Source organism: Manihot esculenta, chromosome 9 (genome assembly GCF_001659605.2).
Source record: "Manihot esculenta cultivar AM560-2 chromosome 9, M.esculenta_v8, whole genome shotgun sequence".
Taxonomy (NCBI): Eukaryota; Viridiplantae; Streptophyta; class Magnoliopsida; order Malpighiales; family Euphorbiaceae; genus Manihot; species Manihot esculenta.
The window spans coordinates 20650160-20794338 of record NC_035169.2 but is presented as its reverse complement, the minus strand read 5'-3'; the positions used below and the strand labels follow the sequence as shown (position 1 = coordinate 20794338).

The following is a 144179-nucleotide window of genomic DNA, read 5'->3' as shown; positions in this document are numbered from 1 at the left end:
GTCTTACATCAAATGCTTTAGGAAAGAGAGTGGAACATTCATTGGCATGGAGCATCCAACAGTTCTGTAATTTTTAGGTGCTCCATCTTTCATTAATTAAAGATGGAAGAGACAGGAATAAAATTCTGCAAATGATCCCATCTCCCCTAGATGATAAACATAGAAAAGTAATACACTATATGCTAACAACCAATCCCAAATCCAGTACAAAAGCCTAGAAATGGATCAGCCCACACAAGTTAGCCAGAAAATCATTAATGATAAATTCAACTGTTAGGGTTGATATCATGGCTTCAAAATACATCTTAAATAAAGTTGTATCAGTGAGATGTTGAAAGGCTGCATCCTTAAACAGGTCAGCATATCCTAGTAGATGCCTACATAAGAGACTTTTGAATTCATGTAGGTTCTCTAAATAGAATACACAGGCAGACACATAAGAGGGTAGAGATGGCAATGGGTGGGTTTTATGTCCATTACCTCATTTAATTTCAGGCAAGGCCTGATCAGATATTGCTCTTTCATTTTCAGAAGTACAAGAACATAAATATTATATTTAAAATCTACTTTAATATAATATATCTACCCATTAATCGTATTTATAAGTAATACCTATTTTTCTGTGTAAAGAAAAGGTAAAAGTAATATTTAAAGTTTAAATAAATATAGTAAATATGTTATAAATGGTTGTCAACAATAATATAATACTCTCTCTATCCTTTAATTTGTCCACTTTACTTTTTCACACATATTAAGAAATATAATTTTTTATTAACTTTTCAATTATATTCATCTTAAATACATTAAGCTTTATTAAATACTAAAAAATATTTTAGAAGGTTTCTTGCAAATAAGATACAATCAAATAGGATTATAATAGTCAATTTATATATTAATATAGTCTAAAAAAGGAAAGTGGACAATAATTTTGGAACAATCAAAAAAGGAAAGATGAATAAAAATTATGAGACGGGGAACATTTATATTACATATAAACATATAAACAATTATACAAGTAAGGTTCAGGTCAGATAGGGTATCATCTGCCGGCCAATGTTGGAGTGAATACCTGAGCAGGTGGAACAATATTGTGATCCTGAACCCTTAATTTGGATGCTTAATTGTGTGGTGAAAAAGAGAAACTAAAGAGGAGAAAAGAAAAGAATATAAATTTGATTTTACTTCATATTGTTTTAATAGATCATTAGGAAATGAGAGATGCAATTTCTCTCTTGAAGAAAAGATGAGAAAATACTATTGTACCCTCACAAGCTAATCAAGAGAGGCTTTAGAGAAATGTGGTAATTTAAAATTTAATACACAAGATACTCATTTCTCTCAATTATTCACCATTTCCCACCAATTTGGAAATAGATGTTTGGGTTAAATTTAAGGAGTTGAGAAATGTAATTTCTCCTCAAATTTCTTGTATTTTCTCTTCTCTCCATTCTCCTTAACCAGAACAAAGGTTAAAGGATGAAGGCCATTTGTATTCTATCACAACTAAGCCTGTGTGGTAGGCCTAGGCAGACTCCAAATTATTAGTAATGCATATAAACCATTATCATGCAAATCATATCAATCAATGATCGTTTTTGTATATGGGCCTTGGAACATCATTCCAATTGTGTGTCTATCATTCTAGTCAGGGCCAAGTCAAAGCTCAAAACCTTTACCCATAATGCAATGCCAATTCTAGACGTACCAATTTCAAATGATAAATCACTTGGCCTTGAACAACAATTAATTTCGACAAGTGGCTGCCTTTACACTAATTTCACAACCTAAGCCCCATGTGGACAAACCTAAGTGGGACTGAACCAGACCATCTAGCCCAAAAGTCATCCCCTAATTGTTAGTAATATTTTACATAATAAGTAATTATATGTCCACTGTGGCAAACAATAATTCCTCCCTGCAATGAAGCACAGGTGTCACTTATTCGTAATAAATCAGTGTAAAAATGATTACATGTTCCATTGTATATGAAACTAAATCGCTTAATATGTGCTTAATTTTTGAAAAGCAGGCAAATAACATATTGTACTATACGAACAAAACGAGAACTTCAGGTAAATACTCACATTTTCCATATAAACAGTTTCTAAAGACTGAAGCAAATCCTTTGGATTTTGCCCTGGCATTGGCTTGATTTGACCTCCACCATTCAAGCAACCTGTTCCATTGAAATGTTATCAATTAATGCTTATAATGTTTTATTTAAAAGGCAAACCAAATATATTAACTTAATTCAACATGCATGGACCAGAATTTTTGTCCCAAATAGTTGAACCTACAGCTCCTACAAAGAGGAAGGAAGGGAGGAGAAATAAACCTGATGGACATGCCATAACCTCCACAAAATGATAATCACATTTTTGCATTTTGACTTTTCTTACAATATTTTGCAGATTCTGGAAGCCATAACAAAGTGCAAATTTCAACACAACTTGCCCAGCTACCTGCAGTGTGTCATGTCACAAAAATATATATAACATTAGATGCGATAACAAGACATTAAAACTGTGCTACTAGAATTATCAAAAATATAAGGCGAGATCACTCAATTATGGCATGTTACCATATAGCCTACATAAAACATGTCAAAAACATGTTCATCTTAAACTACTAAGAAAGGGGAAATGTGAGGAAGTGGGGAGGTTCTGCCCTTATTGTCCACATGCTCTTGTTGCATTCATCATTTTTTTTTTTTGAGGGGGGGGGGGGGGGGGGGGTTTCACATGCCCTATGACTCGATTCCCAGGACAAAAATTAGAGTTAAGAACTTACTTCCAGAGTCACTTCACGGAAATCTGCATTTCTTATAGTTTTGAATGCTAAAGGACCTCTGATTTCTATTCCAAAAAGTGTTTTAGCAGCATTTCGAAACACTGTCTCTGCATAACCACCAGAGCTTCCAGTTACTCCATAAAGATGCCCCTCTTCATTAATATTTGTTAACCTGTGTGAAAGTCAACAGATATTTGCTCTTGTGATTAGCACCCCTATAATGTAAATAAAGCATCAAAAGGCAAATTGGATTCTTACATTTTATCTAGTGGATGGTCTTCTAAGGCTGTAAAATCCACTGCTTTCAACTGCAAAGGTGATGAAATAAAACATAAATATACAAGGTCTCTTTTTGACAACATAAAAGGACTGATCTATTTTAACAAGTTCTAAATATTACTATAATCGAACAGATAAGTCTCACCTTTATTAAATCTAAAACTTCTCCAGATGTCAAAACAGAATCTACCTCTGTAATTCTGATACCACTCTCGTTAGATTCTTCTTTAGATTCCACTTCAGAAACAAAGTCATCCCTTGCAGCCTCAAGCTTCTTATCATAACATGGCATCACAGTCACATGATAAATCTCATCTGGCCTATGAAGCAAGTTTTCACCAATTAATCGTTCAAATATATAGAAGACCAAAACAAGCATCTTAACTTTCTTTTTCACTGCTTCCATAGAAATAAAGATACCACACTATGACACATCATAAGCTATGAAGGCAAATTCTATCAATAAAATCAACAATAACCACAAGAATTAAAAATTCTAAACAATAAATTGAAGTAAAAAAAGGAAATGAACCATAATTCCTTCAATACCCCTGTGCTTTGAGTAGAATTTACACTTTTAAACAAAATGAAGCACCAACAGAATTTGAAATTGCTACGTATTCCATCATGACACTAGTAGTAACAGTAATAAGAGGAAAGCAAGGAGATTAAGTTTGATAACAGGGCAAGACTGCAAGAGCTTAAGAAACTCTGTCAAGTAGCATGCATTACAGGATTTTTCAAGTCTCTTACCTTGTCTTCTCCTTTAATGATGTTTTTAGTGGCACAGGAAGGAGCAAAAAAACTGGTTGAAAAGGAAGGCAAGAGGATAATCCTCCAATATATTCAGGTAAACTACTCAATGTACATTATTTCTCTAATTGAAAACCTGGAGGTGCCCCCACCACATGTCCCGCACAAAGGTAACCGAGAATATGTAATGCCTAGTACGATTACAATTACTATTCATAAAATACTATTTTGGTACAAAGTATAAAGAATACAAATTACTTCAAAATACATTATACATGGTTCCTCATAAAATAGAACTCATTATGCTAATATAAGCACTTGGACACATAATTCTTTTACAAGCAAGAGACTGTTAAAGGTCGTATGCATTTACCAAAATTGGAAAAGAAAGAACCATAAATAGAGCTCGAGTTAAATAACTGGAATCTCTTAGTACCTAAGACCCATCTTTTGACATATGTGGTGCTTAATGGTAGCTCCAATTGTTTGCTGAGGGCTCTTCACAGAAGATATATAAGGCAGAACATAGGATCCTAATTGTTTTTCAGCATAGCATATCCATCCTGCAATTACAGAAACATTAATATTTATTAACAGATTGTGAGCCATTCTCATCTCATCTTGTTTGTTAGCAGAGATAGGTGAAAAGAACAAAAGAACTGAAAGAGGGAGGATTCAATACTATTGCTTAACTAACATAGGCTAAAAAATAAACCTGGACAAGCTGATGAAAGCATTGGTAGGGCTGATTTTGATTTTTCATCATCTTTTGATTGGTTTTGTTTGTAGCGCATAACAAACTCGTTACAAGTTTCAATAAGAGTTAAATCTCTACTGCAACTCGTATCAAATACAGCCTTTACTCCCAAGGACTTAAAAAATGAAGTGAGTTTCCTAAAAACCTGAAAACAGCAAGAACTTGCATGTTAGAAATGTTCCCTTTTTCACAGGAAAAAAAAATCTCTTCACATATGCTGACAAGTGAACTAAAGTTTAGCATGGATATGGAAGGCCACCTGAAGGGGAGAGATGCCAAAATGAACTGCGAGAGAGCCTCTAGATTGTGGAGACAGAGACACAATAACCACTTTTCCTCTGTCAATATTAGAAAGGAATTCACCTAAACTTTGCTTCTCTAGCATAACGGTCTCTGCAGATGTTATGCATCCACTGCATTGTTATAAGAAATTGTAAATTCTCTACCATCATTATGGAAAGCTTGCACATAATATTACCGCTGTATATTTAAATTGAAAAGCATTAATTTGATGCCTGCATTTTCTATCAAAAGTAAGAAAATAGACTGCTTTACATCTCTGTATCAATTTCCCAAAGGTCATGATAAAGTTGTCGACAAGCTACTCGATCATCAAGAAAAGTGAATTAATTTTCATTTTCTAGCTCCAAGTTGTTTCTAAACATGCTAAATTTGGAAAAAAAAAAAGAGTAGGCTAATTCCGAGAATTAATTAATTTTATGAAATTATCCCTAATTACTTGCCCGTAATATAAACTACATAGAATTGAGCCAGCAAAATAATCAGTACTATACCCGTGAATCATTTTGCCTACTGAACTATACAGATAATCGAATTTACCTGCATGCCAAACAGTCCTTAAGCGAGATTTTAACAGGTTCAGTTTGCTGCTTCTTAGCAATCGAAACCTTCAATAAAAAATCAAACAACCCAGAAACAATTAAACTATTTGCAGCAAACAGTTTAGGGGAAAATTTTAAGCAGCAGAAACTAAGCCTTAATCCCAAACTAATCAGAATCGGCTACTGAGGAGAAAATATTAAAAGAAGAAATTTAAAAGAATAAGCCTCTACAGCCTTAAGTTCAGAATTAATTAAAAAATGACGAATCTTACTTCGGATTTATCAGGTTTCTTAGTGTTTGATTTCAATCCCTTAAGAGAAACCACACAAGCCTGAGACGGCGCAATGAAATCGCTGAGATCTCCAATCCTCAACGTCGGCGAGAACTTCTCTGACATCTCTTCTGCTCCTCTTGGATTGCTAAATTTCTTATCCTAGGGTTTTATATATTTATCTATTTAGTTTAAGAAAGGGACAGAAAAGAACTTGCAGAGTTGGCGAATTGTTGGATTTCAGAGTTGAGAGCTTCCTTTGGAGCAAGGAAAATAGAGAATAGAGAATATATGAAATGAAAGTCCAAGCTTTCGACATAAGAAATTAAATAAGAGATGCGAGAAACTAGAAACGATGCGGAAAAAAAAATAATAAATTGAAAAATTGAAAAAAAAAAACAATTATATTACTGTCACCGCTGGAACGTGGTGGACACATGCCTCATAGACCGAAATTACAAAAACATCCTCTTTAGGTTTAGAAACATCAGCCAACCCAAGAATCGTGGAATGTGGACCCATTTGAAGAAGCAAACATAATTTTTTAACAAATTTTTTTATTAGAAAAGGGAAAATATTATTTTTATGCATTATTTAGTCTTTTATTTTTAAAAATAAAATTATGGAATTTCTTTTTATTATAGACAAGAATATAGAGTACAAGAAAATATAAACAACCGAACTAAAAACAGAAAAAAAAATCTAGCTCCTTAAGTGAAAGGGAGATTAAATTGATGCAAAGTTATTCTCACTAAATAATGAGTTATTTTGTTCTCTTCTCTTTTAGAGAATGCGAATAAAATACTATCTAAAAACTTAGTGATCTCTTTGATATTATTGAATACATTAGTGAGGTCGCTTAAATCACATTTTTTATGAGTTGACAATCTATAAAAGAGAAAACATGAGATGACTGGTATCTTGTAAAAACCACTCGGATACTCAAATCAATATCTTGTAAATATAGGTGAGTATAATATTGAATAAGAAATAGTTTAAATGCTTAAAGTTGTATGCCTTGGACTCTGTATTCTAAATGCCTTTATATTGTTAGAAGATTATGTTAGTTATTGTTTGTCCTTAGAATCTAGAACTACTGGCTAGTAGATAAGGGATTCTATATTTATAAGAATTATGGAGATTATGGTATAACAACTATCAATAATTATATGAAGATGGTCAGATTCTACCTAATAAAGTTGAGCTTTAGAGTCTGGGTACTAGACATTCGAGGAAGGATGACCTGGGCAACCAAGTGCCCTTTGACAGAGTCAAAATGGGCAATGGATGAGCCACGGGCATGTCATCATCGAAAATTAATAAGGAATAGTCAACAATCAAAGCATATGGATGAGTACCAAGTCATATCAGTAGTCTCCTATAAGTCTTCGATTCTTTAGATTCGAATGTCCTGTTAATCTAAAGCCACGTGGCAAAAATTGATCGGTTACGCAGACACCATTCCACATTAGTGTCTTTTCAATTACCTATGACCCCTTGAGTTCTGAAAATACATTTATCGTTATCTTCAACCATTTTAAAAACCCTTTTCTTCCTCATTTGCCACTTTCGCTTCTTCTTCTCCGGACCCTTGTCATGTATTCCTACTACTACTTCACCATTGTGTTTGCTATTGCTTTCTCACCAAAAAATTTTAGGTAAACCCTTAACTTTTTCAATTGAAATATTTTCTTTTTCTTTAAAAAATGAGCCAAAATAGCCAATCTTCTACTTTTAGCCCCTCGATAGTAGTGTCTGTTCACAGCTCCTCTAAGGGTGTGTCCAACTCTACGAACTCCTAGCCTTTTTTTAGTTAGTACCATAAGCCTGACTCAGATACTGGAGCAACTTCAGAAACTTATCTGTGTATTCATCTACACTCATTTCCTCCATCTACCTTAATTGCTCAAACTCTATCATCTTCAAACCCATTGAACTATTTGAAAAAGGCCATCCTACAAACTCATTTGCAAACTGTTCCAAGGATAAGCTGTCCAGTTTTGATTCCAGATAATTCTTGAACCACTCCTTTACCTTTTTACACTTTAGAGTGAACTCCGCCATATGAATGGCTCTGCTGTCTTTGGCTCCTAACTCATCAACTATCATCTTCACTGGTTTGATGTACTCAAATGGTCATCACCCTCATTATACTTAGGAGTATCCAAATTTAGGTAATCCATCATCTTTATCTTGCTCCCTGCTGATGGGTTAGGTTTGAGTGGTTGGATTTCATGAATTACTGATTCTACCAGAGGAGGAGGTGGTGGTGTAGCACTCCCTGGGTTAGGGTTTTCCATATTATGATAATAGGGAGGAGGTGAAAATATAGGGTAGGATGGATATAGTGGATAGTAGAGAGGATAGGGCATGTATAAGGGGAACGGGTGATAGCTAGAGTAATCCGATAAATCTCCCATCGGATGCCCGGGTCCCTATGGGTAAGGCTGGTATTAAGGTGGATAAACAGATCCTGAGTCCTGGACGCCTCCTGTTCCTCCTTCAGACTCTCCCACACCATCTCTTTCGAAGCTCATACCCAAACTTCTATCTCTCCTCTAATCATCACCCACTAATTCCCTGACATCTGCAAACATCCTACCCATATTTTTTATTCTTCTATTTACATTAAAAGACCTTCTAGAGTCCCTTGACGCTTCTCCTGTGTTATTTCTACTTGTCTGTGCTCTTGATGGAGCAGCAGGGGGAAGGGCATCAATACCCTCATTTTCAAGTGTCACCCACTAATTCCCTGACATCTGCAAACATCCTACCCGGATTTGTTATTCTTCTATTTATATTAAAAGACCTTCTAGAGTCCCTTGACGCTTCTCCTATGTTATTTCTACTTGTCTGTGCTCTTGATGGAGCAGCAGGGGGAAGGGCATCCATACCCTCATTTTTCAGGTGGGACTCTAGTCAATCGTGTAGATCGACGTGAGCCATGTATCCTGTCTTCTGAAAAATAGCATTAAACATATAAACATTAGCATCATATGATTCATGTTGATACACATGAACCACAACATACATATTATAACATCAATGCACATGCACATAGTCATGACATTACACATAAGCATACATACAACAAGACAAGACTCTACATCCTATCCCTAATGAATATGAATTTTCCAAATTGTGCTTGCCCTCTATAACATCTATGAGCCTAACACTCTAGGTCCGACCATATAAACCTGGAGCTATGATAGCATTCTGTAACGACTCGAAAATCAGACCGCTATCGGCGTTAGGGTTCAGATCGACTTAAAGTCATCGGAACCCGTAGCAAGCCTACTATGCATCTTGTTACATCTGATATAATCCTAACCATGATTTTAAAATAACATATAAAAATATTTTCATCTCATAAACCAAACACGACATATGCATACAAGCATGACTGAAAATATAAACCCACACTAGAGCCCTCATCAAATGCTCCAATATGGTCATCATTACATGCCTCAGTTGGTTCAAACATAGCTTAAGCTTTAAAGTTTTACACAATAAGATCATAAACAAGGGATTATAAAAGAAAACTCGACAAAACAAAATTCTACACCATAATATATTATATGTCCACAACTATACTATTACATTAGAACTATACCATAAAATAATGTGGACCTCCCGATCTAACTCTAGTCTTGCAAACCTGAGGTTAGGGGAAATGGATAAATTACTAGAGCCTAGTGAGTAGAAATATAATCATAAAATATTTTAATAAAACATATGATTATATGAATGCATCATAACACAAACAATTTACATCAAGATGGACTTATCACCAGTAACCCTCTATAATTCGAATATTGCCGGCCTACAACTGGATGCTCCTTAGGACTTCCTCTTAAATATAACATATCATATCCATAGTGCCAGGGGCATAGAATGGGCACCCTAGTCTTTCTTTTACATAGTGTCAGGAGCATAAAATGGACCTCGACCTGAACTTTCATATCCATCATAACATATCATAAAATGCCCGAGGGCTAGTGGGTCATCCAACATCCATCCATAACAATAATTAATTGTGCAATGCATCATATTCATGAATTCTAATGCAAAATAATCTAATCATATACATATGACATTCGTAATGTATGAGCATGCTTAAAATGTTTGATTTCTTTAAAATAATAGTTTAGTTTATTTCTACTCACCTATTGTTGACGCAAGCCTAACTTTGAAGTAGTTATCTCACTATTGGCCTCTATGGTCTCCCAAGTTCGGTCCTACACAGATGAACTTAAATGAAGGACCAAACATGATTTTTACAACTCTATAATTACCCCCAAAAAACTTCTAAAATCATATAAGAAAACATGTAGAAAACGAGCTGAAAACCGCTAGACAGGGGACTTTCAGCGATAGGTTCGGCGGCCTAAAGTCCCCTCACAAATTCGAAAGTCAAACTTTCAGAGGCTGACTCGCGGTTGTCGAGGCCGGTCAAAAATAACCTTTCTGGTTATCAACAATTTACAACTGCAGATAGTGGTGAAAGGATCGAATCCACAGGGAATTGAAGACTTACCTATTTTCCTTATCAAGACCAATAAAATAAACTGAAATAAAAATAAACTGCAAAAGAAGAAAACTGAAAACGAGATAAAACTGAAAACGAGATAAACTCAAATGAGATATAAACGGAAAGCAAAATAAACTGAAACGAGATAAAACTGAAAGCGGAATAAAAATAAATTGCAGTAAAAGTAAAATGGGGGGGTTTGAGATTGATTGTAGTAACTAATAATGAGAGTAATAATAGAAAGCAAATAATTAAAATAAAAAGAGTAAATCAATATGAGAAAAGCCTAGTTGAAGATATGGATCCACTTTGGTTGTTTGGGTTGATCATTGAAACTTAAATTATCTTGATTGGTTCAATAGATTAGTTATAGGGGTGGAAGACGCTTCTCACCACCATGTCTCTCCTTATGATTAAATTAATTAGGGAACGTCCTCTAATTAATTACTAATTAACAAATTGCCAAGGAACGTCCTTAGGCCATAGGCATCAAAACAATTGTCAATTGCATAAAGAAATAGAGAGATCCAATCCTAACTACCCAAACGTATGGAGATAACGCTAGATCATGCAATTTTCTTGGGTTTTATCCCAAGTGTTCTAAGGTCAGAATATTTCCAGCAATTACGGACTAAAAATAATCCCAACTAACAATCAATTAACTTTGCAATTAAAATCAAGTGGCCAATTTGATCAAAACAACAAAGTAATCATGTAATTAAAGCATCAATTGCATAAATATTGAACAAAACCAAAGACAATAATTTATGTTCAGATCTCACAACCCATTAAACAACCTTAGTTTCAACCAATCCTCAACTAGAATAAAAGATTTCAGCCTCTCATGGCTGAAACAAAACTAAAAATAAAATAAAAGGAGAAAGGTAGAAGAAGAGATGTGAATTTCGTAGGTGTCTCCCAAGGGGAGCTTGAAAACCATGTAGAGGCTTCCTATGTGGCTTTTTATAGTTGAAAAGTGTTGCCCTTGGTCATACTTACTGCCCAAGAGGTATTTTCTGCCCAAGATGTGTCTGAAAAGGAAAGAATCGCGCTTTTCGGCTTCAGAAGGAAGGCTGCGCGAAAATGCACTGCGGAAGGAAGTTGGTGCGCGCGGTTTGGTCTCAGAAAGGGAAGGAGGCGCAGATTATGCTTCCTAAATAAGTTTAGATGCTGATCTTACTTCCTAATTAGTGTAGAGGCTGCCCAAGGTGCTGCCCATGTGCAACTTGCTGCCCAAGTTGTTGCAGAAAAGGAAGGTGGCGCGCAGATGGCTCTCAGAAGAGGAAATTGCGCAGATTGTTTTTGAATAGGAAGGATGCACGAATTTTGATCTTCAAAGGGGAAGATATGCTTGTCCATACATTCCTTTTTAGGTGGAGCCTCTTTTGAAATTTGAATGTTGAATGCAGAAGAGGAAGAGCATCTCTTTGAGATCTTGCTGCCTAAATAGGAAGATATGACTGCTGCAGTGTGTGCACATCTTTGAACAAGGAAAGAAAGATCTGCGATTTGAATTTCAAATGATCTTCTGACTGAGCTTTCCTTGTTTGCTTTTGCTTCTGCACTTTCCTCATTTGAAAACTTTCCTTTTCTGAAAACTTTCCTTATTTGGAAACTTTCCTTTTTTGGCACTTTCCATATTTGACACTTTTTAGCAGTTTTAAGAGCATTTTCTCCAGATTGTCTCTTTACACCTAATATCTGCAAAACATAATTAAAACCACAAAATTAAGTAGAAAAGATGTAAATAAACATCAAGAACATAATGATAAAATGGACTAAAATATGCTCTATCAAATACCCCCACACTTAGCTTTTTGCTTGTCCTCAAGCAAATAAACATAGTCAAACAAGCTTTTTTTGCTACTTGATCCTTATTTCCACTTAAGCTCTTACTCTAGACACCTATTTTGAATCATTGCAGTGAAGAATACATGCATGAAGATTACTCACCTTCTTTCCTTGTTTCCCTTTACTTACCATGGCTAGGATCTGTTTTCCTTAAGAGAGACCATACATGCACATTTATTTGTTCAGATATGTAACGACCCGAAAATCGGACCGCTACCGGCGCTAGGATCCAGATCGGCTTAAGGCCGCCGGGACCCGTAGCAAGCCAGACATATAACCTGTAAACCTGTATAATCCCATACATGATCAACAACATGCATAAAAAAATTAAAACTTTTCTTTCCATGAACATCAACCAAACTCAACCTGAGCATAAACATTAACATAACATTGATCCCTCTGTGGGATCTCATCAGTGCCCCCAATGGGTGGCATAGCATATGCTGAGTTTGTTTACATAAACATCATAAAAATCTCTAAGATCATGTATTAAAAGGGATACAACAATCTATGGTCAAGCACACCACTAACATCCATATACATCATCTCAATACATAACTATACTGATTAAGACTTTACATTACAATATGATCATGTCCATTGCTAGCTATTACATAAGCATGACTTCTTTACTCTATCCGGACTCCCGCACTAAACTGTACCTGCAAGCCTGGGGGTAAAGGGAGAGGGGTGAGCTAAAAGCCCAGTGAGCTGAACTATAAAACATATTAACACTATGCTTTAATGAAATGCATCATAACACAGACAATTCACATAAGGGTTGGGTGAACTTGTCACCAATTAGTCCAAGCTAACATGGTGCCAGGCCGTAGCATGGGGTCCTGGTCTTCCTGTCATACATACATTACTTACCATTATTCCAGGGCCTCCTCTGGGCTCCTGGTCTTCGAGTCCACAATCGTGCCAGGCCGTAGAATGGGGTCCTGGTCTTTTATTTCCGTGCCAGGCCGTAGAATGGGGTCCTGGTCTTCCTGTCATGGACTAATTGGGTCATCCAACATTCACCCACATCAACAACACATGATGCAATGCGGCATATTCGTGAAACTAATGCAATCACCCTATTGCATAATCATGATGCATGAAACATGATAAAACATTTAATTTAAAAGATTTAGTTTAGTTCCACTCACCTCTGGCAGACTCTGACAACACCGAAGCAGCTGGACTCACTGCTGGGGTCCTCGATTCCTCGGGTCCGAACCTACACAGGTGGACTCAAATGAGGGACCAAACATGCTAGAACATAACTCTAAACTACTCCCCAAAAACCCCCTAGAACATCATGAAATAATCATAGAAATACATGCATGAAGTGGCTGAACAGGGCACTTTCGGCGGCAGGTTCGGCGGCCGAAAGTCCCTCCAGAGCCGAAAGTCAGGCAGGTTCGGCGGCACCTTCGGCGGCCGAATCTCCCAGACAGATCCGAAAGTCTTCTTTCGGGGGCAAGCTTCGGCAGCCGAATGCTGCCTCCACAAGGGGGGTTCGGCGGCCGAAAGTTCCTTCGGCTGCCGAACCTGGTTTCTCCCAAAAGGGCAGAAACTTGGCTCACATGAGCCTCTTGCCTCCCAAAACCTCAAATCATGCATATAGCTCAACTAAAACATGCATACAAGCTCCTAGGGGTCTCAAACAATCAAATACCCCAACTACAACACTTCAAACACACACAATCAACACACATTGTCCAAAACATCAATATTAACCCATAACTCAACATATATCCTAACATGCATTTCTACCCAAAGAACTCATAAAATCTTACTTAAAACACGTAAGGAGCTTAAGATCGGCTCTTACCTCTTGAAGATCGAGAGGGAGACGACCTAAACTTGGAGATCCACGAAAAATGAGCTCCTGAGTTCCCAAAGCTCCAAAACTTGTTTCAAAAGATCAAAACCTTCAATGCAAGCTTAAAACTCAAGAAAAATGGTGGGGATTTGAAGGAAGAACACTAGATTTGGAAGAGGGAGGTCGGAAGCTAGCTGTGGCCGAAAATGGGAGAAAGCTCGCCCATTTCGGCCAAGTGACCCTTTTATAGGTGACTGGCCAGGCCACGTTCGGGGGCCGAAAGTGCTTCCGCAAGCATGCCATGTTCGGCGGCCGAACTTGAGTTTCGGCGGCTGAACCTGGACTTCCCTCACTCATGCTTTCGGGGGCCTAACGTGCCTCCAAAACGCATGCATGTTCGGCGGCCGAACTTGACTTTCGGCGGCCGAACCTGGGTTTTCCTCCAAGGACTTTTCATGCAAACACTCATTTAATTTCATACTTAAAACCATTAAAAACATGAAAACATTTTACAAAAACATGCTTTCACCCTCCTAGAGGTCTCCTACATCCGAGATCCCACCGGACGGTAGGAATTCCGGTATCGGAGTCTAGCCGGGTATTACATTCTCCCCCCCTTAAGAACATTCGTCCCCGAATGTTCCTCAACTAGCACATGCATAGCAAACAACATAACATACTTACAAAAACACATAACCTCACAATAAACTAACCTTAGAAAAGATAAGGGCACTGCTGGAGCATGGACTCCCGTGTCTCCCAGGTGCATTCTTCCATATTGTGGTGGTTCCACAGGACTTTCACCATCGGGATTTCCTTGTTTCTCAGCTTCCTGATCTGGGTGTCTAAGATCCGTACTGGCTGCTCAACATAGGTGAGATCCTCTTGGATCTCCACATCAGGCTCACTAAGAACCTTGCCCGGATCTGACACGAATTTTCTCAACATAGAAACATGGAAAACCGGATGGATTCTCTCCATTGAAGCAGGCAAATCCAGCTTGTACGATACATTCCCAATCTTTTGCAAGACTTCAAAGGGTCCGATGTACCGCGGAGCCAGCTTACCTTTCTTCCCGAATCGAACCATTCCTTTCATTGGAGACACCTTAAGCAATACCAGATCCCCCTCCTGAAACTCTACTTGCCTTCTGCGGATGTCTGCATAACTCTTCTGTCTGCTTGCAGCAGTCTTGATTCTTTCTCTGATTAAGGGTACCACCCTGCTGGTGATCTCTACTAGCTCAGGCCCTGCCAAGGCCTTTTCTCCAACTTCCTCCCAGCAAACAGGTGACCTGCACTTCCTCCCATATAAAGCTTCATATGGAGCCATCCCGATGCTAGCATGATGGCTGTTATTGTAGGCAAACTCCACCAAAGGTAGATGTTGCCTCCAAGAACCGCCAAAGTCCAGCACACACATCCTTAGCATATCTTCTATGGTCTGGATGGTCCTCTCTGACTGTCCGTCTGTCTGTGGGTGGAAGGCAGTGCTGAAATCCAACCTGCTACCCATAGCATTCTGCAGACTCCGCCAAAACCTGGAGGTGAACTGGGGCCCTCTATCTGACACTATAGAAACGGGAACCCCATGCAGTCTGACTATCTCATCAACGTAAACCTGCGCCAACTTGTCCACAGAATAGCCACTCCTGACAGGGATGAAGTGAGCAGATTTGGTGAGTCTGTCCACAATCACCCATATGGAGTCCGATCTGTTGGACGTTGCCGGTAACCCCACTACGAAGTCCATAGCTATATTCTTTCATTTCCACTCTGGAATAGGTAGCGGGTTAAGCATTCCAGCCGGCTTCTGATATTCCAGCTTCACCCTCTGACATATTTCGCAGGCTGACACAAACTGTGCCACTTCTCTCTTCATAGCTGGCCACCAATAAACCTTCTTCAGATCTTGATACATCTTGGTGGCTCCGGGGTGAATGCTGTATCTTGCATTATGAGCCTCTCTCATAATGTCTTCTTTTAGCCCTATGTCATCTGGTACACACAATCGACTCCCATAGCGGAGGATCCCCCTATTGTCAAATCTGAACTCACTATCCTTGCCTGACTGAACAGTCCTGGCAATCTTCACTAACTCTGGGTCCTCATGCTGTTTCTGAGCCACCTGCTCCAGAAACACGGGTGTCACTTTCATCTGAGCAACCAAGGCACCTGTACCAGACAACTCCAACTGTAGACCTTCATCAATGAGCTTGTAAAACTCCTTCACCACTGGTCTCCTCTCTGCCGTGATGTGGGATAGACTGCCTAGTGACTTCCGGCTTAGGGCGTCTGCCACAACATTTGCCTTACCCGGATGATATTGAATCTTGCAATCATAGTCACTCAGCAGCTCTACCCATCTCCTCTGTCTCAAGTTCAAATCTCTTTGACTCAGGATGTATTGCAGGCTCTTATGATCTGTAAAGATCTCACATTTAACCCCATAGAGGTAGTGCCTCCACATCTTGAGTGCAAAGATTACTGCTGCCATCTCAAGGTCATGTGTGGGGTAATTCAACTCATGCTTCTTCAGCTGTCTAGAAGCATAAGCAATCACCCTCTCATTCTGCATAAGTACACAACCCAGTCCCACACGGGACGCATCACAAAAGACTGCAAAGTCTGCATCACTAGATGGCAGAGCTAACACTGGTGCTGAAGTCAACCTCTTCTTAAGCTCTTCAAAACTCTCTTCGCACTGGTCGGTCCACAGAAACTTCTGATTCTTCCTGGTTAGTCTGGTTAGAGGAGCTGCTATCTTTGAGAAGTCCTGAACGAACCTCCTGTAGTAACCTGCCAAACCCAAGAAACTCCTGATCTCTGTCACTGAAGTGGGTCTAGGCCAGTTAGCCACAGTTTCTGTCTTTTTGGGGTCCACCTCAATCCCATTCTCTGATACTACATGCCCCAAGAACGAAATGCTCCTTAGCCAGAACTCACACTTGGAGAACTTGGCATACAAGCCATGTTCCCTCAAGGTCTGTAGAACCAACCTCAAATGATGGGCATGCTCCTCTGCATTCCTGGAATACACCAAGATATCATCTATGAAGACAATAACGAAGTGATCCAGGTACTGGCTAAACACTCTGTTCATGAGATCCATGAATGCTGCAGGGGCGTTAGTTAACCCAAACGGCATCACAAGGAACTCAAAATGCCCATATCTGGTCCTGAAAGCTGTCTTTGGTACGTCCTCTTCCCTGATCCTCAATTGATGATACCCGGACCTCAGATCTATTTTGGAGAAACAACCCGCTCCTGCTAGCTGGTCGAATAGATCGTCGATCCTTGGCAATGGGTACTTGTTCTTGGTAGTGACTTTGTTCAACTGCCTGTAGTCGATACAAAGTCTAAGGGATCCATCCTTCTTTCTCACAAACAAAACTGGAGCACCCCAGGGTGAGGTACTCGGTCGGATGAAGCCCTTGTCTACCAGCTCCTGCAACTGCTCCTTCAACTCTTTCAATTCTGCTGGCACCATCCTGTAGGGAGGGATAGAGATCGGTCGGGTTCCAGGCATCAGTTCTATCTCGAACTCTATCTCCCTAGCAGGTGGTAAACCTGGCAGCTCGTCTGGGAACACATCTAAGAACTCTCTAACCATTGGCACCGAGGCGGGCTCTCTGACCTGACTGCTAAGCTCTCTCACATGAGCTAAATACCCCTGACATCCTCTCCTGAGCAACCTACGAGCCTGAAGAGCTGATATCAGACCTCTAGGTGTACCCCTCCTGTCTCCTCTGAAGACAACCTCAGACCCATCCTGACCTCTGAACCTGACTACCTTGTCCCTGCAGTCCAAGGTAGCACCATGGGTAGATAACCAGTCCATCCCTAGAATGACGTCAAAATCTGTCAAATCTAGAACCACTAGGTCGGCGGACAAGCATCTTCCCTCAACAAACACAGGACTACACTGGCAGACTGACTCTGCCACAGATGGATCACACTTGGGTCCACTGACCCAGAGAGGACACTCTAACCCGGAAGTCATCAGACCTAACCTCCCCACGGCTCTCGGAGCAATAAAAGAATGAGATGCACCAGGGTCCATCAAGGCATACACATCCGAACAACCAATAATTAAGTTACCTGCCACCACGATGTTAGATGCATCTGCCTCCTGCTGTGTCATTGTGAAGATCCGTGCCGGAGCTGATGGACCTTCACCTCTGAAACCCGCTGAAGAAGAGGCTGCCCCTCTCCCTCTGCCTCTGCCACTGGCCTGAGTCATGGCTGGAGCTGCTGGCTGCGCCACACTGCCTGAAGCTGTCTGTTGGGACTGAGCCATCGGGACTGCTCTTGGACAATCTCGAGCCATATGTCCCTCCTGACCACATCTGAAACAGGCATTCGTCCCAAACCGACATACTCCCCTGTGTGGCTTACCACACCTCGCACAAACTGCATTATCCGCACCAGAGCTTGAGCCACTCCCAAATCCCAGACTAGACTTGACTTTATTCCAGAACTTGTTCTTCTTACCCTTGGGCTTACCCCATCTCTTACTGCCTGAAGCTGCTGCACTCAGGGTAGAGGGATCTAATCTTCCCCCACCTGGAGTTTTAGAACCTGAAGACTGTGCCACTAACTGCTTAACTGTCCCCTGAACGATGGCACTGGCCTCCATTTTCCTGGCCATATCCACTATGGCATGGAAGCTCTCCCTGTCCACTGACTGGATCAAGGAGGAATACCTGGAATGGAGTTTCATGACATACCTCCTTGACCTCTTCGAATCTGTATCCAGACTCTGCCCAGCAAAAGGTAACAGCTCCAAAAATCTGTCGGTGTACTCCTCTACACTCATTTCATCCGTCTGCCTCAACTGTTCAAACTCTATCATCTTCAGCTCCCTTGAACTATCGGGAAAAGCCCATCCTGCAAACTCGTTTGCAAACTCTTCCCAAGTCATGCTGTCCACTCTCGGGTTCACATAATTCTTGAACCACTCCCGTGCCTTCTTGCACTTAAGCGTGAACCCGGCCATCTGAATGGCTCTACTGTCATCAACCCCAATCTCATTTGTGATTACTTTAACCCTTTCAAGATACACAAATGGGTCATCCCCTTTTTCATACTGAGGAGCACCCAATTTCATGTAGTCGGTCATCTTAACCTTGCTCCCACTGGCTGAGCTAGGTCTAGGTGGCTGAACAACTGGGGCTGCTGGTTCTGCAGGTGGTGGAGGTGGTGCAATATTTTCGGAGGTAGGGTTTGCTGGATTTGGATAGTAGGGTGGAGGTGGATACATTGGGTACTGAGAGTATGGTGGGTAGTATGGTGGGTATGGCATCTGTGTGGGATAAGGGGTGAAACTAGGGTAATCCGATGTACCTCCCATCGAATACCCGGGATGTTGTGAGAAATGTGGGTAGTGAGGTGGCTGTACAAATCCCGAGGCCTGAGTGCCTCCTTGGGACTCTCCCATACCTTCCTCTGACATGCTAACTCCCAGACTGCCATCCCTCCTCTGCTCTACATCCATCTCATCCCCCATGCTCTCAGACATTCCTCCCTGAACTGTTCCTCTGACTGATCTGCTTCTACCCAGATCCAACGACCTTCTAGGGTCTCTTGCTGCTCTTTCTCGGTTAGACCTACTAGACATTGCCCTAGGCAATGCTGGAGGACGGGCGCTCATGCCCTCATCCTCAGGTGGTACTCCAGTCAATCTTGCTGATCGACGAGTTCCTCTCATCCTGTTTTCTGAAAAACAGTGCACATCACAAGCAACATTAGCATCATATAGTTCATGTGGGCACACATGAACCCGCATCACATGCATCACATATCATAGCATATCATTAATGCACATGCATATTATCATGGCATTTCACATCATCATGCAAGACAGGACTCCACATCCTATCCTAGTGGACATGATCTTTCCTATTGTGCTTGACCTTCTATAACATCTATGAGCCCGACACTCTAGGTCCGACCATATGAACCTAGGGCTCTGATACCATTCTGTAATGACCCGAAAATCGGACCGCTACCGGCGCTAGGATCCAGATCGGCTTAAGGCCGCCGGGACCCGTAGCAAGCCAGACATATAACCTGTAAACCTGTATAATCCCATACATGATCAACAACATGCATAAAAAAATTAAAACTTTTCTTTCCATGAACATCAACCAAACTCAACCTGAGCATAAACATTAACATAACATTGATCCCTCTGTGGGATCTCATCAGTGCCCCCAATGGGTGGCATAGCATATGCTGAGTTTGTTTACATAAACATCATAAAAATCTCTAAGATCATGTATTAAAAGGGATACAACAATCTATGGTCAAGCACACCACTAACATCCATATACATCATCTCATTACATAACTATACTGATTAAGACTTTACATTACAATATGATCATGTCCATTGCTAGCTATTACATAAGCATGACTTCTTTACTCTATCCGGACTCCCGCACTAAACTGTACCTGCAAGCCTGGGGGTAAAGGGAGAGGGGTGAGCTAAAAGCCCAGTGAGCTGAACTATAAAACATATTAACACTATGCTTTAATGAAATGCATCATAACACAGACAATTCACATAAGGGTTGGGTGAACTTGTCACCAATTAGTCCAAGCTAACATGGTGTCAGGCCGTAGCATGGGGTCCTGGTCTTCCTGTCATACATACATTACTTACCATTATTCCAGGGCCTCCTCTGGGCTCCTGGTCTTCGAGTCCACAATCGTGCCAGGCCGTAGAATGGGGTCCTGGTCTTTCATTTTCGTGCCAGGCCGTAGAATGGGGTCCTGGTCTTCCTGTCATGGACTAATTGGGTCATCCAACATTCACCCACATCAACAACACATGATGCAATGCGGCATATTCGTGAAACTAATGCAATCACCCTATTGCATAATCATGATGCATGAAACATGATAAAACATTTAATTTAAAAGATTTAGTTTAGTTCCACTCACCTCTGGCAGACTCTGACAACACCGAAGCAGCTGGACTCACTGCTGGGGTCCTCGATTCCTCGGGTCCGAACCTACACAGGTGGACTCAAATGAGGGACCAAACATGCTAGAACATAACTCTAAACTACTCCCCAAAAACCCCCTAGAACATCATGAAATAATCATAGAAATACATGCATGAAGTGGCTGAACAGGGCACTTTCGGCGGCAGGTTCGGCGGCCGAAAGTCCCTCCAGAGCCGAAAGTCAGGCAGGTTCAGCGGCACCTTTGGCGGCCGAATCTCCCAGACAGATCCGAAAGTCTTCTTTCGGGGGCAAGCTTCGGCAGCCGAATGCTGCCTCCACAAGGGGGGTTCGGCGGCCGAAAGTTCCTTCGGCTGCCGAACCTGGTTTCTCCCAAAAGGGCAGAAACTTGGCTCACATGAGCCTCTTGCCTCCCAAAACCTCAAATCATGCATATAGCTCAACTAAAACATGCATACAAGCTCCTAGGGGTCTCAAACAATCAAATACCCCAACTACAACACTTCAAACACACACAATCAACACACATTGTCCAAAACATCAATATTAACCCATAACTCAACATATATCCTAACATGCATTTCTACCCAAAGAACTCATAAAATCTTACTTAAAACACGTAAGGAGCTTAAGATCGGCTCTTACCTCTTGAAGATCGAGAGGGAGACGACCTAAACTTGGAGATCCACGAAAAATGAGCTCCTGAGTTCCCAAAGCTCCAAAACTTGTTTCAAAAGTTCAAAACCTTCAATGCAAGCTTAAAACTCAAGAAAAATGGTGGGGATTTGAAGGAAGAACACTAGATTTGGAAGAGGGAGGTCGGAAGCTAGCTGTGGCCGAAAATGGGAGAAAGCTCGCCCATTTCGGCCAAGTGACCCTTTTATAGGTGGCTGGCCAGGCCACGTTCGGGGGCCGAAAGTGCTTCCGCAAGCATGCCATGTTCGGCGGCCGAACTTGAGTTTCGGCGGCCGAACCTGGACTTCCCTCACTCATGCTTTCGGGGGCCTAACGTGCCTCCAAAACGCATGCATGTTCGGCGGCCGAACTTGACTTTCGGCGGCCGAACCTGGGTTTTCCTCCAAGGACTTTTCATGCAAACACTCATTTAATTTCATACTTAAAACCATTAAAAACATGAAAACATTTTACAAAAACATGCTTTCACCCTCCTAGAGGTCTCCGACATCCGAGATCCCACCGGACGGTAGGAATTCCGGTATCGGAGTCTAGCTAGGTATTACAAGATAAGACTTTTTCTAGCTTTCAGAGTGACTTGCCCTTACCTTGAAGTACTTTATTCAAACTTTTGCACTTTAGATCTTGCTTGAAAAAGTCACCAACCTTTTTACGTGAAGGTACATATTTGTGATACCCACCCCCAGTTACTCAGTTGGTCACCTTTCCAAGTGGCTACTAGCTCTGTTCATAGTCTTTTGACCATTGGAACAATCTTATATTTGTGCTTTTGAGGTCTTTGCCTTTGCTGAATTTTCTTTCTCTCAATAATTTGGGCAAATCAACACCAATTGCTAAATCAAGTCACATTAAGTTCATTCACACAATTTTTTAATTTATTCTCATCAATTGAGGGTCATCAATATATTTTTCACCATGGCAAGCTCAAAGATTCAATTCAAAAGGTAATTCTCAAACATGAATATAACTCACTGCAATTGATTCAACATAAGTTTAAAGAGTCATCACATCAATGGGGTCATGGAAAGAAAAGCTCATCCAACATAGTTTATGAGATTGAGTAAAGCATCTCAAAAACGGAAAAAAATAAATAAATAAATAAATAAAAACTGTGGCTATCTGTGTGTGTTATTGAAAGCAAAACGAAAAATTGAAAAAAATCACACTGAAAATGAAAATAAAAATTCAAACTGAAAATTAAAGCAAAAATTAAAAAATTCAGAATTATGCACCCCCACACCTAAATCATGCATTGTCCTCAATGTGTAAGAAACATAAAAGAACAAAGGAAACTGAGTACTCCCCTTGGTGTGGTGTGCATGGTGCGATCCACTTGATCAAGGCTCAAGTAATTGGGGAAGAGAAAAGAGTCCCAACTGCATTGAGCAAAAAGTGTAATACCCGGCTAGACTCCGGTACCGGAATTCCTACCGTCCGGTGGAATCTCGGGTGTCGGAAGCCTCTAGTAGGGTAAAATCATGTTTCTATGAAAGGTTTTAATGTGTTTTATGTTTTAAGCATGGAAGAAAATGAGTTTTTGCATGAAAAGTCATAGGAGGAAAACCCAGGTTCGGCCGCCGAAAGGAGTTTCGGCCGCCGAACATGCATGCGTTTTGGAGGCACGTTAGGCCCCCGAAAGCATGAGTTAGGGAAGTCCAGGTTCGGCCGCCAAAAGTCAAGTTCGGCCGCCGAACATTGCATGGATGCGGAAGCGCATTCGGCCCCCGAACGTGGCCTGGCCAGCCACCTATAAAAGGGGCACTTAGCCGAAATGGGCGAGTTTTCTCCCATTTTCGGCCACAGCAAGCTTCCGACCTTCCCTTTTGCAACTCTCGTGTTCTTCCTCCAAATCTCTTCCATTTTCTTGAGTTTTAAACTCACGTTTGCAAGTTTTGAGCATTTAAACCAAGTTTTGGAGCTTTGGGAACTCAGGAGCTCATTTTCGTGGATCTCCAAGTTTAGGTCGTCTCCCTCTCGATCTTCAAGAGGTAAGGGCCGATCTTAAGCTCCTTATGTGTTTTAAATAAGTTTTATGCAAGATCTATGGGTAGAAATGCATGTTAGGTTATATGTTGAGTTATGGGTTAATATTGATGTTTTGAACAATGTGTGTGGATTTTTGTGTGTTTGAAGTGTTGTAGTTGGGGTATATGACTGCTTGAGACCCCTAGGAACTTGTATGCATGTTTTAGTTGAGATTTATGCATGATTTGAGGTTTTGGGAGGCAAGAGGTTCATGTGAACCAAGTTTCTGCCCTTCTGGCAGAAACCAGGTTCGGCCGCCGAAAGGAGTTTCGGCCGCCGAACCCCCTTGTGGAGGCAGCATTCGGCTGCCGAAGCTTGCCCCCGAAAGAAGACTTTCGTCTCTGTCTGGGAGTTTCGGCCGCCGAAGGTGCCGCCGAACCTGCCTGACTTTCGGCTCTGGAGGGACTTTCGGCCGCCGAACCTGCCGCCGAAAGTGCCCTGTTCAGCCATTTCTTGCATGTTTTTATGTGATGTTTTCATGATTGTAATACCCGGCTAGAATCCGGCATCGGGATTCCTGCCTTCCGGCGGAATCTAGGGTGTTGGATCTCTCTAGAAGGGGTAAAATGTGTTTTCTAAAATGTCTTTACTGATTTCATGGTTTTAAATGGAAATGAATTTAGTTTTGAAAGGAAAAAGACCAAGGAGGCAATTGCCAGGTTCGGCCGCCGAAAGTGAAGTTCGGCCGCCGAACATGGGAAGGCTTCGGGAGCGCCTTTGGCCTCCGAAAGTCTTGTTTAAACGAGCCAAGGTTCGGCCGCCGAAAGTCAAGTTCGGCCGCCGAACATGCATGAGTTTAGGGGGCACGTTAGGCTGCCGAAGGTCTTTGACCAGGCCACCTATAAAGGGCCCTCAGATCGGAAATGGGTGAGTTTTCTCCCCATTCTCGAGCTCAGGTGAGTTTATGCCTTCCTTTGGTCATTTTCGTGTTTTCTCTACCCATCTCTCAAGTTTTTCATGATTTCTACCCTTGTGTTTGAAGATTTAAAGCTTAAAAAGGAGTTTTGGGAGCTTGGAGCTTTTGGAGCTTGGATTCTCCACACCTCCGAGTTAGGGGTCACACCACCCTCGATCTTCAAGAGGTAAGTGTAGATCCTTGCTTCCCTAGTGTTTTCATGAAGTTTTATGAAGTTTTTGATGGTTGAGTATGGGTAGATATGCATGTTTAGGTTTATGTGGGTTTTATACCCAATGTATGTTATGTGATGTTTGTGTTGAGGAGTTTATGTTAGTTTATGCTCCTTTATGATTGTGGGAGTGAGTATGCATGATTGGGAGAGAGTATGTGAGGATTTGGGTATATTTGAGTTTGGTTTTTGGCTTGGCAGAATCGGACCTGTCGTCCAGAGGGGACCAGGTTCGGCCGCCGAAAGGAGTTTCGGCCGCCGAACCTGCATGGGAGGCAGTCTTTAGGCTGTCGAATGTGCCCCCGAAGGAGGGACTTTCGTTTCTGTCCTAGGGTTTCGGCCGCCGAACCTGCCGCCGAACCTACCCGAGTTTCGTCTCTGGAAGGGACTTTCGGCCGCCGAAGGTGCCGCCGAAAGTGCCCTGTCCAGCCGTTTCTTGGGCGTTTTCCATGCATGTTTAAGTGATGTTTAGAGGGGTTTTTGGGGAGTTGTTTATGAGTTGTTAGAATGTGTTTGGCACCTCATTCGAGTCCACCTGTGTAGGATCGGACCCGAGAGACCGAGGAGGCCATCAGTGTTAGCAGTTGCAGAGTCAGTCAGCGTCTGCTAGGAGGTGAGTAGAACTAAACTTAATCTTTTATGCACAAAATCTAATGCCTAAAGCATGTTCATGCATCATGATTATATGTAGTAGGTTGATTGCACTAGTTTCACGAATATGACGCATTGCATTATTCGATGTTGATGGAGGAAGGGTGGACCGAGGCGACTTCAATAGCCCATATCTGTCACGAGTCTTGTCTTAGTCCTTTGAGAGCCGGACAAGTACATGTAGGAAAGTCCATGTGAGCTCTCTGTGGACCAGACACCATGTCATGTATGTTACAGACCTTTGTGAGCTCCTATGGGGGAGCCGGGCACCGACAGAGGGATTTTTGATGTCATGTCCATCCTCTGAGAGGAAAGATGCATGCAAAAAGACAGACTCTCAGAAACCAGGGTCCGTGGGGAATAAATATTGCATAAGCCCCGAGGCGGACAAGATTATGTGATTTCTCTGTGTTATGATGCATTTCATGAAAGCATGTAATTAATGAACTGTTTTCTATGTTTCTACTCACTGGGCTTTTTAGCTCACCCCTTCCCCCTAACCCCAGTGTTGCAGGTTTAAGTCAGAGCTCAGAAGTCAGCAGGGTAAAGATAAAGTGACGTGTGTTTGTAATAGTATTAGATTAGTACTTTTAGTGTGGACATGTATTGAAATTGATATATGGATTTGTAAGAGAAATGTAATGTAAAGTATAGTAGAGTTATGTTCATTGGATTAGTACTGTGCTTGGCCCTGAGACTTGGTTAGTCCCTGTTTAATACATGATGTATGTTATGCTAGATGTTGAGTTATGTTTGAACTAATCTTGTGGCATGTGTTGTTTACCACGTTATGTAATGGATGAGGACCCTAGAGGAGGTCTGATGTTTGTGGTTTGAGGCATGCACAGGTTAGGTTCTAGTTCTTGGATGTAATACCAGTTTGATGTATGTTATGTTGACCCAGCTAGAGTTGTGATGAGGGCTCTAGTAGGGGGTTCCTCTATGTTTTCAGTTATGTCGCATACAGGTCAGGCTCGGTATTTACATCATATGTTTCAGTTTTTATGTTAAAGTTTTGTTCATGTATGGGATTTGACCAGGTGATGGGAGGTATGTTTGGCTTGCTACGGGTCCCGGCGGCCTTAAGCCGATCTGGATCCTAGCGCCGGTGGCGGTTCAGGCCGTTACAGAGGGGTATCGGTTTCCGGGTCGTTACAGAATGGTATCAGAGCTTTGGGCCTCGAGAGTACGGTGTGTTGCACATCGGAAAGAGGTTGGCTTAGAGGTCATAGAAGGGCAAGCACAATAGGAAGAATCATGTCCACTAGGATAGGATGTTGAGTCCTGTCTTGATGATGATGTGTAATGCCATGATTTTATGCATGTGCATTAATGTTATGTATGATATGCTATGTATGTATGTATGACATGTATGTAGGTTCATGTGTTTTCGTATGAACCATATGATGCTAATGATTGATTGTATGCTTGTGTGTTGTTCTTCAGAGGAGCCAGAATGCGAGGTGCTCGTCGATCTGTGGAATCGACTGGAGTTCCATCTGAGAGGGAAGGTTTGGACACCTTTCCCCCTGCTCTGCCAAGAGCGCAGTCGTGGGGAGTCAGCAGATGGGGAACATCAAGGGACCCTGGAAGGTCTTTTGATGTAAGCAGAGAAGCAATGGCTCCAAGAAGGATGTCAGCTAGTATGAGAGAAGTAGAGTCGGATGTTCAGAGAAGGGATGTCAGTATGGGAGTCAGAGTACCTGAAGAAGGTATGGGAGATTCTCAGGAGGATGCTCAGACTCAGGATTCCAGGATCTCAGGTTCAGGAGGGATTGATCCCTCCACTCTGAGTACAGCCTCCACGAAAAGTAAGAAGTGGGGCAGAGGCCTCAGAAGGTCGAAGAAGAAGTTTTGGCAGAATCTGAAGGCTAGTTTGGGTTTTGGTGGTTCGAGCTCTGGCTCAGGCAGTTCAAGATGCTTGAGGTGCGGAAGGCCGCACAAGGGAGTCTGTCTCGCGGGGACGACAGCATGTTTCAGGTGCAGACAGGAGGGGCACATAGCACGTGAGTGTCCTACTGCGCCCTGGTTGGCTCAGCCCCAGCGGACCGATGCAGGTAGAGCAGCTCAGCCAGTAGCTCCAGCCGTGTGTCAGGTTAGTGGTCGAGGCAGAGGAAGAGGGTCAACCTTTTCTTCGGAAGGTTCCCATGGAGAAGGTCCGTCAGCTTCAGCTCGGATCTTCACCCAAGCTCAGCAAGAGGCAGACACATCGAACATGGTGGTGCCAGGTATGCTCACTTTTGAATGTTCTGATGTGTATGTTTTGTGAACCCTAGTGTTTTTCTCTTTCTTTAGTTGCTCTAGGAGCCGTCGAGAGGTTGAGTTGATAGCTTCTGGGCTAGAGTGTTCTCTTTGGTCAGTAGACTCTCGTGTGATTCATCTGTGGCAGAGTCAGTCTGCCGGTCCAGTTCTATGACAGTTGAGGGTAGATGCCTTCCACCCAACATTGAGGTCCTGGACTTGACTGTCGGGACGTCAGTTTAGGGTTGGACTGGTTTTTCTACTCGTGGTGCTATCTTGGCCTGCAAAGACAAGGTAGTCTAGTTCAGAGGACAGGATGGGTCAAAGATTTTTCTTCGGAGGGGACGCAGTAGGGATGCCTAGAGGTTTGATGTCAGCCTGTAAGGTTCGTAGGGTGCGTAGGAGGGGTTGTCAGAGGGTTCTAGCTCTTGTTTGAGAGTTCAGCAGTTAGGTCGGGGAACCAGCCTCAGTGCCAGTTGTTCGAGAGAATTCTTAGATGTCTTCCCAGGCGAGTTGTCAGGTTTACCATCTGTCAGGGAGTTAGAGTTTGGTATAGGAGTGGTGTCTGGACGCAGAACCATTTCTACCCTTCCCTATAGGATGGCGCCTGCATAGAGAGAGGTAGCAGTAGAGTAGAGGCGAGACTTGGTAGACAAGGGGTTTTGTCCGACCTAGTACCTCACTCTGGATTGCTCCAGTATGGTTGTGGGAAACGAAGGATGAATCCTTGAGACTTTGTAACGGCTGTAAGCGGTTAAACAAGGTCACTACCAAGGGCAGGTATTCCCATGTAGGATGGATGATCTATTGGGACAGCTAGTAGGAGCTGTTTGTTTTCCCAGATAGATCGGAAATTCGGGTACTACCTGTGAGAGTTAGAGTTAGTTTTGGGTTAGTAGTGAGAAGAAGCCAGTTAGTAAAGATGAGAAGAGAAGAGTAAGAGCAGAGAAGGAGGAAGATAGAGAAGGATCAGTGTAGCGCAGCAGAAGCTTGTGGAGTTTAGGAACCTGGGAGTTCTTACTCCAGCGTTTGGTGTCTCTCTTTGGAGAGAAGCTTTAGGATTCGCTTGCTTGCTTGCATGCTTGTGTTTGTTGTTTTAACATTCGGGGACGAATGTTTTTGTAAGGGGGGTAGAATGTAATACCCGGCTAGAATCCGGCATCGGGATTCCTGCCTTCCGGCGGAATCTAGGGTGTTGGATCTCTCTAGAAGGGGTAAAATGTGTTTTCTAAAATGTCTTTACTGATTTCATGGTTTTAAATGGAAATGAATTTAGTTTTGAAAGGAAAAAGACCAAGGAGGCAATTGCCAGGTTCGGCCGCCGAAAGTGAAGTTCGGCCGCCGAACATGGGAAGGCTTCGGGAGCGCCTTTGGCCTCCGAAAGTCTTGTTTAAACGAGCCAAGGTTCGGCCGCCGAAAGTCAAGTTCGGCCGCCGAACATGCATGAGTTTAGGGGGCACGTTAGGCTGCCGAAGGTCTTTGACCAGGCCACCTATAAAGGGCCCTCAGATCGGAAATGGGTGAGTTTTCTCCCCATTCTCGAGCTCAGGTGAGTTTATGCCTTCCTTTGGTCATTTTCGTGTTTTCTCTACCCATCTCTCAAGTTTTTCATGATTTCTACCCTTGTGTTTGAAGATTTAAAGCTTAAAAAGGAGTTTTGGGAGCTTGGAGCTTTTGGAGCTTGGATTCTCCACACCTCCGAGTTAGGAGTCACACCACCCTCGATCTTCAAGAGGTAAGTGTAGATCCTTGCTTCCCTAGTGTTTTCATGAAGTTTTATGAAGTTTTTGATGGTTGAGTATGGGTAGATATGCATGTTTAGGTTTATGTGGGTTTTATACCCAATGTATGTTATGTGATGTTTGTGTTGAGGAGTTTATGTTAGTTTATGCTCCTTTATGATTGTGGGAGTGAGTATGCATGATTGGGAGAGAGTATGTGAGGATTTGGGTATATTTGAGTTTGGTTTTTGGCTTGGCAGAATCGGACCTGTCGTCCAGAGGGGACCAGGTTTGGCCGCCGAAAGGAGTTTCGGCCGCCGAACCTGCATGGGAGGCAGTCTTTAGGCTGCCGAATGTGCCCCCGAAGGAGGGACTTTCGTTTCTGTCCTAGGGTTTCGGCCGCCGAATCTGCCGCCGAACCTACCCGAGTTTCGTCTCTAGAAGGGACTTTCGGCCGCCGAAGGTGCCGCCGAAAGTGCCCTGTCCAGCCGTTTCTTGGGCGTTTTCCATGCATGTTTAAGTGATGTTTAGAGGGGTTTTTGGGGAGTTGTTTATGAGTTGTTAGAATGTGTTTGGCACCTCATTCGAGTCCACCTGTGTAGGATCGGACCCGAGAGACCGAGGAGGCCATCAGTGTTAGCAGTTGCAGAGTCAGTCAGCGTCTGCTAGGAGGTGAGTAGAACTAAACTTAATCTTTTATGCACAAAATCTAATGCCTAAAGCATGTTCATGCATCATGATTATATGTAGTAGGTTGATTGCACTAGTTTCACGAATATGACGCATTGCATTATTCGATGTTGATGGAGGAAGGGTGGACCGAGGCGACTTCAATAGCCCATATCTGTCACGAGTCTTGTCTTAGTCCTTTGAGAGCCGGACAAGTACATGTAGGAAAGTCCATGTGAGCTCTCTGTGGACCAGACACCATGTCATGTATGTTACAGGCCTTTGTGAGCTCCTATGGGGGAGCCGGGCACCGACAGAGGGATTTTTGATGTCATGTCCATCCTCTGAGAGGAAAGATGCATGCAAAAAGACAGACTCTCAGAAACCAGGGTCCGTGGGGAATAAATATTGCATAAGCCCCGAGGCGGACAAGATTATGTGATTTCTCTGTGTTATGATGCATTTCATGAAAGCATGTAATTAATGAACTGTTTTCTATGTTTCTACTCACTGGGCTTTTTAGCTCACCCCTTCCCCCTAACCCCAGTGTTGCAGGTTTAAGTCAGAGCTCAGAAGTCAGCAGGGTAAAGATAAAGTGACGTGTGTTTGTAATAGTATTAGATTAGTACTTTTAGTGTGGACATGTATTGAAATTGATATATGGATTTGTAAGAGAAATGTAATGTAAAGTATAGTAGAGTTATGTTCATTGGATTAGTACTGTGCTTGGCCCTGAGACTTGGTTAGTCCCTGTTTAATACATGATGTATGTTATGCTAGATGTTGAGTTATGTTTGAACTAATCTTGTGGCATGTGTTGTTTACCACGTTATGTAATGGATGAGGACCCTAGAGGAGGTCTGATGTTTGTGGTTTGAGGCATGCACAGGTTAGGTTCTAGTTCTTGGATGTAATACCAGTTTGATGTATGTTATGTTGACCCAGCTAGAGTTGTGATGAGGGCTCTAGTAGGGGGTTCCTCTATGTTTTCAGTTATGTCGCATACAGGTCAGGCTCGGTATTTACATCATATGTTTCAGTTTTTATGTTAAAGTTTTGTTCATGTATGGGATTTGACCAGGTGATGGGAGGTATGTTTGGCTTGCTACGGGTCCCGGCGGCCTTAAGCCGATCTGGATCCTAGCGCCGGTGGCGGTTCGGGCCGTTACAGAGGGGTATCGGTTTCCGGGTCGTTACAATGATGTTTTAGGGGGTTTTTGGAGAGTAGTTTATAGTTATATTCAAGTATGTTTGGTCCCTCATTTGAGTCCACCCGTGTAGGTTCGGACCCGACGAACCGAGGACCCCAGCAGTGAGTTCAGCTGCTTCGGTGTTGTCAGAGTCAGCCAGAGGTGAGTGGAACTAAACTTAATCTTTTAAATTAAATGTTTTATCATGTTTCATGCATCATGATTATGCAATAGGGTGATTGCATTAGTTTCACGAATATGCCGCATTGCATCATGTGTTGTTGATGTGGGTGAATGTTGGATGACCCAATTAGTCCATGACAGGAAGACCAGGACCCCATTCTACGGCCTGGCACGAAAATGAAAGACCAGGACCCCATTCTACGGCCTGGCACGATTGTGGACTCGAAGACCAGGAGCCCAGAGGAGGCCCTGGAATAATGGTAAGTAATGTATGTATGACAGGAAGACCAGGACCCCATGCTACGGCCTGGCACTATGTTAGCTTGGACTAATTGGTGACAAGTTCACCCAACCCTTATGTGAATTGTTTGTGTTATGATGCATTTCATAGAGCATAGTATTTATGTGTTTTAATAGTTCAGCTCACTGGGCTTTTAGCTCACCCCTCTCCCTTTACCCCCAGGCTTGTAGGTACAGTATAGTGCGGGAGTCCGGATAGAGTAAAGAAGTCATGCTTATGTAATAGCTAGCAATGGACATGATCAAATTGTAATGTAAAAAGTACAGTATAGGTGTGTAATGAGATGATGTATATGGATGTTAGTGTGTGCTTGACCATAGAATGTTGTATCCCTTTTTATACATGATCTTGGTTATTTTATGTCACTTATGTAAACCAACTCAGCATATGTTTTGTCACCCATTGGGGACACTGATGAGATCCCACAGAGGGATCAATGTTATATTAATGTTTATGCACAGGTTGAGTTTGGTTGATGTTCATGGAAAGAAAAGTTTTAATTTTTATGTATGTGGTTGATCATGTATGGGATTAAGCAGGTTTTCAGGATGTATGTCAGGCTTGCTACGGGTCCCGGCGGCCTTAAGTCGACCCGGATCCTAGCGCCGGTAGCGGTCCGATTTTCGGGTCTTTACAAAAAGTGTAGCACTCCTTTTGATTGGGTCATTGCCCATCCTAATTTTTCCATGTACTCATGAAGTAACATGATTAGCTTCTCCTCTTTCAGATGAGGTGTGCCTCTAGCCTTTATGTTTGCATTTTTGAGCACTTCCAACTTCAATTGATATTTCTCCATGGGTGGCTGCAATTTGGCATTAAGTTCAGGCAAAACAAATTCTACCTTATCTGGAGGTTTGGGCAGGCATTGATCTGCATGCTCCTTTGGTTTGAGCCATTGGACTACCATTTGTTCCTCCTGGGCATGGACTGTTTGCATTGGAAGGATGAAAGGAGTTTCAGTTTCCTCCTTCTGCATAGGACCTAACTGAGGTGGAAGACTGATTTGTGTTGGAAGCTGAAAGGACGCGCCTGAGATGATTGCAGGTACTCCTTCTTGCGCAAGATTGATCTGCGGTCCAAGCTGAGGTGGTTCAGTTGGAGTTCCTTCTGACTGCGCAAGATTGATCTGAAGAGGTGTGATTGGCTCTCCTTTGTTCTGTGCGTGTTCGCAGTCCACATGTTGGATGTAACAGTTAGTTTCTTTCAGTTATGGCTCTTTTTGGCTCTCTTCCCTGCAAGGATCATCATTTAGTATATCATCTTTTATATCAAAAACATCTTTGTTTAAACAATCAATGATATCTAAACTATCAACAGGTTCTGTTTGATCAGTTGGTTTGGACAAACAGTATTCTGGTTGTGCCTCTTCAGTAGCTTGTTCTTGTACTTGCCAACTTTCATCATTTATCTCATCAGCTTGAAGCTCTTCCGCTTTTCTTACCATGTCTACATCTTCCCATCGTTCCATCCACTGTTGGATGTTTTGCATCCTTTGTTGGACGCTTTGCAAAGAAATTGTAAATGTCTCCATCATCTCCTTAAGTTGTTGGTCGTAACTTGGAGGTTCTGGTTGGGCTTGATATTCTTGATAATCCTGGTAGTAGTTAGCCTCAACATAGCCATAGTTTGGCTGGTCTCCCCAATATGGATTGTATGTGTCAGGGTAGGGATCATGCCTTGGCTGTTCATAGTATCTTCCAAACGCATGTGCTTGTTGGTCATCCTCATAAAGTGTAGGGCATTCAGAAGCTAGATGTCCCACATATGCACATATCCTACATGGCTGAGATAGCTCAAGTAGTCGAGCCCGTAGTTCTAAGACGTAGGTTTTCACACTTGAGGCTAGGTTAGGAATTTGAGAAGAAAGATTAGATGTACTTACCTCATCCATGATTCAGATCTGCGATGGAAGCTTTTTGTGCTCAAAATTTTTTTTTTTTTTTTTTTTTGGAATCTTAAGGAAGAATGTCCTTGAGTGCAGATTTGGCCCTAAAAGAAAAATAAACAAGTTAGATCAACTCCCCGGCAACGGCGCCAATTTTTGACTCGCGGTTGTCGAGGCCGATCAAAAATAACCTTTCTGGTTATCAACAATTTACAACTGCAGATAGTGGTGAAAGGATCGAATCCACAGGGAATTGAAGACTTACCTATTTTCCTTATCAAGACCAATAAAATAAACTGAAATAAAAATAAACTACAAAAGAAGAAAACTGAAAACGAGATAAACTGAAACGAGATAAAACTGAAAACGAGATAAACTCAAATGAGATATAAACGGAAAGCAAAATAAACTGAAACGAGATAAAACTGAAAGCGGAATAAAAATAAATTGCAGTAAAAGTAAAATGGGGGGGTTTGAGATTGATTGTAGTAACTAATAATGAGAGTAATAATAGAAAGCAAATAATTAAAATAAAAAGAGTAAATCAATATGAGAAAAGCCTAGTTGAAGATATGGATCCACTTTGGTTGTTTGGGTTGATCATTGAAACTTAAATTATCTTGATTGGTTCAATAGATTAGTTATAGGGGTGGAAGACGCTTCTCACCACCATGTCTCTCCTTATGATTAAATTAATTAGGGAACGTCCTCTAATTAATTACTAATTAACAAATTGCCAACGAACGTCCTTAGGCCATAGGCATCAAAACAATTGTCAATTGCATAAAGAAATAGAGAGATCCAATCCTAGCTACCCAAACGTATGGAGATAACGCTAGATCATGCAATTTTCTTGGGTTTTATCCCAAGTGTTCTAAGGTCAGAATATTTCCAGCAATTACGGACTAAAAATAATCCCAACTAACAATCAATTAACTTTGCAATTAAAATCAAGTGGCCAATTTGATCAAAACAACAAAGTAATCATGTAATTAAAGCATCAATTGCATAAATATTGAACAAAACCAAAGACAATAATTTATGTTCAGATCTCACAACCCATTAAACAACCTTAGTTTCAACCAATCCTCAACTAGAATAAAAGATTTCAGCCTCTCATGGCTGAAACAAAACTAAAAATAAAATAAAAGGAGAAAGGTAGAAGAAGAGATGTGAATTTCGTAGGTGTCTCCCAAGGGGAGCTTGAAAACCATGTAGAGGCTCCTATGTGGCTTTTTATAGTTGAAAAGTGTTGCCCTTGGTCATACTTACTGCCCAAGAGGTATTTTCTGCCCAAGATGTGTCTGAAAAGGAAAGAATCGCGCTTTTCGGCTTCAGAAGGAAGGCTGCGCGAAAATGCACTGCGGAAGGAAGTTGGTGCGCGCGGTTTGATCTCAGAAAGGGAAGGAGGCGCAGATTATGCTTCCTAAATAAGTTTAGATGCTGATCTTACTTCCTAATTAGTGTAGAGGCTGCCCAAGGTGCTGCCCATGTGCAACTTGCTGCCCAAGTTGTTGCAGAAAAGGAAGGTGGCGCGCAGATGGCTCTCAGAAGAGGAAATTGCGCAGATTGTTTCTGAATAGGAAGGATGCACGAATTTTGATCTTCAAAGGGGAAGATATGCTTGTCCATACATTCCTTTTTAGGTGAAGCCTCTTTTGAAATTTGAATATTGAATGCAGAAGAGGAAGAGCATCTCTTTGAGATCTTGCTGCCTAAATAGGAAGATATGACTGCTGCAGTGTGTGCACATCTTTGAACAAGGAAAGAAAGATCTGCGATTTGAATTTCAAATGATCTTCTGACTGAGCTTTCCTTGTTTGCTTTTGCTTCTGCACTTTCCTCATTTGAAAACTTTCCTTTTCTGAAAACTTTCCTTATTTGGAAACTTTCCTTATTTGGAAACTTTCCTTTTTTGGCACTTTCCATATTTGGCACTTTTTAGCAGTTTTAAGAGCATTTTCTCCAGATTGTCTCTTTACACCTAATATTTGCAAAACATAATTAAAACCACAAAATTAAGTAGAAAAGATGTAAATAAACATTAAGAACATAATGATAAAATGGACTAAAATATGCTCTATCAGAGGCAAATTAGGTGCCCAAAGATAGTTGCCTCAAGCGCAAGTTTGGCAGCTGAAGGGACTTTCGGCGACCGAATTTGGGTTTTGGCTTCATGCCAAACTCAGGTTGCACTCAGACAGCAGTTTCAAAACACAATCAAAGCACAATAGATCTTCAAAAATAAACTATGATAGAACCACAAGGTCCTAAACAACTCAAAAGACCTATTAACAATATTCATTATCAAAATAGAAAACCATCCACTATCTCAAATTTGAAAACTTAAACTCCAAAACTTTGCATGCATTACCAAACCATTGAAACAAAATCAACTTGCATTTTCTTTACAAAAACTACAGGATAGATGAGAGGCAAGGATTTACTTACCTCATTGAGACAAAACAATGACCATAATAAGAATTTTGGAGAGAAGAAAGACATTTGAACACTTTTGACTTTAGCTCTTAACCAAAAATCTTGGTCTTCAAAACTGAGATGAAGAATTGTAAATTATTTGAAAAGAAAATGAAGAAATAACTTAAAAGCATTGAGAAAGGTGTTTTGACTCATCTCTACTCGAAAATGGAAAAAAATTTCTCTCTTTTTTAGGCGGGAGCCCTTTTATAGGTGGGCTGGAGAAGTCACCTCCGGCGGTGGAACCTTAAAACTTTTTTAAAATATTTTTTTTAAACACATTTTAAAATACTTAAAATTTATTTTACAAAAATCCATTTTACCCTTCTAAAGTTTTGAGTTTTAAGATTCTGAATTCCAATGAAAATTCTATTGAAAAGTTGAAATTCTGACACTGAAGTTTTGCTGGGTATTACAGGTGTTTTTTTTTATTTATTATTACTTGAAGGATAATTGACATCAAAAAGCAAACATTTATATGTTAGAGTGATTTTATTCGGATCTTTTAATTTTGATAATTAAATCTAAAATTGAGAGATTTGCATAAATTTTATTCAAATTTGAAATCATATTTAGGGAGAGTGTAGTTATGCATATGTAACATAACATGTGAACTTTTAATTATTAAATGTGAGACCTATTTTACATCTAAATAAATCTTACCATATCTAACCATTAATTAAGATTGATTTAATTAATTAAAATACATTTTTAGTCCATTTCCCTCGAGAGACCTCCTGATTTTCTTCCACTGTAAATTTTCAAATGTAAAGACTATTATTTCAATGAAGTGAAGAAAAGGATAATCCGGTTTTGGTTACTTTTTCATTACCTATATCGTCAATCATATTAAAAAGGAAGGAAAGGGAAAATCACGGTACAAATGGAAGAAATTAAAAAAAGGAGAGGGTGGGTGAGAAATGAGAGAGATTAAAATTATTTTTAATTTAAAATAAGTTTAATTTATTGATTATGTATTGCAAGGTTTATATGGGTATTAAATAGATCACCAAATATAATACCACATAATAAAAACACTCTTTAATTGTGATTTCAAATTATAATAAAATTTGTGTAAAATTTTAAATTTTAAATTAAATTGTCAAAATTAAAAAATTCGAATAAAACTATTAAAATGAAAAAATATTTAATTTTTTAATATCAATTACTTTTTATTTACCTGTCAAATGATATCTATGTTTAATAATAAAAAATTTGACATATCTATGTTTAATAATAAAAAAAACCAGCTATAATGCCATGCCATCAAGAGCATTCTCTTAATCTTAATTTTAAATTAAAATAAAATTTATATAAAATCTTTTAATTTTAAAATAAATTGTTAAAATTGAAATGTTTGGATAAAATTATCAATGTAAATATTTTGTTTTGTAAGGTCAATTTCCCTTTTATTAAATAAAAGTATCTTGATTTGCCATCCGGGAGAAATCGTTTAGTAGCTTTGTCTTCAAATTAATTAATTAATCAAAAAAATTCATTGACATGGACATGAGCTTGAACAAAAATATCTCCAAGAAAATAGTACTGTAGAAGATTCGCTAAGAAAATTATTATGAAAGTTTGATCATAAAGTATTCTACTCTAAGTTGAGGAAATATGACAGATTGGGTGAAAACTTTATCCCGACGATCCCATAAATTTGTAATCAGTACCCAACGGTATTAGATTCAAATCGAATTTTTTATTTATTTTAATTTAATTTTTAATTTTAAAATTTTTAATTATTTTAATTTTAATTTAAAAAAAATTAAACCGAACCGATTAATAATAATAATATATTATTTTTAATAATTTAAAAAAATTAAATCATTAAAATATTTTAATTAAATTTTAAAATATAAAAATAAAAAATTTATTAAAATTTCAAATCAAACTGAATCGAATCAAATCAAATCAATTCAATACAATTTAATTTTTAATTAAAATCAATTTAATTCGATTTTTATAAATATTAAAATTTTAATTTTTAATTTATTCAATTTGATTTAATTTTAAACTAAACCGATTGAGTATTCACTCTATACATCTTGATCTTGATTTTGAGAGATGATTTTGAGAGATTGAATTATTCACTTGATAAAGGGTTTACATTTTGGTGGGAGAGTTGGGAGGTGAACCCATGACCTGAGTATACTCCACTATGTCTATCACCTCTTTTATTAATAAAAGAATGGCTTAGCAACACCACGTGGCTTAATATTAGCTAATATAAACATTAATATATAGGTCTAACTAAACTAAAGGTTGTAACATAAATAAACTAGAAAAACTAAATTGACAAAGCCTTGATTTATTACAAAGATGGCAGTCATAAAGAGCACTGTTTTTCTTCTACATTTCATACATAGAGGCAGCATCCTCCTGAAGCACCAAAACCTTAGTAGATGATACAAAGAGCAAAGATGGTTGAATTAACAGAGATTGTAGATACATAAACCTACCACCATGTGCTGCCCTTGCCCTTATTGGCTCCATACAAGCGGAAGAGGCTGAAAGCAGATAGACAAGACAGTGCCACCATGCTAACACTCACCAACAGTGAACTTGCTATTCCCTCCCCAACTTGGTTGCAGAATTTTCCATACATATTGCATACTTTCATCCATTGTAGTTCTGGTTGTCCCAACTTTGCAAATACTGAAGACTGTGCAGCAGCTGCAACTGCTGCTACTGTTACGTACGCCATCACCTGCACAAATGGCTTAATGTGTAAGAATTAGGTGGTCTTATCAAGATGTTTCAAAAATTGGTCCATGCAAAATATTTTTTCAAAAAAAAACAACTTTTTTTACTGTCTAAAAAATGACTCCATTTGTTTAAGAAAAAAACAAGTAAATCGGTTCCCTCACAAGGGAAGAAAATATTTTTTATTAACTAATTTTTTTTGAATGCTTCACACGAATGCGAAACAAAATGTATCCTAAATGATTACATCATGTAGTCCTTCAACATCATGGAGCCTCACCAAGACTCTAGTACATAAACTTTTTAAAGGCAGAGAATGCTGAAATTGAATCTTTGAACTTATGCATTATAAATAATAGATTCCACTACTAAACTCTCTATCAACTGAATCCTTGAACTTTTTCGCTACAAGCAATTGATTCCACTACTATACTAAATTCTCTATTTCAGAGTTAACAACAAGCACTGCAGACTCATGTTTGCCCTTTTTTTTTTCCTTTATCTACTGCAAGAAGCATACAATTTTATAATCACTCCATAATTGTTGATCATTGTGTTTAAACTGAAAGCGACCAGTTATGATCTGGAGGGCATTCATCACTAATAAGAAAATATGAAAAAGGAAAGACACTGGAAACTGTTCACCATGACTCCTATTACAAGACTGAATTACTTCAAGTTCTTAAGTTGAAATCTAAGAGAAGAATGAGCATTGACAGAAGAGAACAAAATAGATGACGCTAAAGAGCAAGTCAACCGGGCTTTTAGCCAATTTTACAGTGTTTGATCATCTCTTCTGTGGTTGACAAAATCTATATGGGTATGACAGAGATTCATATAATTTATCATCAACATATACAAGATGTAGGGAAGAGGAAACCCGTGCAATTAATACAAATCAATAAGCTACATTAAAGATTGAGAAGCAGCTAATAATTCCATCAGAAAGTAGTTCCAGCAAGCTAGTACAAGGGAGACTGAGTGAGTGATGTTTTGGATAGTTGTTCAATTTATTATTCAAGGCAGGATCAGACTTCAAGTTGAGGATGCAAGCAAATTATGTCCAACGAAAATATAGGATAAAAGAAAACCACGAGTATGGACCAAATGGCTCGAGAACTGAGCTGCAAGGTGTCTAGATTATACATCTAATATTTGTGTTTGTGGAAATATTTTTGAAGTATAAAAGAGTAAATTACTATGAAAATAACATAGAATAATACTTCTTGACAAGATATGCATGGTACATATAAACCAATGCATAAAGCACATAGATACTGCATGAATTTCAAATGATCATTTCTAAACCTAACTCATTATTTACTTTGTTCCAAGATTAAATCAATATGACCAGTCTATAATCAAGAAACTTAAAAAGATTGTGGGACTTCATAGCTCCAACACTAGCATAATTTTGTATGTGTTCCAAGAACTTCATAAGCAAAAATTCCTCCTCAAACTATAGCTCCATTCGTAGTTCATTTCTAACCTTCAACCAAGTAGACATTTTTTCAATATTTCCCAGCATCACAATGATGTTGATGTGATGTCTATTTTGTTTGAATATGCAAGTCTTCCTAAGATGTACATTGATGCCATCTCCTTTGAATGGGCTCAACCTCAACTAGAACCCAGATGCCACTTTTTAGCATGAGAAAACATCAATGGCCTAGTAGTTTATTTATACTTCTAGGATGACTTTTGAGATGGATCTTACATCACTCTCAAGGAATCTTGAGAAAGATAAGTAACCAAACCATACCCACAACTCCTCCATTCACGTTTCAAAATAAAATCAGCTGATTCTTGGAAAATTTTCATTTCTTCCACTAAATTCATATAGGCCATGCAATCCCATCTGCATCTATCCGAGTCATATGCAGATCCTGTGCATTGAAAGGACATAGGAAGATGCATGTCTAAATAACTGTACTGATGGATGTTATGCGTGCTATTGGGCTACCTTTTCTACAATGACAACTAGTGTCTACACTGCACATTAAGTGGATCCTCGATAGCTCATATTTGAGTAACAGTTATCCATGAGTAAGACAAACGTCATCCTATGAATTTGTCTACCCACGTGCAAATACAGGTAATCTTCATGCAGAAAAGGAACACCCTAATCTTCATGCAGAAAAGGAACACACTCTACCCATCCAGTAGAGAATGGAGAAGAGTATACCTATAAAGAAAAGGAGAGGAGTTTTAATGAAATCTACTAACCACATGTTGCTTTTTAATTGTGGCCCCTCACCAGGAAGGTTTAGAAGCTTATTTGACTTGCTCTAGTGACAAGTTGGCTAAACCATGCTGGTGAACTGGAAATATTGGAACATTAATTATGCAACACCAAACAAGCATGCAACAGTATATGTCCAATCTGATTTTGAGCCAAACATCCCAATGTTCTTAAGACTGGACCAGATCAACTGGCTCTACCGTGCTAGATCAGAAACCAATCAAGATAACAATCCAGTGTATTTTCATTTGTTTATCAGCCCTAGACACAGTTTAAAACTGCAAGAAATTGTGAACTGGAAAAACCAGTAAAATTTCAATGAAAATTACATTTATTTGAAACTAAATTTTATAAACAATAATAAATAAAAATTAGTCCTAGCTGGTTTTTTTATTTTATATTTGTTGGGTGAAGAATGCATTTGAAAATAATTTTAAATTTAGTTTTACAACTTAACAATGTTAACCTTAATTATCTATGTGAATTTTTTGATGTCATTGTTAAACCAGCTACTTAAATTAGAAACAGGCCATGGATGATGGAGCTTGTTAGAAGCATTGTGAGATATCTTTCTACCAAGGAAAGGTGTGCTTCCCATAGAGGGTGGTGTTGCATTGCATTGACTGATTTTAGTTCTAATCCATTAAAGCTAAAAATCATTTTTTGCATGTAACTGCTTAGGGAAATAATTAATTACTTCCATCTATTAATAAAACTTTACCATATTTCAATATTGCCAAAAACTTGAAGTTGATGAATACCTTAAATAGAAAGATGAATGTAACTGATTAGATATACATATATATATATTAGCAAATGCACAAACAGAACATCACATTGTATTGCAGCATTAACTTGAGAAATTATTTTCAAGAGACTGCTATTTAGCTATATATATAGCATGATTTACACGATTTGCTAAAATTAATGTTGACATTTATAACTAAAACTAGTTAGTAGTTGGAAAGTTACTGACAGAACTTGACCCTGACAAAGAGCAGTTAAAGAGAACGACACAAGTTTGAGGCATTAATGGTACTGGTCAGCTTGGACCTACCACCTCTTTTACCAATTCCTCCCAAGTAGGGAAAGTTTAGGATTTACTTCATTCTAAACATCAGTATTACAACAAGTTTGACTACCTGTCGGTGGAGGAATTACATGCATACAATTATCTGATTCTCAACTATCAGGTCCTATGTTTTGTCAAATTAGCTACTTAGTCCCTATTCCTTAATCACTCAATTAATGTTCATGTATTAGCAAAATCAAACTTTTTAGAGCACCTATTAATCAACTTATACATGAAAAAGTTGACTCAGAAACAAGAGTTAAGTAGTTAAGAATAAGAGTTAAGCAGTTAATTTTGATGAAATAAAGGAACCTGACAATAATTAACCACATACAGAAAATCAAGCAGTCAATACCTGATCCCCAGAAAAGATTAGCCACGCTAATGGTTTGCTGAAGAGAACACTTCCTCTAACAATACCTACAACACATCGCACTCCTTGAAGCAAGGAATAGGCAGCTGCTATCCCATTTGCAATCACCAAAAATCTGGGAAAAAATGAGAAAATGAGCAAGAATAGTTTGGTTTTTCACGACTATGGAAACCAGTGAATTACTGTTGATGAAGATCTTACACCAGAGCTTTCATGTCTGTAAATCTAGCTTTCTTTTGAATTGTAAAGATCTCTTTAACTTGAGTATCTGTCCCAATAAGAATAGCAGCAGCAACTCCCAAGCCACATATCAAACACCTCAAAACCAGCTCCGCAAGCCTCACCCTCCGATCAATAACCTTCAAATTGGTACCATGATACACAGGCACATTCCCAGGACTAACACCAACTCCCAAGTAACTCATTTTCTAGCTTGAACCCACAAAGCCAAAATTAACCAAAGATTAAAAAAAAGAAGAGATAATACCCAAGAGACAAGATTTCTAGCTTGAACCCACAAAGCCAGAAAGCTCCACACCACTTAAATAGGCAGACCACGAAAGGTGTTGCTCTGTCACTTTCTTGGGCTTTTTGGGGTTTTCATTTTCTGTGAATTTTCTACTTGTGAAATGATGAGTGTTGGACTGCAGGTGGGAACGCTGCTAGGCTGCCAAATGGGCAAACGCATGAACCGTACAAAAAAGTGAGAAGGTATATTGAATGCATTTTTAACACTGCATTTATCATCCATTGGGGAAGAGTTAAAAATGGGGACTCTGGTTCAGTGTTTCTTCAGAGCTCTTTCTTTTTTGTATAGGAAGAGGCAACAGTTGCTTGCCCCAAGGAATGGCTCAGACAAGGTGAGGCCATTTTTATGTCTTGTCCTTGGAAGAATTGAATGAAGGAGAATGATGCTTAGCGCGGTAATTCTGAAGATTTTCAGGGGAAAAAAATATAAATTAGCTGTTGGTAATTCTAAAGATTTTCCGGCCAAAAAAAAAAAATTTTCTCATATGGATTGTAATATTAATTAATTGCATTTTGTATCGGTTCATTATAGAGTTTTTTTTTTTCAGCTGATATTTCATTTGATTTTATTTTTTATTTAAATTATAAACAATATTTAAATTAATTATAATGTTAATTTTTTTAAGAAAAGGATAATTATAATGTTAATTATTATTAAGTAAAAAAATATGTATAGATATAAAAAAAATCTAATTTTTTAAAATTATGTTTTCAAATTATTATATATATTTCATAATAAACTAATATTTTATATTTATTTTATTAATATAATAAATTAATATATACTTTATTAATCATTTTACGCACCAATAATAATAATAATTATATAATTTATTAAATATTTAAAATATATAAATTAAAGTCAGTTTTTCCCTAACAATTAAACTAAACAAAATCTAATCTTCTTATTTAGCAAATAAAGTTGCATTTAAAGGAATAAATAAATAAATAAGTGTCTTCTATTAAAAAAACTAAAATAACTTAATTTAATTTCATAATTTATTTCATGAAAATTTTAAAATAACACCAGTTTTTTATGAATTAATTAGTGAGGGCAAAATTATTAATTTTAAAAAAATTATTCCATCAATTCTATAATTTTTATTTACTTTACTTTTTTTACGCATATTAAAAAATATATATTTTATTAATTTTTTAATTATATAGATTTTAAATACATTAAATTTTATGAAATATTAAAAAATATTTTAAAAATCAGATACAAGAAAAGTAAACAATAATTATAAAATAATTATAAAATATATAAAAATTTATAAAACGAAAAAAATATATAATATTTTATTAATACGATAAAATATTAACCATAAATAACATTAAATAAATTATAGCCACTTTATATTTCATATTTTAAATTTGTGATTTTAATTTTATTTTAAAATTTTGCTGAAGCTATGAAAAGTATGATTATTCTTACAATATTTTCTAAAAAAAATATTCTTTTATAGGAAGTAATTAATTGATAAAAACATTAGAATTTTAATTTTATTTTAAATAAAACTTTACAGAAAAATTTAAGATATTAATAGTATTTTACTATTTACTATTTACAGAAAAACTTTACAGAAAACTATTATTTGTTTTTTTAAAATAAAAATATTTACTTTTTTCATTACATTAATAAATTTTTATAATTATTGAGTTTATGAAAATGTATCATTTTCAAATTAAAATCTCAAGAGACAAATTATAATTTTAAAAATTTCAATTATTTCGATTCGATTTGGTTTTGATAAAAAAAGTAAAAAAATCAAATCGAATCAATTAGTGATAATAGTATATTATTTTCAATAATATAGAGATTAGGTCATATTAAAATTAAAATATTTCAATTAAATTTTAAAATACTAAAAATAAAGTGAAAAAATTAAAAAAATTATTAAAAATTTGAACAGATCAAACCGAACTGAATCAAACTGAATCAGACCGATTCAGTTTAATTTCTGATCAAAATGATTCAGTTAGACTTTCATAAATACTAAAATTTTTATTTTTATTTATTTGATTTAATTCGATTTAAAATCAAACCGACTGAATGGTCACTCTAACATCTAATATAAACTCAATCGTAAATAAAAATAAATTTAGTAATTATGAGTTCAATATTTTATTGGTGTTTATGGAAAATCAATTAAAATATCTATATATATATATATATATATATGAGATTGAACTTTTGATGTACACATCCAATTAAATAACTAAGTTGTCTCATATTGTTAATATAAACTAGATCTTATATAAAAATAAAATTTTAAACAATATTTTAATTTTATAACAATTTTTAAGGTGCATTTAATATAAATGAGATTTTATATAACTGTTTGAGATTTATGAGTAATTAAAATGTATATAATAAATATATGAATTTAAATACAAATATCTTATATAATTAATGTGAAACTCATTTTTTATATGAGATTTGGTTTATAATAGCATTTGATTGGTTCAATTCAAAATCAAATCGAATCAAATAAATTAAAAATTAAAATTTTAGTATTTGTGAAAATCAAACCAAATCGATTTTAGACGGAAACTTAACTGAATCGAATCAATCTAATTCAATTCGATTCGGTTTAGTTTAGTTTGATCGATTGATTTTTTAATAGACTTTTTATTTTTTACATCTTATTTTTAATATTTTAAAATTTAATTAAAATAATTTAACCTTAATTATGGTCTAATCTCTCTATAGTATAAAAAATAACATACTATTATCACTAATCGATTCGATTCGATTTTTTCATTTTTTCTGATTAAAATCGAACCAAGCCAAAATAACTGAAATTTTTAAAATTAAAAATCGAATCGAAATGAATAAAAAATCAAACTGATTTTTTTAAATTAATTTAGTTTGATCGATTTTTTTGATTTGAACCGAGTATTTATCACCGCTAAATAGTCATACTTGATATTTTACTATTTAAAATTTATAAATTTTGAAGATAAACTATAAAAAATATGTATAGTATTTAAATATCTCGCTTTCGCTCATACCACGTGACTGATCTAATTATAGTCCTATATAATTTTTTTTTATAAGAGATTTATTTTAACCCTTAATTATTAGCTAATAATCATAGAAATTCTTTTTTTTTTAGTCCAAACAGGCTCCTCATTCTTAAAATAGTTTAAACAAGTTTTTTAATTTTCAAAATAGATCAAGATATGCCCTTAGATATATATGACTTTTAAATTTTAAAGTTGGACAAATTTATCTTGTAACTTTTAAAGCTACATATAAAAGATATTAAACTATAATTTATATACGATTCAAGTCCACCCAAAATTATGAGTGATAACTTTTAGTGTATGAGGTTCTCGTAAGTTATCTTTCATATTCAATTTGCAATAATATTATTAATATTTAGTGTATAATAGAATAAATTGATAATCGTTTTTCATTAAATGGTTCGAAAAGTTTCTCTATGAGTTTATTATCTTTGTCATAGTCACATTATGATCTAGTGTGATATGATACTGTAATGCAAACATGGGAAATAAGTATACGAGCAATGAAATGGACACAGATATCATATTACCTCTTAGATCAATAACAAGGACACATGCAAAGAAAATCTAAGTATCACTTCAACACTTAACTCACAAGTTATTCGCAAAGGAATGAATGCATGCGAGAAAAAGTCTAAGTTTGTGACACATGAAAATCTACAAGATTATTTTTTTGTGAACATAATTGAAGCAAAAGAGTAATGGAGCTGGAAAAAGAAGCCACATGGGCTGGTTGTAGCACACTTGTGGCCATATAGCATGTTGCACCTAAATTGCACTTACGCTCCATTTTGTCATTTTGGTATTTTAGTAGATTTATTTTAAATTCATTAGGCCCAATTTAGGATGCCAAATTCGTGTAGCCCATAAGGAGAAAAAGTTCTCCTAGTCCATCTAATAAAAGGATGTTTTTTATACTTCTCGTTGAGGAATGTTTGACTGTTTGACTAAGAACTCTTCCTATATTGGCACTAATCCTTTTACCACTAGAATTAGATTTTAGAAGGATATAAAAATCTCTTTAAGTAGCAGTCACGAATTTAGACTTGTTTTGTGAATAATATTATTTTTCTTGGTTAATAAAATTCTAGTAAGAATTTTATTTAACTTTGTGTTGTATCAAGAATTAGCATATTATCAAGATTAGTAATTTCATAGCGATTCCATTCTTTTTTTTTTGTTCGATTATCTATTTTATTGTTTATTCATTATTCAAAGGTGTAGTAGAATTCTTGAGAATTAATATTAGTGTGTGACTTAATATTATTGTGTGTTGGGGTTTTAGAGTGCATTGTTAATCTAGGATTCCACATCAATTGGTATCAGAGCATAGGTCGTAGATAAATTCTAATTTATTTATCTTTATTATTATCTTGTTTGATTTCAATTTCACAATTATAGTTATTGTTATATTCGTTTGTTAAGTTAATTCATTTCTTGTTTTAGTAGCTTGTTTATTATTTCATTTGCTTCTCAATTTCGTGTTATCATAAGTTTTAGTTAAAAAAAAAAGAAAGAAAGATTCAGATATGAAAAATTAGTGAAAAAAATTTACTTCTTAAAAATTCATGTTTAAGGTCAAAAGCAAGAAAAAGATCTACTTTATAATCTATTTAAGACATATCTTTGATGATATTGCTAGTATGAGTTGTTGATAGTATCTCACACTTAAATTTATTGCTTTTGAGTGGGTTATGTTGGTTTAAAGCTTTCGAACATTGGATAATAGTCTAGGTTTAGTTTTGACTTTCATTAGGGAATGCAAAATTCATTTTATTTTTTGATTGACATGTTCTTTTAATCTGTCATATTTGTTTTTACTTTGTTGGCATTCCATACACATAAGATGACATAATTGTTGTATGTTACTCATTAAACTTATTTATTTAGCTTACTTATTGCCAACTTGTGCTAATATTTTATTATGCATGTGTTTGCCTCTAGATTTGCTTTTACTTTTCTTTATTATTTAGGATATCATTGTTTAATTTATATTGTTGTAATCTTGTTAATCTTATATTGTGTGTTGGTTTCGAAGTGCAACACTTTTAAGTTAAACATCGGGAGGTAAAAGGTTTGAGTGGTGAGTTCTTAAGAAGGTAAAAACCAACTTGTGAGCGAAACATGAGAGTTAAACATCTTTTCAAGAGAAACACGTGAGGAAGCGCATGAGAAAGACAAAGAAGTTGGGCAAGCTGAAAATTTCTATGCATTTAAAGCAATAGCATATCAATTGGAACACTTTTATATGGTGCTAAATGACTTCTGCAACAACATAGAAAGACAATCTAGCCAAATTACAGAGTTGCAACAAGTTAGCGTCAACAACACCAGAAACACTAATAATAGAGGAAATAAACAAAATAAAACTCATCGTGAAGAAGTAGGTGATTCAGCTTCTGAACACGAAGAGGACACATAATCCATGAGAAGGAGGCAAAGGAGGGAGAAGAGAAATGAAAGTAAGGATAGCAACATCAATTCCATCAAAATGAAGATTCCTTAATTCAAGGAAAGAAATGATGTTGAAGCTTATCTTGAACAAGAGAGAAAGGTGGAGCTAACTTTTTAGTGTCACAACTATTCCGAAGAGAAAAAGGTAAAATTAGATGTTGTTAAATTTACTAACTATGTATTAGTTTGATGGGATTAATTGCTTTTAGCTAGACGTAGAAATAAAAAAGACCAATAGCAACTTGGAAAGAGATGAAGCATATCATGCGAAATCGATTTATTCCATCTTATTACTACCGCCGAGCTACACCAAAAGTTGTAAACGTTGACACAAGGTTCCATGTCCACTAAAGATTATAATAAGGAGATGGAAATTGCAATGATGAGGGCTAATGTGGGAGATCGGTTCGAGAAACAACCATGGCTAGATTTTTTAGCGAACTTAACAAAAAGATTTTCAAAATCATCAAATTACACTATTATGTAGAACTTAAAGATATGGTGATCATGGTGATGAAGGTAGAGAAGCAAATGAAAAGAAAAGGTGGCACTAAAACATTCCAAAATAATACTTGGACTTCAAAATGGTCTAAGAAAGATGAGAAGAGTAAGGAGAAATTTTCTGAAAGTAAAGAAAAGAATTTTAATAGTAAATCGCAAAGCACTACTTCCAAAACTACAACTGAAACACCATCTTCTTCCAGCAACCATCACAACATCAAGTGTTTCAACTACTTAGGATTGGGACACATTGCATCTCAATGTCCCTGACTATACTTTTGAGAGACAATAGTAAAATTATCTCTGAGTCAGAATCTAACATGTCTCTTTAGGAGATTGTTTTGATGAATAAAACATTGAGTATGCTATGCAAGGTGGTCACTTGTTGACAGGCATCCATTGAACATGCAAGTAAAAGAAGAAGGCTTGGAGAAATAAGAAAATATCTTTCGCACGCGATGCCTCATAGGTGGGAAGGTATGTGTAATAATTATTGATAGTCGAAGTTATACTAAAGTTGCTAGTACAACCTTAGTAGAAAAGCTGGGGTTGAAGTGTGAAAAGCATCTCAAGCCGTATCGACTATAATAGCTAAATGATAGTGGGAAAGTCAAAGTCACAAAGCAATTTATTGTGTCTTTCTATATAGGTCGATATGTTGATGAGATAAAGTGCAATGTAGTTCTAATGAAAGATAGTCATCTTTTGTTGGAGAGACTATTGCAATTTGATTGAAAAGTGTTGCATGATAGGTACCGTAATCGGTATTCATTCCTCTTAAATTGGAAAAACTACACTCTTGCACCCTTATCTCCTACTAAAGCCTATGAAGACTAACTCAATGTGATAAAATCTCAATCTGAGGCTTCAAGAAGTGAGATGAAAAGAAAAGAGAGTATAGAGGTCATGAGTGAAAAGAATAAATCAAAAGGCTCAAAAGTGAGTAGTTGTGCAGAAAAAGAATTGAGCGCAAAAGAGAGAACATTAGGGAGTGAAAAGACTGCAAGTTTCTTTGTAAAAGAAAGAGAGCTAAAAAGAGCCTATATTAGCCAAAAATCACTAGTGTTAATTAGTTTTAGGGAAAACTTATTTTCTACTACTGACCTTGACCCAAATTTATCTAGTGTGTTTGTTTTACTTTTGCAGGAATTCAATGATGTATTCTCTAAATAGATGCCCGCAGGATTACCGTTATTGCGAAGCATTAAGTATCAAATAGATTTTGTGCTAAGAGCTCCAACCCTACCTGACCAGCCTATAGGAGCAATTTTAAGGAAACAAAGGAGCCACAAAGGCAAGTCAAGGAATTACTGACAAAAGTGCATGTTCACGAAAGCATGAGTCTATGTGTTGTACCTATGCTACTCGTGCCAAAGAAAGATGTGTCTTGAAGGATGTGCACTGATTGTCATACAGTCAACAAAATCACTGTAAACTATCATTATCCCATTCCTAGATTAGATGACATATTGGATGAGTTACATGACGCATGTATTTTCACTAAAATTGACTTGAAAAGTAGATTTGACCATATAAGGATGAAACCTAATGATGAGTGGAAAACAACATTTAGAACAAAATATAGTTTAAATGGATGGTTGGTCATGCCTTTTAGCTAAAAGAATGCACCTAGCACTTTTATATATTTAATGAACCATGTTTTGCGAGAATTCATAGGGAAAATTTTTATTGTGTATTTTGATGATATTTGATTTACAATAAGTCTTCCAGTGAACACATAATGCATGTTATGTCAGTTTTAGTTGTGCTTCGCAAGGAGCAATTGTATGATAATTTGAAAAAGTGTACGTTTTGCATAGAAAAAGTTATCTTTTTAGGTTTTGTAGTTAATGCGAAAAGTGCCGAAGTGGATAAAAGAAAAGGTTAAGTAGTATTATCAAAATGGGCTATTTAGCCCAGTTCGTCCTGATCTGCGTGGATTCGATTCCAAAATGGGCCGAACTTAAAAAGTCCGTTAAAAAATAAACTTTTAATATTTAGGCTCGGCTCGGCTCGCCGCAAGCCTGCGGATGGGTCCGGATAGCCCTTTTTTTTAAATTGAATTGAAATTAAAAAAAATAAATTCACACTATTAATTAAACTTACATATTATACCAACCACGATCAATAAATAATGAACTACATTATAATCAATAAATAAGTTTTAACTCCATATTTTTTTATAAAATTTAAATAGAACCTATTAAAATTGTCTAAATAATAAAATAAACTTACTAAAAACTATACAAAATTTTAAAAAAAATATCAATCAATATCATTTTTCTCTAAATAAACAACATTTAAATTTTATTTGAAATTGATACATCTTCTCTATCTACCCTTTCGTCGTCATCCACATCTTTATTTATAAAATAATAAAATTAATGATTAAAATGATGTTATTTCAATATTTCTAAAACGGATGGTCACAGACCCATCCAGTCCAGTCTGTGCGGGCTCGATCCTAAAACGGGCTGAGTAAAAAAGTTTGTTTTAAAAATGAGCCTCAAATATCTTGTTCATATCCAAAAAAAAAAAATACGGGCCATCCCGAGCTGTCCACGGGCTCAAGCTCGTTTTGACAATACTAAGGTTAAAGCTATCCATGAATGGTCACCTAGGAGCATTTTTAAGGTAAGGAGTTTCTATAGACTTACGAGCTTCTACAGGAGGTTCATTAAGGAATTTTCATCCATTACAACACTCCTAATAAGAATCATCAAGAAAGATATAGGGTTTAAATGATGAGAGGGACAAGAGAAAGTGATCCAAACCCTAAATGAAAAACTTTATACTATTCATATTTTATATTTACATGACTTTTCAAAATCTTTTGAGATTAAATGTGATGCTTCAATTATTAGCATAGGTGCGATTTTGATGTAAGAGAAATGCCCCATAGCATACTTTATGAGAAGCTACATGGAGTGCAATTGAACTACTCCACATATGGTAAGGAATTGTATGCATTGATTTGGATGTGTGGCAACACTACTTGCTTCCTAAAGAGTTTGTTATTCATAGTGATCATGAGTCATTGAAGCACTTAATGGGATAAGGAAAGCTAAACAAATGCCACACGAAATGTGTGGAGTTTACAGAATCATTTCCATATGTGATTCAATGCAAGAATGACAAAGATAACATGGTAGCCGATCCAGTATCTCGCATATATGCTCTTATTGCTACTCTTGGATCTAAATTGTTAAGATTTGAGCAATTGAAAAAGTTGTATGGTATTGATGTGGACTTTAGTGCCATGTATGATGCATGTGAACATGTTGTTTTTCAAAAGTTTTATAGGTATAATGGTTTTCTTTTTTGAGGAAATCAATTGTATATTTCTGATTGTTCAGTGCGTGAATTACTTGTACGAGAATCTCATAGACGTAGTCTAATGGAACACTTTGGAATGCATAAGACTTTAGATGTGTTAGTTGGAAATTTTTATTAGTCTCGTATGAAAAAGGATGTTGAAAAAATATATGCACAATGCATTGCATGTATGTAAGCTAAGCCTAAGTCTATGTTGCATGGTCTATACACATTATACTTTCTAAATCTTAGATTGATATTTATATAGATTTTGTGTTAGGATTACCTAGATTTAAGAAGGAAAGGGATAGTATATTTGTTGTTGTTGATAGGTTTAGCAAAATGATACACTTTTTTGCATGTCATAAAATTGATGATAGCACACACATTACTTATCTATTCTTTCGTGAGGTTGTTAGATTGTATGGATTTCCTAGGACTATTATTTCTGATAGAGATATGAAGTTTGTGAGTCATTTTTAGAGTATTTTATGCGGAAAGTTGGAACTAAACTTTTGTATTCTACTATATGTCACCCATAAACTGACAACCAAACTGAAGTTAGGAATAGAACTCTAGGAACTCTGTTGCATGCTGGGTAAAAAATTAAAAACTTAGAAAGATTGTTTGCCTTTCATTGAATTTGCATATAATAGATCATTCATTCTTTCACAGGTTATTCCCTTTTTGAAATTATTTATGGTTTTAACCCACCAATTATATTTGATTATCACCTCTTCCTATGAGTGAAATGTCTAGCTTAGATGGAAAGACAAAGGCAAAATTAATGTGTTCTATACATGAGAAAGCCAAACAATATATTGAAGCAAAGAATAAGGTTTATGCCGAGAAAGCTAACCATAGAAAGTGTTAAGTGATATTTAAACCTAGCGATTGGGTATGGGTAAATCTTCCCAAAGAAAGGTTTCCTAAGCAATGAAAATCTAAGTTGGATCCATAAGAAGATGTTCCATTCCAAGTATTGGAACACATAGGCGATAATGCTTATTGCATCGATTTACTTAGTGAGTATTATGTTTCTATTACATTCAGTGTTTCTGATTTATCTCCTTTTGATGTTTCAAATTCGAGGAAGAATACATTTGAGGAGGGAGAAGATGATGCGAAGATAGGAGGTAAGCATATGAGCAATGGAATGAATGTGAATATCACATTACCTTCTGGACCAATAACGAGAGCATATGCAAAGAAAATCAAAGTATTGCTTCAACACTTAGTGCAATAAGTTGTTTGTGAAGGAATAAAAGCATCCGAGGAAAATTTTGAGTTCATGACACATGAAAATCTACGAGATAAAGTATTCGTGAACATAATTAAAGCAAAGGAGTAATGGAGCTTGAAAAAGAAGCCATATGGGCTGGCTACAACACACTTGTGGCCATATAGCATGTTGGGCTAGAATTGTATTTAGACTCATTTTGTTATTTTGTTATTTTAATATTATTAGTAGACTTATTTTAAGTTAATCAGGTCCAATTTAGGAGGCCAAATTCATGCAACTTATAAGGAGAAAGAGTTCTCCTAGTCCATCTAGGAAAAGTACTATTTTTGTAATCCTTGTTGAGGAATGTTTAACTGTTTAATCAAGAAATGAAAAAGAGCCAATAGCAACTTGAAAAGAGATGAAGCACATCACACAAAACCGATTTGTTCCATCCTATTACTACCGCGAGCTACACCAAGTTGCAAAGGTTGACACAAGGTCCATATCCGCTGAAGATTACCACAAGGAGATGGAAATTGCAATGATGAAGGCTAATGTGGGAGAGGTTCGAGAAACAACCATGGCTAGATTTTTTAGCGGAATTAACAAAAAGATTGCCAACATCATTATGTATAACTTGAAGATATGGTGACGATGAAGGTAGAGAAGCAGTTGAAAAGAAAGGTGGCACCAAAACCTTCCAAAGCAATACTTGGACTTCAAAATAGTCTAACAAAGATGAGAAGAGCAAGGATAAATTTTCTGAAAGTAAAGACAAGATTTTGAACAGTAAGTCACTAGCATACTTCCAAAGCTATAACTAAAATACCATCTTCTTCTAGCAAGCATTGCAACATCAAGTATTTCAAGTGCTTAGAAATGGGACACATTGCATTTCAATGTCTCAATAGCAAGACTATGGTGAAATTATCTCTGAGTCAAAATCTGACATGCCTTCCTTATGAGATTATTCTGATAAAAAAAACATTGAGTATGTTGTGCAAGGTGGTCACTTGTTGCCAAGCGTGCATTGAACATGCAAGTAAAAGAAAAAGACTTGGAGAAATGAGAAAATATCTTCCACACATGATATCTCATAGGTGGGAAGGTATATGTAATGATTTGGTAGTAGGAGTTATACTAATATTCCTAGTACGACCTTAGTGGAAAAGCTAAGTTTGAATTATGAAAAGCATCCAAGTCGTATCGACTACAATGGCTAAATGATAGTGGGGAAGTCAAAGTCACAAAGCAAGTTATTTTGTCTTTCTCCATAGGTTGATATGTTGATGAGATAAAGTGCAATGTAGCTCTAATGCAAGCTAGTCATCTTTTGTTGAGGAGACCATGACAATTTGATCGAAAAGCGTTGCACGATGGATACTGTAATCGGTATTTATTCTTCTTAAATTGGTAAAACTACACTCTTGCACCCTTATCTCCTACTGAAGCCTATAAAGACTAACTCAACATCATAAAATCTCAATCTGAGGCTTCCGAAAGTGAGGTGAAAAGAAAAGAGAGTATAGAGGCCATGAGTGAAAAGAATAAACCAAAAGGCTCAAAAGTGAGTAGTTATGCAAAAAAAGAATTGAGTGCAAAAGAGAGTACTTTAGGGAGTGAAAAGAATGCAAGTTTCTTTGCAAAAGAAAGAGAGCTAAAAAGAGCCTATATTAGCCAAAAATCACTAGTGTTAATTAGGTTTAGGGAAAAGCTTGTTTTCTACTATTGACCTTGACCCAAATTTACCTAGTGTGTTTATTTCACTTTTGTAGGAATCCAAGGATGTATTCTCTGAAGAGATACCCGTAGGATTATTGTCAGGCTAGATTTTTTAGCGGAATTAACAAAAAGATTGCCAACATCATTATGTATAACTTGAAGATATGGTGACGATAAAGGTAGAGAAGCAGTTGAAAAGAAAGGTGGCACCAAAACCTTCCAAAGCAATACTTGGACTTCAAAATAGTCTAACAAAGATGAGAAGAGCAAGGATAAATTTTTTGAAAGTAAAGACAAGATTTTGAACAGTAAGTCACTAGCATTACTTCCAAAGCTATAACTAAAATACCATCTTCTTCTAGCAAGCATTGCAACATCAAGTATTTCAAGTGCTTAGAAATAGGACACATTGCATTTCAATGTCTCAATAGCAAGACTATGGTGAAATTATCTCTGAGTCAAAATCTGACATGCCTTCCTTATGAGATTATTCTGATAAAAAAAACATTGAGTATGTTGTGCAAGGTGGTCACTTGTTGCCAAGCGTGCATTGAACATGCAAGTAAAAGAAAAAGACTTGGAGAAATGAGAAAATATCTTCCACACATGATATCTCATAGGTGGGAAGGTATATGTAATGATTTGGTAGTAGGAGTTATACTAATATTCCTAGTACGACCTTAGCGGAAAAGCTAAGTTTGAATTGTGAAAAGCATCCAAGTCGTATCGACTACAATGGCTAAATGATAGTGGGGAAGTCAAAGTCACAAAGCAAGTTATTTTGTCTTTCTCCATAGGTTGATATGTTGATGAGATAATGTAACGACCCGGAAATCCGGACCGCTACCGGCGCTAGGATTCAGGTCGGCTTAAGGCCGCCGGAACCCGTAGCAAGCCTACATACATCCTGTTTACCTGTTTAATCCCATACATGATCAACAAACATACATAAGAATTAAAAACCTTTCTTTTTCTTCATATACCAAACTCAACCTGTGCATGCACTGTATTCATCATATACATAAACATTAATCCCTCTGTGGGATTTCATCAAAGCCTCTATGGCAATATACATTCAGTGTTGAGTTGGTTCACATATTCATCATAAAATAAGATCATGTACATACCAAGGGATTAACAAATACTATGGTCAAGCACAACTCTATCCTCAATGAGCTTAGTTACATAAACATAACTGTTTCAAACTTTACATTACATTCTTATCATTTGTCATGTCCACATACTCTAGTTATTACATACATATGACTTTTCTCTTCTTTTCTTCTCTATCACTCCCGTACCTGCAAACCTGGGGGTTAGGGGAGAGGGGTGAGCTAAAAGCCCAGTGAGCAGAAACTAAAAACATTATATTAAAATTCATGCTTTCATGAAATGCATCATATCACAGACAATTCACATCAAGGGTGAACCTGTCACCAATTAGTCCCAACATAGTCTCGTGCCAGGCCGTAGCATGGGGTCCTGGTCTTCCTGTCATAACATACATAAAGTCTCGTGCCAGGCCGTAGCATGGGGTCCTGGTCTTCCTGTCATATCATATATAAAGCCTCGTGCCAGGCCGTAGCATGGGGTCCTGGTCTTCCTGTTATATCATATATTAAGTCTCGTGGACTAATTGGATCATACAGCATTCACCCACAACCACAAAATAAAATGCAATGCGACATATTCGTGTACTAATGCAATCAGCCTATTACATGTCATCATGATGCATGAAACATGCTCAAAACATTTAATTGCTTGATTTAAAACATTAAGCTTGTTTCCACTCACCTCTGGTTAGCTCTGACCAGACACTGAAGCAGCTCACTCACTGCTGGGGTCCTCGGTTCCTCGGGTCCGAACCTACACAGGTGGACTCCAATGAGGGACCAAACATATATAAACATAACTCTAATATATCCCCCAAAAACCCCCTAAAACATCATGAAAACATCATAGAAAATATGCATGAAATGGCTGAACAGGGCACCTTCGGCGGCACCTTCGGCGGCCGAAAGTGCCAGACAGAGACGAAAGTCTCTTTTCGGGGGCACCTTCGGCAGCCGAAAGCTGCCTTCACAAGAGGGGTTCGGCGGCCGAAACTCCCTTCGGCTGCCGAACCTGGTTTCTGCCAAACGGCAGAAACTTGGTTCAAATGAACCTCCTGCCTCCCAAAACCATAGATCATGCATATTTCTCAACCAAAACACACATACAAGTTCCTAGGGGTCTCAAACATGCATATACCCCATCTACAACACTTCATACACACACAATCAAGCTACATTGCTCAAACATCATCAAAACCCATAAACTCAACATATACCCTAACATGCATTTCTACCCATAGATCTTACTTAAAACTTGTTTAAAACATAAAAAGGGTTCAAGATCGACCCTTACCTCTTGAAGAAACGAGAGGAAAGCGATCCTAGCTTGGAGATGGAGAGATTAAGCTCTTTGAACCTCCAAGCACTCAAAACTTGCTCAAAGCTCACAAATCTTCAAAACAAAGTTATAAACTTGTTAAAACCATGAAAAATCTAGAGGAAACACTCAAGATCGAGGGAGGAACGGTGGAGACTCACCTTGGCCGACAATGGGAGAGAAAAAGCTCGCCCGTGCGGACCAAGGGGACCCTTTTATAGTGGCTGGCCAGGCCACGTTCGGGGGCCGAATGTGCCTCCGCATCCATGAAATGTTCGGCGGCCGAACATAAGGTTCGGCGGCCGAACCTGCACTTCCCTCACTTAGACTTTCGGGGGCCTAACGTGCCTCCCAAAGTCCATGCATGTTCGGCGGCCGAAAGTGAGTTTCGGCGGCCGAACCTGGGTTTTTCCTTAAAGAATTTTCATGCAAAAACTTATTTAAAATCATACTTAAAACATTAAAATACATGAAAACATTTTATAAAAACATGCTTTTACCCTTCTAGAGGTTTCCGACACCCAAATTCCACCGGACGGTAGGAATTCCGATACCGGAGTCTAGCCGGGTATTACATTCTCCCCCCCTTAAGAACATTCGTCCCCGAATGTTCCTCAACTAGTACATGCATAGCGAAACAAACATAACATACACATATATAGCACATGGAACACATCTCAACTAACCTTAGAAGAGGTGGGGGTACTGCTGGAGCATGGACTCCCGGGTCTCCCAAGTGCATTCTTCCAAATTGTGGTGGTTCCAAAGGACTTTCACCATCGGGATTTCCTTGTTCCTCAACTTTCTGATCTGAGTGTCAAGAATCCGCACTGGCTGTTCAACATAAGTGAGATCCTTTTGGATCTCCACATCAGGCTCGCTAAGAACCTTACCCGGATCTGACACGAACTTCCTCAACATGGAAACATGGAAAACCGGATGGATTCTCTCCATAGAAGCAGGCAAGTCCAGCTTGTACGATACATTCCCAATCCTTTGCAGGACTTCAAAGGGTCCAATGTACCGCGGAGCTAGCTTACCCTTCTTACCAAATCGAACCACCCCTTTCATTGGAGACACCTTGAGCAACACTAGATCCCCCTCCTGAAACTCTACTTGTTTCCTGCGGATGTCTGCATAACTTTTCTGCCTGCTGGTGGCAGTCTTTATCCTTTCTCTGATAATGGGCACCACCCTGCTGGTGATCTCAACAAGCTCAGGCCCTGCTAAGGACCTCTCTCCAACCTCTTCCCAGCAAACGGGTGACCTGCACTTCCTCCCATACAAAGCTTCATATGGAGCCATCCCTATGCTAGCATGATAGCTGTTATTGTAGGCAAACTCCACCAAAGGTAGATGTTGCTTCCAAGAACCGCCAAAATCTAGCACACACATTCTGAGCATATCTTCTATGGTCTGGATGGTCCTCTCTGACTGTCCGTCTGTCTGTGGATGGAAGGCAGTGCTAAAATCCAACCTAGTACCCATAGCACTCTGCAGACTCCGCCAAAACCTGGAGGTAAACTGGGGCCCTCTATCTGACACTATAGATACCGGGACCCCATGTAGTCTGACAATCTCCTCAACATACACCTGCGCTAACTTATCCACAGAGTAGTTGCTCCTAACTGGGATGAAGTGAGCAGATTTGGTGAGTCTGTCCACAATCACCCATATGGAGTCTAGTCTGTTGGATGTTGCCGGTAACCCAACTACAAAGTCCATAGCTATGTTCTCCCATTTCCATTCTGGAATAGGTAGCGGGTTAAGCATTCCAGCCGGCTTCTGATGTTCCAGCTTCACCCTCTGACATATTTCGCAGGCTGACACGAATTGTGCCACTTCCCTCTTCATAGCTGGCCACCAATACACCCTCTTCAGATCTTGATACATCTTGGTGGCTCCAGGGTGAATGCTGTATCTTGCATTATGAGCCTCTCTCATAATGTCTCCTTTAAGCCCGATGTCATCTGGTACACATAGTCTATTCCCATAGCGGAGGATCCCCTTATCATCGAATCTGAACTCACTATCTTTGCCTGACTGAACAGTCCTGGCAATCTTCACTAACTCTGGGTCCTCGTGCTGTTTCTGAGCCACCTGCTCCAGAAACACGGGGGTTACTTTCATCTGTGTAATCAAAGCACCTGTACCATACAACTCCATCTGTAGACCCTCCTCAATGAGCTTATAAAATTCCTTCACCACCGGTCTCCTCTCTGCCGTGATGTGGGATAGACTGCCAAGTGATTTCCGGCTTAAGGCATCAGCTACTACATTAGCCTTACCCGGATGGTACTGTATCTTACAATCATAGTCACTGAGCAGTTCTACCCATCTCCTCTGCCTCAAGTTCAAATCTCTCTGACTCAAGATGTGCTGCAGGCTCTTATGATCTGTGAAGATCTCACATTTTACCCCATAGAGGTAATGCCTCCACATCTTGAGGGCAAAGATAACTGCTGCCATCTCCAGATCGTGTGTGGGGTAATTCATCTCATGCCTCTTTAGCTGTCTAGAAGCATAAGCGATCACCCTACCATTCTGCATCAACACACAACCCAAGCCTACTCTGGATGCATCACAGAATACTGTGAAGTCCTCATTGCTGGTTGGCAGAGCTAACACTGGTGCTGAAGTCAACCTCTTCCTGAGCTCCTCAAAGCTTTCTTCACATCGATCGGTCCACTCGAACCTCTGATTCTTTCTGGTCAATCTGGTTAAAGGAGCTGCAATTTTGGAGAAGTCCTGTACGAACCTCCTGTAATAACCAGCCAAACCCAAGAAACTTCTGATCTCTGTCACTGAGGTGGGTCTGGGCCAGTTAGTCACAGCCTCTACTTTCTTGGGGTCTACCTCTATTCCATTCTCTGACACTATATGCCCCAAGAATGATATGCTCCTTAACCAGAACTCACACTTGGAGAACTTGGCATACAAGCCATGTTCCCTCAAGGTCTGCAAAACTGTCCTCAGATGATGGGCATGCTCCTCTGCATTCCTGGAATACACTAGGATATCATCTATGAAGACAATAACGAAGTGATCCAGGTATGGTCTGAATATTCTGTTCATGAGGTCCATGAATGCTGCAGGGGCGTTGGTTAACCCAAACGGCATTACAAGGAACTCATAGTGCCCATATCTGGTCCTGAAGGCCGTCTTTGGCACATCCTCCTCTCTGATTCTCAACTGATGGTACCCTGATCTCAGATCTATTTTGGAGAAACAACCCGCTCCTGCTAGCTGGTCGAATAGATCGTCGATCCTTGGCAATGGGTACTTATTCTTGATGGTGACTTTGTTCAACTGCCTGTAGTCGATACAAAGCCTGAGGGATCCATCCTTTTTCTTCACAAAGAGTACTGGAGCACCCCAAGGTGAGGTACTCGGTCGGATGAAACCCTTGTCCACCAGTTCTTGCAACTGTTCCTTCAACTCTTTCATCTCGGCTGGTGCCATCCTGTAGGGAGGGATAGAGATCGGTCTGGTACTAGGCATTAACTCAATTTCGAACTCTATCTCCCTAGCAGGTGGTAACCCTGGCAGCTCGTCTGGGAAAACATCTAAGAACTCACTCACCACAGGCACTGAGGCGGGCTCTCTAACATGACTATCCAACTCCCTCACATGAGCTAGAAACCCCTGACATCCCCTCCTAAGCAACCTACGAGCCTGAAGAGCTGAAATTAGACCTCTAGGTGTACCCCTCTTGTCTCCTCTGAAGACGACCTCTGACCCATCCTGACATCTGAACTTAACTACTTTGTCCCTGCAGTCCAAGGTAGCACCATGGGTAGATAGCCAATCCATCCCTAGAATGACGTCAAAGTCTGTCAAATCTAGAACCACAAGGTCGGCGGACAAGCATCTTCCCTCTATAAAAACTGGACTACACTGGCAGACTGACTCTGCAACTGACGGGTCACACTTGGGTCCACTGACCCATAGGGGACACTCTAACTCAGAGACCATCAATCCTAACCTCTGAACGGCTCTCGGTGCAATAAAAGAGTGAGATGCACCCGGGTCCATTAATGCATACACATCAGAACACCCAATGATGAGATTACCTGACACCACGGTGTTGGATGTGTTAGCCTCCTGCTGCGTCATGGTGAAGATCCTGGCTGGAGCCGACGGACCCTCACCTCTGAACCCTGCTGAAGAAGAGGCTGACCCTCTCCCTCTGCCTCTGCCACTGGCCTGTGTAGCAGCTGGAGCTACTGGCTGTGCCACACTTCCTGAAGCTGTCTGTGCCATAGGAACTGCTTTAGGACATTGCCATGACATATGCCCCTCTTGCCCACATCTGTAGCAGGTCGTTGTCCCAAACCGGCATAAACCCCTGTGTGGCCTACCACACTTCGCACAAGCTGCATTATCTGCCCCAGAACTAGAACCACTGCCAAATCCCAGACTAGACTTGACCTTGTTCCAGAACTTATTCTTCTTACCCTTGGGCTTACCCCATTTCTTACTGCCTGAAGCTGCTGCACTCAAGGTAGAGGGATCTAACCTTCCCCCACCCGGAGTTTTAGAACCAGAAGCTTGTGCCACTGTCTGTTTGACTGACCCCTGAACGATGGCACTAGCCTCCATTCTCCTAGCCATATCCACTATGGCGTGAAAACTCTCTCTATCTGCTGACTGTACCAAGGAGGAATACCTGGGATGGAGCTTCATGATATACCTCCTCGACTTCTTCTGGTCTGTGCTAAGGTCTTGCCCAGCAAAAGGCAGCAACTCCATAAACCTGTCAGTATATTCGTCTACACTCATGTCATCGGTTTGCCTCAACTGCTCGAATTCTATCATCTTTAATTCCCTTGAACTATCAGGGAAAGCCCATCCTGCAAATTCATTAGCGAACTCCTCCCACGATAGGCTATCCACCCTCGGCTTCACATAGTTTTTGAACCACTCACGGGCCTTTTTGCATTTCAAAGTGAAACCAGCCATCTGAATGGCTCTACTATCATCAGCTCCGATCTCCTCTGTGATCATCTTGACCTTCTCCAAATACACAAACGGGTCATCACCTGACTCAAACTGGGGAGCACCCAACTTCATGTAATCTGTCATTTTAGCCTTGCTTCCCCCAGATGAGCTAGGCTGAGGTATCTGGGTATCTGGGCATGTAGGTGCTGGTGGTGGTGGAGGTACAGCATCCCCTGAGGTAGGGTTTGCTGGATTTGGATAGTATGGTGGAGGTGGGTACACTGGGTACTGTGGATATGGTGGGTAGTATGGTGGGTATGGCATCTGTGTGGGGTAGGGGTTAAAACTAGGGTAATCCGATGTACCTCCCATCGAATACCCGGGATTTTGGGTGTAGGGCGGATAGTGAGGTGGCTGAACAAATCCCGAGGCCTGAGTGCCTCCTTGGGATTCTCCCATACCCTCTTCTGACATACTGACGCCCAAACTGCCATCCCTCCTTTGATCAACATCCATCTGATCCCCCATATCCTCTGACATACCTCCCTGCACTGTTCCTCTGACTGATCTGCTTCTTCCCAGATCTAAAGACCTTCTAGGGTCTCTCACTGCTCGGTCTCTGTTGGACCTACTTGACATTGCCCTAGGCAATGTTGAAGGACGGGCATCAATGCCCTCGTCCTGAGGTGGTATTCCAGTCAATCGTGCAGATCGACGGGTTCCTCTCATCCTGTTTTCTGAAAACAGCACATAGCACAGCAAATATTAGCATCATATGATTCATGTGGGCACACATGAATCCTCATCACATACATATCACATCATTATAGCAAGACAGGACTCTACATCCTATCCTAGTGGACATGACTTTTTCCTATTGTGCTTGACCTTCTATAACATCTATGAGCCCGACACTCTAGGTCCGACCATATGAACCTAGGGCTCTGATACCACTCTGTAACGCCCCGGAAATCCGGACCGCTACCGGCGCTAGGATTCAGGTCGGCTTAAGGCCGCCGGAACCCGTAGCAAGCCTACATACATCCTGTTTACCTGTTTAATCCCATACATGATCAACAAACATACATAAGAATTAAAAACCTTTCTTTTTCTTCATATACCAAACTCAACCTGTGCATGCACTGTATTCATCATATACATAAACATTAATCCCTCTGTGGGATTTCATCAAAGCCTCTATGGCAATATACATTCAGTGTTGAGTTGGTTCACATATTCATCATAAAATAAGATCATGTACATACCAAGGGATTAACAAATACTATGGTCAAGCACAACTCTATCCTCAATGAGCTTAGTTACATAAACATAACTGTTTCAAACTTTACATTACATTCTTATCATTTGTCATGTCCACATACTCTAGTTATTACATACATATGACTTTTCTCTTCTTTTCTTCTCTATCACTCCCGTACCTGCAAACCTGGGGGTTAGGGGAGAGGGGTGAGCTAAAAGCCCAGTGAGCAGAAACTAAAAACATTATATTAAAATTCATGCTTTCATGAAATGCATCATATCACAGACAATTCACATCAAGGGTGAACCTGTCACCAATTAGTCCCAACATAGTCTCGTGCCAGGCCGTAGCATGGGGTCCTGGTCTTCCTGTCATAACATACATAAAGTCTCGTGCCAGGCCGTAGCATGGGGTCCTGGTCTTCCTGTCATATCATATATAAAGCCTCGTGCCAGGCCGTAGCATGGGGTCCTGGTCTTCCTGTCATAACATACATAAAGTCTCGTGCCAGGCCGTAGCATGGGGTCCTGGTCTTCCTGTTATATCATATATTAAGTCTCGTGGACTAATTGGATCATACAGCATTCACCCACAACCACAAAATAAAATGCAATGCGACATATTCGTGTACTAATGCAATCAGCCTATTACATGTCATCATGATGCATGAAACATGCTCAAAACATTTAATTGCTTGATTTAAAACATTAAGCTTGTTTCCACTCACCTCTGGTTAGCTCTGACCAGACACTGAAGCAGCTCACTCACTGCTGGGGTCCTCGGTTCCTCGGGTCCGAACCTACACAGGTGGACTCCAATGAGGGACCAAACATATATAAACATAACTCTAATATATCCCCCAAAAACCCCCTAAAACATCATGAAAACATCATAGAAAATATGCATGAAATGGCTGAACAGGGCACCTTCGGCGGCACCTTCGGCGGCCGAAAGTCCTGGACAGAGACGAAACTCAGCTAGGTTCGGCGGCACCTTCGGCGGCCGAAAGTGCCAGACAGAGACGAAAGTCTCTTTTCGGGGGCACCTTCGGCAGCCGAAAGCTGCCTTCACAAGAAGGGTTCGGCGGCCGAAACTCCCTTCGGCTGCCGAACCTGGTTTCTGCCAAACGGCAGAAACTTGGTTCAAATGAACCTCCTGCCTCCCAAAACCATAGATCATGCATATTTCTCAACCAAAACACACATACAAGTTCCTAGGGGTCTCAAACATGCATATACCCCATCTACAACACTTCATACACACACAATCAAGCTACATTGCTCAAACATCATCAAAACCCATAAACTCAACATATACCCTAACATGCATTTCTACCCATAGATCTTACTTAAAACTTGTTTAAAACATAAAAAGGGTTCAAGATCGACCCTTACCTCTTGAAGAAACGAGAGGAAAGCGATCCTAGCTTGGAGATGGAGAGATTAAGCTCTTTGAACCTCCAAGCACTCAAAACTTGCTCAAAGCTCACAAATCTTCAAAACAAAGTTATAAACTTGTTAAAACCATGAAAAATCTAGAGGAAACACTCAAGATCGAGGGAGGAACGGTGGAGACTCACCTTGGCCGACAATGGGAGAGAAAAAGCTCGCCCGTGCGGACCAAGGGGACCCTTTTATAGTGGCTGGCCAGGCCACGTTCGGGGGCCGAATGTGCCTCCGCATCCATGAAATGTTCGGCGGCCGAACATAAGGTTCGGCGGCCGAACCTGCACTTCCCTCACTTAGACTTTCGGGGGCCTAACGTGCCTCCCAAAGTCCATGCATGTTCGGCGGCCGAAAGTGAGTTTCGGCGGCCGAACCTGGGTTTTTCCTTAAAGAATTTTCATGCAAAAACTTATTTAAAATCATACTTAAAACATTAAAATACATGAAAACATTTTATAAAAACATGCTTTTACCCTTCTAGAGGTTTCCGACACCCAAATTCCACCGGACGGTAGGAATTCCGATACCGGAGTCTAGCCGGGTATTACAGATAAAGTGCAATGTAGCTCTAATGCAAGCTAGTCATCTTTTGTTGAGGAGACCATGACAATTTGATCGAAAAGCGTTACACGATGGATACTGTAATCGGTATTTATTCTTCTTAAATTGGTAAAACTACACTCTTGCACCCTTATCTCCTATTGAAGCCTATAAAGACTAACTCAACATCATAAAATCTCAATCTGAGGCTTCCGAAAGTGAGGTGAAAAGAAAAGAGAGTATAGAGGCCATGAGTGAAAAGAATAAACCAAAAGGCTCAAAAGTGAGTAGTTATGCAAAAAAAGAATTGAGTGCAAAAGAGAGTACTTTAGGGAGTGAAAAGAATGCAAGTTTCTTTGCAAAAGAAAGAGAGCTAAAAAGAGCCTATATTAGCCAAAAATCACTAGTGTTAATTAGGTTTAGGGAAAAGCTTGTTTTCTACTATTGACCTTGACCCAAATTTACCTAGTGTGTTTATTTCACTTTTGTAGGAATCCAAGGATGTATTCTCTGAAGAGATACCCGTAGGATTATTGTCATTGTGAGGTATTAAGCATCAAATAAATTTCGTGTCAGGAGCTTCAATTCCAAACCAACCAGCCTATAGGAGCAATTTCGATGAAATGGAGGAGCTATAAAGGCAAGTTGAAGAATTATTTGCAAAAGGGTATGTTCACGAAAGTAGGGGTGAGCAGTATTCGGTTCAAACCGACCGAACCGAACGGATTTGAAAATTTGGTTCGGTTTTTTATACATTTCGGTTCGGTTCGGTTTTTAATTTCAGAAATTTTGGTTATTTCGGTTCGGTTCGGTTTTGATCAGAAAAAAACTGAAAAAACCGAACCGAACCGATTAGTGATAATAATATATTTTTTCAATAAGATAGAGAAATTAAATCATATTAAGATTAAAATATTTTAATTAAATTTTAAAATATTAAAAATAAAGTGTAAAAAATAAAAAAATTATTACAAATCAAAACTGATCAAACTGAATTGAATCGAACCGAATCAGATCGGTTCGATTCGATTCGGTTTCTGACCAAAATCGGTTCGGTTCGGTTTTCATAAACACTAAAATTTCAGTTTTCGGTTTATTCAGTTCGATTCGGTTTTGAACCGAACCGACCGAATGCTCACCCCTACACGAAAGCATGAGCCCATGTGTTGTACTTGTGCTACTCGTGCCAAAGAAAGATGTATCTTGAAGGATATGCATTCATTTTCATGCAGTCAATAAAATCATTGTAAAGTATTACATCCCATTCCTAAATTAGATGACATGTTGGATGAGTTACATAATGCATGTGTTTTCACTAAAATTGACTTGAAAAGTAGATATGACCAAAGAATGATGAAACCTAATGATGAGGGGAAAATAATATTTAGAACAAAGTATAATTTAAATGAATAGTTGGTCATGCCATTTGGCTTAAATAATGCACCTGGCACTTTCATATATTTAATAAATCATGTTTTGTGAGAATTCAAGGTAAATTTATTATTGTGTATTTTGATGATATTTGATTTACAACAAGTCTCTCAATGAACATATAATGCATGTTATGTCTATTTAAGTTGTACTCCGTAAGGAGCAATTGTATGGTAATTTAATGAAGTGTACTTTTTGTATAGAAAAGTTTATTTTTTTTAGGTTTTATAGTTAGTGTGAAAATTGCTGAAGTGGACCAAGAGAAGGTTAAGGGTATCCAAGAATGGCCGACATCTAGGAGAATTTTCGAAGTAAGAAGTTTCCATGGACTTACGAGCTTCTATAGGAGGTTCGTTAAGGAATTTTTATCCATTTCAACACTGCTAACAGAAATTATCAAGAAAGATGTGAGGTTTAAATGATGAGAGGGACAAGAGAAAGTGTTTCAAATCCTAAAAGAAAACTTTATACTGCTCCTATTTTGTATTTAGCTTACTTTTCAAAATCTTTTGAGATTAAATGTGATACTTCAGTTATTGGCATAAGTGTGATTTTGATGTAAGAGAAATGTCACAGAGCATACTTTAGTGAGAAGTTGCATTGAGCGCAATTGAATTACTCCACATATGGTAAGGGAATTAATGCATTGGTGAGAGCTTTGAATGTGTGGCAACACTACTTGCTTCCAAAAGTGTTTGTCACTCATACCGATCATGAGTCATTAAAAGTACTTAAAGGTGCAAAGAAAGCTAAACAAATGCCATGTGAAATGGGTGGAGTTCATATAATTAGTTTTATATGTGATTCAGTACAATAATAGCAAAGATAACATAGTAGCTGATGCAGTATCTATCATATATGCTCTTATTGCTACTCTTGGATCTAAATTGTTAGAATTTGAGCAAGTGAAAGAGTTATATGCTACTGATGTGGACTTCAGTACTATGTATGATGCATGTGAACATGTTGCTTTTTAAAAGTTTTATAGGCATAATGATTTTCTTTTTTGAGAAAATCAATTGTATACTTCTGATTGTTCAGTGCGTGAATTATTTGTATAAAAATCTCATAGAGGTAGTCTAATAGGACACTTTGGAATGCATAGGACTTTAGATGTATTATTTGAAAATTTTTATTAGCACTATATGAAAAAAGATGTTAAAAAAATATGTACACAATGTATTGTAAGTAGGCAAATTAAGTTTAAGTCTATGCCGTATGGTGTATATATATATTTTTATCTATACTTTTTAAACTTTGAACTGATATTTCTATGAATTTTATACGAGAATTATCTAAGTTTAAGAAAGGAAGAAATAATATATTTGTTATTTATTGTTGTTGTTGATATATTTAATAAAATGACATATTTTATTACCTATTATAAAACTGATGATGGTACATATATTGGTTATTTATTTTTTTGTGAGCTTGTTAGATTGTATAGATTCCCTAAAACAGGAAAGCATGCTGATGTTAGTGACATGTTGCAAATTTTATGATTTATTTATTTTGTGATTTAAATATAAAAGGTTAAAGGTTTAAGCTTTTAAATTGTAAATACAATAATACTTTATATTCTAAATTAAATAAAGAAGGGACAATTTCGAAAGTACATGAAAAATAGAGTGAGTGGGAGAAAAATTTAAAAAAGAAAAAGAAAAAGAAGACAAATATTAGCAAAGGGACGGTTGCGGGGAGAGAGTCCGAGAGAGACAGGGAGATGGAGAGACATATATATATATATATATATATATATATATATATATATATATATATATATATATATATATATATATATTATTTGAATTAAGCTATAAAAAGCAGTGAAAAATATTCTGTCAATTTAATTTAAAATTAAATTAAATTAAATAAATTAAAAATTAAAATTTTAATATTTATAAAAATTGAATCGAATCGATTTTGATTAAAAATTAAATTGAATTAGTCTAATTTGATTCGATTTAATTCGGTTTAATCTGTTTAAATTTTTAATAAATTTTTTATTTTTTATATTTTATTTTTAATATTTTAAAATTTAATTAAAATATTTTAATTTTAATATAATCTAATTCTTTATATTATTAAAAATAATATATTATTAAAAATAATATATTATTATTATTAATTTATTCGCATTGATTTTTTTAATTTTTTTTATTAAAATTAAAATAATTAAAATTTTTAAAATTAAAAATTAAATTGATTTAAAATAAATAAAAAATTAATTAAAATTTTAAATTAATTTAATTTAATTAACTTTTTTAATTTGAATTAAACACTGCTCAAACCTAATAAAAATGTGTGAGAAGAGTTGATTTAATTTTGATGCAGTTTGAATTTGAGGAATACTTTATTATTTGTATAATTACAATGAAAAGCTGGGGAGGGCATGCAATGACAATGCAACGGTGGAATGGGGGAAGTGCGTGGGTCAGTATTGCCACTGCCAACTACTTAATTCCACTATCGATTGCGTGTTTACGCCAACTACCACTCTGATATTGATATGTAGCTTTCTCAGTTCTCTCATCAGCAAAGTGAACACGCAACGCTCAGTTCAAAAAAACAAAGGACAATCAATCATCTTTCACATCAACTTTTTGTTTTTCTTCCTTGAAAGCAAAGTCATCGTGCCATTATTAAAGGACCAGTCATATCTATTTAATGCCATAGCTTAGTAAGATTAGCTGCTTGGATGGGTGAAAGGGTTATAAAAAATAAAATATGATAAAAGAATAAAAAATAAATTTCAATCCATTACTTTAACAAATTAAAAAGCGAGAGTTTTTGTAGATTTTAATTAAAACTTTCAAAAAATTATAACCCTTTTAAATAACCTTTTTTCCTAATAGTGTGAGCAGCTATTCCAATGGATTATATATGATAGCCATGGAAGGGCCCTAAGTAGATATTAGAAAGAAAAAAAAATATTTTTATACAGTATAATTAATTGATTTATTTTTTTATATTTAAAATATAATATTTTAATTTTTAAAATTTAATTCTATCAAAATTAAAAATTTTTTTATAAAAATATTAATAATGATAAAAAAATAGCTGAATTATCCTTTTTAAAATTCAATACTTTAACCTTTTATGTGCTTCTCAAAAAAATTGAATTAATAAAAAAATTCTATTTATAAATAAAAGTAACAATAAGAAATTTCAAACTCAATTTTCATAAATAAATAATGATATGGAGCAATTAGCTTTGAATTTTACGATAAATTTGGACCGTACTTAACTTTTGCTGACGACATCCGATAGAGAGCCACGATAACTTTTTGAAATAGAAATTTTGAAACGCACGACTTTCAAAAGTGTGACGAGAGCTATAGGCCTGGTCACAAAATTCGATATGAAAATTTCATTATTTATAGGTCAATTTTACAGTTTAATTATTTTTTTAGATATTTTAGATATTTTAATAATTTTATATATTAAAATTTTATTTTTATTATAAATAGCCTCTTTTAACTATTAGAAACTCACTTTTCCATTGTTAAAAAATTTTAATAAAACTTTTAATTTTTTATCCTATCTTTTCTCTTTTTCGTTTTAGCCAAACGATATTAATTAAAACTCCTGATGGAGTCTAAATAGTCCGTCTAAATAGTCTTTTATCAAATAAAAACTTCAATAAATTTAAAATTTAAATTCAATAAAAATTAAGTAGAAAATACATTTTCGTCTTGAAATATAATATAATTAACAGATTTATTTTTATATTTTTTGAATTAAACGGTTTGGTTCTTAAGATTTAATTCTATCAAAATCTAAAAAGAATAATTTCAAATTCAATTTTCACAAATAAATAAAAATTTTAATAAATTCAAGATTTAAATTCAATAAATATAATAAAAATCAAAGTATATAAAATTTAAATTATTAAAAATTAAAATTAAAATTCAACAGAAATTACTTTTATGATGTGGTTTCTTGTCGATCACTGTTCCTTGTTCACTATTCCAATTGCCTGCTGTTCGAGTGGTAGTTGTTTTTATTGCTTGCCACTGTGAATGGGGCTATGGCCCCTTAAAAATTTTAAAATTGTATAGAAATATTTAGATAGTTTTACCTATAGCAGATAAAACTATTATTAGATTTCTGTATATTTAAAATATTTATTAATTAATTCTTATTCTAAAATTACTCAATTAAAATATTTTATACTTTATAAAATTAAGTTTTTTAATCTTTTTATCAAATAAATCTTTATCCATCTTCAATACTATTTATTTCATTTAATTTTAGCTATCTCTCCCATTTTCTATTTTTTTTTCAATTCAGAAAATTTATTTTTTATCTTTAAAATTTCAATTTCAATACGTATTTTTTTAATTATTCATTCATTATATAATTTAATTTTATATGCTATTTTTATTATTAAGAAGTAATTATCTATCTTAAATAGTTTTTAATCTATTTATATAATTAAAATTATTTGTTAAACTATCTAAATTTGGAGAAATAAATTTTAAATGTTTATAAATAAAAGTATTTTATGAGTCATTTTTTATTAATTAATAAGTTTTATGAATTATTTAAATTTAAAAAATAATTTAATTTTAAAAAATATAAATTTAATGGTAATAGATTAAATAATTTAAATTTAAAAATATTTAAATATAAATTAAATATTATTTTTATAGATAATAGATTAGATTATTTAAATTTAGAAAAAATGAAATAGAAATATTATTTCTATAGTTAATGGGTTAGATAATTTAATTTAAAAAAAATTATAATAAATATTATATTAAATTATTATGTTATTTTAGTATTTTTTATGGGTTTGCATGTTATTACCATAATAGAAAGAGTTTTTTTTATAATAAATATTATTAAAATTTGATTTAATCATAAAAGGAGAGATGAGTTAATTATTGATATTTGTAAACATTAAAAAAGAAGTGTTTATTAATATATTTTAATTAATAAAAAATAAATAAATTATAATTTAATTATAATTTTTTTATAAATTTTTAAATATATATTTATTTTATATATTTTATTTTTATTGACCATTCATTAAAATTGACCCTGAACAAGATGTCTGAATTCGTCAATACTTATATCTTTGGCTACTCGCAGGCACCACTTGCTGATCGGAACTCTAACAACTTGTGTTGCTCATTGTTCGTATCTTCAGCCACTTGCATCGCTTGTTGATCGCGTGTCCAATAATTCACGTCGCTTGCTACTTGCATCTCCAGCCACTCGCGTCGCTCACTGCTCTCATTTCTATCCGCTTGCATTGCTTGCTACTTACTGCTTGCGTCTTCGAACACTCACGTCACTTACCACTTGCGTCGTCCATCACTCGTGCCACTGGCCGATCCGTCATTTTCTTCTCAATTATTGCAAAATGAGTTTTTAACATATAAATTTTGTGATTTTGTACATGGATCAGACATGAATAATGAAGAGGATGTAAAAAGTAAATGAAAGAAATATAAAAATCTGAAGGGTAGAAGGAATTTTTATTAGGAAAAATTGCTATTTAGATCTTATAGTATGAAGAAACTCACTTGTTGATTTTTCATTTTTAAAAAATAAATTAAAACATTCCTAACATTTTAAAAATTCTATTAATTAGTTCTTTTATTAATTTTAGTCATTACGTATTATAAAAAAAATCTAAAATACTCCTAATAAAATTACTAACAATAATCTCTTGAAAAAATTACTAAGTTCTTATAATATAGAGAAACTCAAGAATTTATCTCTTAATTTTGAAATATATATTAAAAAATTTATCAATTTTAAAAAATATATTTAAAAAAATCTATTACATTTTTAATTTTGACAAACATAAAATTTTAAAAAAAAATCAATTCATTTAAATTCTCGGAAAATTAGTCATTTCAAAAGCATTAAAACATCTCTAGATTTTAAAAAATATATTTTAAAAAAATCTCTTACATTTTTAATTTTAACAAATACATAATTTAAAAAAAAAAATCAATTCATTTAAGTTATCGCAAAATTAGTCATTTCAAAGAAGCGGTTTGACATTGTAAGCTGAAGCATGAATCTCCAGCCAATAAAACCTCATATGACACTTTCCATAGATTGCTCATGAGTTGCAAAGGAAGTTAAAAAGCAAAGAAAGTTTAGGACATCACACAAATAAATTTTTTTTTTCCCAATATTTTTCTTAGAATACTGGGATTTTTTAGGATAATTTAGATTTTTTCTTTTAGATTAATGGCCAAAAGGTGTAAACTGGACGCTTTATCTTTTTATATTGATAAAAATAAGTTACAGAAGTATTTTAATATAATTTATAAAATACAGTAATATTTTTATTAATTAAATTATATTATAAAAATACGAGTAATTATTCATATAATGTATTTAAAATTAAAAATATTAGATATATTAATTTAGTTATAATATATTCGATTTTCATTATCCGTGAAAATTTTATTATTTACTTTTTATAAAATAAAAAAATTATTAATTGATTCTTTAATTTTATAAATATATTTATTGATCAATTCTTTTATATTAAAAATATTTTAATTTTTTTACAAGACTAAAAATTAATTAATAAATTTTTTAAAATTTCAATAACATTTTAAATATTTTTTAAAATTAATAAATTAATTAATAAATTTTTATATATTATACGTATCAAATAATAATTTATCGATTTATTAATTATAATGTTTCTCAAATGCAATTGATTAATTTTTAGATAGTAATTATATAATTTTATAGATATTTGTAGTAAAAGAAGTTTTAGATAATTGTTATTATATTTTGTATGAGATAAAATTTTAATATTTAAAATTTAAAAACACTTTCAAATAATAAATTATAAAAATTAGAATGAAGAAAAGAAGTTATGCCATGTGTCACTTTTTTAAGGAATATTGTTAATACAGGGGTCAAATTGTTACGAATCCATTTTAACAAAAAAAAATTATTATGAAACCATTTTTTTAATTTGGGAATTAGGGAAGCGGAAACTTCATTCCATACTTATCAGTTGGATTATGTATACTTTTGTTTTTTTGAATTGGGGGTTTGGGGATTCGAAGCTGAGATCTATCAGGTTTACTCGGATGTACTTACCACCAGGCTAAACTTGTGAGTACGGATTATATATACCTTTAATCATTAAATTAGAGTATGTCTTGGTTAAATTGTATGTGAGAACTCCTGGACATCTTAGAGTATCCTTTGCATCTCATACAAAATAAAGTATATAAACATAGAATTTCATATAAACTTCATTTCTATTTTACACTGGAATCTACATAAATCTGACCATAATGTGTTATTCCAATTATTTTAGTATGACCATATGAAACCATAGGAATAGGTGCTTCGAGACTAAAACAAAAGGATGGCTTAATGTTGAGATATGAAGATTATCTATGAGTTCTATGGGTATTTTTAAATTAGCTTTTTTTTTTTTTTTACGTGTAGTTGAAGTTTATTAAGACGATTTTATATAATATATATTATTGGATTGAATTGATTTGAATTTCAAAATTAATATTTATGTTAAATTCTTATTTCAATTTGTATTCAATAATCTTTGTCCAAATATATTTATATAGAAATAATTACTTAGATATATTTTATAATACTAGTTAATTTAACGTGCATTCAATATTATTATACTCGTTATACATATTCATAGTTTAAAAATAATTAAATTTTTTATTTATTAATTTTTTTTCTCATTTAAAATTTTTGATGCGGTTTTCAAAAATTTATATATATTTTTTATTTAATCAATTGAGTGCATAATATTATTATTTATTAACTTAAACAATAAAAAATATTTACTCTATTCATATCACTTTTTTTTTTTTCCTTTTCTTCCTTTCGTGAAACATTATCTCTCTATTCAACTTTATTTTTAAATTATTTTTCATTTATTTTTTAAATATTACTTACTGAAAGTTAAATAAATATTTTGCTATATTTTTTGAATTAGGTTTAAATAAATTAAGTTGATATAAATATTTAAAAATACGAAAATTATTCAAACAATGAAAAAAAAAATCTCCTTTTCACATTAAAACATTTCTAATTAATTTCTACAAAATTTTTATTTTTACTCCACTCTCATACTAAATCAAATCAAAATTATATATATATATATATATATATATATATATATATATATATATATATATAATAATCGTTCAAAATAAATTATGAATTAGACATTCAAAAATAGGGTCACGTGACAAGAATCGAATCAGATGGTACTCGGTCTCTGAAAAAGAAGATCTGGACGCAGCAAGTTTCAACTTTCTGTCAAAGGCTCGCCCTCTCAACTATAAGGTGACTCGCAGTTGTCGAAACCGGTAAAAAATAACATTTTTGTTTATCAACAATCTTACAACTGTAGATAGTGGTAAAAGGATCGAATCCAAAGGGAATTGATACTTACCTATCTTTCTTATCAAGACCAAGAGAACACGCTAAAAGTAAACTGAAAGCAAAAGTAAAAGGGGGGGTTTTGAGATTAATTCAGTTAATCTAATGATGAAAGCAATAAAACAAACGAATAATTAAAATAAAGAGAAATCAATAATGAGAAAGCTCTAGTTGAAGAATTGGATCCACTTCAGTTGTTGGGATTGATCATTGAAACTTGGTTCTTTTGTTTGATTCAATAGATTAGTTATGGAGATGGAAAACGTTTCTTACCACCATGTCTCTCCTTAATCATAAACCAATTAGGGAACGTCCTCTAATTAATCACTGATCAACAAGTTGTCAAGGAATGTCCTTGGGCCTTAGGCATCAAAACAACTGTCAATTGCATTAAGAAATAGAGAGATCTAATCCTAGCTACCCAAATGTATGGTGATAATGCTAGATCATACAACTTCCTTAGTTTTTACACCAAGAGTTCTTATGTTTGAACAATCCAAGCAATTACGGACTTAAAATTATTCAAACTAACAATATATTACTTGCAATCAAGAATCAAGTGGCCACATTGATCAAAATAACAAAGTAATAATGGAATCAAGCATGAAATTGCATAAATATTGAATAAACCAAAGACAAACAATGTATGTTCAGATCTCACAATCCATACAACAACCTAATCTTCAACTAGAATTAAAGGTTTCAGCCACTCATGGCTGAACCAAAACAAGAAAATAAAGAGAAGGAAGAAAGATGAAGAACCAAATCTTGGAGGAGAAGAAGGAGGCGCCGGCCAAGGGTTGATGGAGCCGAATGTGTGGAATTGTGTGGGAAAAGGTGTGCGACTGGTGAAGAGATGTTTATATAGTCTTTAGATGCTGCTCTAGGTCTTCCTTGCTGCCCAAGATGCTGCCCATGCCTTGCCTTGCCGCCCAATGCACAATGATGAGGTGGAGCCTCTCATTTGAATTTTGAATTTTGAATGTGCAAGACTTGAGGTGGCATGTGTGTCTTCTTTGGCTTCTTTGACAAGCTGAATTTGAATTTCAAATTTGAATGTGCATCTTCTAGAGATTTGGCTCTTCAATAAAGGGTTCTTGAAGATCTTAAATTTCAAACTGCCATGTTGAATGCACTTTCCTTATTTGCCACTTTCCTTATTTAGCACTTTTCTTAATGAGCTGAATCTTGATTTTGAATTTTGAATGCTCTTGAGGATTTGAAATTTGAATTTCAAATCACTTTCCTTATTTGGCTCCTTTCAAGTTGCACTTGGCATGCTTGCTCTCCTTTGCTCCATTTTAGGCAGTTTTAGGGGCATTTTCTCCAAATTGTCTCTTTACGCCATTTTCTGCAGAATAAGATTAAAATCACAAAATTAGGCAGAAAAAATGTAAATGAACATTAATAATATAATGATAAAGTGGTCTAAATTTGGCTCTATCATAAGGCGAGACTCCATGGGAAGTTATCACCAGAGAATGCAATCCAACATATTCCTATTACACCTACAACCACGGGATCCCTTATCTATTAGCCGATGCCAATCGGTTTTTCAAGTGATGTAATAACTAACTCCATTTTCTTATAGTATAAAAACTAATGATTACAACTAGTCTTGTGTTCAAAGCATCTCATTACACTCGCACTTTTCTTCAATTTACTCACTTGAGCATCGGAGTAGCTGCCATAGACACCAATCACTTTACTTTCTTTTTCTTGTGACTTTCTTTTTCTTGCAGATTAACTAATCACAGTACAGCTCTGTTTCAGCCACATTAACCATTTTAATTCAAAGAGCTACACACTCGAGGAAGAATCTTTTTCCATAGAGGAAGAAGAATCATGGATGACACCTATGTACAAGTTTTTGACACTGGATGATCTGCCAGTTGATAAATTATTGGCTAAATAGGCAATAAAAAAATTCTTAAATATGCACTAATTGATGGTTGGTTGTACAAGAGGTCCTCAATTCAACCATGGTTGTGTTGCGTAATAAAAGAGGAGGGCTAGGAAATCCTAAAGGATATTCATGAAGGTGATTATGAGAGTCATGAAGGAACTCAGACGATTACCCGAAAAGCATTCAGACAAAGATACTACTGGCCAATGATAATGCAAGATGCGAAGCAGTTTGTCCAAAAGTATCAAAGATGTCAAGTACATGCGAGCATTCCAAGGACTTCGGGAGAGATTCAAGTAGCAATTGGAAGCCCCTGACCTTTCTTTTAGTAGGGGCTAGACATCCTTGGCCTAGTCCCCAATAATAGTCATAGGGAAAATCCCTTTCTCTCTAGTGTGTGGGGCCGAGGTAGTAATCCCTACTCCTAGAATATTTGTAATCTGAGAAAATTTTATCAATAGCAGATAACGAGATATTTTTTCATGTGTTGTGTTATTTAGTGATAAGGAACGATGGAGTTGCCTTCTTTAAAAAAATTAAAGAGCATCCATTAATAAAGGCCACAATGGGGTATCCACTAGGTCACACAACCGGGTGTTAGTCCCATTTCACAAAAAAGTTTTTAAGGTATTTTATGCCCAACCCACAACGCATATATTTGCCAAGCCATGCAACCGGGTGTTAGTCCCATTTCACAAAAGAGTTTTTAAGACATTTTTTGCCTAGGCCATAAGGTGGGTATTTGCTAGGCCACGCAACTGGGTGTTAGTTCCATTTTTCAAAAAAGTTTCTAAGGCATTTTATACTCAGACCACAAGGCGGGTATCCGCCAGGCCATGCATTCGGGTGTTAGTCCCATTTCACAAAAACATTTATAAGGCATTTCATGCCCAGGCCACATGTTTAAATATTGGTCCCGTTTTGTAAATTTCTCAAGTTCTTTATTTTATGGCCACTAGCTAGGATAGTGACCGGGTGTTATGACTAGTTAAGGAGCCTATTTTAGTCATTTTTTTAGCAAAGACAATGATTACCAAGTTTTTTTTTATCGGGTATTAACTCGTTAGCAATTTTTATTATTTAAGTTTTATTTGTCTATGGTCGGACGATGATTATGGTCGAGTATTGAGTATATAAACACTTAAAAAAATAATGAAAAATAGTATAGAAGGAAAGATTTTTCATCAAAAATAAAAATGAAAATTACAAGACAGGAGGATCGCTATTAGTTTCCTCCTCCTAAACTTCTAGTACAAGTTCATCTATTACAGTAGAAGCCAGGTCAGGAGGATTATTTTCGATTACCCTTTCCTCATCCTCCTCATATAGGATGATATCGTTGAACCAGGAGAAGTCCTCTACAGGAAATCACCTGATGAGCTCCTTCTTGATAGAGTCTTGACCTTGTACGAACATCTCCCTACCACAGGCCACCATCTCCTGAAGCTCAGCTTTCAATTCAGCCACTTTATCTATAGTGCCCTGAGCCTTTTATGCTTGAGACTGCAGCTCCTAGACTTGGCATCTGAGAATATCCACCTAGTCCTTGCCAGTCTTAGCCCAGTTTTCAAAGGCCAGCTTTGAAGTATTAGCTTTCAATTCAGCCACTTTATCTGTAGTGGCCTGAGCCTTTTCTGCTTGAGACCGCAGCTCCTAGACTTAGCATCTTAGAATAGCCACCTTGTAACGACCCAGAAACCGGACCACTACCGGCGCTAAGATTCAGATCGACTTAAGGTCGCTGGAACCCGTAGCAAGCCTAACATACATCCTGTCATACCTGATAAATCTCATACATGATCATACATTTTCATAAAAACTTTAAACTTTTCATCTACCAAGCTTGACCTGTGCATGCATCATAACTGTATACATAAAAACCCCTTACTGGAGCCCTCATCAAATGCTCCAGTTGGGTCAACATCTCATATGTCAAGCCTGGTTCAACATATATCATCATTAAAACATTTACATAAGGATCATGTACAAAAAGGGATTTACAACAAACATTAGGGCTAAGCACAATACTAATCATCAATACATTACTTTACATTACATTACATGTCCACTACAACCCTATTACATGATATAGCCATTACCCTTGCTGACTTCTTGCTATCTCTGACCCTGCAAACCTGGGGGTTAGGGGAAAGGGGTGAGCTACTAAAACCCAATGAGCAGAACAATAAAAACAGTTAATAAACATATGCTTTCATGAAATGCATCACATCACAAACAAATCACATCAAGGATGGACTTGTCACCAATGACCCTCTACATAATCCAATGTGCCCGGCCCACAATGGGAGCTCCTCAGAACTTTCGCTTAACATATCTGTAATACCCGGCTAGAGTCTGGCATCGGAATTCCTACCGTTCGATGGAATTCGGGATGTCGGAATCCTCTAGAAGGGTAAGAGTTATGCTTTTACATGTTTTCTAAGAGTTTTTAATGTTTTTAAGTATAAAGGAAGTGAGTTTTTGAAAGAAAAGCACCAAGGAAGAAACGCCAGGTTCGGCCGCTGAAAGTGAGTTTCGGCCGCCGAACATGCATGGCTTGTATGCCAAGTTCTCCAAATGCGAGTTCTGGCTGAGGAGCATTTCTTTCTTGGGGCATGTAGTATCAGATGAAGGTATAGCAGTGGACCCCAAGAAGATTGAGGCAGTAGCGAACTGGCCTAGACCCACCACAGTGACAGAGATCAAGAGTTTTCTGGGTTTGGCAGGCTACTATAGGAGGTTCGTTCAGAACTTCTCTAGAATTGCTGCTCCTATGACCAGACTGACCAGGAAGAACCAGAAGTTTGTATGGTCAGAGAAATGTGAAGGGAGTTTTGAAGAGTTGAAGAGACGGTTAACTTCAGCACCGGTGTTAGCTCTGCCGACTAGTGATGAAGACTTCACAGTGTTCTGTAATGCATCCCGAGTGGGATTGGGTTGTGTGTTGATGCAGAATGACAGAGTGATAGCTTATGCTTCTAGACAGCTGAAGAAGCACGAGCTGAACTACCCTACACACGATCTGGAAATGGCAGCTGTTATCTTTGCACTTAAGATGTGGAGGCATTACCTCTATGGGGTAAAATGTGAGATCTTTACGGATCATAAAAGCCTGCAACACATCTTGAGCCAGAAAGAGCTAAACTTGAGGCAGAGACGGTGGGTAGAATTGCTCAGTGATTATGATTGCAAGATCCAGTATCATCCGGGAAAGGCTAATGTTATAGCTGATGCCTTAAGCCGGAAATCACTTAGCAGTTTATCCCACATCACCACAGAGAGAAGGCCGGTGGTGAAGGACTTTTACAGGCTTATGGATGAAGGGCTACAGTGAGAGTTATCTGGTACAGGTGCTTTGATTGCACAGATGAGAGTTTCACCCGTGTTTCTGGAGCAGGTAGCTCTGAAACAGCACGAGGACCCTGAGTTAGTGAAGATTGCCAGGACTGTTCAGTCAGGCAACAGTACAGAGTTCAGATTTGACAGTGAGGGGATTCTTCGTCATGGAAAGAGGTTATGTGTACCAGATGACATAGAACTAAAGGGAGACATTATGAGGGAAGCTCATAATGCTAGATATAGCGTTCACCCTGGAGCCACCAAGATGTATCGAGACCTAAGAAGAGTGTATTGGTGGCCAGCTATGAAAAGAGAAGTGGCACAGTTCGTGTCAGCCTGCGAGATATGTCAAAGGGTGAAGCTAGAACATCAGAAACAGGCTGGAATGCTTAACCCACTGCCGATTCCAGAGTGGAAATGGGAGAACATAGCTATGGATTTTGTAGTGGGATTACCGGCGATGTCCAATAGGCTAGACTCCATATGGGTGATTGTGGATAGACTGACTAAATCTGCTCACTTCATTCCAGTCAGGAGTAACTACTTTGTGGACAAACTAGCGCAGGTTTATATAGAAGAGATTGTAAGGTTGCATGGAGTCCCAATGTCTATAGTATCAGATAGAGGACCCCAGTTCACCTCCAGGTTTTGGCGAAGTCTGCAAGAGGCTATGGGCACAAGGTTGGATTTTAGCACTGCTTTCCATCCACAAACTGACGAACAGTCAGAGAGGACCATCCAAACTATTGAAGACATGCTCAGAATGTGTGTGTTAGACTTTGGCGGTTCTTGGAGGCAGCATCTACCTTTGGTGGAGTTTGCCTACAATAACAGCCATCATGCTAGCATAGGCTGGCCCCTTATGAAGCTCTGTATGGGAGGAAGTGCAGAACACTAGTTTGCTGGGAGGAAGTAGGACAGAAGGCTCTTGCAGGGCCAGAGTTAGTAGAGATTACCAGCAGACTAGTGCCTATCATCAGAGAGAGAATCAGAACAGCTGTAAGCAGACAGAAGAGCTATGCAGACATCCGCAGGAAGCAGATAGAGTTCCAGGAGGGGGATATGGTATTGCTGAAAGTGTCTCCAATGAAAGGAGTGGTTCGTTTTGGGAAGAAGGGTAAGCTAGCTCCACGGTACATTGGTCCCTTCGAGATCTTGCAAAGGATTGGAAATGTATCGTATAAGCTGGATTTACCTGCATCTATGGAAAGAATCCATCCGGTTTTCCATGTTTCTATGCTACGAAAGTTTGTGTCAGATCCGGGTAAGGTTCTCAGTGAACCTGATGTAGAGATCCTAGGAGATCTCACCTATATAGAGCAGCCAATGAGGATCATTGACACTCAAATCAGAAAGTTGAGAAACAAGGAGATCCCGATGGTAAAAGTTCTGTGGAACCACCACAACATAGAGGAGTGCACCTGGGAGACACGGGAGTCTATGCTCCAGCAATATCCATATCTATTTTGAGGTTAGTTAGTTTTCCCCTTTCTATGTGTTTATGTGTTTAGTTGTTTGAGGAACATTCGGGGACGAATGTTCTTAAAGGGGGGAGAATGTAATACTCGGCTAGAGTCTGGCATCGGAATTCCTACCGTCCGGTGGAATTCGGGATGTCGGAATCCTCTAGAAGGGTAAGGGTTATGCTTTTACATGTTTTCTAAGAGTTTTTAATGTTTTTAAGTATAAAGGAAGTGAATTTTTGAAAGAAAAGTACCAAGGAAGAAACGCCAGGTTCGGCCACCGAAAGTGAGTTTCGGCCGCCGAACATGCATGGCTTTCGGGTTTCACGTTTGGCCGCCGAAGGTAGTCTGGCCAGCCACCTATAAAAGGCCCTAGGTCGATCAAATGGATAAGATTTTCTGTCCATATGCACGAGCTAAGGTGTGACCATGATCTTCTTTGGGTGATCTTTATGTTTTCTCAAATCTTTCATAGTTTTGATGAGTTTTTATGTTGTTTTGAAGATTTTGAGTAAAAGACCTAAGTTTTGAAGCTTGGAGACTTTGTGAGTGGATTTCTCCATTTCTCCACGTTAGGATCACCTATCCTCAAGATTTTCAAGAGGTAAGTGTTGATCCTTAGCTTCTATGATGATTTTTGAAGGTTTTATGGAAGTATTATGGTAGAGATGCATGTTTAGTTTTAGTTGAGGTTTTTGGTGATTTTGTGTATAAGCATGCTATGTGTTGTGTTTGTGATGTTGTTGGGGTTTTAAGTTGGTTGTAGACCCCTTTGTGCATGTACATGAGTATATGCTTGTTGAGAAGTTGTGTGTTGCATGTTTGAGTGGAGTTGGGAGAAGTTTGCATGAAACAGAGCAGGGTTCTGTCCTATGGGCAAAACCAGCTTCGGCCGCCGAAAGAATGTTTGGCCGCCAAACCCCTTGTGGAGGCTGTTTCGGCTGCCTAAGCCTGCCCCCGAAGAATTGGACTTTCGTCTCTGGAGGGGAGGTTCGGCTGCCGAAAGTGCCGCCGAAGGTTGAGTTTCGTCTCTGGACGAGACTTTCGGCTGCCGAAGGTGCCGCTGAACATGCATGAGTTTCGTCTCTGGAGGGGACTTTCGGCCGCCGAACCTGCCGCTGAAAGTGCCCTATCCAGCCTTCTTTTGCATGTTTTATGTGATTGTTTTAGAATGTTTTAGTGGGCTTTTGGGGAGTTTTATAGAGATGTTCTTGAGTTAGTTTGGTCCCTCATTTGAGTCTACCTGTGTAGGAACGGACCAGAGGAACCAGAGAGATCAACAGTGAGCACTGCTTCAGAACCTGCACAGTCAGTTCAGAGTCAGCCAGAGGTGAGTGGAACTAAACTTATTCTTTTAATATGAGAAATCAAATGTTTTAGCATGTTTCATGCATCATGATTATGCAATAGGATGATTGCATTAGAATTCACGAATATGTTGCATTGCATTGCATACTTTGTTATTGGTGCGGGTGATAGTGGATGATCCAATAGTCCCTGGCAGGAAGACCAGGATCCCATTCTACGGCTTGGCACGATAGATAAGAAAGATCAGGACCCCATTCTACGGCCTGGCACGGTAAGGGACTCGAAGACCAAGTGCCCAGATGTGGCCCTGGGGCAACGGTAAGTAAGTTATGCTATGACAGGAAGACCAGGACCCCATTCTACGGCCTGGCACGAGATTATGAGATAGGGGACTATTTGGGGACACGTCACCTGAGATGATGTGAATTGTCTGTGATGTGATGCATTCCATGAGAGCATGTTTTATAACATGTTTTTCACTGTTCTACTCACTGAGCTTTAGAAGCTCATCCCTCTCCCTTAACCCCAGTCTTGTAGGTTCAGAGTCCAGAGGGAGTCCAGAAGAATACAGGGGAAGTAAAGAGTTATGTAATAGTATAGTATGGACATGTAAATTGTAAAGAGATAGTAGTCTTGTATAGAGTATAGAATTGTGCTTGATCCAGATATGTTGTAATCCTTTTGTATACATGATCTTTTTATGTAAATACTTTATTTTAGTGTGTTTGAAACAACCAGTGTAACGCCCCGGAAATCCGGACCGCTACCGGCGCTAGGATCCGGGTCGACTTAAGGCCGCCGGGACCCGTAGCAAGCCTGACATATAACCTGTAAACCTGTATAATCCCATACATGATCAACAACATGCATAAAATTTAAAACTTTTCCTCATACATACTGTCATCAACTAACTCAACCTGTGCATACTCTGATCATATACATAACATAGTCCCTCTGTGGGATCTCATCAAGCCTTAAAGGTAAAACAACCTGTGTTGAGTTAGTTTACATAAACATCATAACATAAGATCATGTATATACAAAAGGGATTAACAATGCATTATGGTCAAGCACAACTCTATCCTCAATAACCTCATTACATAACATTCTGAATATTTTTACATTTCATCATAATACATTTGTCATGTCCACAAACTAACTATTACATACATATGACTTTTTCTCGTCTTTCCTTCTCTATCTATCCCGTACCTGCAAACCTGGGGGTTAGGGGAGAGGGGTGAGCTAGATGCCCAGTGAGTAGAACTATAAAAAGAACATTTAAAACATGCTATCATGAAATGCGTCACTGCACAATTAAATCACACCACGGATGGACTGATTCAAAAATCCCTTAACTCCATGCCCGGCCCTATTATGGGCACCACAGGACTTCGTATTGCCCGGCCCTATTATGGGCACCACAGGACTTCGTACTCAGAGTTATTGCCCGGCCCTATTATGGGCACCACAGGTCTTCGTATTGCCCGGCCCTATTATGGGCACCACAGGACTTCGTATATAGAAGGCTAATGAATCATCCTAATGTCCATCCACTATCATCTATCACAACAATACAATGCGGCATAGTCGTGAATTCTAATGCAAACAACCTATAATATGATCATGATGCATGAAGCATGACAAAAGCATTTCATTTCTTAATTTAAAAAGGTTAAGTTTAGTTCCACTCACCTCTGGCTGACTCTGACAAACTCTGTAGCAGCTGGCTCACTGCTGGGGTCCTTAGTTCCTCGGGTCTGAACCTACACAGGTGGACTCCAATGAGGGACCAAACATACTTAAACATAACTCTAATACAATCCCCAAAAACCCTCTAAAACATCCTGAAAACATCACATGAAAATATGCATGAAATGGCTGAACAGGGCACTTTCGGCGGCACCTTCGGCGGCCGAAAGTCCTGGACAGAGACGAAACTCAGGTAGGTTCGGCGGCACCTTCGGCGGCCGAAAGTCCCAGACAGAGACGAAAGTCTCTTTTCGGGGGCAACTTCGGCAGCCGAATGCTGCCTCCACAAAGGGGGTTCGGCGGCCGAAACTCCCTTCGGCGGCCGAACCTGGTTTCTGCCAGAGGGGCAGAAACTTGGTTCAAATGAACCTCTTGCCTCCCAAAACTTCAAATCAAGCATAATCTCGTTCTACAACATGCATACCACACATACATTACACCTAGGGGTCTCAAACTATCATATACCCCAACTACAACACTTCAAACACACAAAAATCAACATACATTGCTCAAATCATCAAAATAACCCATAAACTCAACATATAACCTAACATGCATTTCTACCCATAGATCTTGCATAAAACTTACTTAAAACACATAAGGAGCTTAAGATCGGCCCTTACCTCTTGAAGATCGAGAGGGAGACGACCTAAACTTGGAGATCCACGAAAATGAGCTCCTAAGTTCCCAAAGCTCCAAAACTTGGTTTAAAAGCTCAAAACCTTCAATGAAAGCTTAAAATTCAAGAAAAATGGTAGAGATTTGGAGGAAGAGCACAAGAGTTGCAAAGGGAAGGTCGGAAGCTTGCTGTGACCGAAAATGGGAGAAAGCTCGCCCATTTCGGCTAAGTGTCCCATTTATAGGTGGCTGGCCAGGCCACGTTCGGGGGCCGAATGTGCCTCCGCATCCATGCAATGTTCGGCGGCCGAACTTGACTTTCGGCGGCCGAACCTGAACTTCCCTAACTCATGCTTTCGGGGGCCTAACGTGCCTCCAAAACGCATGCATGTTCGGCGGCCGAACTTGACTTTCGGCGGCCGAACCTGGGTTTTCCTCCAATGCTATTTTCATGCAAAAACTCATTTAGTTTCATACTTTAAAACCATTAAAAACATGAAAACATTTTATGAAAGCATGGTTCTACCCTTCTAGAGGTCTCCGACATCCGAGATTCCACCGGACGGTAGGAATTCCGATACCGGAGTCTAGCCGGGTATTACAACCAGGCTTAACATAGTATGAGTTGACCCGCTTAGAGCAAAGATGAGAGCTCTAGCAGGGGTTTTATAGTACATAGATAGTGCATGCACAGGTTGAGCCTTGGTACAGAGAAAAGTTTTAATTTTTATAGAAAATGTATGATCATGTATGGGATTTCACAGGTACACAGAGTTCACAGCAGGCTTGCTACGGGTCCCGACGGCCTTAAGCCGATCTGGATCCTAGCGCTGGTAGTAGTTCGGTTTTCGGGCTGTTACAATATCATAACATAACATATCCATCTGTGCTAGGGGCATAAAATGGGCCTCGACCTGGACTTTCTCTTGCTCTGTGCCAGAGGTGTAGAATGGGCCTCGACCTGGACTTCCATACCATATCATATCATATCATATCATATCAAGGGCCAATGGGTCATCCAACATCCATCCACATCAACATCATATTATGCAATGCGTCATATTCGTGCATTCTAATGCAATACAACCTATTACATACATGGCATTCATGATGCATGAACATGCTTAAAAGTTTGATTGCTTTTTAAAATTAAACGAGTTATGTTCTACTCACCTCTGGCTGATACTTTACTAATTCTGGAGCAGCTAGCTCACTGCTGGTCACCTTGGTTCCTCAAGTCCGATCCTACACAGGTGGACTCAAATGATGGACCAAACGTACTTTATAAAGACTCTAAACATCTCCCCAAAAACCCCCTAAAACACCATAGAACATGTATAGAAAACAGACAAAGGAAGGCTAGGCAAGGGACTTTCGGTGGCAGGTTCGACGGCCGAAGGTCCCTACAGATCCGAAAGTCATGCACTTTCGAGGGTAGGTTCGGCGGCCGAAAGCCTTCACAGATCCGAAAGTCACCAACCTTCGGAGGCAAGTTCGGCGGTCGAAACTCCCCTCCAGAGTCGAAAGTCCAACTTTCGGGGGCGAGTTTAGGCGGCCTAAAGCTGCCTCCCCAGGCAGGTTCGGCGGTCGAACCTTGCTTCGGCGGCCGAACCTTGCTTCGGCGGCCGAACCTGGGTTGTCTAGAATGGCAGAACCCGATTCCGCCTCTCACATCCAGCCACCCAAAATCCTTTCAACTCACACTCAACTATTCTAAAACATGCATAAACACTTATTCAAGCATATAGGGGCATAAAACTAACCTAAACCCCAACAAACAACCACATAAACATACATTTAACATATAACTAATATAAACCCTAACATTTTACAACTAGCCTAAACATGCATCAAAACCCTTAAAACCCCTTAAAACTTACTTAAAACCTAAAAGAAGACGATGATCTATACTTACCTCTTGAAGATCGAGAGGATATGCGATCCAAACTTGGAGATTAGGAGGATAGGTCTCCGGAGGTCTCCAAACTTCTAAAACCTTAATCTTAGCTCAAAAATCTTCAAAACAAAGTAAAAACTCTTTAAAAACTTGAAGAAATTGAAGGAAAACACAAAATCAACCATGGGAGGGCGAAATCTCACCTATGCCCGAAAATAGAGAGAGAAAATTCGCCCATTTTCGAACAAGGGGCCTTTTATAGGTGGCTGGCCAAACCACCTTCGGGGGCCAAAGGTGCTTCCACAAACTCCCCATGTTCGGCGGCCGAACTTGAGGTTCGGCGGTCGAACCTGGGTTTTTCCTCCATGGCTTTTTCTTTCAAAACTCAATTTTCTTCCTTTGTTAAAACCTTAAAAACATTAAAACATTCTATAAAAACCTTATTTTACCCTTCAAGAAGGCTCCGACATCCGAGAATTCCGGATTTCAACGAAGATTCCGCCGAAAGGTAGGAATTTCGATGCCGGGGTTTAGCCGGGTATTACTAGTCCTTGGCAGTCTTAGCTCGGTTTTCAGAGGCCAACTTTGAAGTATTAGCCTCGTTTAGGTCTGCTTGGAGTTTGTCAATATACTCTAGTGTCTCCTTCATTGTACCCTTCACTTCCTCAACCCGAACTTTCAGCCTCGAGCACTCCTCCTTTAGGAAATTTTTATCCGTTTCTTGTGCCCCGAACTCTCGCTTTAGAGTTTTGTTGCGTTCCTTGGCCATGTAGGCACAGAGAGCACTCTCCATGGCGGAGTGGATAATGTTGTCATAAAGATCATCAGTCTCAACCTCATTCAACCAATGGCAATTCTCAGGCCTCAAAGCATTCTTCGCAATAAGAACAGACAGGTAGGATTCCTCGAGAAGGGAAGTAGTTCGGGATAGAGCCAAGGCCAAGTGTTGGATGCCCCAAGGCTAGGTGGCACTAACAGCAGCTTCTTCCTGTGAAGCGTCGATTTGAGTAGGGGCGACAAGAGGAGTATCCCTTGTAGAAGACTCGAGCTGAGTGGGAGCCGATTCTTCAGTCGCAAGAGTGGGAGGAGGAGAAGGAAGCATGATGATTTTCTCAGCGCGACGAGCATGCTTGGGTAGAGGAGCATTTGCTCCAGTAATAGCTTTGCTTTTCCGAGTAGCACGGGCAGCCTCAACGATTTTTTTTTTATTCGGCTATATTTGCATAGAGCAAAAAGTAAGGAATTTTGAAGAACAAAAAAGTTAGAAAGAAAAATTCCTGTTTGCCAACTGGGGAGGTGCTTTCTCCAAAACAGAAAAGATTGGCCAAGTGAAGAGCCTACGTCTGGCTCGTTTGGAGTTGGCTCTCCCAGAATAAAATTGCATTCCTCACTGCTATGGTAATGTCTATATTTTAGGACGTGGCCACTGTCTGAAAGAAAATGAGAAAATAATATAAGAGAAACTAATATGAATGAATTATAGAGAAAATGAAGAAAATGAGAGGAAAGGGAAGAAAATGAGAGGAAATGGAAGAAAATGATGAAAAAGAAAATAGAGAAAGTGAAAAGAAAATTATGAAAAAATTAAAGAAAATAATAGAAGAGAGAGGAGAATGAGAGACAAAAAAGGAGATTAAAAGAAAATAATAGAAAAAATAAGAGAAAAAAATTATAAATAAAATAATGAAATAAAATAATTTATTAACGGATGGTTTCTGTTCATAAATTTAATATTTATTTTTTTATTTACTAATTTATTGATAAAATTTAGCAATGATTTTTAAATTTATAATAATTTTTTAAGTATATTAATAACGGATTTAGAATACATTAATAATTTAAATATTTTTTTAAATTTACTCACAAATTAAAATTTATCAATATAATTAATTTTAAATTCGTTAATAAACTTCTGATTATTTTATATATTTATAAATTATTAATAGATTTTAAAATCTATTAATAATATTAACATATTACTAAATGAATTTCAAATCTATTGATAAAATTTTATATAAAATTTTTTATATTAAGAATTATTAATAAATTTTTAAATGTATTAATAAATTTATTAAAATTATTGTTAGATTAAAATCTGGTGGTAAAAGTCGTTAATAATCTGGAAATTTAGTATACAATAAGTTTTTCTGACACTTATTAAAGAAATCACCGAACTAAATAATCAATTATATAATCCACATATATAGTATATTACTTGCTCCAAGTGACCAAATACAATTATATATATTGTTAAGAAAATTTTGTAAAAATAAATAACACAAAAGCTTAATGCTATTACAATTATAAGTTAGAATTAATTGGTCATTAAAATTAATTTATTTTAAATTTTATTAGTTAAATTAATTAAAGTATTTATACAAATTTTAAATTTTAAATTCTATTTGTATTTAAATTCTTTTTGCTTAAGCTTTTTTATTGTTCCTATTTATATTAAAAAATTGTCGGTACCCATTTCAAGAATTTATTTATTTTTTGGTTTAAAAAAGTCCTCCTTTAAATAGATTATTTTATAGATAAATTATTAGAAAAATCAAATATATAGGAATTAGGGAGATACTATGATGAATAAAAATATTAATTATGATAATTAAGAACTAAAGTTTATTTACCATGAAAAATTATTTTACTATTTTATAAAGTTAAGTTTATAGTAAATTTAATTTTTTTAAGGGCAATAGTTATTTTAACTTGATTGTTCTTTAAAAATGTAATTCATATAGTTAAAATAATAAAATTTTATTTTGTGTTTCCTAATATACCATCTGTTATTATAATACTAAATTATTTTTGAAATTAATAATTTTTTCAAAGCATATTAAGTATATATAAGTATATTTAAAAGTTTGATATTTTTGAAATCTAAAAAATAGGGTTAGAGTTTATTATGTATCAGTGAGTTTATATTGGGCAGATCACGTCTTCCCCTTTATTCCTTTATTCTTTTATTCTTTTTGTTAATGATACATAACCGCTTTTACTATCGTGCCACGTGTTTCTGTTACTCAGATCAGTACATACGGACATGTTAGCGTACCTCTCTCTTTCAGACGACCATTTAATTTTTCTTGGTGCCCGTGCTGATAGGGCTGCGAAGTGATTAGGCTTACTCTCTTATTTCTTGTCACGTTACCGGATTAAACTTGTCCCTGCGCGCATAGTTAATCCAGTCTGCTTCATGTCATAGAACTGAGGCGCACAATATTAAGCTGATTCGCTTGAGAACAATCTGATGGATTTTAAGTTTGTATTTTTCTACAGATCTCGATCTCTCTTCATAGTGTAAGAAAACACGGTGATCATCAAAATTAATATATAAACTACTAATAAAAATTGTTATTTGAACAAAATGAAAAAATAAAAATAAACATATTTTTTATGAGATAAAAGACGTAAGATATTATTAGAAACATAAAAATATTTTAAAATTAAAAATAAAAATGTATAAAAAATAAATAAAATATTATATATTAAAAATTAAATAACAACAGGTAAAAATAACATGCAAAACAAATTTCTCTCTTACTTTTTTTTTCATCAAATAAATTTATTATATTTAATGGTATATTTTCATGTACCGTATGACCTTTATAATTTATAGAATAATGATAATAATAATAATATATAAATTAATTTTGTCCCTTAATTATAACTTAAAAAAATAGAATCGAAGTTAAATAAAAAATTCAATAATTAAAGTAAATATTTTTTAATTCATAAATATTAATTGAATTAAAATTTATAAAATTTTATCCATTAATGACATGAAATAATTGCTTAACCAATCAAATTAAATATTTAAAATAATCATAAATTAATGTTTATTTTTTAAAACCAATTAAAATAAAAAAAAACACGTAATTGTCTAACTTAACCAAAAGCATAATTAGTAACTTTAATATTCCACGCTGTTTCCACTTTCATATATTATAAAATATTTACATTTTTTAAATATATCTTATATTAAATAATAGAATTTGAATATCTAATTTAATTAGTAAAAAAATTAAAATATAAATTATATTTTATATAAAATATTAAATTAAAATTTATAAAATTAGTTGAGTTGAGCTACTTTTGAAATAATAATAATCGGATTTAGATAATTTTAGTTAATTTAAAGTAAATTTTATTAAGGTTAAAATGGATTCAATATATTGTATTAAATACTAGAAATACTAGACCTTGAAGAACCCAAAGAGGGCTTTCACCGGCTCAATCTTGCCTTTATCACTAAAGTTAAGATAAATCTTGTAAAAAATAAGGATAGAGGCAAGCAAGAGCAATATGCAAATCTAAAAGGAAAAGAAAATGGAAAACAAGAACAAATAAAGGATAAGAGGTTCTCCCTCTATTAAGCATAAACTTATTAAGGAGGAAAAACCAATAATCTATTTATAACCCACTCAATGGGAGGGAGGGCTAAACTCGCTATTGGGCAGAGAAACAAGGCTCATTCTACTTAGAGGAGGAGAGGAAACCGGAGCTAAAGAAAGTGGGAAATGAGGGATAAGGCCTAGAACAACCAGAAAAAGACAGAAACCTCTCTCTAAAAAAGAGAGAAAAGAAGAAAGTTAAGTAGTTGTTTAATTTTGTTTTGGCTTGAAAAAGATTTTTCATCTCAATTCCATTTCTAAGGTTGAAAATATCAAATTCACAAATGCATTGTAATGAAAGTGATTCAACCAATATCTTTCAACCTTAGCACAAACTATTTATATTGAGTTGCCAATGTGATGTTGTGTTGGTAAATATGACCTTGTCATTGAGCCTTTACAAGACTTTGGCTGCTTGAATTCTAATTAGATTGAAACAATTATGGGCGTTCAAAAGGCGATTTGAATTAAAATTATATCCAACTGGATGAACATTGAATTTATTTTGGTGGTTATGCATCTATCCACTTGCACTGACCAAACCTAACAATTAATCTTGGTGGATGGGTCGATCAGTCTAACAGAATCTCCTATCAGAAATTCACTATAAATCCCAGGTGATAAAGTAGTCAAATATCATTATTTGGCCCATTTCCATTAACAAGTATTACTCATACGGAAGTATTTTTAGAATCAAATTCATTTAATTTTATTAATTATATTTTATTTAATGAATATTTTATGTTTAATTAGAGAATTTTTCAGTTTTATATTTTTAGTTGGTACTTTTATTTTTATTTTGGTGGTTATGCATCTATGCCAAAAAGTCTTCCTTTGTCTTTGATTCATCTTGTGAGCCTTAAATAGTCTTGTAGGCATTTCCAACACAATATGATAGCACAACGAAACCTATTAAGAACACTTGCACAGAATTTGAAATATTGTTAGATAGAATCTAGTTAAGTTTTGTTATCATTAAAATCAATGCTAATTTTGAGCTATAAGGTCAACAATCTTTTCCTTTTTGATAATGACAAAACTCAATTGAATCTCTAAATAAGAATAAAAACAGATGTGTGTATGTATAAATATATATACATGTATGTAATAAATATCCTATCATCAGAATCCTTCAAAGGATCAGAATGCTCCACATCAGCGCTATCATCTTTACCATCCTTGGAATCACCCGCAGCTGTACCGTCATTGCTTGCATCAATATCATCATTCAGATTCGTTTCACTTGCAATACCTTTTCTTTGCTTTGCTTCAAATTTTCAATCTCTTTTTAAAAATATTCAAGCTTGGAAAAAACCAAATCAATTTTACCTTCAAGTTTGACCATGAAAGCCTTTTGAGTTTCCATAAACACTTCAACAGAATTCACATTAGAATAGGAAATTTCCTTTATGCCTTTAAGCTCTTTCATATTTCTTTTCCCTCGAGACAAATGCACTTGAGTTTCAGAGGTATCAATTTTTCCCTTACCTTTTTCTAATTTATTCTTTCTCCTATCATCATCACTTTGAAGCTCCCGTATGGCAATCAAATTTGTCTTGTGCTTTTCATTTTCAATATCAAAGCCAAGGTTATGAAATAAAGAAATTAAAGGCACAACATAGGGTAGCTTTTGATAAGGGCTAGGTTTCACCATCATTTTCAATATCAAGGCAAATTCAACAAAGTCTTGGACATGAGGTGCCATAAAATATTTCAAGGCATATTGTCCTCAAATATTTCATTTTCAAAATCAGTTTTGTTAAATCCCTTAATGTAAGCAATATCCTTATTGCTCCCTATCTTATTTCCTTTATTTGGCACTCCAAAAGCAACAGCAAATCATTCAAGGATAATTTATACTTTAAGACCTCTATGCTTAAATTCAAATTTTTCTCTAGGTGTGATTTCTTTTCAAAGTAGTGTAAAATTCTTGAACCAATTCAAGACAATGAATATCAGCAGTGCCACAATACTCGCTCCATTATTGATGTTCAAATAGACTTTTCATAGGAAATTCAATATATTCAAAAACATCCCAATCAATATGCCTGCATTCAAGTAATGGGCGTTCCACCAACACTGGCTGATGCTTTGTTTTCTATGGTGGTGGAAATGTAGATTGGTTGTCCATTTTCCTTTTCCCCCCTGGCTTTCTCCTTTTGATACTTAGTGAGATGTTCCTCTGAAGAGATAGGGACTGAAGCATATTGAGATTTTGAGGAAGAATAATCAGAGAGCTCCACGGATTCAAACTCACTTTGAAAAGGTGGTTCTGGACCTTTTTTGGGTTTCTTGGAAGGGATTTTAACTCTAGCCATTGGAAGAAGAGAAACCTTAAAAAAACAGGAAGAAGGAACAGAAGAGATGTCGGGCCGGACCCAAGCGTTTGGTGATAAAAGAAGTGGAACAGTTAGTTTTGAGAGATTGGCAAAGATGCTATGAAATTTTAAAAGAAAATTTTCAACTCTTCGGTGTTTATGAATCAGGTGGTAGAAGAAAGAGAAGAAGCTTTACTGGAGAAAAAACTACGATTCTTTAGGGGAAAAAACTAAAGATTGATCGAGGAGAATGACCTCAGACGTTAGGCAGAGTGAGATTAAAGCCTTTAATCAATTTATATATATATATATATTAATGAATTAAGAAATCTTTGTGAAGGAAGTACCGTTATCTGACAAAGTAAAAAAAGCACCGATGGAGTATTTATCTATTCCATTTAAAATTAATGAAATTTAATAAATTAAAAATTAAAATTTTAATATTTATAAAAATTAAATTAAATTAATTTGATTCAATTTAATTAATTTAAATTTTTAATATTTTTTATTTTTTATATTTTATTTTTAATTTTTTAAAATTTAATTAAAATATTTTAATATTAATATAATTTAATTTTTTTATATTATTAAAATAATATCTATTATCACTAAAATTCAATTTTTTTAATTTCCTTTCATAAAATTGAAATGAACTCTATTTTAATTTATTAAAATAACTGAAATTTTTAAAATTAAAATAAATAAAAAATTAAACTAAAATTTTAAATTATTTCACTTTAATTAATTTTTTTAATTTAAATTAAATTTTTATATTGGGATTGTGAGACTAGACTTTTTTTTTTTAAATGTATATGTAAAATTAAAAAATATCTTTTGAAAAGGACAATGCCGACAAACAGTAAGTGTTGAAAACCTTTATAAACCTTGATCCGCGAGATTTTTGGAGTAGACCATTTATTTTTAATGAGACATTTTAATTTATTATTATTATAATTACCATTATCAAAATAAATAAAAGGAAAATATATACCATTAGTTACCTTAGCTCATAAATGGTATTAATATTTGATTTTAGATTCAATTTAAAATTTTACACAATTCAATATATTATTTAAATTTATATTTATTATTTATCTACCTCCTAAAAAACTCTACTCTAATTTATATAAAATCCATTAAAAAGAAAAATTTTTAAGTAGTTTTATCTCACAATTTAATACAAAAATAATACAAGAGCAAGAATTAAATCATAAATAATATGTGAAGGATTAAAAAAAAAACACTAAGTTCATAGATTCTCTAATAAAAAACTCAGCCGCTACCTATTAACAGTTAATGGATAAAGTTCAGAAGTACATAAGGTTGTATGATGAAGTCTCAGCGTAGAGAGAGGACAAGTGGACAAGTCAAAAACAAAAACAAAGGCCACAAGGCGGATATCTGTTAGCCCATAATCTGGGTGCTAGTCCAGCTAAATAAAAGCATCTTATGCCATGCTAAAAAGCGAGTATCCGCTAGACCACATAATCTGGGTGTTAGTCCCGCTAAACAAGCCATGTTATGCCCAAATCATAAGACGGGTATCCATCAGACCCATAATCTGGATGTTAATCCCGCTAAACAAATGCGTATTATGCCAAGTCACAAGGTGGGTATCCGCCAAACCATATAATCCGAGTGTTAGTCTTGCTAAATAAAGGCATCATCTTATATCAGGCCATAAGGCGGATATCCGCCAGGCCACATAATTCGGGTGTTAATCCCTCTAAACTAAGGCATTTTATGCCAAGTCACAAGGCGGGTATCCGCTAGATTACATAATCTGAGTGTTAATTATGCTAAATAAGACATTTTAGGCTCAGGCCACAAGGTGGGTATTCGTCAGGCCATATGACTGAGTGTTAGTCCCATTTCACAAAAAGTTTTTAAGGCATTTTATGCTCAGGCCATAAGGCGGATATTCGCCAGGACACGCACCCGGGTGTTAGTCTCACTTCACATAAAGTTTCTAAGACATTTTATGCCTAAACCATAACGCGGATATCCACCAAGCCATGCAACCGGGTGATAGTCTTAGTTCACAAAAAGTTTAAGGAATTTCATGTCTAAGCCACAATGCGGGTATTCACTAGGCTACATGACCGGGTGTTAGTCCCGCTTCACAAAAATTTTCTAAGGTATTTTATGCCCAGACTACATGACCGAGTGTTAGTCCTGCTCACAAAAAGTTTTTAAGGCATTTTATACTCAAGCCACAAAACAGGTATTCGCCAGGCCACATGTTTGGGTATTGTCCCCGTTTCTTTTAATTTTTCAAGTTATTTATTTTATGGTCACTACTTAGGCCAGTGACCGAGTGTTATGTCTGGTTAGCAAGCTTGTTTTAGTCATTTTCTGGTAAAGGCAATGATTACCAAGTTTTCTTTTGGCCGGATATTAACCCCTTAGCAATTTTTCAAAAATTGTTATTTAGCTATGGTCGGACAAGCTTATGATTGAGTATCGAGCATATATACAGTTAGTAAAACTAATGATAAAGAGCATAAAAGGAAAGATTTAAAAGTTATAAAACAGGATAATTGTCATTTGTAGGCAGGAGTAGGTAAAGCAACATGAGTATGGAGGCCAATATAAACAGGCCACATATCTCAGATTGCGAAAACAACTGTTACCTTCGAATCTAAAGAATTGAAGACCAACGGGAGAACTTCTGATATAGCATAATAATCGCACAAAGTAGGTCATGTGCTAGCACTTGAAGACAAAGCCATGTGGCAAGAGACTGATAAGATAATACTCCCACTAGCGGAAAAGAAGACCCAGACACTGTAGGTCTCAGCTCTTTGTCAAGATTCACCCTCTCAACTACAGGGCGAGACTCCACGGAAAGTTACCATTAGAGAATGTAATCTAGCAAATCTCCATCATACCTATAATTACGGGATCTCTTATCAATTAACAGGTACCAACTAAATTTTCAAGATATGTGATAATTAACTCCATATTCTTACAATATAAAAGCTAATCATTGCAGAAATCAAAGTATGTATTTTTATACAAATACTCTTGAATTCTAAACAATTCCTTACATTCGTCATTTTCTTCGATTTACTGATTTGAATGTCGAAATAGCTAATATAAGCATTAACCACCTCATATTCTCTTTCTTGTAAAGTGACCAATTACAACATAGTTTCATTTTATCCACATCAATAATTATTCTCGAATCTTTAACTCATAGTAGATCTAATTTAAGTAATTACATAAAAGGAGACAAATATACATATTTAAAAGCATTTTAAATAAATAAATGAATAAATATATTTATTTAGCCAATACAAAGAAATTGTATAAAATTTTATTTTTAACTCAAATTATAATCATCCATATAACTCATCCACCTTGAAGAATTACCCATAAAAAAAACAAAACACTTAATTTTTTATTTAAGAATTTCGGCCATATAAAGAAATTATTTTCAATTTTCATTCTCCCAACTCAACCCATTAATTATTAAAAAATCAATTAAAATAGGAGAATATAGCCAAAATAAAATAATATGGACCATGTTATATCCTTTATTTAAAAATCCTATCAACCTATAACCTAAATTCCACATCATGCATTTACACTACCTTTCATTAAGTTATTTAATATACAATTTATTCTAATTAAAACAAGCTTCCAATAATTCCACCCACAATTATATGATTTTATCCTATTCAATAGCATGAAAGCTCTTTCCCTAAATAAATCAAACATCACAAACAATTAAGGAAATAAAATACCAATATTTGATGTGAAATTTCATCCACCATACATTTTTCAAAGTAAAAATTAAATTTCACTATATGGTATTTTCATTCAAATTTACACCAAATAAACTTTAACTATTGTATTCATTGAGGAAGCTCATCAATTTAGTTATTTTCAAATTTTGTTCAATTAACTTAGAAATTTACAACTAAGCGCAATTTAGCTTAAAATCAAAATTAATTTTTAAAAATTTTTTATAGAAAAATTACTTTTATTTCTCTAACTAATGTCAAAATTAATATATATTTTACTTTATTATTAAAACTCAACATTTAAAATACTAATACTTTAACTCCTTTAAATGGAAAGCTATTAAATTTTAGAAAAAAATATGAAAAAACACCTTATGATTACTTGTAATTTCACTTTAAAATTTAAATTTTATTTTATGACAAACTGATATTTTATATTTAAACGTGGTTAACAAATTATATCGTTTTAACCAAACCCATTTAACTTATATGGTATTTTAAATTTTTAACTCTTTTAAAATAATTTTTAATAATTTAAAATTAAATAACATATAAATCGAAAAAATATCAGTCTTACTAGTTGAATTAATAATTAGTATTTTACTAGTTGGATTAATAATTACAAAAACATCTATATCACATCTACGTAATATATCTTTCAATTATCAATCCATTAGATAATTATTCTCCAAGATCTCTTTGCAGTAATAGTTCTTTAGGATTGAGTAATGCAGTTTTATCATTAATTATGATGCCAACAAGATCTTACGCACATGATGCTTAAGGAATTTTAGGTGTAATGCTTATAATTTTTGTTTTCTTCTTGTGTATTGTTGGATGTCATTTGTACTTTTCACTATTTTTTATTTTTTTTATAAAATTCATGACAATTTGCTAATTAATGTCATAAAAATTTAAAAAAATTAGGTAGTTTGTCAATTCAAATTGAAATTTTTAGAACAATTCACACTAAACAAATAGTGATGAGATATTCATCGATAACAAATCACGATAAAATTTTATGATTGATTTATTATACTTTTTAATTGATTTTCTATAAAATTTTGTAGGAATAATTGAATGAATTAAAAAATAATTAGTGAATTGCTATGAGTGATATATTTATGACGGATTTTTTAATGGATTAAATGAAATAATTAGTAACAGTTGTTATTAGAAATTTGCAACAGAATTTGTGATAGATATTATTGTCATTAAATTTAGTGATGCAAAGTTTTATGTTAGTAATCTGTTGTTAAATTTAGTGACGGCTTATAAAACTTGTCACAAAAATTAGTGACGGCTTATTAAACATGACAAGTTAGCTTCAATTAAGGTAACAATTCATCTTTTTCAGCAATCATTAAATTTGATTTTTGCTTCAATAGGATTCAATAGTGATGTTTCTTACGCTTTATCTAAAAGACAATATTCTATTCTGTTTTTTTAAATTTTATGTCATTAATTACTGAAAAATCAAACCTATAAATTTTGAAGAATATATAAAAGAGTTCTAAATTAATAAATAATTGCAGATAAATTATTTATTTAAAATTTTTTAAAATCAATTATTTAATAATTGGAGTACTAATTTTAAAATTTTATTTTGATAACTGAATTAATTACAAACAAAGTGAATTATATAATGATTTGATTTAAGCGGCTATGATTTTACACCACAAAACATAGATAAGCACATTCAAGCGAACAGTTTTTTTTTTTTTTTTTTTTTTTTTTCAATGGTCTTAGGTTATAATAAAGAAATAAAAATTACAAATTTCACTGGAAAAAGAAAAAATTACAGTAGTAACCTGACAGAAACTAATTTCAGTTGACTCGTTCCGAGAACCAACTCACTCAACTCAACTTTCAAATCAAATGCAAGATTGACCTCCAATCGTTTCTCTCAGGGAACATCAATCAAATTTGCAAGACTGGTGACCTGTTACAAAAATGTATATATATATATCAATTTTTTAAAATCAATTGTTAGTTGTTGTATTTTGATTTCATCCAATTGAGTGTCTCCATTTGTCATAAAATGATCAAAACAATTTAAAAATAAATTATTTTTTTCCTTCTTAAAAATTAACAACTATTTTTCGACATTTTAAAAATTAATAATTTAATCCTGTGTTTTAAATTTATCAAATTGAAAATATATTATTTCTATTAATATATTTTTATCCTATTATAAAAATAAATTTAGAGCAGTACCTTTGCTATATATATATTTTAATAATAATGATTTGAAAATCGTTATACTTGTCATAATATTATAAGTCAATAATAATAATTTAAAAATTATTATATCTATCATAATAGTATATATAATAATTTAATTATTTTTTTATAATAAATAAAAAATATGAATAAAATTATAATTTTATTAAATATAAAATAAATTTTTATTAAATAATATTATCATATATAATAAAAAATAAATTTTTTTAACAGTTTTAAACTGCTATCAAATTATTCTCTTAATAATATTAAAAATAATAATTTGATAACTGCTGTAAAGAGACTGTTATCTAAATCTTAAAAATATAGGATATTAGATTTTCAGTTTATCATTTTTAAAAAATATATATTTTAATTTTGATATAAATTAGAAAGAAAATGCATTTACTAAAAAAGAAAATGAAAACTTATTATTTAATTTATATAATATGAATTTTTTCGATTTTAAAAAATAAATTAAAATATTTTTAAAATTTTAAAATTTTTTATGTTAAATATAATTTTTAGGATTAATTATTATGTTTTTTTAAAAATTTAAATATGTTATAATATAATTTTTACAATTGATAAATTAATTAATAAATTTTTTTATATTATATAGACTAAATAATAAATACTTAACTGGTAAAATTAATAAAAAAATTAAAAATTTAAGGCATTTTAATATATTTTTTAAAATTAAAAAATTAATTAAAATTTTTTTTATAATACAAAGGCTAAATAATAATTTTTCTAAAAGAAAAAGAAAAATATGAAGATGTTGAGCCTATAAAATAAAATAAAATAAAAATATATATTATTTAGTTTTTGAAGTGTAAACAAATTCATTAATTAATTTATTGATATTGAAATATATATAAAATTTTAAAAAATTATTAATTAGTCCTTTCATTAATTTCATTAATTTTAACTATTTAATTTATATAGTATAAAAAAAATTATTAGATAATTGTCAATTTTGTAAAAATATTTATTAGTCATATTAAGATATTTTAAATTTTTTAATAATATTTAATGATTAAAATTAATGAATAATTAATTAATATATTTTTTAAAAATCAAAAAATTAATTAACAAATTTTTTATAGTACAATGGCTAAATAATAATTTTTTAAAAAATAATTTAATTATTTTTTATAATAAATAAAAATTACGATTAAAATTATAATTTTATTAAATATAAAATAAATTTTTATTAAAAAATATTATTATATATAATAAAAAATTAATTTTTTTAACAGTTTTAAACTGTTATCATACTATTCTCTAAAATAATAATTTTATAACTGATGTAAAGAGACTGTTATTTAAATCTTAAAAATATAGTAGTATTAGATTTTCAGTTTATCATTTTCAAAAAATATATATTTTAATTTTAATATAAATTAAAAAGAAAATACATATATTAAAAAAAAAGAAAAATTTATTATTTAATCTATATACTATGAAAAAATTTAAAAGTTGATTTTTTGATCTTAAAAAATAAATTAAAATATTTTTAAAATTTTTAAAATTTTTATGTTAAATATAATTTTTAGGATTAATTATTATTTTTTAAAAAAATTTAAATATGTTATAATATAATTTTTAAAATTGATAAATTAATTAATAAATTTTTTTATGCTAAATAAACTAAATAATAAATATTTATCTGTTAAAATTATTTAAAATATTTTTAAAAGTTTAAGACTGTTTTAATATATTTTTTAAAGTTGAATAATTAATTAATAAATATTTTTATAATATAAAGGCTAAATAATAATTTTTTTAAAAGAAAAATAAAAACATGAAGATGCTGAGCCTCTGAAATAACATAAAAAATATATATTATTTAGTTTATATAGCATAAAAAAATTATTAGATGGTTGTCAGTTTTATAAAAATATTTACTAGTTATATTAAGATATTTTAAATTTTTTACAATATTTAATAATTAAAATTAATGAATAATTAATTAGTATATTTTTTAAAATATTTAAAATATTTTAATATATTTTTAAAAATCAAAAAATTAATTAACAAATTTTTTGATATTATAAATAAATAATAATTTTTTCAATAAAATACGAGAAGTAAAAGGAAAGTTACTTGGATCAAGATCAGTAATCATAGCAGCAGAGTTGAAGTAACAAGTAGCTCCAAGATGCTTAAACTTGTGATAGTAATTATTGAAAGCATAAGAAGCATGATCTTTGACTGTGTTGGGCAAGTAACATGGTTGATTTTTTTGAATCATCCTACAATCTGCACCTCCTTTTCCACATGCCCAATCTAGAGCTATCTGCAACTCTTCTTCTGGAGTTTGCTCATCAGCTATACACCATTCCTTGAATTCTCCATCTACCCAAAATTCCAACTCTTATTCATCTAATTTAATTAAAATTTTTATATTTACAAAACGAACTAAATAGTAAACAATTTAAAAATAGATAATTAAATTAATTAATTTCATTAAATTATAAAAAGTAAATATTAACTTTTTCTTGATTATTTACCACTGATCAGCCCATTGTATTTCAAAGGTAGAAGTCAAGTTCCACACTAGGAAAATGCATAATTGAAAAGGGCATTCACAAACTCTTAATTAGAGATTAATTTTCTATGGATTATAAATCAGACATGAAAGAAAACACTAGTACACTAGAGAAAATTAATTACCTGATTTACTTGGAGCTAAGGCAGCAAAAATGAGAGTAACCAAGAAAATACTTGAAATGGATGACATTTCTGATGGATGGAGGAGTTTTTTGTACTATCAATTGCTTCTTCTAAAGGTAAATTCATATATATATATATATCACAAGTTAGAAGATTTGAGAACATATCCAATCAAAGAAGATATCCACTTTTCTGAAAGTTTAGATTTGGATTCTAATTCTATGTGCATTTCTTTCTTCTTACGACAAGAATAATTAAACTTTTTTTTTTTTTAACCTTTTTGTGCAACTCTAACTTTTGTGTAATAATCCTTCCTTATAACCTAATAGCCTAAACGCCAGCAGGATGTCAATATTAATAATGCAACAATTATTAGTTAGTATATGCAAGAATCACTCACAGTAGAAGAACTAAAAATATGGATATTTCCTTCCTAATTTATGTACTTATGACCTAAATAAAATTTGATTAAAGCTCACATTATTTAAGGTTTGGGTTGCTTAAGGTATAGAATGGACAGAACGGTCTTTTGCCCATAAAGCTGTGGTGACGTGTTGTGTGCTTTTCTTTTGTGATGAGAGCACCCAGTCCTTTGTTTTTACTTTCAGATTCCTTCTGCCCTCCTCTGATTGACAGAACCTGGAAAAATCGATAAATCGCAGGTTATACGCCGATTGAGTTTTAAAAAATTTAAATTTAATTCTTAAATTTAAATTTAATTCTTAAAATTTTATGCAGGCTCAACTCCTATTCAAATATTAGAGATCAAACTTAATTTCATTAAATTTTATTAAATTTAATCTCTATTTAAGTTAACTTATTAAAAACCTGTCGAGTATTTGATGTTCTGGACAAGACGGGTATGATGCTAAATTCAAAAAAATATACCTTTAGATAAAAGCTGAAAAATTTATAGGATATATCATTTCAGAAATGGGCATAGAGGTGAGTCCTGAAAAGATCAATGCTATTAAAATATGGACACTTAAAACCATAAATGAAGTACAGATGTTAAATGGGCAAATCACTGCCCTGAATCTCTTCATATCATGTTTGGCTTGAAGGTGTCTCATATTCTTCCAAACCTTAAAAGATAAAGGTAAATTTGAGTGGAGAAATATTTGAAAATCTAAAAATCTTTTTATTATCTCCTTCGTTGTTAAGCCTGTCTGTTAAAGGTTTGTTTTTATATCTGTCTATGACACAGTAAATAGTGTGCTCGGTACTCGTCTGTGAGAATAATGGGGAATAGAGTATAGTATACTATGCTAGCCAAGTTCTGAAGGGGACAGAATTGAATTATCCTCCTCATGAAAAATTGGTGTTTGCAGTCCTCATTTGACCATATTTTGAGTCATGCACCATACAAGTCAGAACTGATTACCATTCGTGAAAGGTTCTGCATCGGTTAAAATCAAAAAATTGAACCGTATTGAACCAAATCAACAGTTCAATTTTTTAATTTAATCATTTTGGTTCAGTTATTAATTTTAGAGAGTTTCAGTTTTCAATTTGGTTCGATCAATTAACTGAAATCAGTGAAAAAAAATTAAATTGACCAACTATAAGTACAATCTTAAAAGAAAACCTAGTCTATCCATCATTTTCTCTTTGCCGCCTCTCCCATCACAGTTTATCTTCATCAATTTTTAATCTCATCTCCACCCCCATCCGTCCTTCTTCGTCTCCATGATCATCTCTACCCTCCTCCTCCTTTTCTTCTTCTTCTCTCAATCGATTATTAGTTCTTCTTTGATCCATCCTCGATTTTTAGTCTCAATCTTCTATCTTCAAATATTCAGAGAACTGATCTTTGTTCTTCTACCTTCTTCTTCATTCTTTGTGTACCCATGCCTTCCATCTTCTTCTTCGTTCTGATATGCTCAAGCCATGGACTATAGATGATGGTATTTTTTTTCAGGATTTGCACATGTTGAAGAGACAAAAGGATTGCATATAAAGAAATTGAAATTGGTTTTGTATTTCTAGTTTGTGCTTATGGACTTGAGAATTTAGATTTCATGTGTTCTCTTTGAGCCTTGAAATTGTTGTTTTGTATTTTGTATTTATATATGTGTTGGGATAATTTTATATTATTGAATTTAACAATGCCCATTTATATTTAGTTTAAAACATATTAGAATTAATTTGTGATCTGATTGTTGGAATATTGAATGTTTAATGAATTACGAAATTGTTAGGGTTGATATCGTTTTCCATATATATTTCAATGAAATATATTAAAAATATACCGGAGAGATTCACAATATGGATGTGCTTGACTTAAAACTAAAAATTCTTTTTAAAAAATCAAGTTAAATATCAAATTAAATCAAAATGATTTATTTGAGATTGATTTGATTATAATTTTATATTCAATTTGATTCAGTTTCTAAAATATAGAATTTAAATTTTTAATTTTTCGATTCAGTTTGAAATCGAATTAGCAAAAGTGAATGTAGGCTAATATCAAACCAAATAAATTTGTGTATTCTTTATTTGTTTTTATTTTTATTTTTCTATTTTATTATTTTATTTATCACATTCTTATTCTTATCCCGATAAATATTTTTATTTTCACATTTATCCTAACACTTTTATTAATTTAATTTTCTATTTAATTATTTTGTAGTTCTGATAAACCTATTACACTGTTAGATTCTAAACACCTTATTTTAAAATTTTCGTCTCATTTTCTTTTATAATGTTAGTCTAAATTTTAAGTTTTAAATTTTTTATTAGTCATCCACTATTATATCTATATATTATCTATAACATATTATAATGTGTTTTCTTGTGTTGATATAATTATATATTTCAAATAACATTTTAAAAATATTATTGTATGATTACGAAACAACAATTAATATATATTATATTAACTATTATTATAGACAAATGATAAATTATTTTTTATCATTTTATAAATATCAATAATTTATTGCTGTAATAATTCTCAAATATCATTATAAATGTATAGAGAATATTATGATAAATGTATACAGACCTTCAGTGACAAATCCAGAAAATTTATTTAGAGACCCTATTTTAATAAATAATCAATAAAAATAAAATATATAAAATAAATATATATTCAAAAAATTTATAAAAAATAATAAAATATTATAATTAAATTAAAATTTATTTAATTCTTTTATTAATTAAATTATTGTAATAACAACTTCAATGTTTACAAATATAATTTTTTTTATATAAGTCAACAATAAACCGATCAATAATTTATTTTTTATTCTATTATGAAATCGATGAAATTTTTTTTATAAATATTACATATAAATTAAAGTAACATAATAATTTAATATAATATTTACTATAAATTTTACTTTTTCAAATTAAATTATCTAATTTATTAGTTATAAAAATAATATTTTTATTTTATTTTTTTATATTTAAATAATCTAACCTATTATCTATAAAAAATACTTGATTTATATTTAAATATTTTTTAAATTTAAATTATTTAATCTATTATCCATTAAATTTATATTTTTAAAATTAAATTATTTTTTAAATTTAAATAGTTCATAAAACTCATTAATTAATAAAAAATTAATCATAAAACACTTTTATTTATAAAAATTTAATTTTATAAAATAAAAAAATATTTTAATTGAATAATTTTAAAATAAAAATTAACTAATAAATTTTTTAAATATATAGAGACTTAATTATTATGAAAAATATTTTTTACATAAATTATTAATTAAAATATATAATATTAAATGGATTTTGATTTTATTCGAATAATAATTCGATTTGAGATGAATTTTAATAGTTTAAATTAATTTTTAATTAAATTTTGAATGAATTTAGATATTATTAATATAAATAAAATTTCAATTAGAATAGTTTAATTTTTGCTAATTTCTTATCCATTTACGTCCCAACCACCTATCAATTAATCGGAATATGCGAAAATCTCAAAATTTTGGAGAGTCCTTTCGTATTTCCATCTTTAAAAAAAATTATTAAAACGCGCTTAGCAAATGGAATTTTGGGCCTATTCGGCCCAACTGGGAGAACTAATCAAACCTAACAGCAAGCGAAGCCTAGGAAAAACCAGGTAGCAGACGAAGTGAAATAGAAGGACAGACGGGACGCAGACTAAAATCTCTCGCTGAAGAAGAAAAAGAGAAAAGATGAATACAGATATCACAGCATCCGCTAAACCAGAGTACCCGGTCATAGATCGCAATCCTCCATTCACTAAGGTCGTCGGTAACTTCAACTTTCTCGATTACTGCCGTTTCTCCACCATTACGGGCGTCTCCGTCACCGTCGGCTACCTCTCTGGTGCTTTTTCTATTTCTCTGTTTGTATGTACTTTTCAGATTCGCCAGATTTGAATGATTCAATGTTGTGATGTTTCTGATTTTCGAGTTTGAAATGGATAGGGATCAAGCCAGGGATAAGGGGGCCGTCAATGGTTACTGGAGGACTGATAGGCCTTATGGGAGGTTTCATGTATGCTTATCAAAACTCGGCAGGTCGACTCATGGGGTTTTTCCCTAATGAGGGTGAGGTTGCTCAGTACCAGAAACATGGTTTCAAGAATTAGGATTTCGATGGTTCTATTACTGAATGATTTTCGCAAATGAAAAGAAAAAATAGATTTAAGATCTCTCTTTGTTAGCATAATTTCGAAGATGATTATGGTAATAATTGGATCATCTTTTGCTCTTGATTCCATTTTGATACTCAATCTTGCTTAATTTAGATGTCAAATTGGGTTATGGACCAATATTAGGCGCATTTCTAGTTCTCTTTCTATTGATGTACTTTGTATTATATATGTTTGATCCTGCATTGTGCTTATTGTGTTGTGTTATTGACATCATTTAGGCATTCATTGAGGAGTTGCATCGTTGTCTTTTGCTTGATTTTGTTTGTTTAAATTGCACAAATTCTGCGAAGTTGTTCATTTTTACAATCTAATTGTTTGGGAAATTTGTGAATGTATATAGGAATCCAAATGTTTGATTTAAAGTTTGCACTAGCATGTGATGCTAATGCTTCAAAGAAACCACTAAACTTTGAGTTAGAAGTGATTTTAAAATTTTGATCCTATTTGTTGCATACCAAATAACTTTCCTAGGTTGTTATGCCATTAGAGGAAGCATTTATTACGAATGTAACACAGTGGTATGAGTAGCATACTTGAATTCAAGTGTTTATTTTTGTCATTCCTAAAGAGAGAACTGTTCCTTAGATACAAATAGCTTAGAAATAATTGATCAAGCTAGTAACAATGACTAAAATTCCAAATCCTTCATCAAACAGGTTTTCAATGATATCTTTGTAAGGAGAGATCTGCTTCACTCAATCTGCCTTGAGTTACGAGTTTAAACTGGTCTCTTAGTTATGGGGCCATTGCTGTGTGCTTTTAGCTGGTGTGCTGCACTTATACTTGATATCTATGGCTATTGTTTATTGAGGGATATCATCTCTGCCAGAAGCATAAATTTGAAGTGTATTTAGATATGGCTCTATATCTCGACGTGGACTTAATTTCAAACTGTTTGACCCTACTTTAGTCAGTATTTGGTGTTATCTTCGGAAAGATTTAGTGCCACTATATCCTTTTTCATCACTTCCTTTGACCTCATTTTGAGTTCTGGTCACCCTTTTAAATCTCCTCCAACTTCAGTGCATCAACCTTCCATAATTTGCAATAGAAACGTTCAGACCATGTCAATCTCTATATTCCCAACTCCTTCTTCAATAGGTACCATGTTCAGTTTTTTCCTAATATTATTCATTTGTTATACTATCTACCCAATTTTCCCCCTTTCATCATATCGGTCTGATTTCTGCAACACTAACATTCTGCACTTGTTGTTTCTTCACCATAAAATCAGATACCATGGGTAGTTCAAATGCAACACTACACAACTTCCCTTTAAGTTAGTTGGTCCTTGTAATAAGTTCATACATTCTAGTTTGTCTTTGTAGCGTGTTTAGTGCCCTTGTTCAATCAAAGGTAACATACATATATTGGATTCTTGGATTTCTTGGAAGGCATGATTTATCAAATGTTACTATGGAATTAATTGGTATGCTAGTATAGTTCTATATTATGCAGCCCTCATTTAGGTAATGGAAGCATAATCGATATTTTTCATCATATTTTATGTTGTGTGCTATGTGACAAGCTAGTCGTATAGCAAAATTCTAGAGTGCTTGATTAATGTATTATTAAGTTATTTTAAGGGCATATTGTACAAGTGTTTGCATGAAGGGATATGTAAAACTTGCAAAATCATAGTTAATTGGAATTGGAATAACCATTCTGTGACAATTTAAATTTGCTTTTCGTCTATTGAGCTTCTGGATCTCTATTCTTCTATTTGAAGAGTTCAAATTGTTATTAAAAATGTCGCTATTGAAATAAAGCACTTTGAAAGAAATGAATTCAATTTGTGTAATTGCTTAAGCAAGGATGAATTTGGAAAATGAAGATGATCAAGGGCTTTATCAGACGTGGCTTTTAAGTTTGACCAAGGACTTCCATCTCTTTTGACTTTGCTTTAAACGTCTCTGCATCTTCAATTGTAATGCCCTTTCTCATTAATCACTTGGAAGTTGCGTGCTGCTGCTTAAATCTACTTCATTTAGTCAATCTTCAACTCTAATGACTCGTTCTACGGCAACAATGGCTAATGTTGTAGATTCTAGTCCTGAAGCTGGCTACAAAAATAACCCTATAAGTTCAAACCATAACGACTTCCAAGGACCGATTTTGTTTTGGAAAGTCCATAGGAGCAGAGATGCCTACAACGTTATCAAAGCTACAGATAATTCTCAAAGCCAGCAGAAGTGAAATTATGAAAACAATAGCAGCTATGCCCAGATTTTCTCGACTTGGGTTTTGTGGGAAGGGTTATTTAAAGGGAATTTCAGCGAAATTGAATGTGGTTTAGATCAACCGGAAGACAAGGTGCTCAGGCTTCGACTTTGACCAAAAATTAAGAAGAAAGGCGGTGGCATCCAGGACCAAGAAGGATAAAAGAGGGAAATTATTACATTCAATTGTGGTATTTACGTACAATTAAATATTAATTATTGATATAGTGAAATTTGTATACGACCTATTATAATTAATAACTATAATAAAATGGTTCAACATATAATACTTATATAATAAATTTTTTTGTAAATGAGATGATTATTTGTGATAAATAATAATGTGGTTACTCAAAGAACAAACAATAAACAAATAATAGTAGTTCTTTGATTTAAAAGTGACACGGAATAACTAATTTTAAATTTTACAATAAATTTAAACTGAATTTAACTTTTATTTTTAACGTTCGATAAAGATCCATGTTAGCTTTTTGAAAAGGAAATTTTGAGTTGGATTTAACTTTTCTTGCTAACGTTCGATAGAGATCCATGTTAGCTTTTCGAAAAGGGAATTTTGAGACGCACAATTTTCAAAATTGTGACGATAGATATAGGTTTCTCACGAAATTCGAAGTAAAAATTTTAACATTTAGAAAATAATTTTGCATTTTAATTATTTGTTTAAATATTTTTATAATTTTATATATTAAAATTTTTTCTATTATAAATAACTTTTTTTAACTGTTTGAAACTTATTTTTAATATTTTAAAAATTTTAGTAAGATTTTTTTATTTTTAATTTCTCATTTTTATTATATAGTCTTGACCAAACGTTATTGATTAAAACTACTTATGAAATTTAATTAGTCTACATCAAGAAAAAAAAAGGAGAAAAGACTCCCATTTATTAGGTTTTCTCACTTATACGTTATTGATTAAAACTATTTATGAAATTTAATTAGTCTACGTCAAGAAAAAAAGAAAGAAGAGGCTCCCACTTATTAGGTTTTCATATGAAAAGTTTCTTCTCTACCTAACCACAATAAGTGTAACAACTCATTTAGTTTGTTCTATAAATACTCTAATTTTATTATAATTATTATAATGGGTTTTATTTATGTGATTATGTTAATAATAAATATATAATTATTGTGCATATATATACTTTTCTTCAAGGTGTTATTATAAAAACATAGAAAATTTTAAGATTTTAATAAGAGTGGGATTATGTATTCAACTAATAAAAACTAAGGGAGATTAATAAACAAAACATGTAAAGTGTATTTTTATCAATTCATGTAGCTCTGGTTTGGTATGCATTCTTGTAAGAAAAAAAATTGAATACTATTAATAAATTTAATTTATTTTTATTAGTAAAAGAATTCATTTGTTTCGCATAGAATTTAATTATTGAGTTTTTCTATGTTGAATAAATTAATAATAAATTTAAATTGATTTAATTTATTTGTTATTCTTATTATTTTTAAATAAAATATAAATATTTATTCTTATAAATAATAATTATTTTTATCACATTAATCGAAAAATTATTACTAATATTTTTATAATATTTAAAATCTGAATTTTACATAATTTTTTAAATATATATTAAGATTTAAAAAAATATTAACAAAAATAATATAATAAATTTCTTAATATTAATTATAAATATATTAAACATTAATAGTGAATATTAAAGTAAATTAAATTTGCTTCTTATTTTTCCCGAATCTAGATTTCCTCCGACAAATACAAAATAACCTTAATCGACTTTCTATCACTTCTGAATCTCGCTCAATCAGCATCCAAAAAATATTCAATTGAAGTGCATCCATGATCATTATAGAGTATATCAAGTTCAGGGGTCCCTTTTAGATAATATAGAATTTGTTTTAGAGTGGCCCAATATTTCACTGTAGGTGTAGGCATGAACTGGTTTACAACACTTATTGCAAAAATAATGTCTGGCCAAATCATCACCGTAAGATAGTTCAACTTTTCAACCAACTTTTTATACCTTTTTGAGTCATTATAGGGGTTGCTATCATCTTTGGTGAGACACATTAAAAATCATTGGTGTGCTATAAGGTTTAGTTTCAAACTTCTCAGTTTCTACAAGCAAGTCAAAGATATGCTTTCTTTGTGATGCTATAAAAAATTTTGAAAGTGAGCTATGAGCTGTCGCCACAAAATAAGGGTCACGTGGCAAGAATCTAATAAGTGGATAACTTGGTCTCATCCAAAGAAAGAAAGACCTGGATGCCTTGACACCCGGTTTATCATCAAGACTCGCTCTCCCCTGGATAGGTCTAGTCTCGACATAAAGTTACTGTTAGCAAATACAATCCAGCAGACTCTCGTTACACCTATAATCACGGGATCCCCGACCAATTAACCCGACGGGATTCCTTATCAAGCAGCCTGCCACATCATCGCCGGATTATCAGAAAATGCTATATTTATCTTTATCTCCTTACAATATAAAAAGAGAACAATCCCAGAGGTAAAGATAATCAGTTCTCTTACACAATTACTCTCAAGTTTTATATTCACTCTATTCTCCAGTTGACTGACTTGAGCATCGGAGTGGCTTCTGCGGGTACTAACCACCTCACGTTCTCATTCTTGTAGGTTTAGTCAATCACAACACAGCTCTACTTTTGGCCGCATCATTTAGTTTTGTTGTCGAAAAATCCATTGAATCCTTTCTATTTATTTGGATTAAAGTCTGTCTCTTGTTCTTTTTCTTTGAAAAAGAAATCTCTCCTCTTTCTCTTGAAATGATCCGGATTATACATGTTATTGCAAGAGGACCTATTGATGCAAAAGAAAAAAATAGCAGAAGATGTCCTATCAATTGAACAAGAGCCATGGACCAAACAAGAAGTAAGGTTTGGCCCCGCAAACAAAGCGGTTGGATTCTTTCAAAATGACCTACTGATCGTCAAAATCCTTCTGAACAGGTATGAAATGAGGCAAGTATTGGTGGATATAAGTAGTTCTGTTAATCTTCTCATCTCAATATTTTTAACAAGTTAGGCTTGGATAAAAATAGCATTGTCAAAATTTTCTATCCGTTAGTAGGATTAGAATATAAGATCATGGCAGTACTAGGCACCATCAACCTCCCCCTAGTGCTGGGTGACGAGAAATGTAGACAGAAGTTGTATACAGAGTTGGTGATGGTAGATATTCCATTTGTGTACAGTTTAATACTCCACCGCCCAGTTCTAAACTGCCATGGATAGTTATTAACATGGGTATTATGTGTCTTAAGTTACCAACTCCAGGGGGGATAACCGTAGTCCGAAGCAACCCGAGGTTGGCCAAAGAATATTATGGACACCCCACAATATGCCTCGAGAAAGCAATAATGCCCATCGGCTTGTTAAAAAAACTAGAATCTCACATAAAGCCAAAGTCAGCAGACTCGATGGAAGAGTTCCACTTAGGTAAGGGTCAAAAGGTATAATTTAGTACTGTGTTAACTGGTGAAACAAAGAACCGTTTAATAGAGTTGCTAAAATTTCAAGTGACCGCTTTCGCTTGGTCTCCAAAAGATGTAATAGGGCTGGACTCGACTCTCATCACTCATAAGCTGTTTATTGACAGAGCAGTCAAATCGGTCCAACAAAAGAAAAGAAGGTTCATGCCAGAGAGGCAATAAGTGATCAAAGAAGAGGTTAACAAGTTATTAAGTGCAGGATTAATAAAGGAGGTTTAGTATCCCACATGGCTTGCAAATGTGGTCTTGGTGAGGAAAGAGAAATGGAGAATGTGCATGGACTTTACTGACCTAAATAAACTGTGTCCAAAAGATCATTACCCATCACCATCTATTGACACGTTAGTAGATTCAACCTCAAGTCATGCAGTGGTTTCCGTTCTTGATGCCATTTTAGGTTACCGCCAAATTATAATGGACACCGAGGATACAGAAAAGACTACATTCATTACAGATGAAGGAGTTTTCTGCTACAAGGTGATGCCATTTGGACTAAAAAATGAGGGGGCGACTTATTAAAGGCTGGTGTCAGGCATCTTCAAAGACATGATTGGGTCAACAGTCGAAGTGTACATGGATGACATGGTAGTAAAGAGCTGATCTCTGGAAGACCATCCAGATGATATCCGAAAAGTCTTTAATGTGCTAGATAAGGCAGGAATGAAACTAAACTCTGAAAAATGCACCTTCGGGGTAAAAGCATGGAAGTTTTTGGGGTATATAGTTTTAGAAAGAGGCATAATAGCAAACCCTGAAAAGATTAGTGTCATTCAAAATATGGAAGCACCCAAAACTATTAATGAGGTATAGAAATTGAATGGGTGAGTCACAGCCTTGGGCTGGTTTATATCATGCTCGACTAGAAGGTGACTTCCATTTTTTAAAGCTTTAAAAGGCAAAGATAAGTTTGTGTAGGGAGAAGAATGTGTAGAGGCATTTAAAAGTTTGAAAACCTTTTTATCATCTCCTCCATTACCAAGCTCGCCTGTCGAGGGCAAGGTTTTATTTCTATACTTATCTGTGATGCAGGAAATAGTTTACTCAGTGCTCGTTCATAAGAACAATGGGGAGCTGAACTATCCTACACTCGAAAAGTTGGCGTTTGCAGTCCTAATGTCATCCATAAAGCTATGTCCATACTTCGAGTCACACACTATAGAAGTCAGGAAAGATTATCCTTTGCGAAAGGTTCTACACATATCGGAGCTATCAGGGCAACTATCTACCTGGCCAGTAATATTGTCAACCTTTGATATTAGGTACATCCCAAGAAAGGCAATGAAAACCCAAGCAGTAGCCGATTTTTTTGCAGAAATGACTCTGCCGTTAGAGTCTTTGGAATCCTTTGAATCAACTATTGAGGGTGGAAAGTTTAGGTAGATGGAGCTTGTGGAGTCAAGGGTTCTGAAATCGGGATCCTTTTGCAGAGTCAGACCGGTATAAAGCTTCAGTATGCAGCAAATCTCGCCTTCAACACTACCAACAATGTAGCCGAGTACGAGACTATAATAATGGCCCTAAGAATCATCAAAGAATTAGGTATAAAGAAATCCATTATTTTTAGTGACTCACAGTTGGTTGTTAATCAGTGCTAGGGACAATTTAAAGTCTAAGAACTGAACCTTGTCAAATACAAGGAAAAGGTTTGGTACTTAATGGAGAGGATCAAAGACGGGCAAGGCAGTTGCAAGCTTGACTAAGTGGCCAGGGGCGATAACAAAGAAGTAGATTTTCTAGCCAAAATGGCGGCGGCGGTGAACAACATCTTACTCGGCCTTTTCAATTTGAGGAACTGCACACTCTAGCAACTGGAGTGGAAGAGTCTTTTCCCATTGAGAAAGGAGAATCATGGATGATGCCCGTATATAAGTTTTTAAATACAATATGATCTGCCAGCTGATGAATTATTGGCCAAATAGATAATAAGAAAATTTTCTAAATATGCACTAATTAATAGCTGGTTGAATAGGAGGTCCTCAACTCAGCTATGGTTGTGTTGTGTTATGAAGGAAGAAGGTTAGGAAATCCTAAAGGAAAATCATGAAGGTGATTGCAGGAGCTGACTGTGCAGTCGTCGAAGCCGATAAAAAATAACCTTTTCAGTTATCAGCAATTTTACAACTGCAGATAGTGGTGAAGGATCGAATCTACAGGAAATTGATACTTACCTATCTTTCTTATCAAGACCAAGAAAAAAAACTGAAAGCAAAATAAAAGTAAACTACAAGTAAAGTAAAAAGGGGGTTTGAGATTGATTCAATTAAATAATGATAAAAGCAATAAAGTAAGCGAATAATAAAAGTAAAGAGATTCAATAATGAGAAAAGTTTTCGTTGAAGAATTGAATCCATTTCAGTTATTGGGATTGATCATTGAAACTTAAATTCTTTTATTTGATTCAATAAATTAGTTATGGAGATAAAAGACGGTTCTCACCACCATATCTCTCATTAAGTATAAATTAATTAGGCGCGTCCTCTAACCAATCACTAATCAATAAGTTGCTAAGAAACGTTTTTTAGGCTATCCTTAATTTGTATATTCTCGTATTAATGGAGAAGCTCATATATTTATAATAATTAGCCTCTCCTATATTACTTATTGGGATTACTTTTTCCTAGAGAAAAAAAAATAATTATAATACATCCTTTTTCATCAACCAACAAATGTTACATATAAAAAGAGAACTCAAGTTCAGTCTTCAAGAAGATATTATTTGTAAGGATAATTATGAACCAAAAATTAATCTTCTAGAGAAAATAAAACATTAAAGGAAAAGCTAGTGAGGAGAATTAAAAAAAAAAAAAAAAAGGAAAAACAGCGTAACTTTAACCGCAATAGCGTGCAAAAAAATAATATGAAATTGGTCCAACCACCTTCTCCAAAGTGGGAGAGACTACATATGCCTTGCTTTTCTTCCTATTTAACACATGACCATTGCTTATTGGGTCTCCACTAGGGGATGTTTGCCTGTTGAGTTTTGCATGTATCCAATTTGACTGAAATTTATTAAAGTTGGTGTGGATAATATAATTAAATTTAGGATAAGTTCAAATTTTAAAAGTAATATTCATATTGACAGTGAATGTCAAAATTATCAAAAATAACATATACAAATATCACATGAAATAGTGAATAAAATTAACACTATAAATTTTTAAATAATAATTAAGAAAATAAATAAATAAGAGGCGTTTTGATAAGAATTTAACAAAGTAAAAAATGAATGCAACTAAAAAATAATAATAAGAAAAAATTAAATAATTAATTTAAGAGAAAATCAACCAAAATAAATTTCAATTGAAGAATAAGATTTATTTTAATTGTGAGAATTAATCATTGAAACAAAAATAAGTCTTTATTCATTTCAATAAATTGATATGAGAAAAACTCATCATAATAAATCTCTCTTCAGATATAAATTAATTAAAAAACATTATTTCTTTTCATATATAAATTAATCATAAAATATTCGTTAATTAATTCTAATAAAAAAATAACTCAAAAAATGTTTATTAAATTTAATTTATCAATTATCTTAAGAAGTAAAAAGATTCAGATCTAACTAATAAATCAAACCGCGTGATTGATTTAAGTTAAATTACAAAATTTTTTAGCGGGTTACGGCAATTATTATTTATTGTTGAATGATTCAAACAATTACATGCTGAACCATCCAAACTGATAATATGTTATCTTAAAAATAGAATAATTGGTCCTATTGATAAATTAACAAAATAATAATAAAAATGATAACTAAAATTATATAAATATTAGAAGAAATAAAGATTAAAATCTTATAATCTTTATAAAAACCGAAACTCCAACCTATTTTTAACTAGAATAAAGGAAATCAGCCACATATAGCTACAGTAAAACAATAAAAATTATTAAGAAAATTGTCTGAAGAAATAGGCTGTTGTTACAAAAAGAGAGAATATAAAGCAAAACTCTAGAGAAATTTTATTTAAAATTCTCTTTTTAAAGAGATAAAATTCAAATTTTTCCAAGTAAAAAAAAGTATTGATTTATTTTCTAATGAGAGAAAAAGTTTTCTTAGTTTGTTGTATGAGATTCCTACTATTCGAGACTGAATTATAGATCTTTTAACGAGAAAATCCTAGTCTACCACATCAATTGCATCGCTCCTATTATTCGAAGCCTTGTCCAAGGCTCCGATCAAGGTTTTGGGCAAGGTCTAATCTTTTGTAATTTGAGCTCAAGTAAATAGACTTATCCAAATCTCCTAGTCAAGGCTCATCATAGCGGTCTCCTCAAGCTCAAATTCTTCATCAAAATTTTAACAGTGTTGCAACTTTTTAAATTCCTATAAAATATTAAAATTTATCCAAATAAATAGAAATCATTTCCATGCTAAGTATAAAAAGTAAATATATATTGAATATATACATTATCAATTGAGTTTAAATTTTATATATTAAATATTATTATATAAAAATATTTATATAAATAATTAACTGGATATATTTCATTTATATCTATAATAACATTTATATACTTTTATACATTTTATATATATATATATATAATCGAAAAATAGAGTTGTGTTATGATTAATTAAACCTGCAAGAAAGAGAATGTGAAGTAATTGGTATCTACAGTAGCCACTCTGACGCTCAAGTCAGTAAACTGAAAAGAATGATGAATATAATATAATACTCTAAACTTAAGAGTAGTTGTGTAAGAATCACGTATTTTTGTCTTTGTGATTGTTGACTTTTATACTGCAAGAGAATGGAGTTGGTTATAGTATTTCTTGAGAATCTGGTAATGATATGGCCGGTTAGTTGATAAAAGATCTCGCTTGCTAATTGGTCGGGTACCCCGTGATTACAAGCGTAAAGAGAGTCTATTGGATTGTAACCGCTAAGAATAACTTCCTGTGAAGACCTAACCATCCTAAGGGAGGCGAGTTTTGAAAAAGAGCCGAACTGAGGCCTATCTAAAGTATCCAGATTTTCTTTTTTTTTTTTTTTCAGTGAGACCGAACATTATCTGAACAGACCTTTGTCATATGGTTCTAATTTCAAGTAAAAACACATAGTTTTCTTTAGGTGATTACTGTGTGATATCATATATATCAACTAAATTAGTCTTTTATATATTTCATGTAAATTTTATAAATTAAAGTTCCACTGCTTTGAATATTTTTAAATAATAATAATAATTGAATTTTAGTATAAATTTAAATAAATTAAAATAAAATTTTAATTGAGTTCAAGACATATTTTTATATTTTATATATTAAATAGTTTCATATTTGCATATAGTAATTTTCGTGGTTATTTTATTATCTTTGCTCCCATCCATGCCTCCATGCCTATGAATTGATTGGTAATTGTAGGTTAAGGTCTCTTTTTTTTTAAAAAAAAAAACAATAATATAATAAGTCAAAGCTTTTAATATGTCTGAGGAATTTTAAAAAATTGAGACTTTGATCCAAGTTCTGAATTAAAATGTCTTAAAATCGCTCATTGAAATAAAACTTGAAAAATTAATTTGAAGGATGAAGTACAACATAAAATAACAAGTTGATTCTTTTTTTTTTTAATTCATTATAGTCCAATTAATATAAAAATATCTAAAATTTTTTGTTATTTTGTTAAAATTTTAAAAATCATGAAAATTATTTAAAAGTATAAATTTTATTTTAAATATATCTAATCTTAAAATATAAATTGAAGGAGTATGTTTTAATGACGTGTTAATATCACATAAATTATTTTATTATAGCCATATAAAATAAAGATTAATAATTTTAATAAAAAAATTTAAAATTTTTTACTATTTTATAATGTAATTCAAATATTTAAAAATTAATTATAATTCAATTTAAAATTTTTAAATTTATCATTCTTTACCATGAAATTTTTAAAACTCTATTTTTACTCTTTATCCTCATCTAATGTAGTGTAAGAGATCACAATAAGATTTCTTCTTATTTTTTAATTTTGAATCTCTAATTTTTTTTTAAGTTTAATCATATTTGCTTTTTGATGATTCAAAGGCATGAAGTCGTGGATACACGCTCCTAAATCTATGTATTTGCATGTCGGTCCTGTACGATTCAAAACGATTTTTTTTGCTATTAGTATTAGTACGTTGGTAAGGAGTATTTAATTTAAATTGAAAAAATTAATTAAATTAAATTAATTTTAAATTTTAGTTTGATTTTTTATTCAATTCAATTCGGTTTGATTTTTAATTTAAAAAATTTTAGTTATTTCATTTTGGTTCAATTTTGATTAGAAAAAAAATTGAAAAAATCGAACCGAACTGATTAGTGATAATAATATATTATTTTTAATAATATAGAGAAATTAAATTATATTAAAATTAAAATATTTTAATTAAATTTTAAAATATTAAAAATATAGTGTAAAAAATAAAAAATTTATTAAAAATCAAAACCGATCAAATCGAATTGAATCGAATTAAATTAGACTGATTTAATTTCTGATCAAAATTGATTCAATTCAATTTTTATAAATACTAAAATTTTAATTTTTAATTTATTTATTTTGATTCAATTTTAAACCAAATCGATCAAATAGTAATCGCCACCAGCACTACTACCTCCAAAATTTCTCCAACAGCCACTTTATTTGATCATCTAACTCATGTTGTTGATATTGTCAGAGCTGAGTACTATCCAACAAAGAAGCATATCACCGGCTGAGTACTATCCGATTCAAAACGATAGTCGATAGTGGCAAGGGAAGAAACTTACTTCCCTTGCCACCATGTTAAGTACCCACCAAAATAGTTTCCCCACACTCATTTGATATTCTCTTTAAAAATAATTTAATCCCATTGATTTATCAATTACCCCACGATTAAGTGTCCATAAAATAGTAAAAATATTATTTAATAAGAGGAATTTATTAATTAATTTTTTTTATTTTAAAAATTATATTAAAATATTTATGTAATTTTAAAAAATTTATTAATTAATTATTTAGTTAATTTTAATTATTAATTATTTTATAAAAATTTACGATACTTTCTGTACAAAGAAATTAAAATACTATATATTTTTACAAAATGAAAAAATTAATTAATAAATTTTTTTATATAATAAAAATTAAATAATAAAATATTAATAGTTAAAATTAATAAAAAGATTAATTAATATATTTTTTAAAATTTTAAAGGAGTTTTGATATATTTTTTAAAATTAATTATTAATTAATGAATTTTTTATATTATAAAAATTAAATAATAAAATTTTTAATAATTTATCTTATCAAAGTTTAACTTACTCTTAAAATTAACTTAAAGTGAGAGTATTCAAAATTATATAAATACAAAATCATTTCTATTCCTAATTAAAATGAATCAACACGTTCTTTTCCTCTCTAAAATCAAACACTTTGTGTAAAAACAGTTATAAAAAGTCTAATATTAAATAGATATAAACTCTATTTTAAAAAATTAAACTTAACTTTTAATTCATCTTAAAAATTAATTTAAAAATAAAAAAAAATCTCAAAATCATACATGAGATACATTTCCCCAATATTACGGAACATGGGAATTATTATTATTATTATTATTTCAGTTAATATTCTAATCATTTTCTTATCACCAAACTTATTAAATTGCGTCATCTTATTTTCATCATCGAAACCAATAATTCACAAGCAGCCCTTTTCCCCTTTAGGCATTTTACATATTAAAAAATCATGCATCACAAGGAAAAAAAAAAAAGGTTATTACATATTTATTTTCAAAAAAAAAAATGAATAAATTCAATGAATGAAGTTGATAGTGGGTGGGGCAATATTACTATAATTACATTCAAGACTTGCTATTTATTTCCAACTTTCAAACAACACTCTCTCATCTCCACCAGTTCTTTTTCATGAAGCTTTCCTTTTGTCTTTCTCGAGACTCCTATTATTCTCCAAAAAAGGAGAGATATTATCTCCACATGATATATACTCAGAGACAAAATATGAAAGTAATCTTTTATTTTTTTTATTTTCACATGGGAACACTATAAATATATAAATATATAAATAAATAAATTTCTTTATTATTAAAAAATTTATTATTTGATTTAAAAAATTTATTGATTGATTTTTTAATTTTAAAATAATATATTAAAATATTTTTAAAAAATATTAATTAATCTTTATATTAAAATATTTTTAAAAAATATTAATTAATCTTACTCTAATTTTATTTATAAATAAACTATATTTTAATTTTTAAATTTTAAGATAATTAATAGATCCATCTATATTTTTTAAATTAAACACATAAATTTTTATGTAATCAACTCTAGAAATGAAAATTCTTCTATTCATAATTTAATTTTATTAGTGAACGGAGAATATATATTTTAAATAACTAAAATATTTTCAATAACACTTAAATTCTTTTTAATATAGATTAATAGTTTTATATTATATAAACTATTTTTTGATCATTTTAATATAATTGATGATCAGTATTTGTGTTTTTAAAACTAAATTTTTAAAACTCTCTATATTTAATTCGTCTAAAATTATAATTATTCTATGTATTATAAATATTAGTTCAAAATCAGTGGATTGTCAAATTTCTTTAAAAAGTTCAATTTATTTCTAAAATACTCTTTATAAAAATTTATAACGTATTTAAACATTACTTAGTATCACTTAAAAATAGTTGAAATTATAGTATTTTTTGAAAATTTTAAAGTTATAATTATTGAAATATTTTAACGAATTGAAATTGAAAAATAAAAATATTAAAAATTAATTAAATGAGATATTATAGATAAAAGTTAATAGAGATTTAAGTGTTGTTTCAAATAAAAAATGAAAGATCAAAATGTTTAAATTATAATGATGAAGAAGGACTAATTATAGAGAAATTTAAATATATACTTTTAAAATTTCAGGGATCAATTCATTAATTATACTAAAATTTAAGAATTTAAGTATAATTTATCCATTTAAAAATAATAATAAAAGATCATGATTGATGGCTCAAGTTGAGCCACATTTATTGTGGCTCAAATGGGTCATATCAACTTAAAATGTCATATTTACCCTTACTAATTTTGGAGGCAAATCAACCCTCCAAATTACAATCTCTTTCCTCCGTTAATTTTTCTCCAACTAAATATCTTCTTTTTTAGCAAACAACATAAATTATGTTATCATTTTCAAGACAAATAATAATTAAAAAATATATTTATTTTAATACTTGTCCTTTCTACTCACTTATATTCTTCACAAACCTTCTTCTCACCAATATTCTCTGACACTCCTCTCCTATTTATCTTGCACGTTCTTACATTTTTCTCCTACTTCCCTTGTATGTTCTCACTCGTCTCTCCTACTTCCCTTGCACGTTTTACTCATTTCTTGCAAAATGGAAGGATCACTCAGCCATAGCATCAACAATAGATCTTCTTATCAATCTCGCCACAACAACAACAGCCTGGTTAGACATGTTCTTCAAGGTATTTTTGGACGTAGCCAAAGCCAGAGTGTAAATGAAGTTGACAATGAAGATTAGTTAAGTTATGGTCAATATGAAGATGGAGATAAAGCATATAATATAGAAGATTCTAATGAAAATGAACATGAAGAGTTATATAAGGTAGGTGAAGTTGTTAATGACAATAACAACTGTGATGAAATTGAGCTAGCAGGAATTGATGATGCTCCAAGTGTTGGCATGTATTATGCTAGTATTGATATTTTATTTAATGCCTATCTTGCTTATGCTAAGGAGAAAGGATTTAGTGTGGCTAAAAATTATGCTTCCAAGGGTAATGGCAATGTGCGTAAATATCAAACAATCAGTTGTGATAGGGGAAGAAAGCCTGATGGTGATTCATCATCAAAGAGAATAAATTGCACTGCACGCCTAAGTGCAATTTTAAGAAGTAATGGTTTTTGGCAAGTGACAAAATTACAGACAGAGCATAACCATGAACTAGATCCTCATATGTCCAGGTTCATGCATGCACATAAAAGTGTATCTTCAATCATAAAACGAAGGCTTAAAGCACATGACATTGCTGGAATTAGGCCAAGCAAAAGTGTGAGACTCCTTGAAGTGCAAACTAGGTATCCCGAGAAGCTAAGTTGTCTCCCAAGGGATTGTCGCAATTTTGTTGATAGAACAAGAAGATTGAAGCTTGGCAATGGAGATGTTGATTACATAAACAAGATGTTTCTAAGAATGCAAAGAGAGAATGCAAATTTTTTTCACTTGATTGATACAGATGAGGATCATAAGCTCACTAATGTGTTTTGGGAGCATCCGTGGAGCATTGTTGCATATGAAGAGCTTAATGATGTAGTAAGTGTTAATACAACATACCTCGTCAATCGGTATAGAATGCCATTTGCAAGCATCATTGGAGTTAATCATCATGGACAGTCTATTTTATTAGGTAGTACACTTATTTCTCATAAGGATGCTAAGTCATTTAAATGGGTTTTTAGTATGTGGCTTGCAGCAGTGGGTGGTCGTGCCCGAATGTAATAATGACAGATCAATGCGAGAGCATGAGAAGCGCAATAAGGGAAGTAATGCCTAATATAGTTCATAGGTTTTGTATATGGCACATTCTGTGTAAGAATCCAGAGAAGCTGAGAGGGGTCCGAGATTATGACAAGGCAAAAGAGGAGTTTATTGCACTCATATATGAAAATCTGAGTCCAACAATGTTTGAGAGAAATTAGAATGCATTTCTTGTGAAGTACAACTTGGAGGATAATGAATGGTTATTGAAATTATACAATGAAAGACAATTTTGGGTTCTAGTTTATGTCAATCACATATTTTGGGCTGGAATGTTATCAACTCAAATGAGTGAGGGTATGCATGCCTATTTTGATGGCTATGTTTACATGAGCACTTTGAAGCAATTTGTTGAATAATATGAAATTGAATTGCGATATAAGGTTGAAAAAGAGTTTTTTGCTTATTTCAGATCTAAGAATATAGTTGTGAATTGCATTTCAGAATTTCAATGGGAGCGACAGTTTCAGGAGGCATACACTACTGCTATGTTTAGACAGGTTCAAACTGAGATAAAGCGAATTTAGTACTACAATGTTTATCAGGCTGTTGAATGTGAAGATGTCAATGAAGTTGATGAAGAATTTATGGAGGAAGGCTTTGAACATAATAAAATTTTGGAGAGGAGTTTGATGAACAATTGGTATGTGAAAGAACATGTTTATATTGTTCTTTACAAGGAAGAAGGTTCTGTATTTAAATGCAATTGCAGAAAATTTGAATCGAAAGGCATATTGTGTACTCATATATTGAAGGTAATTACCCTAAAAAATATGATGCAAATTCATGAGAGATATGTGTTGAGGAGATGGAGGAAATATGTATATTGTAGGCACAACAAGATATTTTTTAATGCAAGATACCCTCATATGACAGAGGAGTATAAAAAATTTAAGAAAATAAACAAGATTTTCAATGAAGCTGCAGATGTTGCCATGCAAAATATATCAAGACTTCAATACATGAAGGAATGTCTAGACGATTTGAAATTAAAACTTATAAATTGAAATGGTGAATCACAAGATATCAATGACAATTTAAATGATGTTGATTTGAATGGTGGGAATGGAGATTTACACACTGAAGCAGCCATTATTCGCAATCCTATAGTTGCAAGCAATCGAGGACGTCCATGGAGTAATCGTTTTAGGAGTGCATTAGAGCTCGTTCAAATCCTAACCAGGGTGTTGGTAGGCATGGCAGAGGGCGTGGCAGAGGTCATTCTAATGGTCAAGGAAGAGCTTTAGATAACGATCTAACTCAAGAATCACACTATCAAGTATGTCTCATTTACTGTAATATTTACTTTAATTTAATTCAAGCACCTTATATGGGGTTAATTTTCTATCTTTCCATTTATTCTTTGCAGGCATCAAATCTACAACCTTCAAATTTTTCTTTGAACTTGGAGAGTGGTTTTTTGGTGGAGTATTTTGATCAAGCTGGTGAAAATTAAAACAGCCTTTAATGGAAAAATAACTTAGGTTTGTTCACAAGAAGTTTAAAATTGTAACAGATTATGAATGAAAGTGATTTTAGTTGATATACATGGATTCTTAATGATATGCATGCATGCATACTTACTGTTGGAATTTTATTTTGAAATGTGATTATATAAAGAGCTTATAAAAAATCAATGATCATTTTTTTTTTTGTTTAAAACTACATAAGGTGTTACTTATTGTTTGTATGGTTTATTGTAAATCTAGTATGAATATCACATATGAGTTGTTTAAAACTATCTAAGTATGTTGTAACTATTGTAAGATGATATTGCTACTTGACATTTTGAGTTCACTTTTGAGTTGTTTGTTTAGACAATATTGCTAAGTATAATTTTCAATCATAAGAAATAAACAAGTCATTAAATTTCATGTAAAATAAACTGCAAACTTAAAATTTTTAATATTCAATATAAATATAGCCTTGACAAAAGTAAACAAGCAAAATTAAGTAGCTCAATAGTATTCATTAATTTATCAATACAATATTAGAAAACTCTAATATAAATTTTTACTCCACGACGCTTTATTGACACAAAGAATGTGGTTGGATCAATTGCAGATCTTCTAAAGGTGCACACATCACCTTTCTTCAACTCATAGAATTGCACGAATGAGATCCACTGCTTTTCAAATCTCGTAATCTACTTAGGACGTCTCATTGATCTTGTAAAAACACTCCTACACATATATTTTACTCTGAACGGAATCGATCTCTCAGTACGCTTAAAGGTGATTGTGCAGCTTCTTGTGCCAATCATACTCAGCGCCTCTTACACGGGGATATACTGCGATTCAAAAAGTTGAAAACTCATCAAATTATATAACTTATGCATAAATTAAATATAATTAATAATTCAATAAAAAAATACCACTTTATATTTCCAATCATAAGTGTAACAGCCCGCTTACCGGACCATCACCGGCACTAGGATCCAGATCGGCTTAAGGCCGCCGGGACCCGTAGTAAGCCTACTGTCAACTCTGTGTACCTGATAAATCCCATACATGATCAAGCTTAAGCTTAAAACTGTTACTTACTCTTCTCTATTTTTTTTTTTTTTTGTTTTGTTCTTTGCTTGACTTTCTGTAACACTGAAACTTTTCTCATCAACTAGGCCTGGACTATGCATGCTCTGTCTGTATGCACTCGAAGAGTGATACCTGCTATGGTACCATACAGTAACTACAGAGATAGAAATACTACCATGCACCAAGCCTAGCTCTCATAACAACATTATCTCAAACATATATAATAAAAGGATCATGTATAAAGGAATAACAAGCACTAGGGCCAAGCACAATTCTATAACTCAGTACATAACTTACTATTACATCATTTCTCTACATTACATAAACTCTGTACTGTACATCATTATCATGTCCACTACTCTCTACTATTACATATGCCTTTTACCCTTGCTATCTCTTTCTCTTTCTCTTCTCTGAGGCCCTGAAAAATGGGGTTAGGGAGAGGGATGAGCTGCTAAAGCCCAGTGAGCGGAATCGATAAAAACATCACATTTAAAACATGCTATCATATGATGAATCACTGCACAAACATTTCACATCTCGGATTGGACATGATCCCAAAACTCCCTCTGTCAGTGCCCGGCCCCCAAAGGAGCTCACACAGGTCTTTCACTAACTACTCATGGTGCCCGACCCTATAAGGGCTCACACAGGACTCATCCAAGGTAAATGCCCGGCCCCAAAGGAGCTCACACAGGTCATACAAGAATGACAGACGTATGGGCTATTGAGATCGCCTCGGTCCAATCCACATATACAAGTAATAATGCAATGCATCAACTTGGTGTATACTAATGCAAAACATCCTACATAAACATGGCATTAATGATGCATGAATCATGCTAAAACAGTTCTTAACTTTTAAAATAAAGTTCTGTTCCACTCACCTCTGTCAACTGCTGAGCAGTCTCTGTAACTCTAACTCTGTGGGCCTCCTTGGTCTCTCGGGTCCGTACCTACACAGGTGGACTCAAATGAGGACCAAACTTACTTAAACATAACTCCTACTATCTCCCCAAAACCCCTCTAAAACATCATAGGCATGCATGGAAAAATGGGCAAAAGAAGGCTGGACTGGGCACTTTCGGCGGCTGGTTCGGCGGCCGAAACCTCCCTCCAGAGACGAAACTCATGCATGTTCGGCGGCACCTTCGGCGGCCGAAAGTCTCATCCAGAGACGAAACTCATGCACTTTCGGCGGCCGAACTCCCTCTTTCGGCGGCCGAAAGCCCCTTTCTCACCCAAAAGCCTAGCTTTCGGGGGCAAGGTTTGGCAGCCGAAACTGCCTCCACAAGGGGTTCGGCGGCCGAACCTTGCTTCGGCGGCCGAACCTGGATTCTCCAGAAAGGCAGAATCCGAGCACAACTCATGCTCTCAGCCTCCAAACTCCTAGCAAACACCCATAACATGCATACCAACACTTCTCAACTAACATATAACATAACTCATGCATATAGAGGCCTAAAAACTAGTTCAAGCCCCAAAAACAACAACAAAACGCATATGAGCAACATATGCTCAAACTCATGCTTATACCCCAAAACATGCCATAAACCTCTCCAAAACTTCTAAAACTTGCTTTAAACATAAGGGGAGGTGAGGATCCATGCTTACCTCTTGCAGAACTAGAGGATTGATGATCCAAGCTTGGAGATAGGAGAAAACTCAATCAAACTCTCCAAGTGCTCAACTTTGCTTCCTTTTGCTCAAATCTCTAAAACAAAGCTCAAATCAAGTTAAAACATGCAAGATTTGAGGAAAACATGAGAAATCACACCAAGGAGAGCTTGAACCTACCTTTGACCCAAAAACAGAGTGTTTAACACTCAAGTCTCGGGCAAAAGGGGCTTTTGTAGTGGCCAACCGACTCTTCCTTCGGCGGCCTAACGTGCATGCGAAACCATGCAACTTTCGGCGGCCGAACTTCACCTTCGGCGGCCGAACCTGGCTTTTGTCCCCTTGGCCTTTTCCTTTCAAAACTCAATTTTCTTAACTCAAAACATGCAAACATGATAAAAACACTTAAAAAAAAACATCTTAAAAACCTTTCTTATACCCTTAGGGCAAGCTCCGACATCCACGAATCCCGACTTCCAACGGAAAATCCGCCGGAACGTAGGAATTCCGATACCGGGGACTAGCCGGGTATTACATTCTTCCCCCCTTAAGAACATTCGTCCCCGAATGTTCCTCTCTAACTCAAAACAGAGCAAAAACATAACATAAAGCACATAAAGAACAAAAGAAGCTAACACTAACCTCAAAAGAGGTGGGGGTATTGTTGGAGCATAGACTCCCGTGTCTCCCAGGTGCACTCTTCTATGTTATGGTGGTTCCAGAGGACTTTTACCATCGGGATCTCCTTGTTCCTTAGCTTTCTGATCTGGGTGTCAATGATCCGCACTGGTTGTTCCACATACGTGAGATCACCTAGGATCTCCACATCTGGTTCGCTGAGAACCTTACTCGGATCTGACACAAACTTCCTTAGCATCGAAACATGGAAGACTGGATGGATTCTTTCCATAGACATAGGCAAATCAAGCTTATACGACACATTTCCGACCTTCTGCAAAATCTCAAAAGGTCCAATGTACCGCGGAGCCAGCTTACCTTTCCTCCCAAAACGAACCACCCCTTTCATTGGAGACACCTTCAACAAGACCAGATCCCCCTCCTCAAACTCTATGTGCTTTCTGCGAACGTCTGCATAGCTCTTCTGCCGACTAACAGCAGTCTTGAGCCTCTCTCTGATGATGGGCACCACCCTGTTCGTGATCTCTACTAACTCAGGCCCTGCTAGGGACCTTTCTCCAACCTCTTCCCAACAAACTGGTGACCTGCACTTCCTCCCATACAGAGCTTCATATGGGGCCATCCCTATGCTAGCATGATGACTATTGTTGTAGGCAAACTCCACTAAGGGTAGATGCTGCCTCCAAGAGCCGCCAAAATCTAGCACACACATTCGAAGCATATCTTCTATGGTCTGGATGGTCCTCTCTGACTGTCCGTCAGTCTATGGATGGAAAGCAGTGCTGAAGTCTAATCTTGTGCCCATAGCCTCTTGCAGACTTCGCCAAAACCTGGAGGTAAACTGGGGTCCTCTGTCAGACACTATAGAAACAGGAGCCCCATGTAACCTCACAACTTCCTCAACATATAAATACTGGACTATGTCGACAGACTGTCTCTGCCAACGATGGATCACACTTAGGGCCACTGACCCATAGGGGACACTCTAACCCAGACGTCATCAAACCCACTCTCTCTATGGCTCTGGGAGCAACAAAGGAATGCGAAGCACCAGGGTCTAACAAAACATACACCTCAGAACACCCAATGAGGAGATTACCTGACACCACGGTGTTAGAAGTGTTTGCCTCCTGCTGTGTCATCGTGAAAATCCGCGCCGGAGCTGACGGACCTCCACCTCTGGGACCTGCAGATGAAGAGGCTGACCCTCTCCCTCTGCCTCTGCCCTGCGTCATAACTGAAACTGGTGGCTGTGGCATGCTAGCTGGAGCTGTCTGCTGGGATGGTGCCGTGAAAGATGCCTGAGGGCACTCACGAGCCATGTGTCCCTCCTGACCACACCTGTAACATCCTGTAATCCCAAAGCGACAAACTCCTCTGTGCGCTTTCCCGCACCTACTACACACTGGAACCTCTGAACCTGAACTCATGCCACTGCCTAATCCCAGACCTGCTTTAATCTTATTCCAGAACTTATTCTTCTTCGACTTCTGCGTGGAACCACTCCACTTCTTACCACTGGAAGTTGCTGCACCCTGTGAAGAGGGATCTGACTTACCCCTACCTGGGGTCTTAGAACCAGAAGACTGTGCCGGCTGCTGTTTCACTGTACCCTGTATAATGGCACTAGCCTCCATTCTTCGTGCTAAATCCACCACGGTGTGGAAACTCTCCCTCTCGGCTGCATGGATCAAAGAGGAATACCTGGAATGCAGTTTCATAGCATACCTCCTGGCCTTTTTCTGTTCCGTATCATAGGCCTGTCCTGCATACCGCAGCAACTCCAAAAACCTGTCAGTAAACTCATCAATACTCATATCCTCTGTCTGCTTGAGCTGCTCAAACTCTATCATCTTTAGCTCTTTCGAACTATCTGGGAATGCCCATCCGGCAAACTCATTAGCAAACTCCTCCCAAGACATGTCATCCAACCTAGGGTCCACATAGACGCCAAACCATTCCTTCGCCTTCTTACATTTTAAAGTGAACCCTGCCATCTGAATGGCTCTGGTATCATCTGCCCCTAGCTCATCTGCTATCATCTTGACTGCTTTAATGTACTCAAACGGATCATCTCCTGATTGATATTTAGGAGCATCTAACTTTAGGTAATCAGTCATCTTTACCTTGCTCCTCACAGATGGGCCAGGTTGAGGTGTTTGGATAACTGGGGCTTCTGGTTGTACCACTGGTGGTGGTGGGGGAGGTGCAGAACTTTCTGGTGTAGAGTATGCTGGACTGGGATAAAAAGATGAGGGTGGATATGGTGGATATGGGGGGTAATACGGTGGATAAGGCATATATGTGGGATATGGGTGAAAACTAGGATAATCCGATGTACCTCCCATCGAATATCCTGGGCCCTGTGGGTAGGGCTGATAGTGGGGTGGATAACCATACCCCGAGGCCTGACCGCCTCCCTGTGATGATCCCACATCCTCCTCCATAGTGCCAACACCTAACCCTCCATCCCTTCTTGGATCCACATCCATCTCTTCCCTTGTATCACTAGATCTTCTTCTCTGTTCTGTCTCCCTCCTGCTTTCATCAAAAGACCTTCTAGGGTCCCTCGATGATCTTTCTCTGCCTGCCCTTTGGGACATAGCTCTTGGCAAAGCAGGGGGATGCCCTTCCATACCCTCATTCTCGGGCGGAGCTCCAGTCAATCTAGCGGATCGACGGGTTCCTCTCATCTTAGCTTCTGAAAACATAACATAAACTTTAGCATCATAGGATCCATGTAACAACATGACCCCGCAACTCATAACATATCATAGCATATCAGTAAAGGCACATGCATAAAATCATGGCACAACACATCAAGACAGGACTCAACATCCTATCCTAGTGGACATGATCTTCCTATTGTGCTTGCCCTCTAAAACAACCTCTTTCCGATGTGAGATATCTCTAATCCCTGAGCCTCTTAGCTCAGCACACCGTACTCTAGAGGCCCTATGCTCTGATACCAATCTGTAACAGCCCGCTTACCGGACCATCACCGGCACTAGGATCCAGATCGGCTTAAGGCCGCCGGGACCCGTAGTAAGCCTACTGTCAACTCTGTGTACCTGATAAATCCCATACATGATCAAGCTTAAGCTTAAAACTGTTACTTACTCTTCTCTATTTTTTTTTTTGTTTTGTTCTTTGCTTGACTTTCTGTAACACTGAAACTTTTCTCATCAACTAGGCCTGGACTATGCATGCTCTGTCTGTATGCACTCGAAGAGTGATACCTGCTATGGTACCATACAGTAACTACAGAGATAGAAATACTACCATGCACCAAGCCTAGCTCTCATAACAACATTATCTCAAACATATATAATAAAAGGATCATGTATAAAGGAATAACAAGCACTAGGGCCAAGCACAATTCTATAACTCAGTACATAACTTACTATTACATCATTTCTCTACATTACATAAACTCTGTACTGTACATCATTATCATGTCCACTACTCTCTACTATTACATATGCCTTTTACCCTTGCTATCTCTTTCTCTTTCTCTTCTCTGAGGCCCTGAAAAATGGGGTTAGGGAGAGGGATGAGCTGCTAAAGCCCAGTGAGCGGAATCGATAAAAACATCACATTTAAAACATGCTATCATATGATGAATCACTGCACAAACATTTCACATCTCGGATTGGACATGATCCCAAAACTCCCTCTGTCAGTGCCCGGCCCCCAAAGGAGCTCACACAGGTCTTTCACTAACTACTCATGGTGCCCGACCCTATAAGGGCTCACACAGGACTCATCCAAGGTAAATGCCCGGCCCCAAAGGAGCTCACACAGGTCATACAAGAATGACAGACGTATGGGCTATTGAGATCGCCTCGGTCCAATCCACATATACAAGTAATAATGCAATGCATCAACTTGGTGTATACTAATGCAAAACATCCTACATAAACATGGCATTAATGATGCATGAATCATGCTAAAACAGTTCTTAACTTTTAAAATAAAGTTCTGTTCCACTCACCTCTGTCAACTGCTGAGCAGTCTCTGTAACTCTAACTCTGTGGGCCTCCTTGGTCTCTCGGGTCCGTACCTACACAGGTGGACTCAAATGAGGACCAAACTTACTTAAACATAACTCCTACTATCTCCCCAAAACCCCTCTAAAACATCATAGGCATGCATGGAAAAATGGGCAAAAGAAGGCTGGACTGGGCACTTTCGGCGGCTGGTTCGGCGGCCGAAACCTCCCTCCAGAGACGAAACTCATGCATGTTCGGCGGCACCTTCGGCGGCCGAAAGTCTCATCCAGAGACGAAACTCATGCACTTTCGGCGGCCGAACTCCCTCTTTCGGCGGCCGAAAGCCCCTTTCTCACCCAAAAGCCTAGCTTTCGGGGGCAAGGTTTGGCAGCCGAAACTGCCTCCACAAGGGGTTCGGCGGCCGAACCTTGCTTCGGCGGCCGAACCTGGATTCTCCAGAAAGGCAGAATCCGAGCACAACTCATGCTCTCAGCCTCCAAACTCCTAGCAAACACCCATAACATGCATACCAACACTTCTCAACTAACATATAACATAACTCATGCATATAGAGGCCTAAAAACTAGTTCAAGCCCCAAAAACAACAACAAAACGCATATGAGCAACATATGCTCAAACTCATGCTTATACCCCAAAACATGCCATAAACCTCTCCAAAACTTCTAAAACTTGCTTTAAACATAAGGGGAGGTGAGGATCCATGCTTACCTCTTGCAGAACTAGAGGATTGATGATCCAAGCTTGGAGATAGGAGAAAACTCAATCAAACTCTCCAAGTGCTCAACTTTGCTTCCTTTTGCTCAAATCTCTAAAACAAAGCTCAAATCAAGTTAAAACATGCAAGATTTGAGGAAAACATGAGAAATCACACCAAGGAGAGCTTGAACCTACCTTTGACCCAAAAACAGAGTGTTTAACACTCAAGTCTCGGGCAAAAGGGGCTTTTGTAGTGGCCAACCGACTCTTCCTTCGGCGGCCTAACGTGCATGCGAAACCATGCAACTTTCGGCGGCCGAACTTCACCTTCGGCGGCCGAACCTGGCTTTTGTCCCCTTGGCCTTTTCCTTTCAAAACTCAATTTTCTTAACTCAAAACATGCAAACATGATAAAAACACTTAAAAAAAAACATCTTAAAAACCTTTCTTATACCCTTAGGGCAAGCTCCGACATCCACGAATCCCGACTTCCAACGGAAAATCCGCCGGAACGTAGGAATTCCGATACCGGGGACTAGCCGGGTATTACAATAAGTCTTGCAAACAAATGTGAAAGTCCACGATGTAGAGGGTATAGTTACACGTTTCGCTAAGTGAAAAAAAAATATAAAAATAAATTATTATAAGTTGAACATTTGTATGAATAAGACTAAAATAAATAAATATATATATATACATATGCTTACCAGATAGCAGAGGATAATTGATCTTCTGCCCTTCACAATTGAAAATTTTAACAGCAAATTCTTTCGGGCTTAACAATGTAAATTCAATTATATAATTTAAACCCAATTAAAATGGACAATAAATTCCCATACTCCATCAAGGATGGATACACTATCCTTTCCTTTTGACACAAATACCTCACATATTTCTTCATTTTTCATATTTAAATTAAATATTTTTTCATGCTGTACAGAACTCCAGAATAGCATATTTAATGGTATTTTCTATCAAAATACAAAATTATACATGTTATCTCATATGAACAACAATTTAATTTATATGTAATATATAAATAATATAATATATAAAAAAGACACTTATTTCTTACAATTGCTTGCAGCTCATATACATCTTTTGATACCTCAACCTTAAAGATATCACCCATTTACTGTGATATGTCAATATTAATAATGAGAAATGTATTGCAACATAAACTGCTACATGATATGGCAAAAGCATGAGTATAGTTATTCTTTTATATCATGAAATAATATCTGAAAAAAAAGAACAATAGCATGCACCTGATATATTACAATGAATAGAAAGAAGAACTCGTTCTTCTCATAGTTTTGTATTTTAGAATATTTTGCATAGTAGTGAAATAAATAAGCATAATATTCAGAGATAAGGATTGAAAAGTTTGCTTGATTTCATAATAGACAATATCTTGAATAGTAGAAATGAATATTTCGTACTTGATATCCTTTAATAAGAAAAATCGCAAGTGAATAATATGTGATATTTTTGAACTACAAAAGGAGTACTGTTGATAAAATGGGTACTATAGAAATAAATAAGAAAGGTTGCTTGATGACTATATCGATCCATATTCTTACGGCTTTGTCAGAAAAATTGAATGGACATTTGCACGTGGACGACCATTCGCATTCTATCATTATTGATACATACAAAACGGTACGTGTAAGCGAGTGCTATTATAATGTTATTTATTATTTTATTATAAAATGATATCATAAAGGTTGAAATGATACTAATTTGTAATATATAAAATTTATTAATAATTCAATAATATGTATTATAGTAAGGTTTAATGTTTAATTCAATGATTTTAACTATACTATATATATAAGATTTTACATTTAAATCACATGTCAATTTTGACTTTACAATATGAGGTTTTAAATTTAAGTCACATATCTCAATTATACATGACTAAGTTTATATTATAATCATAAGGTCAATTTTGACTATACTGTATGAGATTTTAAATTTAAATCACATATCTCAATGACGCATTACTAAGTTTATATTATAATCATATGGTCGATTTTAACTATACTATATGAGATTTTAAACTTAAGTCACATATCTCAATTATGTATGACTAAATTTATATTATAATTATAGTGTCGATTTTGACTATACTATATGAGATTTTAAATTTAAGTCACATATCTCAATTACGCATGACTAAGTTTATATTATAATTATAATGTCGATTTTGACTATACTATATGAGATTTTAAATTTAAGTCACATATTTCAATTACGCATGACTAAGTTTATATTATAATCATAGGGTCGATTTTGACTTTACTATATGAGATTTTAAATTTAAGTCACATATCTCAATTACACATGACTAAGTTTATATTATAATCATAGGGTCAATTTTGACTTTACTGTATGAGATTTTAAATTTAAGTCACATATCTCAATTACGCATGACTAAGTTTATATTATAATTATAATGTCGATTTTGACTTTACTGTATGAAATTTTAAATTTAAGTCACATATCTCAATTACGCATGACTAAGTTTATATTATAAGTATAATATCGATTTTAACTTTACTGTATGAGATTTTAAATTTAAGTCTCATATCTCAATTACGCATGACTAAATTTATATTATAATTATAGTGTCGATTTTGACTGTACTCTAAGAGATTTTAAATTTAAGTCACATGTCAAAATTTAAATTTAAGTCTCATATAGTATATGAGATCTTATATTTAAATCACATATCTCAATTTTATATTATAAGTTTATATTATAATTATAGTGTTAATTAATTAATAAATTGTAGATGATAATTTAATAAATTATTTAATTGTAATGTTCAAATTAAATTTATATTTGATCATCATACCAAATTAAATATTAATTTAAATCACAAAAAATATCATTTATAAAATTTAATATAATTTGAAATATTTTTAACTAATTTAAGTTGCATTACGGCGTCGTTTTTTATATTGCCAAAAAAAATTAAGTTCCAAATTTGCAACCTTTTCGTGTTGTGGTTTCATGTGTTTTTAAACTCATTGTTTCACATGCCAATCAGATGTAGAAGGGCTTTTTATTTTCAAAATTTTAATTGATTACGGTGCTTTTATCGATGAGATTACACACCACTCGAAACGCACTAAGCACTTTTGACACTCGTTTCATTTTTCTCTTTCATCAAACCTGAAAGAGAACCCTTTTTTTGCAAAGGAATAGTTGATTGAAAATTATCTCTCTCTCTCCAACTATCCACAGTTGAAGATCACAATGAGCTGCAGACAATATAATTTTTACTATAGGGTGATTCCAAGAAAAATAGAATTGGTTCGTTATATCTTAACCCCTTAATGTATTCTACTCTCAAAATTCATAGAGTCAATTTCCTATTTCATATTCATCTGAATTTTGAGTCATTTTTTTAAAATAAAGATTATGAAGGAAATATTTATTGTTTGAGTTCAATTTTTTATTTCCTATGAAAAATATAATAAATACCTTTGAAATCTTCTATTTATAAGTTTCTATTGTATTTATAGACTATCCCTAGATGCATAATTGAAGTCTTAGGCAGACCACCTGCAAAGTATATCACACTATGTGTTCAAGGTAACCAACAACATTCATGAAGGGTAAGAGTAAGTGTAATACCCGGCTAGACTCCGGTATCGGAATTCCTACCGTCCGGTGGAATCTCGGATGTCGGAGATCTCTAGAAGGGTAGAATCATGTTTTATAAAATGTTTTCATGTTTTTAATAATTTTAAGTATGTTTTTAAATGAGTTTTTGCATGAAAAGTCTTTGGAGGAAGACCCAGGTTCGGCCGCCGAAAGTCAAGTTCGGCCGCCGAACATGCATGCGTTTTGGAGGCACGTTAGGCCCCCGAAAGCATGAGTGAGGGAAGTTCAGGTTCGGCCGCCGAACCTCAAGTTCGGCCGCCGAACATGGCATGCATGCGGAGGCAAGTTCGGCCCCCGAACGTGGTCTGGCCAGCCACTATAAAAGGGGCACTTAGCCGAAATGGGCGAGCTTTCTCCCATTTTCGGCCACAGCTAGTTTCCGACCTCCCTCTTCCAAATCTAGTGTTCTTCCTTCAAATCCCCACCATTTTTCTTGAGTTTTAAGCTTGCATTGAAGGTTTTGAACTTTTGAAACGAGTTTTGGAGCTTTGGGAACTCAGGAGCTCATTTTCTTGGATCTCCAAGTTTAGGTCGTCTCTCTCTCGATCTTCAAGAGGTAAGAGCCGATCTTAAGCTCAATGCATGTTTTAAGTAAGTTTTAAGTGATTTTATGGGGTAGAATGGCATGTATAGGGTTGTATGAGTTTTTAAGCGAATGTTAGGTTTTATGTGATTTTTGAACAATGTGGCATGTTTGAGTATGCTTGAAGTGTTGTAGTTGGGGTATTTGTTTGTTTGAGGCCCCTAGGAGCTTGTATGCATGTTTTGGTTGAGTTTATGCATGATTTGAGAGTTGGGAGGCGAAAATGCACAAAGGAGCCAAGTTTCTGCCCTTTGGCAGAAACCAGGTTCGGCAGCCGAAGGCACTTTCGGCCGCCGAACATGGCTGGGGAGGCAGGCCTTTCGGCTGCCGAAGTTGCCCCCGAAAGGAGACTTTTGTCTCTGTCTGGGACTTTCGGCCGCCGAAGGTGCCGCCGAACATGCATGAGTTTCGCCTCTGTCTGGGACTTTCGGCCGCCGAAGGTGCCGCCGAAAGTGCCCTGTTCAGCCATTTCTTGGATGTTTTCATGTGATGATTTCATGATGTTTTAGGGGGTTTTTGGGGAGTATATTAGAGTTATGTTTATGTATGTTTGGTCCCTCATTGGAGTCCACCTGTGTAGGTTCGGACCCGAGGAACCGAGGACCCCAGCAGTGAGCCAGCTGCTACAGAGTTTGTCAGAGTTAGCCAGAGGTGAGTGGAATAAACCTTAAGTTTTAAAATGAATGAAATATGAAATTTGAGCATGATCCATGCATCATGAATGCCATGAGATATAGTAGGTTGTTTGCATTAGTATTCACGAATATGTTGCATTGCATTTATGATGTTGATGTGGATTGGTCATTGGATGATCCTTAGTCCTCATATGATATGATGATGCTACGGCATGAGATATGGTATGGAAGTCCAGGTTGTACCCATTCTACGTCCCTGGCACAGTTGGACTGTATGATATGTTATGTTAAGGGAAAGACCGGTTGTACCCATTCTACGTCCCGGCACAGTTGGACTATGTAGAGGACTATTGGTGACAATACCATCCGAGATGTGATTTGTTGTGATGTGTTGCATTACATAATGGCATGAAATTTTAATATATGTTTTTCTCTATTCTGCTCACTGGGCTTTGTAGCTCACCCCTCTCCCCTAACCCCAGATGTGCAGGTACAGGGTAGACCAGGAGGTTAGCCAGAGATATGAAGTATGTTCATGTAATAGTTAGATTGTGGACATGACAATTGTACTATGATGTAATGTAAAAGATTGCAGTATGTTGTAATGAGGTATATTGAGGTTATAGATGTGCTTGACCCTATGAGTATTGTTATCCCTTGTTGATACATGATCTTGATGTCTATTGATGTTTATGTTTAAGCCAACTCATCTCATGTTGTATCGCCCGTTGGGGCATTGAGGAGATCCCACAGAGGGATCATGATTATGATCATGACTATGTTCATGTATGTTCAGGTTGAGTTGGATGAATGAAAGAAAAGTTTTAATTTTTATGTATGATTGTCGATCATGTATGGGATTATACAGGTTTACAGGTTATATGTTTGGCTTGCTACGGGTCCCGGCGGCCTTAAGTCGACCCGGATCCTAGCGCCGGTAGCGGTCCGATTTTCGGGTCGTTACAGAATGGTATCAGAGCCCTAGGTTCATAGGATCGGACCTAGAGTGTCGGGCTCATAGAGGTTATAGAAGGTCAAGCACAATAGGAAAGGTCATGTCCACTAGGATAGGATGTGGAGTCCTGTCTTACATGATGATGTGAAATGCCATGATTATATACATGTGCATTGATGCTATGATATGCTATGATATGTTTATGTGATGAGGGTTCATGTGTGCCCACATGAACCATATGATGCTAATGCTTGTATGATGTGTACTGTTTTTCAGAAAACAGGATGAGAGGAACTCGTCGATCTGCACGATTGACTGGAGTGCCACCTGAGGATGAGGGCACGAGCGCCCGTCCTCCTACATTGCCTAGGGCAATGTCTTGTAGAGCCAACAGAGAAAGAGTGTCAAGAGACCCTAGAAGGTCTTTTGATGCTAGCAGAAGGGGGACTGATAGAGGAGGGAGTTCTTCAGATGTGAGGGAGGTTATGGAAGAAGATCAGAGGAGGGATGGGAACCTGGATGTGAGCATGCAGGAAGAAGGGACAGGGGAGTCTCAGGGAGGCGTTCAGGCCTCGGGGTATGGTTTTCCACCCCATTATCCACCCTTTCCACAGGGTTCAGGGTATCCGATGGGAGGTACATCGGATTACTCCAGGTTTAATCCCTACCCTACCTACATGCCTTATCCACCTTTCTATCCACCCTATACACAGTACCCAGCTTATCCACCCTCACCCTTCTATCCAAACCCGGCAAACCCCACCTCGGGGAATGCTGCACCTCCACCTCCACCACCTACAGAACCAGCAGCCCCAGTTACTCAACCTCCTAGACCTAGCTCAGTCGATGGGAGCAAGGTAAAGATGACAGACTACCTCAAGCTAGATGCTCCCAAATACAAGTCAGGGGATGACCCCTTTGAGTATCTGAGAGTAGTGAAGACAATAACTGATGAGCTAGGGGCAAGTGACAGCAGGGCCATTCAGATGGCAGGGTTCACTTTAAAGTGCAAGAAGGCACGGGAATGGTTCAAGTGTTATGTGGACCCGAGATTAGACGGTATGACATGGGAAGAATTTGCGAATGAGTTCGCTGGATGGGCTTTTCCAGACAGTTCTAGAGAACTGAAGATGATTGAGTTTGAGCAACTAAGGCAGTCAGAGCACATGGGTGTAGAGGAGTTCACGGATAAATTCTTGGAGCTATTGCCTTTTTCAGGGCAAGCTCTAGATTCAGATACGAAGAAAGCCAAGAAATATGTTATGAAGCTGCATTCCAGGTACTCCTCGTTAGTTCAGTCAGCTGAGAGAGAAAGTTTCCACACTGTGGTGGATATGGCTCGAAGAATGGAGGCAAGTGCTATAGTTGAGGGGTCAGTGAAGCAGTCAGTGACCCAGTCTTCAGGGGTTAAGACCCCAGGTAGAGGAGGACCAGGGTTCTCTTCTCAGAGTTCAGGTAAGAAGAGGTGGGATAACACCACCAGGAAGTCGAAGAAGAATAAGTTTTGGAGCAAGCTGAAATCCGGTCTGGGATTTGGCGGTGGCTCGAGCTCAGGCTCAGATGGTACAGAATGCCAGAGATGTGGAAGACCACACAGGGGAGTGTGTCGAGCTGGGACTAACACATGTTTCAGATGTGGACAGGAGGGACACATGGCTCGGGATTGTCCTAGAGCGCCTTTCATGGGCCAGCCCCAGCAGACAGCTTCTGGTAGTGTGGCACAGCCAGCAGTTCCAGCCACGACTCAGGGCAGTGGCAGAGGTAGAGGGAGAGGGGCAGCCTCTTCTTCTGGTTCCCGAGGTGAAGGTCCATCAGCTCCAGCCAGGATCTTCACCATGACTCAGCAGGAGGCTAACACATCCAACACCGTGGTGTCAGGTAATCTCGTCATTGGGTGTTCTGATGTGTATGCATTAATGGACCCAGGTGCATCTCATTCATTTATTGCTCCGAGAGCCGTTGAGAGGTTGGGTCTGATAGCCTCTAGGTTAGAGTGTCCCCTATGGGTCAGTGGACCCAAGTGTGACCCGTCGGTGGCAGTGTCAGTCTGCCAGTACAGTCCAGTTTTTATTGAGGGAAGATGCCTCTCCGCCGACCTTGTGGTTCTAGATTTGACAGACTTTGACGTCATTCTAGGGATGGATTGGCTATCTACCCATGGTGCTACCTTGGACTGCAGGGACAAGGTAGTCAGGTTCAGAGATCAGAACGGGTCAGAGGTTGTCTTCAGGGGAGACAAGAGGGGCACACCTAGAGGTCTGATATCAGCTCTTCAGGCTCGTAGGTTGCTTAGGAAGGGATGTCAGGGGTACTTAGCTCATGTGAGAGAGCTAGACAGTCAGGTCAGGGAGCCGGCCTCGGTGCCAGTTGTCAGAGAGTTTCAGGATGTCTTTCCTGATGAGCTTCCAGGTTTACCACCTGCTAGGGAGATAGAGTTCGAGATAGAGTTGATGCCTGGAACTAGACCGATCTCTATCCCTCCCTACAGGATGGCTCCAGCCGAGTTAAAGGAGTTGAAAGAGCAATTGCAAGAGCTGGTAGAAAAGGGTTTCATCCGACAGAGTACCTCACCTTGGGGTGCTCCGGTCTTGTTTGTGAGGAAGAAGGATGGATCCCTTAGACTTTGTATCGACTACAGGCAGTTGAACAAAGTCACTACCAAGAATAGGTACCCTTTGCCAAGGATCGATGATTTATTCGACCAGCTAGCAGGAGCGAGTTGTTTCTCCAAAATAGATCTGAGATCGGGGTACCATCAGCTAAGGATAAGAGATGAAGATGTACCGAAGACAGCTTTCAGGACCAGATATGGGCATTTTGAGTTCCTTGTAATGCCGTTCGGGTTGACCAACGCCCCTGCAGCATTCATGGATCTCATGAACAGAGTATTTAGCCAATACCTGGATCACTTTGTTATTGTCTTCATAGATGATATCTTAGTGTATTCCAGGAATGCAGAGGAGCATGCCCATCATCTGCGGTTGGTCTTGCAGACTTTGAGGGAACATGGCTTGTATGCCAAGTTCTCCAAATGTGAGTTCTGGCTGAGGAGCATTTCGTTCTTGGGGCATGTAGTGTCAGAGAATGGTTTAGAGGTAGACCCCAAGAAGACAGAAACTGTGGCTAACTGGCCTAGACCCACTTCAGTGACAGAGATTAGAAGTTTCTTGGGTTTGGCAGGTTACTACAGGAGGTTCGTACAGGACTTCTCAAAGATAGCAGCTCCTCTGACCAGGTTAACCAGGAAGAATCAGAAGTTTGTGTGGACCGACCAGTGCGAAGAGAGTTTTGAAGAGCTTAAGAAGAGGTTGACTTCAGCACCAGTTTTAGCTCTGCCATCTAGTGAGGAGGACTTTACAGTCTTTTGTGATGCGTCCCGTGTGGGACTGGGTTGTGTACTGATGCAGAATGAGAGGGTGATTGCTTATGCTTCTAGGCAGCTGAAGAAGCATGAGTTGAATTACCCCACACATGACCTTGAGATGACAGCAGTAATCTTTGCACTCAAGATGTGGAGGCACTACCTCTATGGGGTAAAATGTGAGATCTTCACAGATCATAAAAGCCTGCAGTACATCCTGAGTCAAAGAGATTTGAACTTGAGACAAAGGAGATGGGTAGAGCTGCTGAGTGACTATGATTGCAAGATTCAGTATCATCCGGGTAAGGCGAATGTCGTGGCAGACGCCCTAAGCCGGAAGTCACTAGGCAGTCTATCCCACATCACGGCAGAAAGAAGACCAGTAGTGAAGGAGTTTTTCAAGCTCATTGAGGAAGGTCTACAGTTGGAGTTGTCTGGTACAGGTGCCTTGGTCGCTCAGATGAAAGTGACACCCGTGTTTCTAGAGCAGGTGGCTCAGAAACAGCATGAGGACCCAGAGTTAGTGAAGATTGCCAGGACTGTTCAGTCAGGCAAGGACAGTGAGTTCAGATTCGACAATAAGGGGATCCTCCGCTATGGGAGTCGACTTTGTGTACCAGATGACATTGGGCTAAAAGGGGACATTATGAGAGAGGCTCATAATGCAAGATACAGCATTCACCCTGGAGCCACCAAGATGTATCAAGATCTAAAGAAGGTTTATTGGTGGCCAGCGATGAAGAAAGAAGTGGCACAGTTTGTGTCCGCCTGCGAAGTATGTCAGAGGGTGAAGCTGGAACATCAGAAGCCGGCTGGAATGCTTAACCCGCTACCTATTCCAGAGTGGAAATGGGAAAATATAGCTATGGACTTCGTAGTGGGGTTACCGGCGGCGTCCAACAGATTGGACTCCATATGGGTGATTGTGGACAGACTCACCAAATCTGCTCACTTCATCCCTGTCAGGAGTGGTTATTCTGTGGACAAGTTGGCGCAGGTGTATGTAGACGAGATCGTCAGACTGCATGGGGTTCCTGTTTCCATAGTGTCAGATAGAGGGCCCCAGTTCACCTCCAGGTTTTGGCGGAGTCTGCAGAATGCCATGGGTACTAGGTTGGATTTCAGCACTGCCTTCCACCCCCAGACTGATGGACAGTCAGAAAGGACCATCCAGACTATCGAGGATATGCTCAGAATGTGTGTGCTGGACTTTGGCGGTTCTTGGAGGCAGCATCTACCTTTGGTGGAGTTTGCC

The 144179-nt window shown here is 35.7% G+C and overlaps 5 protein-coding genes across 6 annotated transcripts in view; 2 read left to right on the top strand and 3 right to left on the bottom strand.

Annotated features, from left to right (window-relative positions):
- The window catches only part of LOC110623240 (protein NAR1), a 6947-nt gene extending 907 nt beyond the window's left edge, over positions 1 to 6040 (bottom strand). The window contains exons 1-10 of the mRNA XM_043960010.1: positions 5694 to 6040; positions 5420 to 5487; positions 4839 to 4992; positions 4538 to 4724; positions 4259 to 4385; positions 3215 to 3389; positions 3049 to 3098; positions 2791 to 2962; positions 2336 to 2462; positions 2085 to 2176 (exon numbers count right to left, since the gene is read on the bottom strand). Coding sequence (XP_043815945.1) covers positions 2085 to 2176; positions 2336 to 2462; positions 2791 to 2962; positions 3049 to 3098; positions 3215 to 3389; positions 4259 to 4385; positions 4538 to 4724; positions 4839 to 4992; positions 5420 to 5487; positions 5694 to 5819 — 1278 coding nt within the window. The 5' untranslated portion in view covers positions 5820 to 6040. The remainder of the gene's footprint in view (positions 1 to 2084; positions 2177 to 2335; positions 2463 to 2790; positions 2963 to 3048; positions 3099 to 3214; positions 3390 to 4258; positions 4386 to 4537; positions 4725 to 4838; positions 4993 to 5419; positions 5488 to 5693) is intronic.
- A 32280-nt stretch (positions 6041 to 38320) lies between these two features.
- Positions 38321 to 43257, bottom strand: LOC110623019 (CASP-like protein 2B1). Of its 2 annotated transcripts, none has more exons than XM_021767830.2 (3): positions 42620 to 43257; positions 42401 to 42533; positions 38321 to 38747 (listed from the first exon to the last, which is right to left on the bottom strand). In XM_021767830.2, the coding sequence occupies exons 1-3, from the start codon at positions 42841 to 42843 to the stop codon at positions 38484 to 38486; spliced, it is 621 nt and encodes a 206-aa protein (XP_021623522.1). In that variant the 5' UTR covers positions 42844 to 43257; the 3' UTR covers positions 38321 to 38483. The 2 variants fall into 2 exon arrangements, with proteins under 2 accessions (XP_021623522.1, XP_021623524.1); XM_021767832.2 differs by having other exon boundaries at positions 38321 to 38735; positions 42620 to 43251.
- A 56759-nt stretch (positions 43258 to 100016) lies between these two features.
- On the bottom strand, positions 100017 to 103450 carry LOC110623556 (glucan endo-1,3-beta-glucosidase 12). Its single transcript, XM_021768544.2, has 3 exons — positions 103297 to 103450; positions 102727 to 102978; positions 100017 to 100336 (listed from the first exon to the last, which is right to left on the bottom strand). Exons 1-3 carry the CDS (start codon positions 103361 to 103363, stop codon positions 100311 to 100313), a joined length of 345 nt encoding a protein of 114 aa, XP_021624236.1. The 5' UTR covers positions 103364 to 103450; the 3' UTR covers positions 100017 to 100310.
- Positions 103451 to 107361: 3911 nt separating this feature from the next.
- LOC110622222 (NADH-ubiquinone oxidoreductase 20.9 kDa subunit) lies at positions 107362 to 108132 on the top strand. Its single transcript, XM_021766656.2, has 2 exons — positions 107362 to 107610; positions 107712 to 108132. Exons 1-2 carry the CDS (start codon positions 107457 to 107459, stop codon positions 107873 to 107875), a joined length of 318 nt encoding a protein of 105 aa, XP_021622348.1. The 5' UTR covers positions 107362 to 107456; the 3' UTR covers positions 107876 to 108132.
- Positions 108133 to 123052: 14920 nt separating this feature from the next.
- LOC110623238 (protein FAR1-RELATED SEQUENCE 5-like) lies at positions 123053 to 125463 on the top strand. Its single transcript, XM_021768165.1, has 5 exons — positions 123053 to 123143; positions 123222 to 124173; positions 124629 to 124716; positions 124762 to 124903; positions 125240 to 125463. Exons 1-5 carry the CDS (start codon positions 123053 to 123055, stop codon positions 125461 to 125463), a joined length of 1497 nt encoding a protein of 498 aa, XP_021623857.1.
- Positions 125464 to 144179: the final 18716 nt, after the last annotated feature.

Coding starts and splice junctions, on each gene's coding strand:
- LOC110623019 (XM_021767830.2), bottom strand. CDS start 42,843: ATGAGTTACTTGGGAGTTGGTGTTAGTCCTGGGAATGTGCCTGTGTAT. Junction 42,534..42,619: donor ACAGACATGAAAGCTCTGGT/GTAAGATCTTCA, acceptor ATTTTTTCCCAG/ATTTTTGGTGATTGCAAATG. Junction 38,748..42,400: donor TAATCTTTTCTGGGGATCAG/GTATTGACTGCT, acceptor TTACACATTAAG/CCATTTGTGCAGGTGATGGC.
- LOC110623556 (XM_021768544.2), bottom strand. CDS start 103,363: ATGTCATCCATTTCAAGTATTTTCTTGGTTACTCTCATTTTTGCTGCC. Junction 102,979..103,296: donor CTTAGCTCCAAGTAAATCAG/GTAATTAATTTT, acceptor AATTTTGGGTAG/ATGGAGAATTCAAGGAATGG. Junction 100,337..102,726: donor GATTACTGATCTTGATCCAA/GTAACTTTCCTT, acceptor TTTTTGTAACAG/GTCACCAGTCTTGCAAATTT.
- LOC110622222 (XM_021766656.2), top strand. CDS start 107,457: ATGAATACAGATATCACAGCATCCGCTAAACCAGAGTACCCGGTCATA. Junction 107,611..107,711: donor CACCGTCGGCTACCTCTCTG/GTGCTTTTTCTA, acceptor TGAAATGGATAG/GGATCAAGCCAGGGATAAGG.
- LOC110623238 (XM_021768165.1), top strand. CDS start 123,053: ATGGAAGGATCACTCAGCCATAGCATCAACAATAGATCTTCTTATCAA. Junction 124,174..124,628: donor GTGGGTGGTCGTGCCCGAAT/GTAATAATGACA, acceptor TGCTTATTTCAG/ATCTAAGAATATAGTTGTGA. Junction 124,717..124,761: donor CTACTGCTATGTTTAGACAG/GTTCAAACTGAG, acceptor AATGTTTATCAG/GCTGTTGAATGTGAAGATGT.